This window comes from Cryptomeria japonica, chromosome 11 (assembly GCF_030272615.1).
Source record: "Cryptomeria japonica chromosome 11, Sugi_1.0, whole genome shotgun sequence".
Taxonomy (NCBI): Eukaryota; Viridiplantae; Streptophyta; class Pinopsida; order Cupressales; family Cupressaceae; genus Cryptomeria; species Cryptomeria japonica.
In genome coordinates this window covers 558,877,722-559,021,900 of record NC_081415.1, presented here as the reverse complement: position 1 = coordinate 559,021,900, position 144,179 = coordinate 558,877,722, and the positions used below count along the sequence as shown (strand labels likewise).

Genomic DNA, 144,179 nt, shown 5'->3' with positions numbered 1-144,179 from the left:
GAACACATAAAAATACATAAAGAACTAGACAAGAACAAAACTGAAAGAAAATATTTTTGGTTGATGCAAGATTTCTCATCGACCTGGGATGCTCTTGCATCTGACAACCTAGGTAGAAAAATATGTTCCATGAGAGGCAACTCATGAATATGTAAAAGGATTCAGGATAAAGACCCCATGCTCAATTTTGATCCAAACATCTTCTTTATCTACCAACCTTTGCTTTAGTTACTCCGACGCCTCAACTGACTTCTCTAACCTCTGACTCTCTTTGTTTCTCTTCTTTTGCTTCGGATTTGCACATTGTCTCTATTTACTATTCTCTTTCTTCTGCAACTCTGATTTTTTTTTGCCATAGGACTTCATCCGGTTTGTCACCATAAGCTCTCTATCATTTGGTTCCATCTTTCCATTAGACTCATCTGTTAGATCCTTCTACAAACTCATGTCACCCTCTAGTATAACCTCTACAACTGGTTCTATCAGATCTTTCTGCAAACCTTTTGTTATAACCTCTACCACCAGTTTCTTAGTACAACAACTTTTCTCAAGACTCATATCCTTCACCTCCTTCTCTTTCTCCTTCAAATAAATCAATGTAAAATTCTTCCCATCCTTCTTGATAGTGCTTAGGTTTCTTCTATAGTCATAAATAGACCTTCTATCAAACTGCCAAGGTTTTCCCAACAGGACATGACAAGCACTCATAGATACAATATCACATAAAATCTCATCTCTGAAAGGTCCAATATTAAAATTCACCAAACAATGTTCCCTTATCTCTATATTTTGATCATCTTGCAACCAACTTACATCATAAGGACAAGGATGCTCAAGCCTCTTCAATCCAAGCTTCACAACCATCTCCTCAGATACTAAATTGTCATTACTTCCACTATCTACAATAACCTTGCAATACTTACCACCTGATTTACACACAGTCTGGAAAAGACTTTTCCTCTTAGTACATTTGGTATCCTTTCTTCTAAACATAGGAGATTCTCCTTGCTCAGGTGCACAGTTAGATCAAGTTACTTCACGTTTTGGTTCCTCACTTGCCACACAAATTCTTGCCATTCCCTTACATTCATAGAATCTATGTCCGGTTTCACCACACTTGTAAAATTTGCAAAGAAAATCTCTACTGGTACTGCTACTACCTTTGCTCTGAGATTTTTGTTCTGGTTCTTTACTCCACTTAGGTTTTGATTCATCTTCCTCAACTAGTTTCTTCATACTGTCACTCATCTGTCCTTTGAATTTCTCCTTCCCTCTATTCAATTTTCTTCTTCTCATCTTCTCCTCAGCCTTCAAATCATACTGGTAAGCTTCTTCAACTATGGAAACCCTCAACATACTCATCTCATCCTGGATGTTAAATGCAAGTCCATTTATGTACCTCACCACCTTTTCTCTGTCCATTTCTCTATGTCGAGATCTAATCACCACCTTGTAGAATACCTCAGTATATTCCTTCACAGTCATGTTTCTCTATTTTAGGTTCTGCAACTTCTTGAACAACTCCAACTCATAGTCTCTTGGTATGAATTTAGCCTTCAATATTGCAACCATCTGTCTCCACCGGGTGATCTTCAATTCACCATTCTCTACTTTGTCTTTCTGTAATTCTTTCCACCATAAGGCAAAATGCCCTTTCAACTTAGTCTGTGCCAATCGAACTCTCTGTGGGTCCCTTATATCCTCAAACTCAAAGTAATCCTCCAACTCTTTGATCTAATTGATCAGATCCTCCGGGTTTAGTGTTCCAGAAAAGTTGGAAACTTCAACTTTATGAACTTTACTTTCTTGCACCATGGCTCTTAAGAATCTTTCCTCTCTTTCATCTTCTAGTTCTTCAGCTTCTTCAAGCTCTTCACCGACTTCTTCATATTCATCCTTTTACTCGGGGTTTCTTCGCAAACTAGCCAAAGCGTTTTGGATTTCATTCCTCACTTCATTCTTGAAGTCTTCCATCATCTGATCTACCCTTCGGGGGTTTGTCCTTCAAGGCAACATCTTCTCTTTCACTTTGGTGAACTACCTCAACTCAGCGATCTGACTATCAGTTTCAATTTCCTCCCCTTGATGATGTATTGAACACATGAAGAGTCTACCTCCAATCGATGATTTGTCCACCCAAAGGAATGCCTCAATGTTCATAAATAATTCTTCCACTAGCCAATCCATAACCAACTCTGATACCACTTGATGTAGCCATAACCGACAAAACCCTCAAAGAGAATCAACTAGTTTATGCAGCAAGAGAAACACAATGAAAGCAGGAAGAAAGCATAACAAGATCACATAAATAGATCATATTATTTCTTTAAAACTTCCACAAACCATCCGATTATCATTATATAATCATCAAAGAACATCTAGTAGTTAACCAATTACATGTAGGCTATCGACTAGATACAATCCAACTAGGACTCTAAGAATCAACCGGATCACAAAATGTAAATCTCAATCCTCAATATCAATTCTACTTTTCTTGGCCCTATAAATGATTACATAACATCATATTTATACCCACTAGAACATATCTGGGTCAGCCTCATAAGATTACATTTACCAATATAGGAAAACAAAACGTGTAACTAGGTCAACCCTAAGAATTAAAGAAATCTTTCTGAAAAATAACAACCAAGAGGTGCAGTTCAGTAGGAAGGTCAGCCACATGCCAAAGAAAATTAGACAAGACCCAAGATAGATTCACATGCCAAGAATCATGTTGGTAATGAAGGAAAACCAACCAATAAGCACAAGAACTATCTTGGAACCCAGGATCAGTCAACTGAAAGCGATAAGTGACCGGAAAAGAACCCAAATGAATTGAAAATCTGGAGTCAAGCACATGAACTAGCCTAGAAACTATAAATAAGATATTCCATGAAAATAAAGCAACTACTGGTACCAACTAGTAAGAACACATAAAATTGCATAAAGAACTAGACAAGAACAAAACTAAAAGGAAATATTTTTGGTCGATGCAAGATTGCTCATCGACTAGGGATGCTCCTGCATCAACATATCACTAGTGTGTAAAGTTCCCATATGATGGACAAGAGATAACCATTATAGTAGATTCAAATCCCTTTCAACATTATAGTAATTTGAGACTAGCTCAGGATGTGACAATCCCCCATAGCAGAGTCTTTGTCTCTTAAGCCATCACCTAAGGAGAACTCATTCATAGGAACTTTGGAAAGTTTTGGGAAAAAGATACAATTGAATGCCAATGGAATGGGAGAATATTCTTTACAATATTTACCACTCTCTCCTTGATCTTATGGTAAACCATTAATTTCACAACAACCTGCAGAAAAAACTTCTCAAGATTTTTTTATGGTGCATTTGTTAAAGAAGGAACCCTATCTGAAGAGATGGAGGATAAAGATGTTTTACAATGGCTCTATAAGGATGATGATGCTCAACAAAATAATAATAATGTCAACATACCTATAAATAAGTATTCTAAAGGATTCCACATCCTACAGAGAATGGTATATTATAGCACAGGTCTGGTGGATAAAATAAAAGAAGGCATTCTAGAGCCCATACAACCTAGATCTCAAAATATAAAGGAAAAGTTAGGATTAGGTTTTGGTCAGTATACAACAAGAACAAAAGAAGAGACTTCCAATTAGCAAGGAAAAGAATATGATAGAAGGCCAGAAGACTTGGTGGCAAGAAAAGTAGAAGTAACATCCAATCCAGAAGAAAAAGAATATGAGAAGACAAGAAGAGCTTTCTATTAAGAGGAAAGAAGAATATGTTTGTGGAAAACAAGAAGAAGCAACTCACAAACAACAATAAGAAGCAGATGAAAGATGACAATAAGAACTTGCTAAAAAGATAGAAGAAGATACTCATAACCTTTATGAGCAAATCTATAGATTTCCAGCTTCTAGTAAAACTAACTCTCATGAGTGGGAGGGACACATGTTCTGAAAAAAATATTCTAAAGAATATTTTCTCTATTAAGGGTGTTGACATTGATGCAATTAATTCATATGGGGGACAAACATCAGCCTACAGACCACTTAAATTAGAATCATAATTTATCAATTCCAACTTCACCGAGGACAATCAGAGCGTAACTAGGAGAGTTTATTCTGAGAAGAGCAACATCCTTAACTCGACCAAAATAACTAAAAAACCTTAACAACTATGATATGACAATTGAGGTCTTTGAAACTAACCAACCATATGATCCTTTACCCTTAATACACCCAAAAATTATTGACTGAGAAACCACTAGACTCATTGAGATAGAGACCTTCCTGAATGATCATGCCATTGCTTTGTATCTCAATATTGTTGAATCTAAAACCCCAAATGTGTATTCCACCAGTGAATTCAATAATGGTTCATCTAGTTAGGGGGTGTCAAATCTTTCATTCACAAAACTGAAATAAAAAGAAAGGGTGTATCTAATAGTGAAAACCTCCTTGATGTGCCTGAGGATGGGAGATTTGACACTCTACCCAAACATTTTCAAGAGAGATCCACCATATTGATTGAGTTGACAAAAGCAGTTAACATTGGCACCTCAGAGAATCCTAAGATCCTACATCCAACATCATCACTGTCAAAGAAAGAGAGACATGACTACAGTGGGTTCTTTAAGAGGAGACAAATAAAATTTACTTGGGCATATGTAGACATGCCAGGGTTAGATCCAAAACTCATAATCCATCACCTAAATGTCACTCCTGGAGCTAAACTTGTCAAACAAAAACCAAGAAAGATGCATCCTCACGTAGCTCTTCTCCTCAAAGAAGAACTGAAGAAGTTGTTGGACATAAGATTCATTAGGCTAGTCACATATCCAGACTAGGTGTCCAATATTATACACATTTCCAAGCCAAATAAGAGTATTAGAGTGCGCACTAACTTTAGGGACCTAAATAAAGCATGTCCAAAAGATGATTTTCCACTACCAAGCATCGATATTATTGTAGATCTAACAACTGGACATGAAATGTTTTCTCTAATGGATGACTTCTCAGGGTATAACTAGATCAAAATAGCACTTGAAGATCAGGAGAAGACATCTTTCACATACCCTTGGGTAACTTTCTATTGGAACATGTCATGCTATTTGGGCTCAAGAATTCATATGCTACCTATCAAAGAGCTATGACAACTATTTTCTATGATATGATGCATACATACATGGAGGATTATGTAGATGACATACTTGCAAAATCCCACACATGAGAAGAACATTTGGAAATCTTGGATAAGATATTTTAAAGGCTAGAACAATACAAGTTAATGCTAAATCCAAAAAAGTGTGTTTTTGGGGTAACATTAGGTAAGCTTCTGGGATATATTATTTTATCTCGAGGTATAGAAGTGGATCCAACTAAGGTAAATGCTATAATGGAAACAAAATCACTTAAGAACATCAATCAACTACATTATCTCCAAGGAAGACTGCAGTCTATAAGAAGATTCATTGTTCAACTCGTTGATAGGTGTCATCCATTCACACACCTATTGCACAAGAATGTTCCATTTCGATGGGATGTTAAATGTGAATGAGTATTTGATAAAATAAAAGTGTATCTAGTAACTCCACCTATCTTAGCATTGCCCATCGAAGGAAAGCCTTTGTTACTCTACATTTCTGCCAATAAGGTATCATTGGGAGGTCTTCTAGCACAACAAGATCAAGAAGGAAAATACCAAGCTATTTATTATATTAGCATAACTCTAGTTAGCTATAAGATTAACTACACATAAATGGATAAAAAATGTTTAGCATTAGTGTTTGCATCCCAAAAGATATGGCACTATGTGCTTACTCATTGAGTCAAATTGATAGCAAAAATAAAGCCTTTGAAATATCTTCTCAGCAAGGCACCATTGATAGGTTGGCTGACAAAATGGGTCATGATCCTAAGTGAGTTTGATATTGAGTATGTTGATAGAAAGGATATGAAAGGACAAGTGATCACTTATCAGTTAGCTGAAGCACCTCTAAATAATGATACTTCATTGCAGATTCAATTTCCTAATGTGGATATTCCCATAGTAAGCAAGAAAACTTGGGAATTGTATTTTGATGGTTCCTACACACAACATGGATCAGGCACTGGCATACTTTTCATATCACCTCACGGACATACAATCCCAAAATTATACAGACTAAGATTTCCATATACCAACAACACAACAAAGTATGAAGCATTAGTCATTGGAATCAAATGGCTATTGAATGGAACATCAAAGAGCTACAGGTTTATGGAGGTTCTCAATTAGTGATCAATCAGATTAATAACAGATATCAAACCAAGGATGATAAACTCATACCTAATAAAAAGATGATTGATGAATTTACAAATTACTTTTCTTAGATCACTTTCACATAAATCCCAAGGAATGAAAACATAGCTATAGATGCCATGGATACCATTGCACCTCTCTTGCACATACAAGAAAATCAAGAGCGTTATGAATTCCAATGGGATGATTATTTTACCTAGTTCATGACTCCCCTCATACCCAACTGGTTTGTTAAATATTTGGACTCGATTCCACCCACTATGGCCAAACTTATATGTACCTAAAAGATAATATCCTTCCCAAAAATTTTTATCTGTCAATTTGCTCCTTATACTAAAGTCGTTGATACCCTTTATAAATGAGGTCTTGATGGTACTCTCCCTAGGTTCTTCAAATGTGATGAATCTGAAAAGGCTTTAAATGAAGTCCACAAAGGTATTTGTGGCACTCATTCAAGTGGTCTCATGCTGGCTAAGAAACTCTTACGACTAGTTATCATTGGCATACTATAGAAAAATATTCATTCACATATGCCAAGAAATGTAAGAAATTTTAGATTCACATCAATCTCATACATGCACTGACATAGGAGCTCCATCCTCTGGTGAGTTTGAAGTCTTTTCTTAATGGGGTCTAGACCTAGTGGGGAAAATTCATCATTCTTCTAACAGACACAAGTTCATCTTGGTAGAAACAAAATATTTTACCAAATAGATTGAGCTAGTGTCTCTGACAATGGTCATAGGGAAACAAATTTCCTCCTTTATCCTAAATTATATTATATGTCGCTATGGTATTCCCTTCTTTATCATCACTAATTGTGGAACACCATTCCAGAATAAGGATATCCAGGAGATTTATGAGAAATTCCACATCTAGCATAGATTCTCCATGCCATACTATCCTTGGAGGAATGGTCAAACTGAAGCATCAAACAAAACTATCCTAAAAATCTGAAGAAGACAGCTAATGAAGCTGGTAGGGACTAGCATGTCTAGCCAAATCCTTCTTTATGGGCTTACCATACTAGTATCTATACACCCACTAGGGAAACACCATACTGTCTTGTGTATGGACCAGAGGAAAACCTACCTATTGAAGTAGAGATACTTTCTCTATGACTGTCACTGAAAGGATTCATTCAAAATAAAGAACAACAGGTATCTAGATTGCAAGAGCTAGAGTTGCTAGAAGAGCATCGCCAAAATGCTTCTGATCACTTAAAGATGTATCAGTAAAGGATGGCGAGGAGCTACAATCACAAGGTCAATCCTAGAGTGTTTCAACTCGAGGATCTAGTCTTGAGGGAAAATCCATGCAACTAGAAAGATAGAGATAAAAAGGGAAAATTTGAACCAAATTGGTTGGGTCCTTTTGTTGTGGTTGCTACATATGGGTTTGGTGCATATAAATTGTCAACATGAGAAGGTGACTAGTTCGATGAACCCATCAACACTATGCATTTGAATAAGTTTTATATCTAAAAACCAAAAAATCCAAAAACAGTGAAAAAATATAAAATCCCCCCACCACCCCCCCCCCCCAAAAAAAAAAAAAAAAAGTGAAAAAGTAGAAAATACAAAAATAGTGAAAAATAAAATATGGAAAAATTGCAATAAAAACAACAACAAACTTATTGTGGATATATACGATGATCTAAGCCACAGTAAGACAACAATTCTTGATTACGTACAAAAGGCTTTTTAATTATGGATAAGTATAAATATGATGGATGGATGTAGAAAGAAATCCATAATATTTCTACATCCATCCATCAAATTTATACTTATCCATAATTAAAAAGCCTTTTGTATTTAATCAGGGACTATTGTCTTACCATGGCTTAGATCATCGTATATATATACAATAAAATTGTTTATGGACTAGGGGCAAAATCATGAACCTAGCTAGGGGAAAAGTATATATTTTGGGTCTAAAACAAAGCATAGAAATCGCAATAGTTAGATACCACTTATTACGTGAAAACTGAGACATCCAATATTGAACATAAGATCAAAAACTAACAACATCCACTATCAAACACAACATTGAAAATACATATCAATGGATGGTATCTTTTGAATAATTGTTTAAATGCTTTAGCTTTAATTGTTCAACTACAATATTTTTTATTTTCGTTATCATTCATATGTATAAGTTTGTCTCAAGATATGATCTGCAAGGCATCATCGAGGACATTTCAGATTTGCACATAGAAATGATTAATTATGGTCTGTTTTATGCAAGCCACACTCAGGTCATCTTGGTTCAATTATACCTTGATGCTTGTGCTAACTTGGAATATCAAAACTCAGGTAAATGGTGCTTAGGTCATCATGGTTCAATTATACCATCGATGTTTGCACTCACTTACCATATTTTAAAGGCTAAATGATGATAAAAAGTATGATCAAATGACTAATCCAATTGGAACATTGTATTTAGTCATCACTTGCATTCATAGTGTAGATTGTATTTCATATTGCATTTTACATAAGTAGGAAAAGTGCTCATTCTGCTAAGGCTGAAGGGTTCAAACAAGTGTTATCTCTCTTAATAAGTGATTGAGTACATTGGAAAGCAACAAAAATAAACAAATCATCCATCCTGCATTTCATCATCATACAATAAATAATGTATTCATTTAGTTAACTCATACATTTCATATCACACATCATTATCATAGGATCATCTACATTGCATTTCATATCCATCACATGAAAAATCATAAAAAATAATAAAAAGAAGGCATATCATATAGATCAACATCTTATATGCATCACAAAACACATAGATCATTAACCATAGGCATACAAGCATCATCACATATAGCATCATTGCGCTTTCATCTATTACAAACCATTTACATTCATCATAAGCATAAAAACATATTATATATCATTGCATATCCAATACATATAGAATCATTGCATCCCTCATATAACATAAGCATATAAAATCATTGCATCATTAACCAAAATCATGCATCGCATATCATCATCAATAAAATATATAGAAGATATACATCATATAGAACATAGCTACATCATCATATAGAAATGCATACATCCATCATGTCATCCACATAGATAATATAGCAAGTAAATGCATAAATCATGTAAATAACTACATCCATTCATCAAGAGAATATAGAGCAATAATCATATATACTACATCTCATATATCATAAAAAATAATCAACAACCAATGTACAGTGATATCATAGAAATATTGGAATTATACCACAAAATAAATTATAGGAATCATCATTCTCATCAAAGTGTATACAATATAATTAAAATGTGTGACATATCAGTATATCAAGAGGGGCAATGTGCAAAAGTCTCTTTGGATGCTGTAGATCTAGCACCACCACCTGATGGCCCTGTGCCTCATTCTCTAGCTTGGGGATCTCTCTGAAGTGGCCCTTAAGGTCCGCCATGATCCTGCTCATATCCCCTCAAGCTCATCTTGGGGATGAAGATAAAAAGGGATAGAGTTAAAATAAATCTTTTTCTAGGAAAAAATATGTATGCTAAATTCATTTTGAATACATTTAGCATGTCAACATGCAAGCGACTGTGTTCTCCTAATTTAGACATGACCAAGTTATTAGTTGAGTATTATTTGATTTCCTCTAGTAAACTAAATGATATGGCTAGAGTACCTTATGCTATTTTATTTATACATATGTGATTACAACGGTCTACACAAGACTAAATATTTCCCAACTAGTGAGATTCCTTAGCCATTTTTGGCTAATCTTAAATGAATACATTGAGACATACTAAATAGTATCTTCAAGCATTACTCAGATATATTTGAGTGATCCATTTGTTATCATGATACATTATAATGGAATGATAGTTGATGACTATTTTTGGATGGATTTATATTGGGTAGGTGATATTTTTTATTATATTAGTAAGGATAGGGCCTTGAACCCTACAAAATAGAAAAATCAAAGAGTAGTATCACAAAATCTAGCATCAAATATCGAGAGAAAAATCCACATCAACATCTATCAAAAGTAATAAAAAATCATTATGTCCACATAACTAAACACGCTATTCTGATCAAGCCATCATCTACCTAAAGTATAACTACAAATAACTAGACATAAAGAGTCCATGAACATATTAGAGATAATAGTTTTAATAAAAGTTTGAAGTAAATGACATGCAGGCCTATTCAAGAGAGCTTCATTAAAACACCTACACTTAACTATACTAGATATCATCAACAACAAAAAGAAAAAGAAAAACTACTTAATCTTCCTTGATGAGGTTCCAATTTCTCTCTAGTCCTTACACCCGTTCATTCCAAATATCTAGGGGAATTGTCTCCTCATTTTTGTCTTTATCATCCAATATGTCTTGCTTTGATAGCTTCCTAACATTTTTTTTTATTCCCCTCTCTCCAAAAACATATCTAATAACCACTTTCCTCATAATTCTAAGGATGTTAAGTAGCAAAACAACTTCCTACACTAACCTTGAGAGGAGGGTAATGCAACTTTTTTTATAGAATGCTATGGAAGTTATAGAAACTTAACAAAAATAAACAAAATATCATGCATACCACAACACATCAACACAATGACTTACATTGGGAAAACCCTTTTGGGATAAAAACCCCACACTCTAATAACAACTCAATATATTATTTAGCAACCAATAACAGATTACAATATACTTACAGAGAAATCTCTTCATAGAAGTACCACTAATCAGAGAGTTAGAGGTAACTCAAAGGCCATAAGACTCTTACACACAACCTCTATCTCACACACCTCATATTTAGGAGATACAATACAAGAAACCGTCAAACGGTATTACAAAACCATGGGATAAAACCATCCAATAAAGTAGAGCCAACCTTATCTCCATTCTACATGCCCTTTGATGTGTCAAAACACACATCAACACGTGTTCCTCCCTTTTATAGCTCACTTATTTGTTCAATGCATTTTATATTTCCTATTTCAGGAGTCCAAACTTTCGAAGGCCATAACTTGTGAACCATGTGTCCAATTGATGAATGGTTTAAAGTGCTTGAAAGATTGTGAAGTGCTCTTTTACCTTGTAAATGCTATGCCATTTACACCCACTTTTGAAGGCATTTATAAGCCTCTAAAGTCCTCAACATTAATTTTAAACCTTTCATCACACCCTCCAAAAACAAAAACTTTAATATCTTCAAAACTAGCTATGATCTTGCAATGAAAATTTACTGGATGCTCATCTAGCCCACCAAAAGCTTCAAGGACAATTTTACACCATTTCATACTAAAATAAAAGAAAACTACTATAAATAGTAACCTCATGTAAATTCAAGGTTCAAATACAATTTTCCCAACAATATTGCCTTCAGTGATGGCACATAAAGAGCTTAAGGAGTTACCCACTATATGAAATCACTACCTGTACTTATCAATTTTTTGTCAAGGGTCATCACCCTAACTTGCAGATTAATTATCTAGTCTTGCATCTTCCTAATGTTGTCCTTATCTACACCAAAGGTTAATCTTGGGAGAAGGGTACCATATCAATGTCATCCAGAGAGTTATGGGGTGGGAAAACTGGAACAAAATCCTCCTTATCCTCCAAGAATTCACTCTCCTCTTCCATTTCCACCTTGTAGTGTTCCTCTTTTTCTTTCCCTTCCACATGAAACTAATCATCCTTAGTGTCCTTATTAGAGGAAGCAACATCCTCTTTTGGGTTAAATTCCTCAGCTAAATTATGAGTGGTCACTTTAGATTCAATCTTAACCCTTCTATCTTTGGCCAAGAGACGAGCGGTCCTTCTCTCTCTAGATATACCCTCCTTCTTTTCCTTCTCATTTTGCCTCTCCTCTTCCTTCTCAGAGTCATTTAAGTCGAGGTCAATGGTGATGGATTTTTGGGGGAATCTTTGATGAGCTTCTAGCTTTAATAGGACTATTTTTAGGAGTTAAAGTTTTCAATTCTCTTTTATCAGGACTAATTTTAAGTAGGGCCACCTCAAGGGTTTCCTATTCTTTTGTAGCACATGGCTTCTTGCCTTTGGATTTAGCCATAGGGGTACTATTAGGCAAAGGTAGGGGATTGGTCTCAATGAGATCAATTTTAACAGAGGAGCCATGGGCCTCTTCCTTATGTTTCAAGTTTCTAGGAAGAGTAAGCAAACAACTGTAATGGGGGGAGTGGTCAAAGGAATATTTATACATAATATAAATAAGCCCTTGATGTAGCGGAGGGTTATCACCCCTAGCAATATTAGTTGCAAGTGAAGTGAAAATAAAATAAGGAAAATTAATCTTATCTCCATGCCTAATGTAATTCAGAATGGGAAAATGGTAGCCATGCATAAAGGTATATCTACCTTATAAGCTAAAATATTTTATCACAAAACAACTAACAATAACATAGGGCTTAGGACAGACAGAATGACCATACCCATTTTGCACTACCACCGACCTCTCTCCTTTCTCAAAGAATTTATTCATGTAAGGCTTGTAATGTCTAGAGCTTTTCCTTTCCACTTTCTCATTCTACAACCCAAAAACTTCTACTATAAGCTCTGGTGAAACCCCAAAGGAATTTGACCAATAGACACCTTGCCATTCTACAAATAATTGTAGAATCTTGCCAACATGGCTCTATTATAACCCTTCATTGCAAGAAAGAAGGGTTTCATACCTACTTTGTGGAAAAAATCCCACACCTCTTTTTATTTTTGTAGTTCCTTAAAACTTTTAGGCTCATTCCTCTTCAAAGGGCCACCATATCAATAGATTTCAGCATAGTGATAGAATAGGAAGTCCGAAAGTGACACAAAAATAAACTACAATTGATAAAACCAACTTTGTTTGGTGAAAAATACTCATCAAAAGACTATCTTTTGATTGATTTCCTTCGCTGTCCCATAGGTGAGAGGGCAACTCACATTATGGGAAATTAAGGATCTATGAAAAATGAAGTTGCCACCTTTCCAACGAATGATTTCCTCATCTTTAGTATTTAAGGAAAGTTGGGGTGGAAAAGGATCTATAATTTCAATGTTGCAAATAGAATGACCATCATAAACGTCACCTCATAGCCTAGTAGACATCCAACTCAACTCACAAATAAGCCATCCACTTAGAATCCTTCTCACCAACTCGAAAAATCGTTTGGTAGTAAATTTGAATTTAAAAAATGTTGGCACTCATATTTAAAAGTCAAGAGGGAAAAGTGACCCAAAGGACCATTAATTGCCCAAGTAATTGGCAGAGTCACTGTTTAATTCATTCCTTGGTGAGGATCATTTTTAGCTCAATCGAGCTCTCCTTATAGTTGAAAAATCTCCAATTGTTATGAGTTAGGCCAAGATTGGCAGCTTCATCGACCACACAATTCCTCTCTCTAAAAATATTTTGAATTTTAATACTGTTAAAGAGACCCATCAACATTTTTCACTCTTCCATAATACTTCTTATTTCACAGGGAACATTAGCATTACTATTTAGGTAGTTGACAATAAGGTTATAATTTCCTTCAAGGACTACATGCACTTAAGATTATGGAGGCTTAAGAGTCCTTACCAAGTTGCCATCACCTCTATCATTTTATTTGATCATTTCCCAAGATTGACACAATAGCCTTCCACCAAGAGGCCCCTGCAATCTCTGATGATTCCACCTGCTCCAGATAAACCAAAATTCCCTTTCGAATAATTATCAAAATTGAATTTAAGCCAACCTTCCAGTGGATGGATCCAAATACAATTGTTCCTTAAGATTAAATTGTGCTGATTCATCCTAAAAGGCTATAGGTAATTCCCCATTTTTGTTTTATTCTCAAATCTATCAAGCTTGGCATCACTTTTGAGGTCCCCTACAAAGCAACATTTATATTCTTCTTAACATGTTGTTTTAAGATATTAACACTTTGTTGCTACAAGCCTCTTCTTTAAATATCCCATTTTGCCCTTCCTTCCACAAATTCTAGGTAGTGAAAGGAGGAATTTGAAGCCAAAGGTTCCTAATAATTGGGCGTACAAGGGTTGAGGTTCCATTAATCAATGAAATAATTCATATTCCCTAGGGAGGTCTATCTAATCATAAGATCTATAAGAAGCTCATTCCAAACCTCCCTAGTGAATTGATAGTGTAGGAACAAATCATTAATGCTTCCAAGATCTCTACAACATCGGACACACCTATTGACAAGAGAGAATCCAAACCTCCCTAGTGAATTGATAGTGTAGGAACAAATCATTAATGCTTCCAAGATCTCAACAACATAGGACACACCTATTGACAAGAGAAACTTCTTTTATTTAAATTGTCAATAGTCAGTATTTTTCCATAGCAGTAGCCCACAAAAATATTTGATTTTGGGTACTAGGCCTTTAATCTAAATCCTTTTCTAATATAAATTTTCCTTGGGTTTCTCAACAATGTTATTGTAGGCGGATTTAATCAAGAAAGCACTATAAGGGTTATATAGCCATATCCATTCATCTTCTAGGAGAGGTGAAAAGAAAGGAACAATCACCAAGGTAGAAAGCTAGGGATTGGCCCTCATTCATCAATTGATTTAGGGAATGAGAAGTAACATCCCTATTAACCAACACTTTATCCATAAGATTTTTCAATCTACCCTTGTCCCCTTGCCACTAGATATAATCATGAACAAGATTACCAAATTTTTTCATGAGGATCTGTTTGATTTTGCTGAATTGAGTCATTTCAGATAGAGAAGAGTCTTTTAGCCAAACATCTCCTCTAAAATTAGTTCTCTTCCCATTTCCCACCATTTTCCCCCTTTTTTGAAAAATGGTTTTGGTTTTGGAAACATTGTTCTAGATGCAGGAACCAGAGGGTAGATCTTTCTCAGTAAGAAAGTTGTAACTTCTAGTATTTTTGAGATATTTGGTAGTGATAATATTTGTCCAGTCCTTAGCACCTTTAACAAACTACAAACTAAATTTTTAAATTAGGGCTCAATTAAATATTTTGAGATTTCTTATACCAAGCCCTTTGTCACTAATAGAGCAACAAACTTTGTCCCAGGAAACAAGAGACGTTCTTGTTTTTTCTTTAGTACACATCCAAAGGAAGCATTTTAAAATTTTTTTCTATCTTGTTAGAAATGCAACTAGGCATCTTAAAGAGAGAGAGGTCTAGTAGATTGGGATATTTTGAAGGCAAGATTTGACCAATTGGACTTTACCTACCAAGCTTAGCAATTTCCCATTCCAGCCAGCTAGCTTCTTCTGAAATCTTTCTATGATACCATTCCAAAAGAGGATGGTGGGGGATTTAGAAATGAGAGGTAACCCCAAGTAAGAATCAGGTAATTATGGATCCTTACAACCAAGGATTCTTGTGATCTTGACTTGAAAGTCTTGGATAACATTCATAAAGAACAACTTGCTCTTTCATAATTTATATATTGACCTAAGATCATAACAAAATTATCAAGTATCTACTTCTAGCCTCTTTCCTTTGAGATGTAGGCTTCACCAAAGATGATAGTCTCATATACAAACTATTGATGCGATATTGGGTCCAAAGTAGAGGCTGATTTGATACCTTTTAGTCTTCTAGTCCTTTTAAGTTTTTTAATATTTCTCCATAAGACTTGATAAAAAATAATGAACAAGTATGGGGAAAGAGGGTCCCCTTGATGGAGGCCTCTACCATAGGAAAAGTAACCCTTAGGAGATCCATTAACCAGAACTAAGAACATCGGGGTGGTAACACACTATGTGATCATCTTAAAAAATTTACCTTTAAAGCCGAACTTCTTCAACACTTCAAAGAGGAATTTCCATGAAACTCTATCATAGGCCTTAGAGATGTCTAACTTGAAGGCCATACTTGGTAGTTTACTATGATCCATTGAATGTACAAGTTCATGAGTAGTGATAACCACATCCATGATATGCCTCTCTTTAATAAAGCCTTTTTGGTTAGCAAATTTTTTTTTTTATCAAGTACACGTTTAAGCCTATTAACCATGACTTTCAACATGATTTTATAGAATGTGTTACATAGGCCAATAGGCCTAAAATATTTAATGGAGACAACCCTATCATTCTTTGTAAATAAAGAAATGTAGGTTGAGGAGTTTACCAGGCTTGTAGAAGTCCTTAACAACATTGAAGATGTCTAGACCAATAACATCCTAGTACTCTTGAAAGAAGGTCGGGGGAACCCATCAAGGCATAAATATTTGAAATCCCCAAAAGAAAAAACATCTTCTTTGACTTCTTGGAAGGAAACCTTGGCTCTAATTAGTAGTAGGTCCTCATCTATGATTACTACTAGAATTACCTCAAGAAAACTATTAGGGTCTTTAAAACAACTATGATTACTAGTATTTTTCTTACTAAAGAAGTTAGCAGACAAGTCTACCATTTCCTCTTCATCTTTAGTGATTGAGCCATCCTCCTTTAGAAGCTTCCTTATCCTATTTCTTCTCCTATGCTTCATGGTAGATTGGTGAAAAAATTTAGTATTCTTGTCTCCTTTAGTAAGCCATTAGATTCTTGATTTTTTCTTCCAAAAGACCTCTTCTTTCGTGTTTAATTTGAACCATTATTCTATTAGTGAAACTTCCTCAAGGCATTCTTCCTAAGTGGCATAATTATCTTCTATTTTCTTCTGAATAGTTTCCAGGTTAGCAGAGATAGCTTTTTTCTACTCAAATATATTCACAAAGGAATATCTATTCCATCCTTTTAATTTTGTTCTTAAAAGTTTTAGTTTTTGGACCACACAATACATGGAGATAACATTAATTGGGACATTCCACCACTTCTAGACCATGGCTCCAAAATTTGGATGTAGAGACCAGATGTTCTCATATCTAAAGGGGTAAGTGTTGGTGTAAATAGTTATTCATCTTGGATATTATTACACCTTACTTAAGTTTACTTAGGTACATGCATTTCACAGTATTTTGGGTATGAGACACTTGGGTGTTTGTGCCACATTGGGATAGTGTGTGTAGGAGAATTTCCACCTTTTGTGGACTTATTTTGTTGTTACACTCCACATTCAGTGGGTGATCCACCTCATGTGGACTATTACATTATTTCTCCTACCTACCCACATCTATTTCCTACCTACCCTTGTTTCTTATTGAGCCACATGTCAGGTTTGTATGCTCACATATCCCTAGCCTTGCCTATATAAGCAAGCTCATCTATATTGTTTGTATGGGCAATCAATCTATATCTTGTAATGATCCAGTTGATCATATTTTGTATCTTGATAGAATATAGTTTATTCCTATCATATATTTTGTCTCTCTTATTTGTGCTTTCCATTGCCTCTTGATCTTGGCAAAATCTCAAATGGTATCAGAGCTGGTCCATGTATCACATGGTATCAGAGCCATTAGAGTGTCATTGGTTTGTCAATTGAGAGAAATTTGATGCTATTTGGGGTTTGCATTTTGGAGCTTTCTATTGCAAGTTATTATTGAAGCTTGATGGGTCAAATCTGAGGTTACCATTGGATTGAGGAGGTCTAAGAAAGTCAGTTTTTCCTTTTGTTTCATTCAAATCGAACTTCAGAGGCCAAATCTAGAGGCATTTGAAGTTTGAAGTTGCAGCAGAAATTTTCCAAAAATTATAATTTTGCAGGCAATATTCAAATAGTGATATCTTACTCATCCGAACTCCTTTCTTTGAGCAATTTTTTTCGTTTTAGGGTAGAGTTTCATGATCTATACAATGGTGTAGGATTTTTCTGATTTTTAGATATAGTTTTTTCGGAAATCATGAAATCCCGATTTTTACAACTTTGGAGGCTTCGTTTGGGTTCATATGGACTCCTTTTCAGGTGCCATTTTTTTTTGAAAGTGCATAATTTTTCATCTACTTTCATAATCTGCCATCTGTTTGTAGTGATTTTGAGTAGAAATTGTTCTTTCAGTATTTGGTCATTTTTGGCCTATTTGGTACTTGTATTTTTCTTGGATATCAGTTTAGATCACTAGTAGTATTTGTTGAAGTCTCTTATATCTCATTTTGAGAAGTTTTAATCATTGAAATTAGAAGTCCACTTTGCCATTATTTGCAAGTGCCAACATGACCTTTTTATATGGGGTCAGTTGTTCATTTATATCTCTTGGTGAAATTCCATCCGAAGGCATCTTCATCTATAGTATTGTATAGGGCTTCTTGGTGGCATCATTTTCATGTTTCTAGATTTGCACTATCATGTTGTATGCTCTTTCTTGAGCAATGTTGTACTCGCACTATCATAAAGTGCCAAACCTCTTTGTATCTTGTCATTGTTGACTATTTGATGTAATCCTCTTGTACATGTAGATTAGGAATATCTTGTGAGACTTGGTGCATGGCTCCAGTTGAGACTTAGATTGTACACATTTGTGCATGGCTCTTGTGAGACTTGGACTATACCATTATTTCTGCTATTTCTGAGTATCTAGATGACGCTCATAGAAGGTTGTCTCCATGCCTGATCTTCATTTTGTTGCAGTGAGTGATTCATCGTCATCGACTTGGTACCTAGTTTTGTCACACTTTGACATTATTGGTGCAGCATTGGCTCTCTTTCTTCCTTATGGGGAGAAATTTTGGTCATCATCATTGGACCATCCTTGTAGGAGATTCGATATTGTACATGGGTACCTAACATGGCCTCGTAGCCAAGACCCATCTTGCATTGCTTAGTTGCATTGTAGACTTTAGTGCATTCCCCTAAGTTGCACTTAAGGGGGGGTGTTGGTGTAAATAATTATTCATCTTGGATATTATTACACCTTACTTAAGTTTACTTAGGTATATGCATTTCATATTATTTTGGGTATGAGACACTTGGGTGTTTGTGCCACATTAGGATAGTGTGTGTAGGAGAATTTCCACCTTTTGTGGACTTATTTTGTTGTTACACTCCACATTCAGTGGGTGATCCACCTCATGTGGACTATTATATTATTTCTTCTACCTACCCACACCTATTTCCTACCTACCCTTGTTTCTTATTGAGCCACATGTCATGTTTGTGTGCTCACATATCCCTAGCCTTGCCTATATAAGCAGGCTCATCTATATTGTTTGTACGGGCAATCAATCTATATCTTGTAATGATCTAGTTGATCATATTTTGTATCTTGATAGAATACAATTTATTCCTATCATATATTTTGTCTCTCTTATTTATGCTTTCCATTGCCTCTTGATCTTGGCAAAATCTCACAGTAAGATATTCTCCTTGTGGTATTTTCTGGAAATAAAATTGCATTTTGATCTGATCTAGATTTGGGGAGGACACAAAGGGAGAGGGAGCCAATGTATTTCCATTTACTCAAAACCAAGACACTATCCAATCTGACTTGAATTAAGTTTTAACCAAGTCATTTAACCAAGTGTATTTTGATCCAGACAGGTGAATGCCCATCATTCCTATCACAAAAATAAAGTTTGCAAGATTGTTCATGGTTTTAGAGTAATCCTCATTACTACCAAATTTATTTAAAGGGAACAAGGGAGATTTAAAATCTCTAGCCATCATCTGAAAATTCAAAGAAGCATTTGTAATGAAATTTTTTGGGAAGACCATAGGCTAGCTCGAGGAGATTTGGCATTAGGGGAATAACCATTAATGAGATACTACTCAAGGTGGGATCTGAGATCTTTCATCTTAATAATTAGACAATTCTTTGCAAAGTGAATCAAAGTTCCATTAAAGGAAGCAAGATTCCATAAGGTAGCAATGCCACTAAACACCTCATCAGCATCATTGGCTAGGAAGGTAGCAAAATGCTAGAAAGAATTAGCCACCTTTTGGAAGATATCAAATTTTATCTTCGATTCCTATAACAAGAAAATGTCAACTTTGTTGGATATTGCTTCTACTAGGATATGTTGTTGCCATTAATGTCAGCATATTCCTATGCTCCACTATTGTAGTATTTTGGTATTTGATCCATCATACTCTGGTATGATTATATTTTGATTTGTGAATTTGGGAGAGTGTTTGGGATGTTCATGTGTATCTTCAATATAGGTGGTTTGTGATTTGGTGCTATGCAAGTTATCTTTCTTGTCCCAGCTACTGCTATTGAGTGCTCTTCAGTATCTGTGTGTTGATCGATGGATATTTGATTAAGTGGTGTCGGTTAAGTTATTGTGGATGATTCTATGATTTTTGGTGTTTCCTAATCGTTTCCTATTTTTTTGGTGGTTCGTATTGATCATTGTGCATGTTATTGAAGATTTTATGGGTTCGGTGATGTTATTTGTGTTATGAAACATTTTCGGTGGTGTAGCGCGTTGCAGATGATCTTGGAAAGATTTTTGGCAGTGTTGCATGTTCGAGGATTTTAATTGGGTCCATGCTATGTCATCTTGGCATTGTATTGGTCTGATGGTTGATTTATGTATCATGTGATGTAATTTTATAATTAGGTTTTAAGGGTTAGGCCGACCTTGTAGTCAAGGTTGATGATTTTTATAAATGGGTGTAATATTCATGTAATTTGGAAATCAGTGGTTGATGGGTGTTGTGTTTACATTATCAGAGATTGGTGTATGTGTGAACAAGTGAAATTATCTTTTAGTGTGAAGTGTAGAGTAGAATGTGTTGCAGGGCAGAATTATGCTTAACTGGAATTGTCATCAGGCATTAATAGATGCTATTCTTTCAGTTCATCTAAACCAGATTGTAGTGTAAATGTTATTATAAGGTAGTGAACCTTCCTAAGGGTTTAGCCTTCCAGGTCATTATATTTTGAGCAGTGAGCTCTAGGCAGTGTGCCTAAATGCATTTGAATTCTACATTGTAATATTTACACATACTATTGTAGAGTATCATCTTATTGTGGGTAAGTTCCCACCATGGTTTTTCCCTTAATCGGGTTTTCCACATCAAAATCTTGGTGTTATGTATATTATTGTTATTGTGTGTATCTTTATTGTTGTTGTAGTTGATCAAATTTAAAATTATGTTTAAATTGTCTAAATCGATGAAAACTAATTGACCCCCCCTCTAAGTTTTCCTTCATTGTTGTTGCCAATAATTGGTATCAGAGCTAGATCCCGTGGAAGAAGCTTGACTACTTTAGGAGATCCGAGATGGCAACCTGTGTTTTCAAGATAGAGAGTCCAAGTTTTTATGGAAGCAATTACACTTTATGGAAGGATCAAATGGAGTGTCATTTGAAGTGTCTTGGAGAAGATTATTGGAATATTACAAAGAATGCCTATAATGTTCCTCAGAATGGTCTAGTTACTACAACTGAGATTAAGGATGCTTAACATAACATAAGAGCTAAGGAAGCATTAGTGAGTGCCCTGACCAATTCAGAGATGACTAATGTGATGGGATTTTAGACTGCACATGAGATCTAGGAGAAGTTAGAGGCCTTATATGGAGGAGATAAACATGTCAAAGTTGTTAAATTATAGAGTTTGAAAGGAAAGTATGAAATTTTGAAGATGGGAGAGGATGTGAACATATCATCCTTTATGGATAAAGTGAATGAACTTGTCATGAGAATTAGGTGTGCTAGTGGAACTCTTGAAGAACATGAGATTGTTGCTAAAGTACTGAGATCTTTGCCTCCTGCTTACAAATCTAAAGTTGCTGCTATTGATAAGATCTGGACTGTGACTACTATGACAAGAGGCATAATGGTTGGTAATCTTGCTAAATTTGAGTTGAGTGAATTTGGATAACCATATGGTAAATCTAAGACTGCATTTAAAGCCTCTATATATGGGAAGCAAAAGTATGATCCTAGAGAGAGTTCGCCTAGGGTTTCTAGATATGAAAGAGAAATGAGAGAGATGGAAGAACATGGAAGTGAATTGGATAATCTTGAAGCACTTATTTCTTAGAGATTTCCTAAGGGAGCCAATAAGTATGATGGGAAGTTAACTTTGAAGTGTTTCTCTTGTAATAAGATAGGACATTTTGCTTCTAGGTGTCCTGAAAGAATGTCAAGGTATGATAGGCATGATAAATTTGAGAAGCATGATAGATATGGAAAGCATGGTAAGTATGATAAGACCTATAAGACTAACCAGAAGTATAAATATCAGAAGAAATGTTATTATGCTATTGATGAAGGTGTGACAAATGAAGAATCGGAGAATGGTAATTCAAAAGATGACTTTGTATTTATTTCTATCAAGGAAGATAATCTGGTACCAGTGAATTCTACAAGCTGTATTGTTGAGGAGAAAGATTTGGATCCTAAGATTGAAGAGAAAGATGAATGGGCAATTGACAGCGGTTGTTCACATCATACGATAGGTGATAAAAGAAAAATTGTGAAAATGGAGAGGTATGTGGTGGTATAGTAAGGTTTGGAGATGATAAAGCTTGTGTAATTCGTGGTAGAGGTTCTATTTCATTTGATGGTAAGCATAATACTGATTATGTCCTATATGTTGAAGCTTTGAAGCATAATCTTTTGAGTGTTGGATAGATGGTTGATAAGGGATATGATTTGCAATTAAAGAATGGTAAATGCAAGATTTTGAATGCCTCCACTATAGAGATTGCATCAAGAACTAAGATAAAAGGTAATATCTTTCACTTGAATGCCGATGAGAAAAGTTTCAGATAGATAAAAGATGGTTGTGGCATAGAAGGATGTGTCATGTTAATTTTGACTGCATGATTAAGAAAAGTTCTACTCAAGCTGTTAGAGATTTTCCTAAAATTGTGAAACCTTCTAACCAAGTATGTAAAGAATGTCAGTTCATTTAAGAGTAAGGAGTATACATCTAATTGATTATTGGATCTTGTTCATATACTGACTTTTGTAGTCCTACAAGAGTGAGAAGTGTGCAGGGTGATAGATATTTCATGTTATTGATTGATGTCTACTCTAGAATGATGTGGGTTACCTTTCTAAGGGAGAAATCAAAAGAACTAGAGAAATTCTAGATATTCAAAGCTAAGGTGGAGATAGAGATAGGATTGAAGTTGAACTGCCCAAGATCTGACAAAGGAGAAGAATTTACATCCAGTGAGTTTGATTCATTATGTGAAAGGCATGGAATTAGAAGCCAATTATCTACTCCTAAAACCCCATAGTAGAATGGAGTCGTTGAAAGGAAGAACATAACTATCTTGGATGTTGCTAGGACTATGCTAATTGAAGGAGATGTTGCAAAGACCTTTTAGTGGGATGTTGTTAGCACTTTCATGTATACATTCAACTGGGTGCATATAAAAGGTGATTCCGATAAGACTCTTTATGAGTTATGGTTTGGTCATGTTCCTACAATTACATATTTCAGAGTTTTTCCAATAAAATGTCATATCAAAAGAGACAAGGATATAGGAAAGTTGGATGTAAGGTGTGATGAAGGAATCTTCTTGGCTTATTATACTAAGAGCAAGGCCTACTGGTGTTACAATGAGAGGTTGAAAAAGATAGTGGAAAGTGTAAATGTGAAGGCTGATTAATGCCATGTAAAGCAGATTAGAGCATGTAGTTATGAGTTTGACAATCAAGATATCATTTCAAAAAGAGTGCAGATAGATAACCTGAAGTAGAATGCTACAGTAGAGATAGTTAATCTAGATATTGGTGATGCCAGTGAAGAAGTTCAAGAACTCGAGAATCAGATCAATCAGAAGGCTCCAGGGTATGTGAGATTAAATCATTAACAAAATCAGATTATTGGTGATAAAAATAAAGGTGTTATGATTAGGAGAAGAATTGTTGTTGAAGACGTATGTTCGATTTCCAAGATTGAACCTAAAGATGTTGTTGAAGATTGTAAAGATGAGAATTGGATAAAAGATATTGAAGAAGGGTTGAATCAGATTAAGAAGAATAATAGATGGGAACTTGTTCTGAGACCTAAAGACAAGAATGTGATTGGTACTAAATGGGTGTTCCAGAATAAATTGAATGAAGCTAGTGAAGTAGTTATAAACAAAGCAAGATTGGCATGTAAAGGATATCCATAGATGGAAGGAATTGATTATGAGGAAACTTTTTCTCTGGTAGATAGAATTGAAGTTGTTAGATTAATTCTCACATATCTCGCTTATAAGAATTTCAAGGTATATCAGATGGATGTTAAGTCAGCCTCATTGAATGGTGATTTGAAAGAGGAAGTCTACATTGAGCAAGTAGAAGGATTTTCATTATCAGATGAAGGAGACATGGTATGTAGATTTAAGGAAGAACTATATGAACTTAAACAAGCCCCTAGATCCTTGTATGCTAGATTGGATAGGTATTTGATGAAGTTGGGATTTTGTAAAGGTACTGCTGATAGTAATTTATATTTTGAGGTTGATAATGATAACATCTTGATTGTTGAAGTCTTTCTTGATGATATTATTTTTGGAGGAGATGATGATTTGAGTATGAAATTTTCTGATGATATGAAAAAAGAGTTTGAGATTTCTATGATAGGTAAAATGAAATTCTTCTTAGGATTGCAAATTACATAGACTGCTAAAGGCATTTTAATTTCTCAATCTAATTATGTGAAGGAATTGTTGAAGAAGTTTGGGTTAGCTGATTCCAAACCTATTGGAACTCCTATAGTGACTAGATGCAAGTTATCTAAGCATGATGGATCTCTGAAAGTTAATCCAACCTTGTATAGATCTATGGTTGGTGGATTGTTGTACTTAACTTAGAATATACCAGATATTATGCATGTTGTTTGTCTTTGTACAAGATTTCAAGCTGATCCTAAAGATAGTCATGTTACTGTTGTGAAGAGGATTTTTCAAATACTGATGCTAATTGGGTAGGTGATGATGATGACTAAAAGAGAACTATCGGTGGAGCTTTCTTTTTGGGAGAAGTTGGTTTCATGGGCGACTAAGAAACAAGATGCAATTTCTCTATCTACTACAAAAGATAAATACATTATTGCTGCTAGCAGTTGTACTCAGGTAGTTTGGATGAAACAGATATTGAAGGATATTAGAGTTGTGTATGATAAGCCTACTATTATATATTTTCATAATTCAAATGCTATTAATATTTCCAAGAATCTGGTAGTGCATTCTAAAAGATATATCAATTAAGTATCACTTCTTGAGGGATAAAGTCAGTGAGGAAGAAGTAAAATTGCAGTACGTATCTACAAAGGATCAAATTGTAAATATTTTTATAAAACCTTTGCTTGCAAATACATTTGTATATCTAGGAGACAAGTTAGGGATCTTTTCCCCTCCTGATGAGAACTAGATGCATTGAGATGCATCAATTCAATGGACTTCACAATCTTATGTTTTTATCCAGATTGATGAGTTGGTGTTGTTGATCTGCTGGAGTAGTCAGTGTGTGGTTCAGATGTTCAGATGTGTGATTTTATCCTAAGGGGAGAGAATTTCAATCATGGAGGAAGAGACGTATGATCTGTGTCTTTGACATTGCTATGAAAGGGGGAGAGAAGCATGTGAAAAACTGCCTTATCTTTGAAGCATTGTATGCATTATCTTAGGGGGAGGTTGTTGGTGTTGATTTCTTTCTTTGCATTGATTTATTTTCATATTCATATATTGCCATCAATTCCAATGGGGGAGATTATTGCATATTGCTTCTGCTAGGATATGTTATTTTCATTGATGTCAACATATTCCTGTGCTCTGATGTTGCAGTGTTTTTGTATTTGATCCATTGTGCTCCAGAATGATTATATTCTAATTTATGGATTTGGGAAAGTGTTTGGGATGTTTATGTGTATCTCCAATTCATGTGGTTTGTGATTTGGTGCTTCTCAAGTTATCTTTCTTGTCCCAGTTGTTGTTGTTGAGTGTTCTTGAGTATCATGGTGTTGATCGATGGAGATTTGATTAACTGGTTTTGGTGCAGCTATTGGAAATGATTCTAACATTCTTGTTGGTGTTTCCTAATCATTTCCTATTTGTTTTGGTGGTCTACATTGATCATTGTCTAAGTTATTGAAGATTTTATGGGTCCAGTGATGTTCTTCATCTTATGTGATATTTTTGATCGTGTAGCGTGTTGCAGATGATCTTGGCAGGATTTTTGGTGCTGTTGCATGTTCAAGGATGTGATTTGGGTCCTTTCTATGTTGTCTTGGCATTGCATTGGTATGGTGGTTGATTTATGTATCACGTGTGATGTAGTTTTGTAATTAGGTGTTAAGGGTTAAGTTGACCTTGTAGTCAAGGTTGATGATTTGTATAAATGGGTCTTATATTCATGTAATTTGGAGATTGGTGGTTGATGGGTGTTGTGTCTGCACTATCAGAGAATGGTGTACATGTGAACAAGAAAATTTATCTTTTGGTGTGAAGTGTAGAGTAGAGTGTGTTGCAGGGTAGATAATTGTGCTTAATTGGAACTATCATCAGACATTAGTAGATGCTATTCTTTTAGTTCATAGTCTGAATGTTATTGTAAGGTAGTGAACCTTCCTTGAGGGTTGTAGCCTTTTGGGTCATTATATTTTAAGTAGTGAGCTCTAGGTAGTGTGCTTGAATGCATGTGCATTCCCCATTGTAATATTTACACATACTACTATAGTGTATCATCTTATTGTAGGTAAGTTCTGACCATGTTTTTTCCCTTAATTGGGTTTTCCACATCAAAATCTTGGTGTTATGTGTATTGTTGTTCTTGTGTTTATCTTTGTTTTTGGTGCAGTTGATCAAATTTGAAATTGTGCTTAATTTGTCTAAACCGGTGAAAAATGATTCATCTCCTCTCTCAGTTTTCCTTCATTGTTGTTGCCAACAAACTCTTTGTTTCTTTCGCGTACACTTTAACATGTGTTGTTTCATAGGGCTATTCAAGCCCCTCACGTTGCAAGAGAGGATCTTCATTAGGAGTAGTAGCAAAGGATCTACTTAGCCTTGAGTAGAACAAACATCACATCTAAGGGATGGAAGTTATTTATTTATTTTCTTGGATTATGAGAGACCATCTAGGGTCCTTTGTCTTCTATTGGCCACCTCTCTTGCTACATCCATGGTCCTTGAATCTTTTTGTGAAGGTATTCCTATTTTATTCTCCATTCCCACATCTGCTTTCTTTTTCTTTTTGTTCTTAGCACCAACTTGACTCCAGTTTGAATCCTCATTTTCTTTGTCAGCAAAAATATTTTTAGACTTGTTGGGTGGCGGGGTTGAGGAGTCTCCCAAAATCTGTAGGTTTTCCTTCCAGTTCCCTATTTCCCCCGAGGAGTCTTGATCATATTTCCCATATTATTATTCTCTATATTGAGATTTAGGAAACTTAACACTATTTCCACTTTAGGATCCTTCTTACCAACTTCCAAAAGTATCCTACTAGGTTGTGGAGTAAGGTTCTGACCTAGGTCCACCATCATTTCCACATCCACTGAACCCTTGCATTCCACACTTTCCTTGCTTGTTTTCAACAATAGTTTGGGGGCCACAGCCGGGAATGGATCTACCCTTGATAAAGAAGTCACCAGATCATCAAGTTGTTTTTTCTTATCCCTGGCTAAGTTTTTTTCTATCTTAGTATCAGATAGGTTGGGACTCGATAAGGGATCCATATCCAGACAAGTAGTGAAAGGAGGGAGTATTAGGCCTTTTCTCTTTTTGAACAGGCTATTTCTTGCAAACAGAGTTGAGATGGCAATATCTCCTACAAGATTGATAGAAGGTTTTATCATTTTTGTATTCAATGGGTTGGAGCCAAGTACCAAGCCTAGACAAGAGTGTTACTTGAGTCAGTAACACAATATTAATGGCCACATTGACATAAAGTTTGGTAAAGACGATCCTAGACTTGTATTGTGTAAGATGATCCACAACAAGGAATTTACCAAAGGAGTCAACAATCCCCTTAAAAACCCCTAGATTCTAGAATTCTAGAGTTAGCCCAGGAAGGCAGATCCAAGTAGGAGTCACTGCTCCTAGATCCTTCTAGGGATCAAGGACAAGTTTCCACTTGTACAAGGATAAAAAATTGTTGCTCCCATAAGACCATGACCCTTCCATAAGGATTGAAACCATGTCCTCCTAGTTGAAAAACCTAAAGAGAAAAAGATTGTTTGCCTTGACATTGATAGGCATGCTACCTTTCAGCTTTCATCTAATGGTGGCCAATCTCCAAATTTGATTGATAGAAGGTCAGAAGGCTAGAAACTTACCGATAAGGAAGAGGTTGAGCTCAGCAATAACCGTATTTAACAACACATCAGGAATCTCCACTTATTGATCCTTCCCCACACACTCCACCTAGGTAGTTGAACAGATAGGGGATTTGCCCATCTTAGTGGGGCTTCCGCCAAGTAATTTATCCACAAAGATGGCAAGTTCCTTATCAATGAAAAAAGAATCGAGATGCTATTGAGGTGAGAGAAGATGCATGACATTTTCCTTGATTAGAGAGTCTGCTTTTTGCAAGTTTCTAGAAGAGACAACACAGATCTTATGGTCACGAGTCCCATGAGATGGGGACTCCCACAGGGGGCCTCCTCCGCAACATCCATCTGAAACAACACAGGTTGGGAGCGACATGGAAGTAGGCGAGAGACCACAATTCAAAAATCTAGGGGTGTAGTAGCATGCATGTATAAAGAGTGTGTGTAGGTGATGTTGGTAGTAGTAGATTCCCTAGTTGATATCCACTCATTATGTTCAATGGTGCTATTAATTGCACGAATAATTGGAATACACTTTGTTCACTATAAAATTGGAGTACATAGTAGCTACTCATTGTTGTAAGGAATCTATCTTTTTTATATTTATAATATTTATAGTTCGTAGGACTATCGATTTTTTAAGAGAATAAATAATTATTTTATTACTAATTGCTCCAATAAAATCTATAAGACTATTTATCTATTAAAAGATTCAATGTCTTTACAAAAGTGTCTCTTTGTAAAAGACTTTTCAATTATCATGAATCTATATTTTTCTTATAAATTCTCCATATACTTATAAATTTTTTGGAATTACTTAAATAGTAAAATGTTCTAAATGTTTTCATTTATACCCACTTCAAATTTTTAGATAACCACCTTCAACAAGTGCCACATAGTGGCGAGTACTTGCCTTGTTAATTTGTAGTTGAAATAGTAATTTATTAATTGTCACTAATATATTGTTTAATTTAATTTAATTTATTTGATATTATTTATTTTCTGACAATTGTGTTGTCTTAAATGTATAATTATAAAATATTTAATTACATCTTAGCCATATTAACTTTAATCATAATATTAACCATAAACTTAATACTAATTAAACCCTAACCCTATAATCCCAATTTAAATTTTAGGAACACCAACTCCAATCCTAATTGAACTCTAACCCTAATCCTAACCTAACCTTGAACTAAATTTTATTTTAGAATGCTTAATGTTATTTAATGCTGGTATATATTTTTTAATATTTACATTAGATCCATGATACTAATCCAATTATTATTTAATATGTACATTAGATTAAGAATTGTATTTCAAATTTGAAAAGAAGGCTTGTAATAAAATAATTTAATAAACCATTTAAATTTTCAAAAAATAAAATAAAATTTAATAATCCCTTTTTAATTTTATAATATTATTAAATATAACATGCAAATATAAGATTTTATAAAATGAAAATAGATAATATAATAAAATGAAAAACATCTTAAAAAATATACTTAAATAATAAATTAAAGATCAAAGACAAATTTTTAACTCTCATTAATATTTTATATATAGTTTAACATCTTTTATTATTTATTTTAAAGAAAAATATATATGAAGACATTTTTTATAATAATTTTAAACTAAAAAAAATCTCTTTAATATTAATAATTTAATTATTATTTTTCTTTACTTTTTAATGTGATGAAGAGATGAATATAAATAATGTTATATATTAACAGTAAGATGATAGGGAAAAATCTAGAATGATAAAGAAAGCCTTACAACATTTGATTACTAATCAATCATTGAATAAATATTAAAAAAAAATTAATACTCTTCACAACCCAATATGAATCAAATAAGAAAACAATTAAAATATATAATAATTATCATAATATTAGTTTTTAAAATTATGCTATAATGAAAAAAAAATCAAAAATATTTTTCTTAAAAATATGTTTTTTTTTTTTTAAGAAATTACATCAAAGGATACTTCATTTTTTTTTTAAGTTAATTGACTTTAAATTATTTTTATTAAATATATATTTAAAATAAAAAATATATTATTTATTAAAACATATGAAACTTAAGTGTAAATGTAAAAATACTAAAAATATCGTTAATGTTTTGGCAAAACTAAAAAAATATGTCTAGAATAATGCCTACAAAATAGTTAAACAGTTTGTCTTCCGATTATTTTGTGTGTATAACAACTCAATTGCATTTGGCCAATTAGTATGGAGAAAATTATATTTTAGAATTTATAAAGTTAAAAAATATATGAGAACAAAATATATTTTAAAAACAGAGTAATAGTTGATTATAATTGGTTAAAATCAGTTTTTTTAATAACTATTTAAGTCTTAAAAAAATAAAATCATTACAATAGTATTGCCTAATGGCAAGTACTAATAAGACTATAACCTTAAATTGGATCTAACAAACCTAAGCTTTTTCAAAATTATATCTGACTTATAAATATTTGACACAATAGATAAGACAAGGATCACTTTCAATTTATAACATCCTCAAAACTTTAATATCTCTAAATAAACGCTTTAAAAATGCTCAGCCTATTTATATATCAATATTTTTTAACTGATAAAAACTTCTGAAATGTTCAGGCTTCTGTCTTATACAGAAAATATATATTTCCATTACTTAATTCATAATTATTTTATGGTAATAAAAGCGAAAACTTCTTTTATTATTTTTTCCCGCTTGATACGCTATGGTCACCAGGTATATTAAAGCATTGCCTATGTTATGACTTTTTAAAATTGAATATATAAATACTTGCACGTTGTGTTGAACATTGAAAAGCTTGGTGTCTGAAAAAAATCAGCAATCAACTGGTACTGTCTTCCAATTTAATAGCTATTTTTTCCAACTCCATGGGAAGCATATTCGAGTATATACAGTTTTTTTTCCAATAATGCCGGCTTGACCATCAGTAGTTCCACTTTCAATTGCTATAAAAACAGACTAAAAGTAAATGAACACCTTAAAAGTTGAAGAAATCAATGCAATGCTATGTCACCTTCACATTACCTTAAATAGCATGGTTTCAGAAATAATCCTGAAGAGGAAGACAACATGCAGCTCGCATACAATGCAAAATATTCACAGTTGATATGCGTCGTTTAGTTACTATGCATTGCTCGTAATGCAGCGATAGATTTTTTCATCTGCAACAACATAGTTCTGAATTCAAGAGAAATATGAACATAGTTCTCAACAATCTTGTGAACAATACATTAATGTCAAAGTCCAGACAGAGCTTATGGTCTCCTCCAGTGTTGGAGAGACGCACCAGTCGAGGAATGCCTCACCTGTTTGCACTCCGAAGAAAATTTAGGTCTGCAGAATTATGGATGCGAGCGCTCTTGAGCAAAGGTATTTTTGCGGTGAAATTTTCTTGAACTTGTGCTACAGTTGTATCAACAAAATTCCTTGCTAGTTAGGGTATTAGAACAGAATCAAGAAAATTTTCAGTTCATTTTCGTTACATTATGGTCGGAAAATAAATCTTTATCCTGATACAAGATTGTAATCTCCTCCCCCATCACCCCCATTTCTCCCCGTGTAATACTTATCCAGAGAATCCAGACAGAGAGGTAGACAGAGCGATTGGCCAGGAGCAGGAGATAATATTTAAGTTGAAAAATATCAAGGCCGCAACTAACAATTTCCATGAAAATAACAAGCTTGGAAAGGGAGGATTTGGCGCTGTATACAAGGTAACATAATCCTTAGTGGCCCTCTTTTCTATAGTTCCAGAAATGGTTATAAATTTATAGTCAGATATAAACATAGGATTAATGAGTTTTCCTTAGTGGTCCTCTTTTCTAATCTCGATTAATTTATCAGAACAAGTTTCAAGCAGTATTTTACTCCATTTATAGTTCTGGAATCGGTTATAAATTCATAGTGAGATATAATCATAAGATTATTGTGTTGTCTTTCTGTCAGGGGACAATGCCAAATGGAATACAAATAGCAGTAAAGAGACTTTCCGTTCAATCAACGCAAGGAAAGGAGCAATTTCTAAACGAGGTTAAGCTGGTGGAGAAAATACAACATCGTAATCTTGTAGGTTACTTGGGTTTTGCGCAGAGGGATCAGAACGGTTGCTTGTTTACGAGCACTTTGTTAATAAAAGTCTCGACAAAGTATTATTCGGTAAGTTTGTTTCATATCTATTTTTAATTATCTATCTAAAGTAATTTATTTAGGGGTATGTGTATAGATCCGGAACGGAGCAAAGAGCTCGACTGGCCAAAGCGTTTGAAGATCATACGAGGAATAGCCCGTGGGCTTCTATACTTGCATGAAGATTCTCAGTTGCGAATCATTCATCGGGATATCAAAACAAGCAATATTTTGCTTGATGACAAAATGCACCCAAAGATATCAGATTTAGCCTTAGCAAGATTGCTTGCAGGAACATAGTAAGAATCTAAAGTATCCCATCACAGATATATCATCAAATCATATAAGTTTATAATATCCAATAATTTTAAAAGATGTGGCTTATTGGGCGAAGAGTTATCACTAGTTTTAGATTTTTACTAACAAAAAGATATTAAATATAATCTAAGGCTTCAATTTTTTATCTTTGCTATTTTTCTTTCATGTTTGTTTTGATATTTTTTTAATGATTACGCTGTCGTATTAGTATTTATAAATGAATAGGCTTCAAAAATTTCAATAGTTAGCAATTGAATTCCCTTTTATTTTTTCACAAATCTTAATTAGATCACTAAAAAGAATAGATGTACTTTTGAGAAATTAAATAAAAACATTTATAAACAATGAATATAGGAGTCAACTATATGTAAAATTGTGATTGGGGTGGTTACAAATGGTACAAAAGTGGAGAGAAGAGCAAAGAACTCATAGAAGAACAAACTAGTAGAGCAAAGGAAGGCCAGAAAGACTATAACTACTACTATATGGTAAGAGACTCTTGAGAAACTAGGAGAATACTAAGAATCAAATAATTTATTTTTTCTATGTGTATGTTAAACTTTTATCCTTTTTTGGTTACTGTTGGTTCCTAAGCCTTTTATAAACTCTATCAAATTGGTTAGCTCTATAGTTTATATTATGTGTATGACTATGCATTAACTATTTTTTTGCTAGCTTGATTTTCAAGCCTCCTTACTATTTTTTTGAATTTCTATGTATTAATTTGCAAGGGTTTGGGGCCCTTCCCTTATCTTAATAAAAAAAAAATAGAATCTCACTCTCAATCTTTCATTTGTTGCAAGGGTTTGGGACCCTTCCCTTATCATCGGACATGCAGTGTCGCGGTGAAAACACTTCGTTGCTGAAGTGGCCACCAAGGTTCAAACCCCTACTAGGCCATTGTGCTCATAGGCCTTGTGTCTTCGCTAGGCCATTGAGCTCATGGGTTTGAACAAGTGAAGTGTGGGGATGAGGTCCCCCGCTTGTGGCCTCACTGGTTCATAGCTTTAGGTCAAAAGCATTTCATGTTAAAAAGTTTACCAAGCATTAAATTTAAAAAAATAAAAATCAGCTCTCTAAATAATAATTTGTAATTGAATACTTCATATGTATCTCCCCTTGTTCAATGTTTCTTGACTCCAAATATTAGAAAGTTTCTCTTAGGTAATATTGGATGAATTTAAGAAGACCATTGTCAATGTTCTATATTTATGCTTAACTAATAGTACAATAGGAAACAATGTAAGTATTGCAATATCTCTAATGAGAACTAAGGTGGCATTTGTCCCTTTCCTATAATTCTACCCTTTATGAAGCTCTTCTTTTAAATTGGATTTTACAAGTAGTTAATATATATAATTTTAACCAATGGTGCAATCTATTTGAGCTCTCATTCAAAAACGTATTGTACACAACATTGATCCTCATGACGATCAAGGTTTTTGCTATATCAAAATTATGTCATGTACTTCCTATCACTTATAAGAATTGGGACCCGCATTAAGTATGCTTTTATCTCTAGCCAATGGAGTTAGTCAGACTAAATATTTATAGGAAGTATGGACATGACATTCACTTTAATTCTTTTAATTCATAATAAGTATGAATGAAAAATATCCCTCTATATTTTCCAAATAATAAATTTTCATCCACTAGAATAATAGGTCTATGTTGTGAGATTAACAAAAATAAAATGTTGTGCTACCCATTTGATCATTTAGGAACAAAAATATTTAGTTATTCTCTACTAAAGAGTTTCCTTATGAAATTATTTTCTTTTGGGCCTACTCAGGATAATGTGTCAATTATTAACCAATAGAATAAGAAGAGAGATTTTTTTTGGTAGAAAACATCTAACTATTCAATTGAAAATTAATATTTTAAGTGATTAATAGTGGGAATCTATTATTAATGCCACACACAAAGGAAACATTGTAGGGACACTCTATAATATTGTAATAAAAAAAGAAGAAGAGAAATATAACATCCAAAAACCATCTAACATTTCACGATTACAAAATAGCTTATTGATCATTAACAATTAAGCTATGTATTATATATGTTGGGTAGTCTGCTAGGGATTAAGGTTCTACTCATGCTTTGCTGCACATTCTTTTTTTTTGCTTTGATGGTTCTATTAGGGGGGCTACAGGCATCCCCAAACAATGAGAATATGCCTAGTCAGGGTAAAAGTGTTTCTAATAACAATAATCAATGGGGAGCTCTGTCCTCTCTTCCATACTCCTTGGGTTCTCTTTTTTTTGAAGAGCATCCTATTACCTTTCTTGAAAAGCTAGTTGGTAGTAGTCCTACTAAAATGGGTGTTGTCGCTTTTCTAGATTTGCCTAAAGCATCATGTAATGTTCAGGGGTTTGAAGTGTTTGTTAGTAATGAAACTTTGAATGCTTCTATTATTGATATGTGGCTATCATTAGTTAGTAAGTTCCTTGCCTTCCATCCTAGTATTGACCAAGTTCGAAAATGGGTTGACTCTTCTTGGTCATTAAGGGCTAGCATTAATATTTCTTCTATGGTTCATGGTCGATTCATTTTTAGCATTATTTTTGATTACGTGAAAAGAATGTTTTTAAGGAGTCCCAAAACCCTTTACAACAAGTTAGAAAATAGATAAAACATGATAGGTCTAGCTAGATAGAATAAAATCATAAACTGAAATAGCTGGCAGATACAAAAAGACTGTAAGAGAACCAAAAGTAAAATAGGGACAACACAACAACTCCTAAGGGATAGCCAAGAGACCAGAACAACATAACTAAGAAAAGTTCTTGAGAAGCTCCGCTGCTTCTTTCTCCAGTTGGACCATTGAGGCAAAAACACTCTTAAGATCATCCAGATTCTTGTCTTGTTGAGCCATCTTCCTTGTACTCACACGGGTTCTTTTACCTGGTCCAGTTGCCACACTTTCAAGGGTCAAGTCCTTATCCTCAAAAATATCTATACTGTTATTTTCTAGCTAGAACTGTTCTATTTTACTACTCATAACTCTGAAGTTATCAACTGAGGCTTTCATAATTTTTTGGCTTTGTTCTCAAATTTTCTTCAAGGTATTCTCATCACTGTGCATCCTCTTTTTCAACTCATTAAACCTAACCTCCACAACCTTAAATTGAGAACCATAAGCTTCAGTAATAGACTCTACATCGTTGATGGCTTTTGTTAATTCCTTCAGATAATTAGGCAAAGAACAGAGGTTACCTATCCCAACAGCTTCAAGAATGTCCACTTTCTTAGAAGAATCCTCCTATTTTGTCTTTAGACTTTCAATCTCCTAGTAGACCCATTCTATAATTTTATAAAACTATATCATTCCATTCTTCCCAGTGTGAAGCATGGCAATAGGAGAATCGCTTCTATCTTTATTAAATTCTAAAAACACAACATTAATCTCTATGGTCTCCACATTAGCACTCATGAATTTGTGTTTAGGAGTTAGAGTCATATCTTCCACCACATTCTACCCCTCTTTCTCAACACTACAAGTCCATCGATTAGGATCCAAGGTAGTAGAAGGGGTTTGAGGTACCATCCTCCTTCTTCGAGCTGATTTTAGTGATAACAGGACTGTGCTTGTTTTTATTCTTGGGTGGTGGGGTAGCATTTTCACTTTCAGTCTCCATATCATCATCATCATCCTCGTCATCTTCTTCAAACTAGTTTTCCTCCTCCTACACCTTATTCCTACTTCCTTTAACCCCTTTGTTGGAAATATTTTTTCCCGACCCAGAAGCCATATCTTTATCCTTGTCCTTTCTGATTCCTTTGGCGGAGGCATCCTTGCTAAGATCATCTTCCAACTTTGTATCAGACCCCTCATCTTCACTATCATCTGAGTTATTAGACTCCTCTTCTGAGTCCGATAGCTTAGCGATAGATTGTTGAATAGAGGTGGCCTTTTTTATCACCTTCGGTGAGTAGTAGGTCTTGCTGGATTTCAATAGTTTAGCTTTCTTGGAGTCTTCCTTTGGGAATCTCTTTATAGCCACCTCTGTGAGCTTTCTATCCCTATAGAATTTTCTGCCCTCCATTCGCATCCAAGTTACTTCAGTAATCAGTCCTTCATCAATTTCCACCTTTCTCCTGCCTATGGTGATTTTTCCCTCCTTCTAATTTTCTTCTTGAATAATCTGGTAACAGTAGGGTTTTTGCCTAGAATTCGCTCCATATACCCCGTCATTTTAGCAGCTTCCAAGATAGCCCATGCTTTTGGCTTCTTCGTCGTTTTTAGCATTTTTCTTAAAGACGATCTAATAAAAATCTTGATTGGAGGCCCTTGGTCTTTTGAGAGTTCTCGTAACTTTTTGTCTTTGTGCAAATGAAAAACCTAGATGAGTGATCCCACAATACTTGGCCACACTTCTTGGTACATCTAGAATTTTGCTAAATTCATACTTTTTAAAAATAATATAATGATTTAAGCCTTGAGAGGTCCCATTTGAAGTAATTAATTAAAGAGAGTTAGATCGAAGCCTCTTAGATCAAAATCCCTTGGATAGAACATCTCTACTCTGATAGAATACCTGCAATGGAGTCTCCTTCACACCTATCAAAATGCTAATAAAAAACCACTTTTACATTATCTTTTTGAGGGTCAAATGAATTATTAATAATATTTATGTTTTAAATATGTAGTCCTTATTATAAGTTTTTTGAAATAGTATAATTTTTAATATATTTAATTTTATTAATGCATTTATGTTTTATTTATTATGAATGTAGGTCTTTTCATCGAACATTAAGGATTGTGTTTCACGCATGTGGAAAATTGAAAAATAGTGTACTTTTTATAAAAAATACCTTTTTCCTACGTATTGGTATCCTCATTTCAACACAAAAAGAAGAAGTTAATTCAAATGCATACAAAAAGAGTTATGCATTAGGAATACACCTTTGTCCAAATTACAATTACCCTAACTTCAAAAATTAACTAAAAAAATATATGCAACAAAAAATTATGAAAAAATATCCATCCACTAGATATATGTGTGACAAATTTATATTTTAAATTTTTTAATTTCCTTCTTGTTATAAAGAATGTTATGCATTATAGAATAAATGTCACTTGTAAAAAATATTAACTACTATAAATATTAAGTTATTAAAAGTTACATAACAATATGGACAATTCATTTCTAATTATTTATAAAAAAATGTATTTATAATGTATATGAAAAATATCAAAAATCAGCAGTTTAATTGATCTTTAAATTCTTAATAGTTTAGCTGGTATAAGTGATAGAAAGTAAAGATTTGGTACAAAATGCTGATTTAAGTGTCAAGTTTGGCCAAAAAGTGTAGCCTAGTGTTATGGGATCACCCAACTTTGATTATACAATGGATTTGGGTTTTATGACCCCTACTTGGATCTGCCTCTCAGCTCTCCTATTAGATTACAAGAATATTGGAGTTTTGGAGAGTATTGCTAACTCTTTTGGGCATCTTTTAGTAGTGGATATAATCACTCAACAAAAATTAAGGTTGATTTTTACTAGAATATGTGTTAATATGCTGATTAATATGGTTCTTCCTACTCAGATTTAGTAAAATAAAATTGGGTTGCAGGCTTCAGACCATTGCATATGAGAATGCCTGAACTTTCTCCTCAAATTGCAGGAAATATGGTCACCTAAGCTTGGATTGTAGTGTCCAGTGTCCTAAGAAAAATACCCCTATGATGGATGATAGTCCTCCTCAAATTGATATTAGGAATATGGCTAGGGCTGAGGTATTGATTGAAAATTTACAAAAAGAGACTGAAGTTCATCCATGAGATGCTACTCCCAAGTTTTTTGATGCTAAGTTGCCTAGAAATGGGGAGAAATCAATTAGCGTTGAATACCTATTGGTGGGAGAAAGCTGTAGATTCCTGAAGAGATGTATGTAGATAGTCTAAATGTCCAAGTTAATAAATTGAATCAAATGAAGGAGGTGGTTGAGTTGTATGAGTCACCAGGAAACTAAATCATAGAGGCAAGCATTCTTGTAAATCTTCAAAAATAAAAGGATGGTATGCTGGAATAAGAGAAGGAGGATATGTTAGAAGTAGACAACAAAAATGTCCCTAAGATGTTGTTAGAGAATTTCTCACCTAAATCCTCTCTTTGATTGGCATATGGCATTGCTTGTCAAGAAAGTAAGGAAAATATGGTGGTGAGGTTAAAGAGCTAAACAAAAATTTGGCACTTCTAGGGTTTGCTTTTACTACTCCTCAGACTAAAATAAAATCTATTCTACATGAAGAGGATTCGAAGGTGGAATGGACTCAAGTTGCTAGAAAATCTTACAAGAAAAAGAAACCATATGTGGGTGTTGAAGGGAAACCAGGATGCCCTTCACAAATAGAAACAAGGAACAAGGATGTAGCAAATGAAATAGCCAATGGGAGGTGTTGGGAAAAATGGTGTCTCAACCTTGCATTTATGTGAGGTTACTATTTATAGTAAGTTTTCATTTGAGCACGAAATGGTGTGAAACTCTCCCTGAAGCTTCTGGTTGGCTAGATAAGCATTCCGGTAAAGTTGCGTCGCAAGGTCACAGCTAGTTTTGAAGATATTAATGTTTTCGTCTTGGAGGGGTGCAATAAAATATTTAAACTTAATTTTGGGGACTTTAGAGGCTCCGAAACGCCCTGAAAAGTGGCCATAACCGGCAAAGTGGGTTACAAGGTGATAGAGCACTTCGCGAGCTTTCCGACGCTTCAAACGGTTCGTCAATCGGACACCCGGTTCTCAAGTTATGGCCTCCGGAAGTTTGTACTCTTGAAATAGGAAAAATAATTTGTATCGAATACATAAATGAGCTGTAAAAAGGGAGCGACACGTGTTGATGTGTGCTTTAACATGTCATAGGGCATCTAGAAGGGAGATAAGGTCGGCTACACCTTATTGGGTGGTTTTAGCCCATGGTTTTGTAATACCGTTTGACGGTTTCTTGTATTGTATCTCCTATTTATGAGGTGTGAGAGATAGAGGTTGAGTGTAAGAGTCTAATGGCTATTGAGTTGCCTCTGAATCTCTAATTAATGGTACTCCTGCGAAGAGCTTGCTCTGCAAGTATGTTGTAATCTGTTTTTGATTGCTGAATAAAATATTGAGCTGCTTTTGGAGGGTGGGGTTTTTCTCCCGAAAGGGTTTTCCCCACGTAAATCATTGTGTTATGGTATGAATGTTATTATATCTATTTCTATTTTCTGTAACTGTTGTAACGATCTGAAAAAGTTTTCATTACCCTCCTCTCAAGGTTAGTGTAGGAAGTTGTTTCCGCTACTTAACTTTCTTACAAGTGGTATCAGAGCCTGATCACCTTTGGTTTCAATTGTGGGTAGTTGGGTTTTTTGAACTAATATAGATTTGAGTGGGAGCTTGTGCAGAAGACACTTTTTGATCTTGTTGCAGGAATATTCAGATGGCGAGTTCATCAGGGAGAATAGAGGTGGAAAAATTTAACGGAAGTAATTTTGAGATGTGGAAGCTGAAGATGGAAGATCTGCTAATAGATCGAGATCTTTGGGATGCTGTTGATGCGAATGTCCAAAGGCCCTCAGATCCTACTGCGGCAGCTCAGTATGATGTTATGGACCAAAAAGCCAAGGGTCTAATCAGACTGTGCCTGGCAGACTCTGTTCTAATCAATGTCCATGAAGAGAACTCTGCAAAGAAGCTATGGACTAAGCTTGGTGAGATGTATCAAGTGAAATCTTTATTAAATCAAATTTTCTTAAGAAAGAAATTGTATTCCTTGAAGATGGAAGAGGGTGGACGAATTGCAGACCACCTGGAAGCATTCAATATGTTGGTGGCTCAATTAGTATCCGTCGGTGTTAAGATGGATGAGGAGGAGAAATGTCAGATCTTGCTTTGTTCTTTGCCTGATTCGTGGGATTCTCTTGTTATGGCTATCGGTAGTACTTCTGTTGTTTTAAAATCTGAAGACGTGGTGGGTGCCCTACTCGGTGAAGAGATGCGAAGGAAGGTATCCATCAGTTCAAAGGAAGCCCTAACCGTTCGTGGAAGACCTAAGGAGAAAGGCAAGAAGAATGAGAAGCGCGACAAGTCCAAATCCAAAGGGAGATCGAAATCTCCTGGAAAGTCCAAAGTCATTTGCTGGAATTGTGGTAAACCGGGTCACATCCATAAGGACTGCAAAGAAGAAAAGAAGAAGAAGAAAAAGAAAAGGTTCGATTCTGATTCTGAGTCTGACAAGGAAGATGGCGATGCCTTTATTGCGGCTTTGGTGACTCATGCAGGTAATGATGCCTGGCTAATTGACTCAGGTGCATCTTTTCATATGACTTCCAATAGAGATTGGTTTTCTGAATATGAAGGATTTAATGGAGGTAAGGTGTACTTGGGTGATGATTCACATCTAGACATTGTTGGTCGAGGTAAAGTTAGAATCAGGTTTTCTGATGGTAGAATAAAAAGGATTAATGGTGTGCTGCATATCCCTAGATTAAAACGAAACCTGTTATCTGTGAGCAAACTGATAGATGCAGGTGTGCAGGTAGTCTTTTCTGAAGCAGGATATAAGATGATTAAGGGTGCTATGGTAGTTGCTAGAGGTGTCAGGTTTGGCACTTTGTATAAGCTTGAAGCATACACTGTTGAGTGTAATAGCACTTTTGTTAAAAGTAAATCTGCGGATACTTCACTAGAAGATTTGAAGGTTTCACCTTCAGCAGATGGAAATGGTTTTTGGGTACCTAAGGGTGCTCTTTTGTCTGAAGCAAAGTTACTTGCAGAGAAGACTATGTTATGGCACCAGAGACTTGGCCACATTGGAGAAAAGGGTCTAAGGACCTTGAAAAATAAAAACCTTGTTGAAGGTTTGAATGACTGTAATCTTGACTTTGATTTCTGTGAGCATTGCATTTATGGAAAACAAAACCGCGTTCAGTTTTACTCGAGTTCTCATAAAACTTGTGGTGTTTTGGATCTTATCCATTCTGATGTGTTTGGTCCAGTAGATGTCTCTTCGATTGGAAAATCCACATATTATGTTTCATTTATTGATGATTTTAGTAGAAGGACATGGGTTTATTTCCTAAAGAGTAAATCTGAAGTTTTTAGTTGTTTTAAAGAATTTAAAGCAATGGTTGAGTTGCAGACTGGAAAGAAAATAAAATGTTTGAGAACTGATAATGGCGGTGAGTTTTGCTCTAATGATTTTGATAGATTCTGTAAAGACTGTGGAATTAACAGGCAGAAGACAACTCCGTATTCTCCACAGCAGAATGGAGTTGCAGAAAGAATGAACAGGACACTGATGGAGAAGGCTAGGAGTATGTTGAGTGGTGCTGGTCTTGAACAAAAGTTTTGGGCTGAAGCTGTTGCCACTGCTTGCTACCTGATTAACAGGTCTCCTACATCAACTCTTGTTGATAAAACACCTATGGAAGCATGGTCAGGTCACAAGCCTTCATTGAGACATCTTAGAGTTTTGGTTGCGAGGCATATGCACATGTGCCAAAGGAGAAGCGAACAAAGTTGGAGAACAAGGCTGTGAAATGTATCTTCATCGGGTATAGTTATGGTGTGAAAGGATACAAGCTTTTTGACCCTGTTGCACAAAAGGTAATTCATAGTAGAAGTGTTATTTTTAGAGAAATTAAGTCTCCTTCTGTTACATTGTAGCTAGAACAGACTAAAAAAGAAGATGTGATTCAACTTCCTTCTACACCTGAAAGAGTTGAATCGAGACCCCTAGATAGGCAAGAATTTGAGGAGAGCTCGTCTAGCTCTGAATCTTCAGAAGAGGAGGAAGAACCTCCAACTCAGATTGTTCGAAGGTCTACAAGACATAGACAACCACCTGAAAGGTATAAACCTGATGATTGGAGATGTATTTTTGCTCTGAATACTAGTGTGGATGAACCGAAATCTGTAGAAGAGGCATTAGGTATGAATGATGCAGAATCCTGGAAGATTGCTATGGAGGAAGAAATGGCAGCTTTGAAAAAGAATGATACATGGGATCTTGTACCATTGCCTGAAGGACAAAAACCTGTTGGTTGTAAATGGGTGTTCAAGAAAAAGATTGGTTCAGATGGAAGCATTGAGAAGTATAAAGCAAGGTTGGTTGCAAAAGGCTACTCTCAGGTTGAGGGTGTTGATTACGGTGAGATATTTTCTCCTGTTGCAAAAATGACGTCCATTAGATTTTTGCTTTCTATTGCTACTGCTTATGATTTAGAGGTTGAGCAAATGGATGTGAAAACTGCTTTCCTTCATGGTGATTTGGAGGAAGATATTTATATGACACAGCCAGAGCACTATGTGGTGAAAGGCAAAAGTAATTTGGTCTGTAAATTGAAGAAATCTTTGTATGGCCTCAAACAAAGTCCTAGGATGTGGTATCAAAAATTTGATACATATGTGTTGAGTTTGGGATTTGAGCGTTCTAAATTAGATCACTGTGTTTATTATAAATCTTATGGTGATCATTTCTTATTCATTGCATTGTATGTTGATGATATGTTATTCATTGGCAAAGGGAAAGGTATGATTTCAGAACTGAAGTCTCAGCTCGCTGCTAAATTTGAAATGAAAGATCTTGGTGCAGCAAAGCACATTCTTGGGATGGAAATCAGAAGAGATAGGGTGAACAGAAAGCTATGGCTAGGCCAGAGTAAGTATGTGAATTCAGTGTTACAGAGGTTCAACATGCAGAATTGTAGACCATTGAGTGTTCCTTTTACAGTTGGAATGAAACTATCTATTTCAGATTGTCCTACATCCCCATTGGAGATGGAAGACATGAGCAGAGTGCCTTACCAGAGTGCGGTTGGAAGCTTGATGTATGCTATGGTCTGTACTAGACCAAATATTGCCCAAGCAGTGGGAGTACTTTCTAGATATATGTCTAATCCTGGTAGAGTTCATTGGGATGCAGTCAAAAGAGTCTTCAGATATTTGAAGGGTACTTCAGAGTATTCTTTGTGTTATCATGGTAATTCAGTTGGAGACATGACTTCCCTTGATATCCATGGTTATGTGGATTCAGATTGGGCAGGTGATATTGATAGCAGAAGATCCACCAGTGCTTATGTGTTTACTTTGTTTGGTGGTGCAATTAGTTGGATGAGTAAGCGACAGGCTGTGGTTGCTTTATCCACTACTGAAGCAGAGTATATGGCATCTACTCATGCTTGTAAAGAGGCCATTTGGCTTAAGAGATTGTGTTCGGATATTGGAATAAAACAAGGTACAGTGACAGTTTACTGTGACAGTCAGAGTGCAATTAGCCTAGCTAAGAACCCGACATTTCATGCCCGGACCAAACATATTGATGTTCAGTATCATTTTGTTAGAGATATGGTCGAAGATGGTAGGGTGAAGCTGGTTAAGGTGGAAACTTTGATGAATGTTGCAGATGCTTTAACTAAGGCTGTGAGCACAGAGAAGTTCAGATGGTGTTCAGAGTCTATGGGCCTTATGGCCCCTAGCCATTGATTCATTGTGTTGACATTCCCTTCCGCTCATGCAAGGTGTTCGACAAGTGGGAGATTTGTTGGGAAAAATGGTGTCTCAACCTTGCATTTATGTGAGGTTACTATATATAGTAAGTTTTCATTTGAGCACGAAATGGTGCGAAACTCTCCCTGAAGCTTCTGGTTGGCTAGATAAGCATTCTGGTAAAGTTACGTCGCAAGGTCATAGCTAGTTTTGAAGATATTAATGTTTTCATCTTGGAGGGGTGCAATAAAATATTTAAACTTAATTTTGGGGACTTTAGAGGCTCCGAAACACCCTGAAAAGTGGCCGTAACCGGCGAAGCGGGTTACGAGGTGATAGAGCACTTCGCGAGCTTTCCGGCGCTTCAAACGGTTCGTCAATCGGACACCCGGTTCTCAAGTTATGGCCTCCGGAAGTTTGTACTCTTGAAATAGGAAAAATAATTTGTATCGAATACATAAATGAGCTATAAAAAGGGAACGACATGTGTTGATGTGTGCTTTAACATGTCATAGGGCATCTAGAAGGGAGATAAGGTCGGCTACACCTTATTGGGTGGTTTTAGCCCATGGTTTTGTAATACCGTTTGACGGTTTCTTGTATTGTATCTCCTATTTATGAGGTGTGAGAGATAGAGTTTGAGTGTAAGAGTCTAATGGCTATTGAGTTGCCTCTGAATCTCTGATTAATGGTACTCCTGCGAAGAGCTTGCTCTGCAAGTATGTTGTAATCTGTTTTTGATTGCTGAATAAAATATTGAGCTGCTTTTGGAGGGTGGGGTTTTTCTCCCGAAAGGGTTTTCCCCACGTAAATCATTGTGTTGTGGTATGAATGTTATTATATCTATTTCTATTTTCTATAACTGGTGTAACGATCTGAAAAAGTTTTGCATTACCCTCCTCTCAAAGTTAGTGTAGGAAGTTGTTTCCGCTACTTAACTTTCTTACAGGAGGCAACGAACTTTGAATAATCTCTTATTATTCATAAAGAAAAATAGATAAGTTTGGGTGTCTCTGTGATTTTCTTGTTGCTTTAGGCAAAGTAGTATTGTTGTGTTAACTCCATGAACAACCTTTCTTGGAATATAAGGGGGCTGAATAGCCCTATCAAGCATTATATTTTGAAATGCTCCTTGTTGGAGAATAAAGTTTTTGATAAAGATAAATAGGTTTTATAGGGACCTGAAACCCAGAGTATTACAAACCAAGGCTAGCAGCGAATCAGAAAATAAAACTAAGAAAAATACGGGACAAACCGCACACAGATTGAAAGCCAAAAAAACCAAAATAACATAGCCAAAAAATAGGGCAAAGCACTCAACTAACAGTATTTTCCTGAATAATCCTTTAATTAATTTTCTCCAAATCCTCCATGATGAATCTAGAGGTTCCTTGGTCCTTGGTCCAGTTCCTGGTTCTAGTGCAAGGACCCAAGCTAGTCTTCCCACCACGAGCACTTTGTCCACCCTCAGAGGCATTCTTTTTCTTCTTTTCCCCCAAGGGAGGGTTACTGGCGATGGTACTGGTTCTATAGTTGGTCATCATGGAATTAATTTTCTCCAAACCATCAGTACTATTGTTCATCGCTTCCCTACTGATTTCCACTAGGTTGTTCAAGTTTTCCTTGATATCACTAACAAACTCTTCCAGCCTCTCAATTCTACGCTCATGGACAACCTTAATAGATTCAACATCCTGAGAAATCTTCTGGATCATGCTCATGATCTTCTCAGTTTTACTAGGCCTAGGGGATTCTAGGAAAGTTCAATAATTCCCTTAATCCCATCTTTTAGGGATCAAATTTTCTTATCCACCCACTTCCAGCAGCTCTCCTGACTTCTAGTAGCCTTCAAAATCATATTTTCCAGCACCCTATCCTCTTTTTTCTTGCCTTTATTTTCCTTATTCACAAACCCTTGTTTCTCATGATCCACATTGATGGGGATGTCCAGCCTAATCTTGTGGTCCAAGACTTTGGACCCACTAGATTTGGTTAATTTCATTTTTTTTGATGGGGGGCTCCAGGACTTGCATTATCCTGCTACAATATTTGAACTTACTTGCCACCCACCTTGGAGGATTAGTTTTTCTACTACTATTAGTTCTCAGGGTCACCATAAGCTCCCCTTATTTATTTGGTCTATACTTAGGGTCCTCTCTATCCTTGATTTCACGCCAATCCATGACAATACCACTATCATCCTCATCCATCTTCGTTTTAGATACAAGTTGCACATCAAGATTAGAGGAGGAAATATGGGTTTTATCCTTGGGGGAGGGTTTCACTTCATGAGCTTGGGCGTATTCCATAATCAACAAGATAAGCCCTTTATGAATCATAAGGTTATCCTGGTTTTCAAAATGTTTAACTAAACTATTCTCCAAGGATGAAACCAAGTAGAAGGGGATGGAAATAATTCTACCATGCCTAAAATGATTTAAGATAGTAAAATGATGCGATAAAATTCTAACATATATACCATCCAGGGTGATATACCTCATGACGACTTCTGTCATATCAGCCTAGAGGGAAATCAACTCTTTCATGTTATAGCAACCATTTGCCATTTTTGTAACCCTCTGTCGTTCCTTTTCCTTATCACAAATGGTAACAATAGCCTCCTCACCTGACTTCCTGTCTCTATAGAATTTCCTTCTTTTCATATCCAGACTAGTAACATTTGCAACAAGGGTTTTGTTGACTTGAAACTCTGCACCAAAAGTAGTCAACACACCCTTAATCCAAGCTTTAACAAAGCTTTCCATAACAATGGCAAAATGACCATGCAATCTTCTCCAAAAAGGGCACCATCCCACCATCAGAAATTTCATCCCAAAACTCCTTATTTTTCTACCACTTATCATAGGTTATGGGATCAAACCTATTCTTTTCACCTCCCATTCTATAGCTCGAGCAATTCAGACAACAAGACTCTACAAAAACCAGGAGGAAACAAAACCAGAAACAGGGCATACTGAAAGTTCTAAAACTTCTCAAAGTGGTAATAATTCGAAATACCACCCCAATGGTTCCCATCCCATCATAATCTTTCATCATTAATTTCATTGGAAAGGCCAAATATCTTGACATCATTTCTTTCTAGGTCATACAAAGTTTTCAAGAAATTTTCCCTTCGTCTCCACCATTTAACTGCCACATTATCCACCACCAAGTTGGCCGAATGATACGTTGGTTTGTTTCCTTCTCGAAAAACATGTGAGATCTTGAAATCCTCTAGGCCGACAATCATTTGAAGACAATCCTTGATTAATTTTTAAATAGTTCAGCTAGGCACCATACATCCCTTAATGCATTTGACAATGTTAAGTGAGTCACTTTCCAGCCAGACCCGTCTGAACCCCTCCTTGCTCACCATGTGTAGTCCTATGTAGGCGATGTTCGCCTCTATGAAATGGTTAGTCTGGGTGCCCAAAGGGAGCGTCAACACAAAGACCAACAAACCCAAATGGTTCCTTGCCACTCCCCCACAACTAGCTAGCCCGGGATTTTCTTTGGCTGCCTCGTCGATATTAATTTTGATCCACCCCAAAAGGGACATATTCCAAAAAACATTCTCTCTGGTATGTTTAATTTTATAAACAGGGATAGATATATTCCAACATATCTGCCACCATTTGATAGTATCCCATTCCTCCTGGCTAGACTCAAGTGGAGGATCATTTTTCCTACCAGGACAGTAATTAAGAAAGTTTTCCTTAATAGCATTCCTTTATTTGATAGCCACAATAAGAGCACTAGACTCCATATCTCTAAAAACCTTATTATTATTTCCATCCACAAACCCCAAGCAATGTGAGGTAAGGATAAGTTCCATAAAATACCAATCACATGGTTACCATAAGGGAACTTTCATTGGTACCAGAAGTTTTGAATAGAGTCAGGAGGGACCCAAATAATATTCCACAGGATGAGTAAGAAGGCCCAAATTTCCCTAGCATAGGAGCAATGTAAGAGTAGATGGTCAACATTTTCAGCTTCTTTTTTACATAGAAAACATCTATTAGTGATGGGGATCCCGCGTTTACAGAGATTATCAATGGTAGAGATCTTATTTTGCATGAATAACTAGAAGAAGATATTAACTTTAGAAATTAGGAGTTTATTCCAAACTCCAGCCCAAAAGGGGGGAGGGGAAAAAGACCTGGTGATGATTCTGAAAGCATCTACCACCAAAAAATGGCCAGAGGTAGAACCATTCCATATGACCACATCTTCCACCAGAGAGGATGAAATGATGATCAGGTTTAGCCAAGAATGCAAAGGAGACAAAGAAGCATCCAAGCTTATGAGGTCCACCCAAACTCCATTACTGATATAATCTACAACCCAAGTTCCAATCAGATTAATGCATTTCTCTTTGGAGAATAAAGTTGATAGTTTTTACTTGAGGAAATAAAAATGAAGATAGACTCCATCATGAATGTGGTAAAATCTATTTTCCCTATTGCAAAAATTTTTAGTAGTGAAGCTGAAGGTGCTTCAAGAGGTTTGGCAACCTTATGGAATCCGACTAGGTTTGGCAACCTTATGGAATTCTAAATATATATACCACTAATGTTAAAACTACAAGAGCTAAGCTTTAGAACTCCTCCGCTAATCTTATTAATAATTGGCCTCAGGAGATTTGGATGCTTGGGGGTGACTTTAACACTTTGATGTTCCCTTCTGAGAAACTTGAGGGATAGAGGATTTCCCTTATAGTATGGGAAATATGGTTGAATTTATTGCTTCAATGGGTTTCAACCTTAAATGATCTATGTATGCGTGGTTTAATAGATGCTAAGGTAACCATCTAATCCAAGTCAAGTTGGATCAATTTTTATTTCCAATAGCTGGGATATCTATGCTAACCTTTCTTTGAAGGCTCTCTCAAGGATGAGCTCTTATCATAATTGCATTTTACTTTCTTGGGATGATTTCTTTCTCTCTCTCCTTTCTAAGGATCTACTTTACTTTTGTGAGTAGTGTTTGCTTATGATTTGATGCCATTCCTTGATTGAATTTATTGTTTTCTTAAGGATTCTCTCTTATTTATGAGGTGTATGTTCTTGGCTATAAGCTCTTATTTACTTGGCAATGTATATCTATTATAAACTTACCCCTCTCATGGGGTCAAAAGTGTGTCATCCTTCATCAAGAATCTCTTTCACCTAGCAATAGGAGGGAGGTATGAATTCTTGTTCCCCTCCCTTTCATTTTGTATAAGATGTTATGTTTCTTCAAGAAACTCCTCTTGGAGGTGGATGCCTTTTTAGAAAATATCTCTTCTCCTCCAAGGATCTCCTACACACTTATTGCAAGATCTCTTTTTTTCAACCATTTTATCCTTGCTTGAAGAGTATTCCCTCTCTAGCTTGGATTTATGACATTGTTCCCTAAAGGATATCTCCTCATTATTGAAGGTTAGATATCCTTGTATCTAAAGCTTCCTTAATACATCAACATAGGGCTATGTTGACATCTTAAGGGGGGTACACCCATATCGCTCCCTTTGTACTATATTGTACCATATCTTTGCATGCCTTAAATGGGGTGTTCATCCACAAAACTAGAGGAAACAAACTCTTAAAGAATTATGCTTGACACTTGAAACTAGATGCAACATTGATATATGTCTTGAGTGGGGGTATGGATCACCAAAAATAGAGAAAACAAACTCTTATAGGGGATGTCCTTGAAACCAGGCATGTATCTATCTCAATCGGTGTTGCATATTCATGGAATTGAAGGAAACAAACTTTTAAAGAGAGATGTTCCCAAAACTAGACATTTGCCCCTTGACGTTTACACATTCACCCCTTGGCATTTGCACCTTCACCCCTTGGAATTTGAATTTAAATTACATCTCTTAAACAAGTTGATGCACGCTCAAAACTAGAGGAAACAAACTCTTATATGAGGTGCTATATACTTGAAACTAGACATCACTTGCACACATGCATGAGGATGAGTGGAACTAGCAGAACATGGCTAGACTATTCCTATACTCCTCCCCAACATGGATAACCTAGAAAGACACATCTAGAGGCAAACTGTATCCATGTCCTTTCTCATCATTCTTCTCATAGATCATTTAGAAAAACACATCTAGTGTGTATTCATGCTTTATCCCTTTCCTTCTTCTCATGAGCTCATAACTTTTCTATTGAGGGTTCATGGATGAAGCATCCTTTTCCCTTTTATGTGATCGCTTATGTTCTTGAGATGGTATTTTGTTCAAGAATGATATTAGTGGTTGAGACATTTTGATATCGAGGTCCCTTCGACTAGTTCACGTGAGGTCTTATTTTTGGTTCTTAGCTTTTATGTCTTGTGTATCTTTTTGTCTTTTTTCTTTGTTTATATTTTTACCTTTTTGTTTTTATACGCCCTTGCATATGTTTGAGTGAGTTAAGATCCTAATATTGAGAGCTTGGTTCCTCAAAATTAGTGATGTGTTATACTCCTTATGATTTTTCTCCTTATTACTCCTCTTTTCTTATCTCTCTTTCATTTACTTTACCATGAGTATTTGCATAGGTTCATACTCCTACTAAAGTGGGGGCTAAATGTAGCATCCTAAATTGTGCTCCCTTACAATTTGTTCTACATTTGGGGCCCTCACCTTAGTGTTTGTATCCCAATTCTTATTTAAGACCTAATTATGCTTACATCATTCAATATGGCCTTATTTTCACTTCATACATCACATGGTCCCTTTTTTTTGGCCCTAAAATGGGGTAGGACTAGGTCATGACACCTTGGTCCTCATTTGGACCATGGTTCCATGCCTTGGTCCTCCCTATTTGGGCCCCCCTCTTCACCCCTTAAACATTTCCAAATTTGAGCAGGAAAACTAGCCCCGTGTCGGCCTATGTCAAAAAATTAACATGTTTTTTTGATGGGAAAGTATATAAGGATACTTTCCCCTCTCAATTTGATAGATACAAGGATATAAGGGAAAAATTATAATAAAAAGGAATCAAGCATTGAGGCATTCAAGCATTGAAGTATTCATCATCCAACATTTTTAAAGATCTTCAAGGCTGCATATTGTTCATTCATCAATCGAGGAGAAACATTACATCACTCATATGCAAGCATGTGTGTGTGATTCAGGTTTTGTCATGTTCATGCCATTTCATACAACATATGTGATTACATTCAAGAAGAAAAGCATCATTATCTGTAATTGCAGATTCGAGGTATATCCTTCCATTATTTATTTCAGTATTTTCAATATTTCTATCAAAGTTAATTCCTAAACCGGGGTTTGACTTAGGAAAAATCTTATTCCTGACGTATTTCCCCTTCTTTTTGTGTGTAGGAGATAGGTAAAAAGTTGTGATCTTTAGAATAAGCATTATCTATAGTGACGATTTAATCTCCCTTTGGTGTGCTAAAAGTTTAGAGGACTAGGACGACAGGCACCACAGTCCTGACATTTTAGGAGCTCCTCTGAGGATCAGATCTGAATTTTCTTATATTTCTTAGATCCAAGTGTGTGGATTGATCTGATGATTGTAGCTTACTATTTCTATGTTTTTTATTCTAGTTTCTGGCCGTTTACCCTAATATCAACAATTCAACTTACAAAAGAGGTTAAACAAAATCATCCCTTTAATCCAATTAGTATTTATTCCTAGTCCTTGTTGGTTTGTGACTAAATCTATTGGATTCTAACCCTCATTTGAATATAGTTGGTCCCTAAGAAAAAATTAGTGGTTTTCATCCTTCTCGTGGTGAAAACCCTAATTTTTCACCCATTACAAAACCTTATGTCTACCTAGTGAATATTGAATTCTTAACAAGGTTATAAGAAGGAATTAGTATACTTTTGTATGTATCAATGACCTATTTCATCAAATACATGGTTTTATAGAATTCTCTAAGATAGACTTGTGGTTAGGATATCATCAACTAAGACTAAACGAAGAGGACACATAAAACAAATTTTAGAACTTGGTATGGACATTATGGGCATATATTTCTTCCATTGAGGCTCACCAACACCACAATAGAATTTATGAACCTCATGAATAATATGTATAGATATTTCCTTAACAATTTTGTTCTACTATTGCTAGATGATATCCTAATCTACCCAAAGAACAAGGAAGGGTACTTCCAACATTTACAAATAGATCTATAATGAATACAAGAACATAAGTTTTACGGAAAATTATCTATGTATACCTTCTTTTAGAAAGAGGTATAATACCTAGGGTACATCATCTCTACTAAAGGCATAGTTGTAGATCCAACTAAAATTAAGGCCTTACCAGAATGGCTAACCCAAAAGAACATGGAGGAAGTGAGAAATATTATAAGGTAGTTAGGATACTAGAGGAAGTTTGTAATGAATTTATCTTGGATAACCCACCCCATTACCATACTCCAAATAAAATAGAAAAGCTTTGAATGGACTGAGAATTGTTAGAAGGCCTTTGAATACTTAAAGGAAAAATTGTCCAACACCTATCTTGAAAGTGCCAAATCTAGGATTCTTTGTAGTAGTTATAGATGCTTCAGGAGAAGGATTTGGAGGGGTTATCATGTAGGATGAGCCTGTAATTGCCTATGAATCAAGGAAGTAGAAAAAATATGAGTAGAACTATGCACCCAATGATATCAAGCTTGCAACAATTATGCTTACTCTTTAGATGCGGTGACACTATTTGTTAGGAAAGCCAATCGAACTCAGATCAGACCATCAAGGGTTAAAGTATATATCTGCTCAACATAATTTAAATGACTATTAGAGAAGGTGGTTGGAATTAATTCCCAATTATAAATTGGAAATCAATTATAGTAAAGAGAAAGAAAATTAGGTGGTAGATGTCCTATATCTTTGATAGCCTCCATTTGCATAGAGTTTAGGGCTCAAGTCTTACAATAGTTAAAAGGAAATGAATATTATAAATGATATCTTATTTCATGACAATGTTGGTGCTTCCTCTAACCCAACAAATGATATCATTTATCCCCATTCTCCTCATAATTATTATGATTGGATGAATCTCTAACTAAGGTTACTATTGACCAATTGAAAAATATTGACAATGAATGTGAAAATATCAATTGATTTCCTCTTCTAGAAATGGGTGAAATGGAGTTGCCTTGGCATTGGGGCTAGAGGGGCTTTAGGTGGTTTGGCCATGTTATGAAATAAATATTCTATAATCATAAATATAATCTCTTTAGGTGATAACTATAAGTTATCTTAGTAAAATGTCTCAAATTTGAACATACTATTTGATTGTTCAATAATTAAACTTCAATGCCCCAAATAGCACTATTCAAAGGAAACAACTTTGGAAATTTTTTAGTCCTTTATTGTTCCAGCTCAAAGATGTGTGATTGTAGTGGGATGGGACTTTAATGTTGTCTTTCATCCCTTAAATAATTCTAGTGGCACTATTCCATCAAGTAAGTTTGTGGATGATATTAAAATATTTGTGAACTCTAATAGCTTTTATGATTTTGTTCCCAAGAATGCAATATTTACCTAGACTAATAGATGCAAAGTTTTCACACAAATCTCTAAAAGGCTTGATATATTTATTCTATATCTAATTATTATCTTACTTCTCATCATGCTTTTTCATCCTATTTTAAGTACCTTGGGTTTTGACTAGTTTCCAATTTCCTTATCACTTTTGACCCTAGGCCTCCTTTCAAAGATTCATTTAAGATGAAAGCCATGTGGTTTAGAGATGACTCATTTAAATTTCCTATAGTAAAAAATTGTTGGGAGAATTATCCTTTCATTAAGGCTTCAATAATGCTTCATTTATGTAACAAACTCATTTTTGTGAAGTGCAAAATAAGATAATGAAATAAACAACACTTCAAAAATATTGCTAAGAATTTGTATGTTAAGGATAGCTTGGCATCACTTAATGAAAATATTATTAGAGAAGGCATGGACAAAAAATCTTTTCTCTAAGAAAAATATCAGAAGAAAACATGTCAAGAGATAAAGATTGGCTCAGTAAGAGGTCCATTGGAGGCAAAAATCTAGAGAATTATAGCTCGGAGAGAGTGACGAAAAATGCTAAACTCTTCTTTTCTTCTACCAAGACGAGATAATAATTTAATCATACTTCCCAAGTTAAAATTTCTACAAAGGTTCTATAAGTTCTTTAGGATATTTAGAAAATAAGTGGTCTTCTTTTTCAAGGATATTTTTATCAAAACCCACTAATTCTCATTCTATTGACCCATCCAATTTTATGATTATATTCCAATACTTGTCGGTAAAAAAGACAATAAAATGCTTATGGCTCCATTCCCTCTCGTTGAACTAAAAATAGTAGTACTTGATATAGCTCTTGAAATAGCCATTGGTCTTGATGGATAGACACGACATTGATTTTCATAAATTTCTTGCACATTATTGGACATGATTTGTTGCTAGAATTATAAGAGTCTAGAAGAAATTAGAGCATGTTGAAACAACTGAGTGTTACTCTTATAGTCCTTATCCCCAAGAATTAGTCTCCTTAGTCATTTGTTGAATTTAAGTCAATCTCATTGTGTAATTATTACCCTAATTTTTTATTCCCTTCCAAGTAGCCTCTTCTATTAGAACCACCCTTTGAATTGGAAAATTCCCAAATTTTTGAAAACAATCTTTGCAATTCCCAAGTTCGTCGAAGCATTGATTACCCAATCTCTCCCTTTTTTATCAAAAGTCATAATGTCGATCAAGTCCATTCCCTCTATAATTGGCTAGTTTGTTAAATATAAAACCCTAGTAATTCTTCATAAATTGTTCTTGATTTCCTAAATATGTCAATTACCTGACTACTATTCGACAATCACATATTACGGGGAGCTAAGTGCATTGGTTGATACTTGAGGTCAATATGTCAGATGATTTTTGAACTCAAGACATTTCTTGATCAACACACTTCTTAGTTTATGAAATTATTAAATCACCTAACTTTGTTGAGGCTCACATTTCCCAAGGAAAATTCTTTCAAAAATCTAGAAAGTACAACTTCTTTATGATGGACTGGATGAAGGAAGGCATGCAAAGGTGTTAGTGCTATTTTTGAAAACAACTGATATTACTCCTCATGAGCCAACATTTAATGAGTTTGAAACTGAATTTATAAAGAAAAAATATTAATATTTCTAAACTCATTATTACTTGCCAAAGTTGACCAAAGTAGTTTATTAGTGTATGCTGAAAGAAGGTAAAGATTTGTCAGTCCTTGAAACTCCCATTTTATTTTGTTTTCGATATGGAATGTTACCTTCTATTAAATCAAAATGGTGTTACACTATGGAGACCAATTTTCTATAGTCCAAGTTAATTTGAATTGACTGCAAAATGGACAAAGTAACATCATCTCCAGATTGATTCAATTAGCCTGAAAAGAATGGACTGATTTTTTGAATACAGGAGGGAAATTGGTACCTTAAGGAAGGAGGAGAGACAAGAAAAAAAAATTGGTTCCTACAAGAAGGAATTATTGTAGCAAGAAATCCAACTTGAAGCAATTCACTTTAGCATCCTATTAATGACAGATTGCTAAGACAAAATACCCTCTAAAAGGTAAGTGCACAAATATGGGGGACCAAAAATATGCCAAATTATGGGTGGGTGCAAGAAGTTGGGTCCCAATTCCATGGAAGTCTATGAGCAAAAAAATTTGCCGCTATAAACGAGTGCCCATTTTTTAAGAAATGGACACCCGTTTAGCTTCGAAGCCTCGACCCATAGAATTAAAATGAGTGCACGTTTTGAAAAATGGGTGCCCGTTTAGGATCGGATCACCATAGAGAAATGGGTGCATGATTTTTAGAAACAGGCACACATTTCTAAAAATGGGCACCCGTTTCTAAAAATGGGCACACATTTCTTAAAGTGCTATAAATTTCAAAATAGGTGCCCATTTTTGAATTTTAAATAACGGGCGCTCGTTTCATAAAATATGGAGCAGGAAACACACCTATGCCTCGGTTTTGGCTTCGAGGTAGGCTTGGTGGGACCAAGCCTATGCTTGGACCTCCAAAAAAAGGGCTAAGGCACTGGAATACCAGATTTCTCCCTTGCTGTAATTTGTTGAAGGTCTTCCTGATCATATTTTTTGATGAAACCAAAAACCATTAGAGTTCTCACTGTCCTAATTTCAAAAATGTAAATTTCATAGTGATATGATTAGTTTTACTATTTTTTCATTATTTATTAATCAAAAGTGGTACCTAAATGTAAAATAGTGAGGTTTAGTAAAACTTTAATAACTTTTTTGGTTTTAGGTTTTTTTGAAAATAAATTATATGACATCAATCTACATATAATTATTTTAAAGATTAAATTTTTTTTTTTTAAAATATGAAATTTTCATCAAATTATGGTGGTCGTACACCAGATGTTTTGAAAATGTACTTTATAGACAATTAAAAATTAATTAAAAAAAATATATTCAATAAAAAAATAAGAAAAAATATTCTCATCAATATTTGGTGTATTAGGTATCTTTTCCCAGAAGGATTTGCAAACATTCTTTATTTACGTCAAAATATGGTGGTCGTACACATGTGTGGTATGGTCCTGAAACATGCATTTTGAAAAAATGGTTTTTAAATATGCCTACTAAAAAGAAATTTCTACCATGTGGGTAGAAATAAATTACATATTTGAAAATTAGACTCCAAGCACTACATTTTTTATTACTAAAGTTTTTCCAGATTCAAACTATAAGTACCTCAAATTTTGACATCAATCGACAAAAAATTTGAAAAATAAGGAAAACACTTCCACTTTTTGCCCAAAAGTGGGACTCAACTTCTTGCACCCACCCTTTTTTTTGACCCCCATCAAGCCCTTTGGTGCATGCCAAATAGGTTTGGTGTGCTGAACCTATGGTTTGGTCATACCAAAACCATTTGGTGAGCACCAAAATTGGTGTGTACCAAATGGTATTGCATTTTGAGAAGTGCATCTTCATTTTCAAAAGCACAAATTGTTTTTCATTTTCACTCTCTCCCAAAATATATACATTAAATATAACATTTAAGTATAAGTGACAATTCATTTCTTATACTTTAAGTTATATTTTATGTATATATTGGCAGAATGTTAGAGGGTGGTTTGAGATCTCAAGGAGTTATAAATTTGCAAATTCTAGTATTTAGAGTATTCATATAAATTTTAGATAGTTAAATTTCAGTAATCATCATGCTCGTATCAACATTCTCTCTCTAGTCTCTCCTTCTCCTTCCTTGCATCCCCCCTCTCTCAATTTTCTCCCTCTTTCCCTCCCCCCCTCTCTTGCACTTGGGATTTCTCCCACTATAGTCTCTTCCTAAACATCCACCTTCCACCCTCTCTCTCTCCCTCTCTCCCTCCCTCTCTTCACCTCTCTCCATCTCCCTCTCTCTAGTTGATAGAAAGAAAAGAGAATACTAGGGAGGGAGAGAGAGAGAGAGAGAGAGAGAGAGAGAGAGAGAGAGAGAGAGAGAGAGAGAGAGAGAGAGAGAGAGAGAGAGAGAGAGGTGGTGGAAAGAGAGGGAGAGACCTAAGAGAGAGAGATCAATTAAGAGAGATGGAAAGAGGAAGGGGGGTTGATGGAAAGAGAGGGATATACTAGGAAGAGAGCCCAGACAAAGAACTTATGTGAAAGAGGGAGAGAGAGAGATGGGAAGGTAGGGTTGAGAAAAAGAGAGGGAGAGACTTGAGAGAGATATGTTCCTACCTTCCTCCCCCCCCTCTCTCTCTTTCTCAACCCCTCTCTTCCTGCCTCCCTCTCTCTCACATGGGCTCTCTCTATCTCTTTCCCTATTCTCTTCCTTTCTTTCCATAAACATGTCTCACTCAACCATTCCCTTCCTCCCTCCCTCTCTCTCACTTGGGCTCTTTCTTTGGTCTCTTACCCATTTTCCATCCCTACCTTCCTCTAACTTAGGCTCTCTCACTTCAGACTTGAGAGAAAAAGAGAGGGTGAGAGGGAGGAGAAAGTTGAGAGAGAAAGAGAAAGGGGCATAGGAGGGAGAGAAGGGGGGGATAGAGAGAGGGAAAGAGGGAAAGAGAGAGAGAGAAGTGGATTAGGAGAGAGAGAGAGAGAGGGAGGGGGGAGATATAGAGAGACCTGAGAGGTGGATGCATGGATTGTGAGAGAGAGACTTCAGAGAGGGAAAGGGAGAGGGGGAGAGAATGGAAAAAATGGGATAGAGACACGAGAGAGAGAGAGAGAGAGAGAGAGAGAGAGAGAGAGAGAGAGAGAGAGAGAGAGAGAGAGAGAGAGAGAGAGAGAGAGAGATATAAAGATAGAGAGTGAGAGGGAGAAGGGGACTGGGAGGGAGAGAGAGAGAAAAAAAGTTAGAGGGAAAGAGAGAGACTTGAAAGAGACAGAGAGTTACAGGAAAAGAGAGAGAGAGGTGAGAGAGAAAGAGAAAGGACAGGGATGGAGAGAATGGACAAAATGAGACAGATTCACCTAAAAGAGAGAGAGAGAGAGAGAGAGAGAGAGAGAGAGAGAGAGAGAGAGAGAGAGAGAGAGAGAGAGAGAGAGAGAGAAATTTCAAAGAGAAAGAGAGGAAGAAAGAGGGAAAGAGATATGGGGAGGGAAAGAGAGAGAGAGAGAGAGAGAGAGAGAGAGAGAGAGAGAGAGAGAGAGAGAGAGAGAGAGAGAGAGAGAGAGAGAGAGAGAGAGAGAGAGAGAGAGAGAGAGAGAGGTAGATAAATTTCAGAGAGAAAGAGGGAAAGAGATATGGGGAGAGAAAGAGAGAGAGACTTGAGAGAGAAAGAGAAAGGGACATGGAGGGAGAGAGGGGAAGAGGAGGATAGAGACACTTGAAATATGGAGAGAGAGAGAGAGAGGGAGTGAGAGAGATGTAGAGAGACTTGAGAGGTGGACGGAGGGATTGTAAGAGAGAGAGACTTGAGAGAGAGGGGTAAAAGAACAAAGATGTGTGAAACTTTAATATTTTTTTGTCTATTTTTTTTTGTAATTTTAACAAAGATTATTTGAATATATTTTTTAATAAAGTAAACAATATAATTTAGTTGTTGATAAAATGCTGAAATTGATGTTACACGAGGCATCACACATTATATAGTACAATTTACCTTTTTTTCTTCAATTTTTTTGTGTATATTGATAACTTGAAACTTTAGTGCAAAAATATATTTTAACTATTTTTTTCGTATATATATATATATATATATATATATATATATATATATATATAAAATATTTAAAAAGTTGTGTATATTGAAATATAATGATTTCCATTTGGCATCACCTTTTTTTTTAATTATTTATCCAAATTAGAAAAGAATTATATCAGCTTGACATGGACTATTTTCTCTAGTGCATTTTTTTTTTTCAAAAAATTTAAATAAATTTTAGTATTTTTTCTTCACAAGGTAATCAACCTTATATTTTAGTGCTGATGACCTACTTTCAATAAAAATAAAATATAAAATATAAAAAACTAATTAAAATATTAAAAGATATGTATTTTGGAAAATTCACTTATAGATCTATAAAAGAGTATTTTTACATTAAAAAAAAATACTATTTATAAGAGTAGGAGTTGTTGAAACATTGAGTTTTTCAAAAACCATATTTTTTGAGTAATTAGAACCAAAGTGGTATAAAATATACATTTATTACACAATTCCAATTGGAAACGTTGTGGCCCATATATAAGATAGCTACAATGAATCTCTATAGACCATATGTTTGACAAAAAATAATTTTTAGTTAGAATTACTTAAATTCACTTTTGCTGATAAGTTGGCTTGAAATGTGACACGTTTTTGTGCTTTTACCCAGAGAGAGAAAAAAGGAGGGGTAGTAAGAGAATGGATAGAGACACCTGAGAGAGAGAGAGAGAGAGAGAGAGAGAGAGAGAGAGAGAGAGAGAGAGAGAGAGAGAGAGAGAGAGAGAGAGAGAGAGAGAGAGAGAGAGAGAGAGAGTGGTGAGGGAAAGAGGGAAAGAGGGAGGGAGAGAGGGAGAGGGAAATAGAGGGAGACATAGAGATAGAGGGAAAGAGGGAGAAGGGGACTGGGAGGGAGAGAGGGGAAAAGAGTTAGAGAGAAGGAGAGGGACTTGAAAGAGAAAGAGAGTTAGAGGAAAAGAGAGACTTGAAAGAGAAAGAGAGTTAGAGGAAAAGAGAGAGAGATGTGAGAGAGAAAGAGAAAGGGCAGGGATGGAGAGAATGGAAAAAATGTGTGTGTGTGTGTGTGTGTGTGAGAGAGAGAGAGAGAGAGAGAGAGAGAGAGAGAGAGAGAGGACAAAATGGGATAGAGACACTAGAGGGAGAGTGGACAAAATGGTATAGACACATGAGAGAGAGAGAGGGGGGAGGGGGAAGGAGGGATGGAAAGAGAGAAAGAGAGAGGTAGAGAGACTTCAAAGAGAAAGAGGGGAAGAGAGAGAGAGATATGGGGATGGAAAGAGAGAGAGACATGTGAGAGAGAAAGAGAAAGGGAGGGGAGGGAGATAATGGATAAAATGAGACATATACACCTAAGAGAGATAGATAAATAGAGAGAGAGGGAGAGAAAGTGATAGGGAGTAAGAGAGGGAAAGAATGGGATAGAGATAGCTAAGAGAGGGCAAGATAGAGAGAGAGGGAGTGGGGGAGATATAGAGAGACCTGTGAGGTGGACTGAGGGATTTTGAGAGAGAGAGAGACCTAAGAGATGGAGGGAGGGATGGTGAGAGAAAGATACCTTAGAGGTGGAGGGAGGGATGGTGAGAGAGAACGAAAGAGTGAGAGATAGAGATAGAATAACTTAGAGGAAGGAAGGGATGGAAGGAGAGTAAGAGACTAGAGAGAGAGGGAGGTGAAGAGAGGGAGAGAAGGAGATAGTGAAATAGAGAGATAATGAGAAAGGGAGAGATGGAGGGGGAGGAGAGAGAAAGAATGGGAGAGAGATATAATTGAGAGAGGAGGATAGTGAGATAGAGATATAGAGGCTAATAAGGAGAGAGACTTAAGAGATAAAAAATGAGAGAGAAAGAGAGATGGAAATAGAATTAGAGGGAGACAATGGTATGGAGAGAGGGAAAGAGAGGGAGACTTTAAGTGAAAAAGAGAAAGGGAGGGGAGGGAGAGAGGGAGGTAGAGGGAGATAATTAGAGAGGGATACACTTGAGAGAGGAGGAGAGTGAGATAGAGAGAGAGGCTGAAAGGGAGAGAGAGATTTAAGATAGAAAGAATGGGAGAGAGAAGAAAAGAGAGTTAGAGAGATATGGATAGAGAGAGGAGAGAGGGAATGGGATGAATAGAGGGAAAAAAGAGTTAGAGGAAAAGAGAGAGAAATAATGGAAGAGAGGGATACTTGAGAGGAGAGAGAGATAAAGAGATAAAGGCTAAGAGGGAGAGAGACTTGAGAGAGAGGGGGAGAGAGATATGAGAGAAAGAGAAAGGGAGTGGGAGGGAGAGAGAGAAAGAGAGATAGAGGGAAAGAAAGAGAGACTTGAGAGAGGAAGAGAAAGGGAGGGGGGAGAGGGAGAGAATGAGAGGGGGAGGGACCTAAGGGAGGAGGAGAGAGTAAGAGATAGAGATACTTGAGAGAGGGAGAGAAAGAGAGACCCCAAGTGAAAGAGGGAAAGAGAAGGATAGACCAAAGAGAGAGAGTGGTTGAGGGAGATGGGAAAGAGAGGGAGAGATACTTGAGAGAGGTAAGGAAGTAGAGAGAAAGAGACCTAAGAGAGAGAGAGGTAGGGGTTAAAGAAGAGAGACAGGGAATGCAGGGAATAGACCAGAGAGATAATGTTGATACAAGCATGTTGATTACTAAAATTTATATGAGTATTCTAAAAAATAGAATCTACATTATAACTCCTAGAGATCTGGAACCACTATCAGACTTCTTGACAATATATACATAAAATATAACTTAAAGTAATAAAAAAGAAAAATAGAAATGTGACTTATACTTAAATGTTATATTTTTGGTATATATTCCAAGAGAGAGAACACTTTGTGTTTTCTAACATGAAAATTTTCTATGAAATACATTTGGCGTGCACCTTATTTGGTGCATGCCAAATGGTTTTTTGAATTTTTTCCATTTTGTGTGCCCAAAAATTGTTTCCTTATAAAACACCAAGCCAAAGGCTTTGATTTTCCTTGGGCATCTAACCCAAAGGCTTGGACGCCCTTCCTAGGCTTGAGATGTGTATTCCAACAAATATTGAAAATTTTCTTTTTTTTGTTCATGCTTTCCATCAGGTTTGTGCATGTTTCAATACAATAAAAAAGCACCATACAATCATCAAGCTCTCTTATCTATCTAGCCATATAATTCTTTTCAAATTTTGATAATGTTAAGGTCTTCATCCATAATTTATTTTGTTAGTGTGTCCCTTTTTTTGTCAAAAACCAACATGTCGTATTTTAGCCATAGAGTTTTACCTGTTTATCAAATTTTGAAACAAATTAATTTTTTAGAAACTAGACTCCATTCTACACAATTTTAAAAAAGGAATCTAATTTTTTATTAGTTTTCACAATTTTTTTGTGGGAGCACTCTCAAATTTCTATTTTTTAAGATTTGTTCACTTCATAAATTCAAAAAAATTCAAATATTCATAAAAGAATTAGCTAAAAAATATAGCATAAACTTAAATGTGTTAGCTACTTTCTCACTAGAGTGATTTGCAAAATTCTAAAAATAAGTTGACATTTTAGGGGCACCACATTTTGTGCTATGTTATGTTTTTTTGAAAAAACTGGACCAATAAATGCACAGTGCCCCTTTTTGTAACCCTTAATCTCCACCGTTTAGAAAAAAATAGTATTTTAGAAAGTAGATTCAAAGCACTTCAACTTTAGTTATTGTTGCATCTTCAAATTTTAAGTGTATCTATCTTCAATTTCTTGTCGAAGTTCAAACTATACAGATTTTAGAAGAAAAAAAGTGGCATCTTAAGAGCCCTTTTTGGTTCCCCATCTTTGTGCACTTACCCTACCATGGAAAGAAAATTTATTCTTGAATGATGGTCCTATAAAGAAATGGTACCAGTCCAGTGCTTCAACATAGTATGGAGTATGGAATTTACGAAAAACTGACAATATGACATCCTCTTTTGGTTGATAACTTTAGAATGGGAGTGAAAAAAAAGTTAGTGAGTACTTGAGAGTGATCCTGGTGCTAGAAGAGGAAGAAGAAAATGATTAACTATATGATGCACAACTCCATATTGTACTCAAATCCAAAAAGAATCCAACTCCCATTGTTAATTAATGTTGCTAATTTTGAATTAATGTAGACATCGTAGTATTAGGAGATTTTTGGTGTTTAGCTTCTAGTGCATCACATATGATTTAATGAATTTTCAGTTCTCTTTGTGGAAACTATCATTTTCAAGAATCCATTACTTCCTAATGGCTATTACGAAATGACTATTTATGTTATCAATATATTGTGATTAAGGGTCTCCCTTTTTGGGACTTTCTATGAAAACCTTGAGTGGAAGGAAATTTGCAAGTTTTTTTGATAGATATGAATAAAGTTATTGAATGCAATTTTGTGAATCATAGCTTTTGTGTTATGATTAATAGATGTTTATTCTTCTTACATTGAATACATTGATTTTTAGATGATTCTTCCTAGTAGATATTAAAAGTAATTGGTGATAAACTATGAAAATTATTGTGGAAAAGTTGGCTTTGAACAAATAATATAGTAATATGATGACATTTTAAAGAATCTCCGAATAGAGAATCTTTGTATTCTCTTTCTTATCTTTGTTATATTTTTCTCTACCTTTTTTATGCTTTATGGTTAAAAGATCTATCTTATTTTCTCTCAGGTTAAAAGCATCCATAGCTTTAATATTTATCATTCATTATAAGAATGTAGTTGTGCCTTCTAAAAGAAACAAAGAGTAGGTATATAAGTATATCATACTTATCTCAACTATTGGCTAGATTGTTAGCTAAGTGGGCATTAGGATATGGAGATAGGTAGAAAAACCTATCAACCAACAATTTAATATAGTGTATAAGATATTAATAAAGGTAATTTTAATTCTTTTATTTAGTTCTAGATAAGTTGTGTATTGGTAGAGTATAGATCAAATGGATTATGTCCTACATATCTAGGCGTAGATTTTCTATTTTAATAAACAAATATCCTTGTGGTTTCTTTCCTTCCTCCTGAGGTGTCAGGAAAGGTGATTCATTATCACCTTCCCTTTTTCATTTTGATGGCAAATGGATCTAGTAGAGCTATATCTATTGTTTGAATTAAGGGTGATTGGTAAGGATTTAAAATTAATCATTGTCTAGACACTTCCTCCCATTCACCATTTGCGGATTGTAAACTCTCTTTTTTTAAGGAATCTCTACTTGAAGAATGGATAATGAAAGTTGTAATTTAAACTTATAACTTTTCATTTGGCTAAGATTTCAACATTTCTAAATACAAAATCTTTTTCTTCAATGTACCAAAGTGTATAAAAATAAGGCTAGTCTCTTTTGGGGGCTATAAAGTCATAGATCTACCATACAAACAATTTGGTATACAATTATTCTCAAGAGGTAATAAAACAAAACTTTATGAAGCCATTTTTCTGCAACCATAAATAGGATATCATCTTGGAAATTTTGATGGTTGAATCTTGCAAGTCAGCTCAATCTCATAAAAGCGGTTTTGAACTCCATTCTAGTTTTTATCATATATGTCATGCATTTTTTCAAGACAATTATTGATAAAAAATAATCCAAATTGAGATATTTTCTTTGTATGGATATCATTACAAATAAGAAGAAGTTACCACTATTACCATTGGGTAAGATTTATAAACCAAAACATATGAGTGGAGCATGCATTAGAGACTTGGTGGCTCATAATAAAGCCCTTGGAGAAAAGTTGGTGTGGTGTCTCTACTCAAATATTGAAACCAAATGGTGCAAATTAATGAGGTAGAATACTTGGACTCTACACGGGGGCTTCACTTAGTGAACCCGGGTTATCGCATGTGCATTCATGGCATACTAAAGAATCCCCCTATTTTCAAAAAGTATTTCTCTAAAATCCTTTTTTGTCACCCCATCCCAATACACAACCTGAATTAAAAGCCCCCTATTTTTGCCAAATATTGTATTGTTTCATAGCTTGAATTAAAAACCCCCTATTTTCATCGATAGACAATATATTATATCCTCATTTTTGGGACATTAAACCCCCCAATATGAATGTACATGATATAATATTGCCTAGATAGTGAAGCCCCTATGGGACTCTATAGATCTTGAAAGGATGTTTGCAATGAAAACCCAATGCAAGGGTTCTAAAATTTAGAACTCTATTAGAATTTTTATAAACATTATTCTTCTCCACCTCACTTGGGTTTTCAAAAGTTCCAATTTTGGAAGAAGCCTTGGAATGGAAATCTATCTCTCAACACATTAAGAGATAGGGACCAAACCAATATTTCACTAAAAAACTGTTGGGGTAAAATTGTTTGTGATTACTTCTACTAGGACAAATCAATTTTTTCCCCAAAGTCAATATGAAAGTCTTTTGAGTCCGTTTCTTTTTTAGAGGATCTATACACACAACTTGGTATAGGTTTTTAGAAGAGATCTATTTTATTTTCAAACAACAATGACTCAATTATTTGGCATAAGGTGTAATCCCACTTCATTAACAAAGGGAAAAAGCACAATATTTTTTTCCAAGTTCATGTCCAGCTACTTGATGTAATGTAATATTGTTTAGCACTATGGACTAAGCATTGATGAAAACTGAAGGTTTGGTTATTTTTAATTGTGATTTAAGAAGGGAACATCACCTTTTTTTTTATTGAGAAATTCAAAAGGGTGACCAATGAATGTTGGGTTTCCAATTCAAGCCATTTAAGTAAGACATTACCACTACACAAAGTTTAATGATATGTTAGTAAGCACATCTTTGATACCCTGTTAACATCCATAAATTAATATTATTTGATATCTTCGATACCTTTGTAGGAACACACTCCAATATAACTTCCTTCTCATTTACCTTATGTCTCAGAAAGTGAAACTTGATTGATATATGCTTAGTCTTGGAATGCAACACTGGATTCATAGAAATGTTAATTGCACTTGAATTGTCATAGTAGAGAAAAATAAGCTCATCATACACTACTCTAATATCTTTCAACATATACTTCATCCATACCACCTTAGTACAATTGTTAGTAGTAGCAATATGTTCTATCTCTACAGTAGAGTGCCACTAGTACTCTTATGGTCATCCACATCTCCTGCCCAATCAGCATCAGTCAAAGAACTTAAAGTAAAATCATCATCTTTAGGATACCATAGACCAAAATCAATTATTTCTTTCAAATATCTAAAAAAGTCTTTTAACATATACAACATGAGATTCATTAGGATCAGCTTGAAATCTAGCAACAAGACAAACAACATTCATGATATCAAGTCTATTTTGAGTCAAATAAAGTAATCCACCAATTTCATAGATCTATATTTGGTCTAATTTACTTTAGGGGAATCATCTGATGGTATGATGAAAGAACAAGGATCTGGTCAACTAGTGAGAGGGGGGGAATAAGTAGATAGAAAAACTAATAAAACTTCACCAATCTCAAAATCAATCTCTGAAAGTAAACATAGAACTATCAATGCAATATCTTTGTCAAGATAAAAACTATCAAGCTAAACCGGTTGAGTGTTACAACAGATAATAGTAATCAACTTGTAACTTACATACATCCAAATACTTTTACTGATATAAGTAAAACTTCATGTTGTTGCCGGTTATCATGACTTATCAAAGTGGATTAAATAGTTAAGAAAATCAACCATAATAGAACATAACCACAAAAACATTCACCACTTGACACAATATTTTTGACATGGAAACCCAAATGAGAAAAAGCACGGTGAGATGAGACTCACAAGGTAACTATTTGAACTCTTCTGAAGTTCGCCCTATTAGGAGCCAAGCTTGTTAAAGATTTTACAAAAATTCCTATTAAGAACTGATCTTGTTAGGAACCACTCAGTTAAGGGATTGACTATAATGCCTTGTTAGAAGAAATACCCTATAAGGAGTAACCTTTGTAAAGGATTTAGAATCCAAGCTAATGGATCACCTTGTTAGAGGATTTGAATAACACCAAGCTTGTTAGAGCTTACTCGGTTAGGGGATTTAACTATTGTAATTGTTAGAAAACAATAGGAGTTTGTTGATCTATTTGAATAACACTTCACTTGCTTGTTTTGATCCTTTTCATGCTCCTATCTACCTTTACTCAAACTGCAGATACAACATCTAGTTCGACAACCACACACTCAGTTCAACTTTGCCAACACACTCAAACTAAAACAATTCATCAACCTTATAAACAAATCAACTAGGGTAGTAACACAACAAAAACCTAATTCACATAGAGATTGCAAACAAGTTAGCTCAAGTATGACCATTGGATTACATAAAAATATCTACACATCATTCAAGAAAGCCTTGACCGCTCCTTGATCACCGCTTCATCGAACTTAGTAACTCATCACGCTCTTTGCATTACATGCAGTATACTTTCTCATTCCCAAGACCAAAAAAATGTTACTTTAACGTGCCAAAATCACTTTGAAACTCTCTTCATACAATATGCATACGTGTCAGAATCATTACCACTCATCATCAGATCATAAATATATATAACCAATTCACCAAACTTAATTGGTTAGGGTTTATCAAAATAATAGGTAGGGTTTACTAGTTCAACTCTCCAATACTTAGCAATACCAGTTCACTCCAAAAACTAACCTATCGGTTGCGGTTTCCTTTCACTAGCTCTTTCTACTAGTTACAAAACAACAATACAACAACATCATTAGTGCTTAATTGACATCAGTGATAATATAGCATATCATTAATGCAAGCTTCATGCAAATGCCAACAATTTCCCCCTTTGGCATTGATGGCAATTAAAACATCAATACCATTGATTGTTGTGATTGTGAATAGGAATCCTGGTTTACATTTTATCATGTACTCTCCTTGTATTTAGCTTGTCTTCAGTTTGTCTTCAGTTACTAGCTAGTTGTACATCTTGTCTTAGTCAATCAGACAATTCTGCTCACAATGATCACATAGTTCTTCTCCCCTTTTGACAACAATGCCAAAGTAAAAGTAAAACATTCAATGCAAAACTTGACTGTGCAACATCAACAACCTACAACTTGATGACCCCCCTGTGGAATAACTCCACTTCTACACCAATCCTGCTATTAAATTATGCAAGTAGCTTCAGGACTAATGTAATATACATCATGCTTAATTTACCTCATGAAGGGGTATAACCCCTAGCTGACTTCTAAGATACTCAAAATTAGTCTTAGGCAGAGGTTTAGTAAAGATATATGCAAGCTGCTCCTTGGTAGAAACATGCTCTAAGATCACATCTTTACTATGCACATTTTCCTTCAAGAAATGATACTTCAATTCAATGTGCATGGTTCGTGCATGCAAGACACGGTTCTTTAAAATATTTATGGCACTGGTAATGTCACATAAGATCTTTATAGGTTTTGTAAACTTCATCTTAAAACCTTCCAAAATGCGCCTCATCCAGATAGCCTCGGTACAATTCATATAAGCTGCAACATACTCAGCTTCAACAGTAGACTATGAAATACAACTCTGCTTCTTGCTACTCCATGAAACAAGTCTTCCTCCTAGAAAGAATGTTGCATTGGTTGTGCTTTTCCAGACATCAACATTACCTGCCCAATCTGCATCTGTGTACACCTTCAAATCAAAGTTTCCTTCATATGGATACCATAATCCATAGTCAACAGTACCTTTCAAATATTTGAAAATCCTCTTGGTTGCTATCAAATGTGTTTCCTTTGGATTCTTCTAAAATCTTGCAACTAGACCAACTGCATGAGCTATATCTGGTCTACTGTGAACAACATAGCGCAATTTTCCAATAATTGATTTGTACTCTTTCTCATCAATAGATGTGGCCTCATCTTCCTTACATAACTTACAACCTATAATCATTGGCATTCTAACTAATTTATAGTCACTCATACCAAATGTGTTTAATACCTCCTTCACATACTTAAACTGTGTGATGAAAATACCACTCTTCATTTGATGTATTTGCAAACCTATGAAAATTTTTATCTCTCCCACTAGAGACATTTCAAACTCACTTTTCATTTCATTTTTAAAGTCATTACTCGTGTCATCATTTCCTCCAAATATGATATCATCTACAAACACTTCACTAACCAATATTTTATCTACTTTAGATTTGAGATATATGTTGATGTCTTCACTGGTTCTCTAAAATCCTATCTTCATCAGGTGTGAATGAAGCCTTTCATACCATGTTCTCGGTCCTTTCTTTAATCCATATAGTGCCTTGTGCAACTTACATACCATGTCCTTTTTTTTTTCAATTAAAGCATAGCCATCTAGCTGCTCAATGTATACTTCTTCCAGTATTCCATTAAAAAATGCAAATTCCACATCCATATGATATACTTTAAATCTTTTATGAGTTGCAAAAGCCAGTAAAGTTCTGACACCTTCTAGTCTAGCCACTGGTACAAAAGTATCACCATAATCTTCTCCTTCTTCTTGTGCATAACCTTTGCAAACCAGTCTATCTTTGTTGCGAATTGCAACACCATCTTCATTCAATTTGTTCCTAAAAACCCACTTAGTGCCTATAATATTTTTATTTACCAGTCGGGGTACTAGAGTCCATGTGTTGTTCTTCTCAATTTGTTCAAGATCCTCCTCCATAGCTTTAACCCAATGATCATCACCAAATGCTTCCTTAGTAGTTCTAGGCTCAATAGTGGAGATCATGCAAGAATTCTCTATGATTATTCTTCTAGTTAGCACTCCAACATCCTTATCTCCAATAATTTGCTCAGGATTGTGATTGAGTGTCACATACCTCAGAATAACATGATCATTATCTTCAGGTTCATCATCATTATCGGCATCTTCTTCTGAATTTACCTGTTCTTGCTGAATTGGTACATCAATATTCTCTTTACTGGTTTCAGGTTCCAAAACAAAATGCAAGGGGGTAAATACACAAAGTGGGGTCCCAATCCCACAGAAGTCCACGGGTTGGGAAAAGAGCCCGCTAGAAATGGGTGCTTGTTTTTTACAAATCAGGCACCTGTCTCGCTTCGGGTGCCTGAGCCATTAAAAAAAGGTGCACGTTTCCAAAAAATGTGCGCCCGTTTTGGTTCGGGTTCCTGAAGCTAAATAGGCACCTATTTTATTCAAATCAGGTGCTTGTTTCTTGAATGTATTTTAAAAAAAGAAAACCATTTTCCATCATTTTCACTATTTCAAAAATGAGTAAACGTTTCAGAGGAGCATGGGTACCCATTTTTTCCATCCCAGCTGACCCCCTAGACCATTTTTTACCTCCTTCTAGGTATGTAGTTTTGTTTTTTATATTATTTTTTATTTATTTTTATTATTTTTCATAAAAAATGTTAATTTATTGTTAATATTTTTCATAAAAATAATGTTAATTTATTGTTATTTTTTAATTTTAGTGTTTTAAAATTTGAAAAACGTTTTGTATTTTATTTAATTACATGTTTAAAATGGTTTTTAGTTTTTAAATAGTCCAAAAAACATGAAAAGTAAAAAATAGTAAAAACATAAAACCGTAGGAAAAAAACAAAAAACAAAAACGTAAACAAATAATAAAAATTAGACACAAAAAGCAGACAGTAAACCCTAAATAGAAAAACAAACAATAATACCTAGATATAAAAAAATGAACAATAAACCCTAGAAAATAAACGAACAACAAACCCTAAAAAATTAACAAACAATAAACCCTAGATGAAAATCAACAATAAACCCCCCTTCTCTCTCTCTCTCACACACACATGTACATGTTACCCTCTCTATCATTACGCTCTCTCTCTCTCTCAATCTCTCATAACACCCTCTCTCTCTCTCTCTCACACACACACACACACACACACACACACACACACATACACACACACACACACACACACACACACACACACACACACACACACACACGCTACCCTATCTCTCTTTCATTACCCTCTCTCTATCATTACCTACTCTCTATCTCTCATTATCTATTCTCTCTCTAACTCATTTTATCTCAAATTACCTACTCTCCCTCTCTCCCTCTCTCTATTTTAATCATGCGTAAAAGTTTGAATGTTTAAATTTATATTTCTAAATGTTGTATTTAATTATAGGATTCTTTTGTAAAAGTTAGATGTTTAATTTATGTTTAAATTGAACTTTAAAATGATAATGAATATGAATGTGCTTTTTTGTGTGTGTGAAAAATAGGGTTCTTAAATTTGATAATACTCTAACTATCACTATTAATCCTCACTACTTCCTAACTTAGCCCAATCTATAAAGATATACTATATATTTACAAACATGATAACATGTCATATACTTTGACTTAATAGTGGAAAGAGAAACCACAACCTGTCACGTACTCATCCAACTAATTGCACCACTGCATAGATAAATACATAGTTAATGTTAGACTTCCTAATGTCAACATCTCATATCCAATTTGAGTTTACAAGTCCCTATATTTTTAATAACATGTGGAACAATCCTTCTACTAAACTTTCTTCTTTCCAAACTTTGTGCTTTGAAAACATGGTTGTTGAAAGCATTTTTTTCTAAATTTGAGTCATTGAGATGCTAGATATTAAATTCCAACCTAGAGGTAGTATGTCCATAAAGTCCAATGGCTACCAAAGTGATAGATTTCCACTAAATGTTAGATCTTATTGAAGTAACATTAAGTGTTGTTAAAGTGTCATAAAAAGTTGTCAAAGTTTCAATTTGTCATCAAAGTGACATTATTGGTGAAGTATCCTAATTGTTTCTAAAATGACATTATTATACAGGATTTCAACTACTCCTAAAGTCCACCTTCTACCAATGTCGCAATGTGTATCTAAAGATGTTTTTGAACTTAAAAAATATTACACTAAATGTAAAATTATGCCTCAATGAGAAATAGAATGTCATGTGGAAAGAATTTCTATATTTAATCATCCATGTATCCTCACATATATGCATTCCAAATATATAACAATTATATCACTATTGTCATCCTAATAATTTATTGAATCTAAATCATCATTTAATTCATTCTTGTAATATTTTTCTTGCATTCATTTTTATGTGGATTTTCTTAACATAATTATAACCTAGCTTAACATAGGATTTATTGAGAGACTTATATCTCACTTTATATTTGGAGCTTTGTCCTTTTTCTTATTTTTTCTCTTTTCTTTATCCTTTTATCTTCCTCTAATAACCAATGCATCCTTAAAAATAATTAGAGTTTTTTTTTGTTTTAACTCCTCCAAGAGTAGAGAACCTACTATTTATTCAAGCTTCAACTTAGTGTAGTACTACTAGTTGCGATCACTAAATCATCCCATGATTCTAGAAAAGAACACAACAAATCAATACATGTATTGACAAGTTCATAGATATAACTTATGACTTTAATGGATTTAGTTAAAACCAAAAGAGAGTAGTTGAATCGATTCCTATCAAGTTGAAAATATAAAGTGGTAGCCTAATTGAAGATAATGGTTAAATATTGCAAGGTTACTAAATTGTAATTCCATGGAAGTTACCTTCTTTGAAAAGATGAACTACAAAACGCTACCATTAAACTATGATTAGAAGCCTCTCATGAAAAAAGGTCAACTATTATGGGTCCCAAAGTACAACTATCATAGGTATTGTAATCATCTATCTCTCTATAACAAAAATACAAATGCACCATGATGGCCCAAAATGCCAACTAAAAAAAAATCTTAATCGAGAATGAGCCCTCAGTGGAGTCTAGAGGAGATGATTATTCATTATCTAAATCAGTGGAGTCATTTTATTCATTATCTATTCTCTCTCTCTCTCATAATTATTTTTATGATTTTGATGGAACTTACACTAATGCATCTTTAGATGTTAAAAAGTATTGTTTGAGTTCTATGGACATTATGATGTTTTATTTTATAGAATATTTCTTATACTTTGATTTAAGTGGATAATATTTCTTAAATGATGCTTATTATTAAAATAGACCCACCTATTAATAATATAGATCTATGTGAGTTTCATTTTTTTATATTTAAGTTTGTAAATTATATTTAATTATAAGTTTTTTTAGAAGGTGAAATGTAAATTAAATAGTAATTGTAAATTTTCATGTTTATATATATGCAGATTATTTTCACATAATGGACGAGTTTGAGATATATGAGCTATTAGGTCTAGCACCACCTCCACCTCCACTTGATCAGTTGAGGCAGACCATTAGGAGGAATATTTATTCTTTTATTAGAGATATCTGTACTATTAGATGTGAGCCTCATCCACCTCCGCAGCTGTTACGCCTTACACATAGTATGCAAGGGATTGTATAGTCTATATAAGGCTTTAGATAGTGAGATGGATAACTATCATAGTTGGAGGGAGGGATTGAATACATTTTACATTGATGGCCTAACATACAAACAAGTAAATGAATTAAAAATAAAAAAAATGGATTTGAAACAATATTTTGTGAACCCTAAGATGGGTGAAGAGATAGATTCAAAGAAGCCATGGATCTCAATTCGATGGTATAGGCACCCAGGCATAGCTAGACACTTTTGGGAGTGGTGGTGGATGGTCTTTGACTATCTGCCACACTCCAATCATGAGGTCCCCATGTATTTTTTGAAAAAATTGTGGGACGAATTTGAATTGGGAAAAAAACCCAATTACTTTGATATTAGATCATTTTAGGGGGTCAGGAGAGGCATGCCCCCAGGATAGGTTGGGGGCCAAATTGAGCGACAGAGTTAGAAACTATGTGCGTGATGATCCCTTGGTTCCTCTTCCTACACCGACTATTCTAGCACCTGCCCATCATCGAGCAATGGATTCTTCTCTTGGTTCATTGAGTGCCCTGTCAGGCAATTTGGTACAACAATTGCATGAGGTGAGGGTTTCCCCTAGCTTAGAAAATGTCTGTACGAGCTGCGAGAATGTATGTACGGGTCTACAGAGTGAGGCTGACCCTGGAGGAGATGGTGATTTATATGACGCTGATGCTGCCCATGGTGATTATGATGATGCTAAGGAGGCTGCACATACTGATGTCACCTCTTCATATGTTGATCTCTTGTGGGAAGACAATGATAAGCCTACAAAGGTACAAATTTATTTATATAATTTACAACGCAATGTTAAATTCCTTATATATACACATATGAACCATAACATGATTCAATTTTTTTTGAGTAGAGGATGGATCATACCAAGGCATTAAGGAACTGACATCATGTTACCTCGATACCTAGAGATGTTAGTGCCCCATTTACGGTATGCAATTTCATCTAGATACATTGTTTTGATATGTACATTTAAAATAAACAATAAAACTTTTAATGTAATGATGTGTGTGATATGTTTTTTCAATTTTGTAGGGTGCTTCATGTAGCACCAAGGTGGATAGTTCTTCACATGACCCATTGACCACTGAGGCTCAACCTCATATACAACTAGTATGTTTTTCATCCATTAATTTGAAGTGTTTATATGCTTACTATTTTATGTACAACTTTGATTCATTTTCGTTATTTTTTACAATTGTAGGCTTTTGGATTGTTTGATGGTGTATCACATGTACGCCTTCACCCATCAGTTACTTTTCCTGCATCACATGTATTCTTTTCTATGATAAACTTGTAGTCTGTATATATAATTTATCATTTATGTATATATACAATTTTTATTCATGCTTTATATATGTTGTTCAGGTCGATACCACTACCAATATTGGTATGGCTATGGGATTGAGCCAGATGCAACCATCGACATTGTCATTTGTGGTGATGATTAGAAAAATAATTTCTAATTTGTTTATACTGTGTACCTGGCTTTTATAGGGATTATCAAAATTGATGTACAATGTTTTTTTTATAGGACTTGACTACAACCACTTTTCTTGTTCATGATAGTGGACCTCCATGTACCAGTGAGGGCATTGTAGAGCACGGTCGTATGGTAATTTATTTTAAATTTTTAGTATTTAATTACTTTATAAGTGAATTATGCAATTAACTTCTTCTCATGTTAAATCTTCTTCTCGTGTTAAGTCTTTTAATAATGTACAGGAGGGTGGAGACACTGATACTGCACACACACAGGATGGTGCATCTCAGGACCACATGCGGCAGAATGATTCATCTCAGCCACCTTCACGTGGAGTGAAGAGGACTGTAGATGAGATGCACGAGAGTTCTTTGATTATAAATTTTAGATCATGCCATGTTATTGTATTATAAACTTTTTATGATGACACTTGTTATGTTATCCTGGGACTTGTTATTATGTTATTTGGATTTGTTTGAATGGCATTTCCTTGTTATTATTCTTTTAGGACTTGTTATTATGTAATTAGTAATTGTTATGTGATTATATATAAGACTTTTTATTATGTCATTTCATTGCTATTATGATATCAGGTCTTGTAATGTGATTCAGCGCCCTCTAGTGATTATATATGTGATGTTGTTTTGTGATTTGGTGCCCTCTAGTGATTATATATGATCTATTTATGACTTTATATTTTAAAATTGTGATTGATCATCTTATAGTGCAATAGTTTATAATTCAATAAAATAATTATCCCAATATACAATAACATCCTATTCTTAAAATAATAATAAAATCAAGAACTTACAATTAATCTATGAAGAGATTACGATAAAATAAATATATCATAAAAAATTAGAATGATTGTAACACAATTACAATGTGTAAAAAATAACATTAAGAAGAAGATAACTAATACAATTTTGTTTATGAAACCAAAATTGTATCAAATGTAGACAAATACAATGTTAAAGGGACAAAGAAAAACAATTATCATAATTAAATATAAAAGAGTTCACACAATTAACACAAACTTACATGCATATAAATTTAATTGAACCTAATGTACCATCTGCATCCTCTCTCTCCTGCAATGCTTCTATTATTTCCTCATGCTATTCTATTGAAAGTGTTAGTCCTGATACTTGATGTAAAGTGCAGATGCCAATAGCTAACAAGATGAGAGGGGGGCGGGTGTGAATCATACCAACTTAAACTTCCATAAAATCAACAGATTCATCCTTGGTAACTTATACTTCAGCAACTTAACCAAAAAATTGTTAAACATGCAAACTTAAGAACACAAATCATAACAACACTCATAACACCAGATTTAATGTGGAAACCCAAATAGGGGAAAACCACTGTGGGATTTTGGACCCACTAAGAAATATACTCTTCTCGAGTATGCTCAATTAAAAGCAAATCCTATTAAAGATTACAAACACATTGCTAGATGTGACCCGGTTAAGGGATTTCCCTCAGATATGTTAGGATCTTCACTTTGTTAGAAGTGACCTTGTTAAAGGATTTCAAACACTTTCTTTACAATGTTACCTTGCTAGAGGGTTTACATATAAGACTATTAAGTCCACTCGGTTAAGAGATTTTCTGTCACTTACAAAATAACAATAATAAAATCTATCTGCAACTTCACATCTAAAATGCTAAAGCAGATTCTTATTTGCTTAAAACAATCTAGTCATAGGACTTATCTTGTCCCTCTGTTGGGCTCTCTACTCTGTTATTCAAATAGGTCTTCAAGCTTCTGTTCTCGTTAATCATTATGTAGCATCCCTATGCATACACTTGCCCACATACATTGTTTATCAACAATTCCTTATTTATAAACAATTGCTAACCGCTAAATCTTCTTGATCACATTTCCCATGATCAATCTTAGCCATCATATCCTCAAACTTGACTAGGTTCAATGTATCCTTCTGATCTAAAAACATTTTACCTTACCTCGGGACTTGCATTCCTATCTTGGAACTTGCATAAGGTTATTGCGGTTCAATCTGCGCTATGGATCTTTCTATCGATTTTCCTTCACCATAGATCCTTAACAAACTTCATACACAACATACCAATCATTTATATATTTCCAGCTAATCATTGTCCTTCATTAAATAATGCTTTTATCCATCCCATGTCCATTGTCATAACTCCGTTGCAACTCAGTAAATACTAAACTTTACTCAGTAGACATTTCGCCTTCATTAACCAATATCAATAACCTTAGGGTTTACTGACAAGGTTCCTTAGGGTTTACCGACTAGGTTCCTTTCTCGGTTGCATAGTATAGTATTAATCTTACAATCAACAACATATGTAGGATATCAAAACAATCTAAACATCATGATCTCATCATTGTCTAACTCGGTAATAGTTGCCCATTGAATAACTTATTCCTCCTTTTATTCATCACATTCTTTCTGTGTCTTTTACCGACATCTTAATTCTCTTCTAATCAATCTTCTTAAGATATGGCAACATCATATTGAATCAGATAATCAATTTCTTGACATCAATGACAAAATAATGTTATAAAGATAGTTATCATCCTTCTTCAGTTATATCAATAATCTTCAACAACCTTCTCAATATCCTTATTGAATATGAACAATCTTTCTTACTGTAATGCCAACAATCTCCCCCTTTTGCATTGATGGAAAAACCAACAATTAAATGGTAGTACCAACAAGATATTCAAATTGATTTGGATTTAGATTGTTGTTAGACTTCTCCTGTTATCCTTGATCTATTGTCTTCTAAAGTCTTCTCCATTTTCAATAGGCTTCTGAGCTGTTGATTTGCATTTAGTCTTCTCCATTTTGCAATCTACTCCCCCTGTCATTAGTCTTCTGTTATTTCCATCATTCAGGGATTTATCATGTAGTCAACCATTTAGTCTTCTCCCCCTTTGACAACAATGCCAAAAAGTAAAAGAACTAAATCATGATTTCTTCCTCTGTGAAGTGATTTGCCTTGCTGTGTAACATCTCAGTCTTGGTCAGAGTAACTTGCCTCTAATCATTTTTTTTTGCACACCTTTAGGTGACCTCCTAAAGTGCGTAAATCAACATCAATCCATACATAATATATTATAGATTCATCAAATTGATGCTTTCACCGAACTTGGTCAGTGAGTAGAAGATAGGGGTAGGACCCCTAACTTGCTTCTGAGATACTCAAAAGTGTCCCTCGGTAGTGGCTTTGTGAAGATGTCTGCTAATTGCTCCTTTGAACTGATATATTCTAGTACACCTTTCTTCTCTTGAACTTCTTCTCTGAGATAGTGATACTTTATAGATATATGCTTTGTCTTAGAATGCATCACTGGATTCTTTGAAATGTTAATGGCACTAGTATTATCACAGAATATAGTTACTGGCTCGGTAACTTTCTCATTTATAACTTCCAACAGTTGTTTGATCCATGCTATATTGGTACAATTCAATGCCACAACAACATATTCAGCTTCTGTTGTAGATTGAGAAATACATCCTTGTTTCTTGCTAAGTCAACTTACTAGTCTTTCTCCCAAACCATTGTCCTCATCTTTCTTCGTGTACATATTGTTGTTTTCACTTGTCCTTATAAAACCAATCTTGATTAAATAAGAGTGCAATCTTTCATACCATGCTCTAGGTGCTTGTTTCAGACCATATAAAGCTTTGTTCAATTTGTATACCTAATCTTTACTCTTGTCTTCAACAAATCCTTTAGGTTGTTCAATGAAAATTTCTTCTTCTAGTATACCATTCAAAAATGCAGATTTAACATCCATTTGATATACCTTGAAATTTTTGAAAGCAACATATGCCAACCATATTCTTACTCCCTCAAGTCTAGCCACAGGTGCAAAAGTTTCACCATAATCTATTCCTTCTTCTTGAGCATAGCCTTTTCAAACTAGTCTTGCTTTGTTGCGAATGACCTCACCTTTTTCATTTAGCTTGTTTCTGAAAATCCACTTGGTACCGATTACATTTTTTTCCTTTGGTCTTGGGATTAGTGTCCATGTGTCATTTTTCTTGATTTGATCAATCTCTTCTGTCATAGCATTTACCCAATCTTCACTGCTAAATGCTTCTTTCACTATTCTTGGTTCAAATTCAGATATTAGACATGTGTTATGTCTCAGTTTGTTCCTTGTCATCACTAGATCATCCTTATCTCCTATAATCTGACTTGATGCATGATGTCTTCTGACATATTTGGCTAATATAGGCTCGGTAGGTTCTGTATGATCTTCTTCATCACTCGGTAGCTCGCCATTATCTTCATTTTCTTCAACAGCTTTCTCCGTAGTACTTCTCGGTTGAATATAAACAAATTCTTTATAATCTTCTGGTTCTTTGGAATTTCCTTCATCATTTCTTTCTGCAAATTCATCAATTTTCACATTTGCACTTTCCACTATTTTGTTAGATGATTTGATCAGACATTTAAATGCTTTACTTCTAGAAGAATAACCAATAAATGTTCCTTCTTCACTTTTCTGATCAAACTTTCCATTTCTGTCATCTTTGTGAACATAGCATCTACTTCCAAAGATTTTAAAGTAACTTGCATTAGGTTTCTTGTCATACCAGATCTCATATGGTGTCTTCATAGTTCCTTTCTTCAGTTGAACTCAGTTTAGGGTGTAAACTGTAGTACTGATTGCTTCTCTCCAAAATGTTTGAGGTACCCTTTTTTCTATCATCAAGGTTCTTGCACAATCCACAATTGATCTGTTTCTTCTCTTGGCTATCCCATTTTGCTGAGGTGTTCTCTGTGCAGATACTTGCCTCTTTATACCATGATCATTGCAAAATAAGTTAAAATCATTAGAAGTGAATTCTCCTCCTCTATCAAATCTAAGACATTTCAGTTGTCTTCCTATTTCATTTTCAACTCTTTCCTTGTACCATTTGAACATTTGAAAATCTTTTGATTTTTCTTTTAAAAACATAACTGACATCATCCTTGAGTAATCATCCACAAATAATATGAAATATTTATCAACATAATAACTTTGAACTTTCATAGGACCACAAAGATCAGTGTGTACTAGATCTAAATTTCCTTTAGAAGTGTAGGAGTTACTTGTAAATCTTGATCTTGTCATCTTACCCATCTGGCATCCTTGACACATAGCATTCTTAGGTTTTTCAAGACTCGGTAGACCTCTTACTCAGTGCTTCTTACTTATTTTGATCAAATTATCAAAATTTACATGACAAAACCTTTTATGCCATAACCAGGTATCATTTATCTTTGCATAAAGACACTTGTTCCGAGTTGAGTCAAGATGAAATGTATTACCTTTTGTTTGTGTCCTAGTAGCAGCTAACTTTCTATGCTTGTCATGAACTTTGACAATTCCTTTCTGAAATTTTATTTGGTATCCTGTATTGTTTAGTTGTGCTACACTCAACAAATTGTATTTCAATCCTTCAACCCAATATACATCATCACATTTAGCATTGTCAAGAAGTGTTATAGATCCTTTACCTTTCACCAGACATGGTGCATCATTACCAAATCTTACATAGCCTCCATCATAGTCTTCTAATTTAACAAACTTGTGTTTATCACCTGTCATATGATGTGAGCATACACTGTCCATGATCCAAGAATCATTATTATTTATGTGAGATATTAGGGATTTTTTTTCATACCTTTCCTCATTAGATCTATCTTTAATAGCCACTTAAACAACTTCCTCAGTATCAGTTTCATCAGATTTATCATCGTTGGATTCCTCATCTGTTACTAGACATGTCTTTCTATTTGTCCTTCTGAAATCTCAGTGTCCTCTGTATTGGTTATCTTTCTGCCTGTTATCTCGGTATTCTCTCTTTTCACTAGATTCTTTGTCAGGGCAGTTAGAAGCCATATGTCCTATTTTATCACAATTGAAACATTTTAAAGGTATCTTTCCTTTATAGTTAGCTTTTCCTCTCAGTAACCTTCTGGCTAATAATGCTTCAAATTCTTCTTGCTTCTTGATTTCCTCATACATTCTGTTCACTTTTTCCATGTTCATGCAAAATATTTCACTTGCTCCACTATGATCTCCTTCAGAGTACTTACTCATTCTATCATTGTAATAATTAGATTCACCAATATGAAAAGAACTAAATGCAGATTCTATTTTATTTACCAAAGACCCACCGTTATCAAAATTACTTAACTCAAATGCATGTAGCTTACCAATAGTAGCATCCAAAGAAACTGACATGTTAGGTACAAATCTCAATTCATTGATTGCAGATACTCGAATAGCATAAGCTGGTAGAAGGGCTCTCAACAACTTACTTGTTATATCCTTTTCTTCAATAGTTCCACCTACTCCTTTAATTTGATTGACAATCTCCTTTAGTCTTGTACTGTATTAGGTTATGTTCTCACATTCATTCATCCTCATGGATTCAAGTTGTCCTCTTAGACTATCTACTTTTTCTCTTTGAACATGTTCATCACCTCCATATACAGATGTGAGCTTAGTCCACATTGCTTTTGCATCATTGCAACCTTCTAGATCATTAAACATTGAGTCAGTCAATGCTGATGTTATTTCAATCATAGCTTGAATATGTTCTTGCTTTTCTTTAATCTCTTCCAAGGTCATAGGGTTGGTGCTCGGTGCAATGTAATCATTCTCCAGATAATATGTTGCATATTCTCCAATTCCTGATAAATGTAGCTTCATCCTTTTTTTCCATGTGAAGAAACTTGACTTGTTCAGCTTCGGTGCATCCCTTTTATACATCTTCAGATCTTTGCCTCAAGTACCTTTAAAAATTTTCCTTCGGAGTCCTTAGCTCTGATACCAATTGTTAGTTTTGATACTTGATGTAAAGTACAAATGCCAATAGGTAACAAGATAAGAGGGGGGAGGGGTGAATCATACAAACTTAAACTTCCATAAAATCAATAGATTCATCCTCGGTAACTTATACTTCAGCAACTTAACCAAAAAACTATTAAACATACAAACTTAAGAACACATATTCATAACAACACTCATAACACCAGATTTAATGTGGAAACCCAAATAGGGAAAAACCACTGTGGGATTTTAGACCCACTAAGAAATATACTCTTCTAGAGTAAGCTCGGTTAAAAGCAAATCCTGATAAAGATTACAAACACATTGCTAGATGTGACCCGGTTAAGGGATTTCCCTCAGATCTGTTAAGATCTTCACTTTGTTAGAAGTGAACTTGTTAAAGGATTTCAAACACTCTCTTTAGAATGTTACCTTGCTAGAGGGTCTACATATAAGACTGTTAAGTCCACTCGGTTAAGAGATTTTCGGTCACTTACAAAATAACAGTAATAAAATCTATCTGCAACTTCACATCTAAAATGCTAGAGTAGATTCTTATTTGCTTAAAACAATCTAGTCATAGGACTTATCTTGTCCCTTTGTTGGGTTCTCTACTCTGTTATTCAAACAGGCCTTCAAGCTTTTGTGCTCGGTAATCACTATGTAGCATCCCTGTGCATACACTTGCTCGCGTACATTGTTTATCAATAATTCCTTATTTATAAACAATTGCTAATTGCTAAATATACTTGATCACATTTCCCATGATCAATCTTAGCCATCAGATCTTCAAACTTGAATAGGTTCAACGTATCCTTCCGATCTGAAAATGTTTTATCTTACCTCAGGATTTGCATTCCTATCTTGGAACTTGCATAAGGTTATTGCGGTTCAATCTGCACTACAGATCTTTCTGCCGATTTTCCTTCACCATCGATCCTTAACAAACTTCATACACGACATACCAATCATTTATACATTTCCAACTAATCATTGTCCTTCATTAAATAATTCTTTTATCCATCCCATGCACACTATCATAACTCGGTTGCAACTCGGTAAATACTAAACTTTACTCGGTAGACATTTTGCCTTCATTAACTGATATCAATAACCTTAGGATTTACTGACTAGGTTCCTTTCTTAGTTGCATAGTATAGTATTAATCTTACAATCAACAACATATGTAGGATATCAAAACAATATAAACATCATGATCTCATCATTGTCTAACTCGGTAGTAGTTGCCCATTGAATAACTTATTCCTCCCTTTATTCATCACATTCTTTCTGTGTCTTTTACCGACATCTTAATTCTCTTCTAATCAATCTTCTTAAGATATGGCAACATCATACTGAATCAGATAATCAATTTCTTGACATCAATGACAAAATAATGTTATAAAGATAGTTATCATCCTTCTTCAGTTATATCAATAATCTTCAACAACCTTCTCAATATCCTTATTGAATATCAACAATATTTCTTACTGTAATGCCAATAGAAAGTGTCCATAATACCTTATTAGTAGGTCTACCTTTGTATCTTTCTAATTTGATGTTTGTTGCCACTAGCCAATGAGAATAGTGTATAATATTCTTTTCTGATTAGTAGTCTTCATAAGCTGGTAAGCCATTCCTTCTTGTTAAGTATTTGTGTAGCCATGTGCCAACTACCACAACAGACCCAACTGGATATTGAAAACCATCATCATCTACTTGATCACATATCAACTTTTTCTTAGGTTCTACACATCTAGCTAGCCAATACTCAACCTGCTCATCATTATCCTCAGGTGCAACAACAACATACACATGTCCTAGAAAACAAATTTAATTACATGTAGAAATAAAACTTGTTAGACTTTATAATTCAAATACAATCATAAATTATATGACAATACATAAAAATATATAATTTAAAGTTATAAACAAGAAATTGAATTGAATAACTAGGTTGTATGAGGTCTAAAACATGATCATAATCTTCTGATGCAAATGCATCATCTGGGTCTTCATTTCTTCTAACATATTGATATTGTGTCTCACTAGGTGTTAAGGATTTTTGTTACCATTCTTTGACCCATTAAGTATTCTCGCATTCTTCCCATTCACCCGCAACACAAAATTGACAAAAACATGCAAGCTCACTAATCCATATAGTCCAAGTGTTAGAATTAGAACTCTTAAATGAATGCCATCTATCTGACCCATTGATTGTATCACAATCATATCTTGGAAGGATATTCTCCTCTTTAACTAGCCAGAAGAAACTTCTAATTGTAGAGTTCTGACTTGATCTTGTGGATAAAGTTTATCTACACCAATCCACAATTGCACTTGCATTTTTTAATTTAGCCTTTTCCTCGAATTTGAATTTCTCTCTGCAAAGGGCTCTCTTAACACATGCACCAAAACCATCATGTTCTCTTTCCCATGTCCACCCTCAAAAAAACTCCACATGTGTTCGATATTAGTTTTATTATGAATCCTACTCAACCAGTAAAACATTATAGCATTCTTGAATTGCCCTGTGCAATTATCTGACCATATTAGATGTTGCGTCATCTAAATTTCTCTCTCCCTCAAATTCTCAAAAAAGGTCTTGAAGCAATACTAGACAAACTCAGATGAGTGTAATTTATTATGACTCATATAGAAATGCTACTCTCTCAAAATTTTACGATCCTCTTCTGTACTATCTGGTGCATGCCTATAGACAATATGGACAAAAATCGATACTTGCACTGAATTGTAGTATTGTGATTGGACCTCATGTTGTGGTGCAAGCGTGTAGTTCTTTGTGAATTCAACGACTGAAACTATACTACCAAAATGAAATGTATCCTTATATATTTGAAACTGACTATCGATCCATCTAGCATTTTGAGTGTGTTTAACATATTTAGGTATGATCTTACTCTTAAATTCATTCACAAATGCATGAACACTAACTTTTTCAGTGATTAGATCGCACCGTCTTCCAATCTTTCCATCCTTCAATGGATACTCAATAGTTTTAAATCTTTTAACATCAACTAATTGTTGTCCAAAATCATTTGAAAGATTTTCATGCAAACATTCATCCAACACTGCAAGATTGCCACATATATCACATACACCAGAAACACATGCATTGAAAAGAAAATTTTGCTCATTTGGTGGGTTGCAAAACAAACTTCATATATACTCCTTTATAGTTTCAGGTGGTATATTTATACCACATTCTTGGAACATTCCATTACTATGCATGCTAACACGTATATATCGAAATAAGTCATAATGGTATCTAAATTGAACATGAGTTTTGCAACAACATGTGACTCTTTCCTTGTTAATTCGAACATACCAAGGTTTACACTTTTCAAAAGACCTTTGACAAATGATAATAGTCAACACCTTATCATCCAATTTTTTTTGGTACAATTCAGTTTGATTCATGTCCAATAGGTGTTTTGGATGTGGATCACAAATTTTTGACCCAAATCTTAATTCAGGAACATCTCTAACATTAGGTGATACTCTCATATTAGCATGCTAGAATTTTTTGATCAAAGTTTTGACTTCACCAGTAAGTTTCATATCAGACTTTGGTAGTCTACCACTAAAAGTCCACAAATTGTTTGCCAAATCACTTTCAAAATTAACTCTTCTTTTTATAGCTCTTGAAATTTTTTTACGATGAATATTAAGATATCCACTTATGTTACTCATCATTCTTTTATTAGAAGTTGTTTGGCTTACTAAAGTTGTTGTTATTGCCTGTCATGCCGCATTTTTATCTTAAGAATGACTTTTCTTTTCGATTTTATCAAAGGTGTTAGCAACAGTCGATACAACTTTTTTTAAAGACTCGTCCTTCTTCTTGGGTTTGACATAAAAGCCTAACTTCTTCATCAATTTTCGCATTTTAGTCATTTTAATTAGTTGTACCATAAATTGACATTGAAACCAAAATTTCTTATTATAAAAGAAATGTCTAAACAATCTATTTGCATGTTTCCTAATCTGTCTCTGTGAAACCAAGCCACAAAGGTTGTCTAGTACATCACTTTTAATTTCAAAATTTTCATTCGTTTGATTATCATTCAAACATGTTTCATTTTCAATTGGTGTTTCCATGTCTACATCCACATTATTGGTTTTAGTGGCAGGTGGATTTTCAATTTCATTTGGAGTTTCAAATTCGGTTTCAATTTCAGTTTCAAGTTGAGATCTAGTTTCATTTGGGGTTTCAATTTGGATTTCAGTTTCAGTTTCAACTTGAGTTCTAATTTCATTTGGGGTTTGATTTTTATTGGCATTTGATTTAATAAGTAATCTGCTTCTATTAAATCACGAATTTCTCCATGAGAAAAAACATAGGGTTGTAAAGACATACATGTATCCAATAATGGACTAGAAGATGTACCTAAATTAAATGGTTCTATTGTGTTTCCTTTATCAACATTTATCTTCTCATTGATGTTCTCCTCCTTTGAAATTATTGTGGAAATTGAAGCTCCTTGTCTCATTCTTGATCTTCTCTCTCATTGATGCATTGCCTCCTTCTCCCTATTTGCTGCAATCTCCTCAGCTGTTAGAACCTTCCTTTGCCTCTTCCTATGTTGATTTGATCCCATGGTTGCACCCAATTTTGAATTCGAATCAATCTCCTTACCAAATCGACAATAAGACAAAAAAAGAGAATGATTAATCAAAACATTCTCTTTGTAGATCGTACCTATGAGGCAATGATTGAAAAATCATTCAATCATTGGGATTTGTGCTTGTGGGCCAGATTCTAGCCCAATGGATCTTTTAAAAAATGAGCGCTCATTATTTAATGAAATGGGTGCCCATTTTAGAATTGGGTGCTCATTTTTAAAAACGGGCATCCGTTTCACTTTCAATGGTACAAAGCGAAACAGGCGCCCATTTTTTGAATTTAAAAAATGGGCACCCATTTGTTAAAATCAGGGGCAAGAAACAACCCTTAGGCTTTTTTTTGCTTCAGGATAGGCTTTTGAGGGTCTTTTTGATAGATTTCTACCTTGGCCTAATTTTTTGAAGGCCTTTCTGATTGATTTTTTTGACGAAATGAAAACCCATTAGATTTTCTAGTGTCCTTATTTCAGAAATGTAAATTTTATAGTGATAAGATTATTTTTACTATTTTTGTATTATTTATTAATCAAAAGTGGAACATAAACCTAAATTATTGAGGTTCACTAAAACTTTAATAACTTTTTTTTTTAGGATTGTAGAAAAATAAATTATATGAAATCGATCTACATACAATTCTTTTGAATATTAAAAAAATAAAATTGAAAAATATGAAATTTTCGTCAACTTATGGTGGTCGTACACTCGATGTTTTGAAAATATACTTTATTGTCAGTTAAAAATTAATAAAAAAAATATATTAAATAAAAAAATAAGGAAAAATATTTTCATCAATATTTGGTGTCTTAGGTATCCTTTCCCATAAGGATTTGCAAAAATTCATTTATTTGCATCAAAAAATGGTGGTCGTACACGTGTGGTATGGTCTCGAAACATGCATTTTGAAAAACTGGTTTTTAAACATGCCTACTAAAAAGTGATTTCTACCATGTGGGTATTAAAATAAATTACATATTTGAAAAGAAGACTTTGAGCACTACATTTTCTATTACTTAATTTTTTTTGAGATTCAATCTCTAAGTGCATCAAATTTTGACATCAATTGACAGAAAATTGAAAAACAAAGGAAACACTTCCACTTTTTGCCCAAAAGTGGGACTCAAGTTCTTGCAGCCACCCAAGTATCTTCATCCTTTTTCTCCACACTGGTTTTCCCTAAGACTTCAGGATACTCATCCACTCGAACATCAACACTCTATGATTCTCTATGTCCGGTTGTTAAAACACGTGTAGGCCGTACTCTTGGTGGAATAACCAAGAAATATACCTTCATCACTTTTAGCCTCAAATTTGCTAATATAGTCACCTCTCTTAATAAAAAATTTGCTACCAAATATCTTGAAATAACCAACATTAGGTGATCTACCATACTAGTATTCATAATGAGTCTTGTCCTTACCTCTTTTTACCAAAATCATGTTCATTGTGTAGATAGTTGTGTTGACAACTTCTCTCCAAAAAGTTTTCGCTACACTTCCTTGTATCAACATTGTCCTAGCAGCTTCAACAACTAACCGATTGTTTCTCTTTGCAATGCCATTCTGTTGTGGTGTCCTCGGTGCAGAAAGCTCTCATTTCATACCATTCTCTTCACAATATCTATTGAATTCCTCAGAAGTGAATTCTCCGCCTTGATCTGTCCTCAGACAGTTTATCTTCTTTCTACTCTCCTTTTCAGCTAAGGCCATGAATGCCTTGAACTGACCAAATGCCTATGTTTTATCCTTCAATAATGTGACCCACATCATCCTTGAGCAATCATCAATGAAGATCATAAAATATCTATCACCTTGAATACTTTTTAGTTCTTACTGGTCCACATAGGTCTGTATGAACCAAATATAACAAATGCTCTGCTGAAAGAGACTTGCTCTTGAAAGTTGAGGATGTCATCTTTCCCAACTGACATTCCTTACAAAGAGCATTAACCCGTTTGTCCAATTGAGGCAAACCTCTCACTATCTTTGACTTACTGACTTTAACAATTTTATCAAAATTCAAATGATAAAACTCTTATGCCAAAGCCAACTTTCATCTACTTTAGCAATTAAATAGTTGCTGACTTTAGGATTCAAGTGAAACAAGTTACCTTTAGTCTGCTTGCCAGTTGAAATTAGTTCACCTTTGCTCCCATAGATTTTGCACATGCCATTTTTAAACTCCAATGGATATCCTCTGTCATTGAGTTGGGCAACACTCAATAGATTGTGCTTAAGACTTTCAACCCAGTAGACATCATCTGCACTGCTCTTTCCATTAAGAGAAATAGTTCCCTTACCTTTAACCATGCAGGGTGAGTCATTACCAAATCTTACAACTCCGCCATCAAATTCCTTTAAAGAAAGAAATATGCTCTGGGCACCGGTCACGTGATGTGAACAACCACTATCAATGATCCAATCATCAGAATTATCCATTCATGAAACTAAAGCTTTATGATCATATGTTTCTTCTTTAATGGCTACAAACATAATGTCTTCACTAGCATCACCATCAGATTCCTCATCAGTGATACCACCATCAATTGCAATAAGACAATCTCTCTATCCTTTTCCCTTTTACTTCTTGAAATTGTCTCGCTTGTGCTCATTATCACCATTAGGACAATTAGCAGCTATGTGTCCAAACTTGTTACATGAAAAACATTTCAAAGGTAATTTACCTCTATATTTGTTGGTACCTCTAGGCAACCGCTTGGCCAACAAAGCTTCAAGCTCAACTAAATTGTCTTCATCATCAATTTCTCTGCTGGATCTAGATTCATAACTGTGACTGACATCTCTACTTTTTCTCATAGATGGGTTAGAAACAAAAGCTCTAAATGCTAATTTAGATTTCTGAATACTACCATCATAACCATTTAATTCAAAAGAAGTAAGCTTACCAATGATGGAGTCAAGGGCTACCTTGGTTTTGTCAATAGATTTCAACTCCTGAATGGCTGCAACTCATATAGCATAGACCGGTATCAGGGTTCTCAATACCTTACTAACTACTGTGGCATCATCCATTTTACCACCAACACTCTTAATCTCACCAACTATCTCTTTTATCCTCTGACCATACTGTTGGATATTCTCACCTTCATCCATCCGCATGTCATCAAACTTCCCTCTTAGAATCTCTTCCTTAACAATCTTCACATGTTCATCACTGTTATAAATCTCTTCAAGTTTCTTCCATACCTCATGTGCAATCTCCAGACCATGAACATCAACATATTCAACATCTGTTAAAGAATTGATAATAGCCTCCAGTGCTTGATTGCTTTCTTGTTGCTCTTTCTTCTGATCATCAGTCATAATCCCAGTAGGTGCAACATATTGAGTATTAACATGTTCCCACTATTGATTTCCAAGACTCTTGATATAAATTTTCATTCTGTCACTCCCTATCCTATAGTTCTCTCCTATAAACTTCAAACCTTTCTTCTTCATCATGATCTACAATATCTTTACCTCAAGCTGTTAGGCTTAGACCTTAGAGGACCTAAGAAGCTCTGATACCAATTGATGGTATGATGAAAGAATAAGGATCTGGTCAACTACTGAGAGGGGGGGATGAAATAATAGATAGAAAAACTAATAAAACTTCATCAATCTCAAAATCGATCTCTCAAAGTAAACATAGAACTATCAATGCAATATCTCTATCAAGATAAAAACTGCCAAGCTAAACTAGTTGACTGTTACAACAGATAACAGTAATCAACTTGTAACTCACAAACATCCAAATACTTTTACGGATATAAGTAAAACTTCATATTGCTATCGACTATCATAACTTATCAAAGTGGGTTAAGTTGTTTAGCAAATCAACCATAATGAAACATAACCACAAAAACATTCACCACTTGACACAATATTTTTGATGTGGAAACTCAAATGGGAAAAACCATGATGAGATGAGACTCACAAGATAACTATCTAAACTCTTTAGAAATTCACCCTATTAGGAGCCAAGCCTGTTAGAGCTTTTACAAAAAGTCCTGTTAAGAACTGATCTTGTTATGAACCATTCGGTTAAGGGATTGACTATAATGCCTTGTTAGAAGCAATACCCTATGAGGAGTAACCTTTGTAAAGGATTTAGAATCCAAGCTAATGGATCACCTTGTTAGAGGATTTGAATAACACCAAGATTGTTAGAGCTTACTCAGTTAGGGGATTTAACTGCTGTAATTGTTAGAAAACAACAGGAGTTTACTGATCTATTTGAATAACACTTCACTTGCTTGTTTAGATCTTTTTCATGTTGCTATCTTCCTTTACTCAAACTGCAGATACAACATCGGGTTCGCCAACCACACACTCAATTCAACTTTGCCAACACACTCAAACTAAAACAACTCATCGACCTTATAAAAAAATCAACTAGGTCCGTAACACAATAAAAACCTAATTCACATAGAGATTACAAACAAATCGGTTCAAGTATGACCATTAGATTATATAACAATCTCTACACATCATTCAAGAAAGCCTTGACTACTCCTTGATCATCGCTTCATCGAACTTAGTAACTCATCACATGCTTTGCATTACATGCAGTATACTTTCTCATTCCCAAGACAAAAAAATGTTACATCAACACGCCAAAATCACTTTGAAACTCTCTTCATATAAGATGCATACGTGTCATAATCATTACCGCTCATCATTAGATCATAAACCAATATAACCAATTCACCAAACTTAATTGGTTAGGGTTTATCAAAACAACAGGTAGGGTTTACTGGTTCAACTCTCCAATACTTAGCAATACCGGTTCACTCCACAAACTAACCTACCAGTTACAAAACAACATTACAACAACATCATTACCGGTTAATTGACATTAATGACAATATAATAAATCATTAATGCAATCTTCATGCAAATGCCAACATCATCATCCTTAGGCAACTTACATCTAGTCACCATAGGAGTTCTAGCTACCTTTGTATCTTCCAAACCAAACTTTTTCAATAACTCTTTAACATATGAGGACTGAGATATAAAAATTCCTTTTTTTGACTATGTGATTTGCAATCCCAAAAAGAATTTCATCTCTCGAATCATAGACATCTGAAATTCATTAGAAAACTCTTTGCACAAAGTACCATTTCCTCCAAAGATAATGTCATCAACAAAAACTTCAACAATCAAAATGTTATCATGATCAATTTTGAAGTATAAATTACTATCAATAGTACCTTTGTTAAATCCTAGCTTCAGTAGATACTTTTCCAATCTAGCATACCATTCTCTCAGCGCTTGCATCAATCCATACAAAGCTTTGTTCAATTGACAGACCATATCTCCTTGATCAGTCAACTGAAATCCATCTGGTTGCTCTATGTAAACTTCTTCTTCCAATTCATCATTTAGGAATCTTTTCTTGACATTCATTTGATAGACTTTAAAATCCATGTAAGTAGTATAAGCAAGAAATAATCTCATAGCTTCAATCCTTTCCATAGGGACAAAAGTCTCTTCAAAATTAATTTCTTCGATTTGAGAATATTATTTACAAACAAGTCTTTCTTTGTTTCTAACAACTTCACCTTGCTCAATCAATTTGTTCTAAAAGACCCATTTGGTTCCAATTACATTTTTTCCCTTAGGTATAGGAACAAGAATCCATGTATTATTTTTTTCAATTTGCATCAATTCTTCTTCCATTTTTTCTACCCAATGTTCATATTTACAAGTTTCATTCACATCTTTATGTTCAATATTAGAAATCAAACAATACTCAACTTGATCTTCAGAAATTCTTCTTCTTGTTTGAACACCTTTATTTCTATCTCCTATGATACAATTTTTAGAATGATTCAATCTTATCTGGGAATCTTAAGATTTTCTTGAGTTTCAGACTCTTGTGTTCTTTCTTCAACACTTGCACTAGTTCCTTCACCAGAATGATCTAAACTTAATTTGGGGTTTAATGTTACTTCCCTTTTTGTGAATTGTAACTCTAATCATCTGAATCATATCTGCAAGATTTGTACTATGTCTCATTGCTTTCATCAACCTTGGCATTTGCACTCTCAACAACCTTTCTCGGTCTCTTGCTATAATATCAGTAGGCCTTACTTTTAGTAGAATAACCAAGAAATTTTCCTTCGTCACATCTAGCATCAAACTTCCCTAGATCTTCATCCCTTTTGATATAACATTTACTTCCAAAAATTCTTAAATATTTAACAATATGAGCATAACCAAACCATAATTCATAAGGAGTCTTACCAATATCACCTTTGGTATGCACCTGATTAAAAGTGTAAACAATAGTACTCATAGATTCTCTTCAATAAACATGTGAAACATTTCCCTACAACATCATAGTTCTAGCAACTTCTTGAATGATTTTGTTCTTCCTTTCAACAACTCCATTTTGCTGAGGGGTTCTCAAAGAAAAAAACTATTTTCCTATCCCATGTTCCTCACAAAATGTATTAAACTCATCAGAAGTGAATTCACCACCTATGTCAGATCTCAGACACTTAATCTTCAAACCTATATTTGTCTTAGGACAGCTTGAGGCAAAATGACCTACCCTATTACAAGAAAAACATTTATGAGGAAACTTTCCTTCATACTTACCAACTCCTTTGAGTAATCTTTTGGCAATAAGTTCTTCAAGATCCTCAAGATCTTTCTCTTCTTCTTCAATTTCCTCCCTGGATAAAAGTACAAAGCTATGTCACATTTTTCTAAAGAAAATGGTCAATGTTGATTCAACTTTTTAAACTAAATCAATAGAAAGTGAATATATGTCTTTAATTTTGAAATGATGTAAAGTAATAAAATTTATATTCTTTTGTCTATTTTATGTTTGTAATTTTAACAAAAATTTAAAAAATTATTTAAATTTAGTTTTTTATAAAGTAAACACAATAGTTTAATTGCTGATAAAATGTTGAAATTGTAATTACACAAGCCACCACACTTTATTTAGTAGTTTTACCTTTTTTCTTCAATTCTTTTGTGTATATTGATAGCTTGAAACTTTAGTGCAGGGATATATTTTTTACTATTTTTTATAAATATATATTTTTCAGTAAATTTGATCAGTTGTGTGTTGAAATATAACTCTTTCCAATTCCCACCACCTTTTTTCTTAATTATTTGTCCAAATTAGAAAAGAATTATATCATTTTGACATAGATTCTTTTCTCTCATGCATCATATTTTTTCAAAAAATTTAAGTAAATTTTAGTATTTTTCCTTGACAAGATAATAAACCTTATATTTTAATGTTGATGACCTACTTTCAATGAAAATAAAATATAAAATATAAAAACTAATTAAAATATTAAAACATATATATTTTGAAAAACTCACTCATAGATCTATAAAAGGGTATTTTTATATTTCAAAAAATATATTATTTATAAGAGTAGGAGTTGTTGAAACATTGAGTTTCTTTTTTTTTGGTAATTAGACCCAATGTGGTATAAAATGTACATTTAGTAGGTACTTCCAATTGTAAAATTTGTGGCCTATATGTAACTTAGCTATTATGAATCTATATAGCCCATATGTTTGACTAAAATTGAATTTTAGTTAAAATTACTTAAATTCACTTGTGCTAATAAGTTGTCCTAAAACTTGACATAGTTTTGTGCTCATACCCTCCTCTCCTTCTCATTTTTGGACATCCTCCTTGAATAAATTTCTCTCAGATCATATCTCTACTTATCCTTTCCAAAAATAGTGGCTTTGAATGCAGATTCTACCTTGGAAAGAGAATCACCAAACTACCTTAACTCATAGGTTGAAAGCTTACCAATCAACATGTCCCTGGTTACATTAGCCACAATCTAGATCTCATTAACATCAACAACTTTCCATCTGTTTATAGGATGCACGTAAAGATCTGAGCACCTTAGCAACAATCTTTGATTCTTCCAACTTTCCATGAACACATCTGATATTGCACACAAGTTCATTCACCTTCTTCATAAAAGAAGTGATGTTCTCATCTTTTCCCATCCTCAACATCTCATACTTTCCTTTTAGGCTCTGTAACTTAACAATTTTCACATAACTGTCTCCTTCATACAAGGTTTCCAACTTCTTCCAGATCTCATGAGCAATCTGCATTTCCATAACATATGTCATCTCAGAGTCAGTCAGAACACTCAACATTTCTTCCTTAGCCCTAATATTGCATTCAACTTCCTTTATCTCAATTGGAGTTGAAGGACCATTTGCAGGAGTGGTATACTTATTTTTAGTAATAGTCCAGTAGGATTCGTCAATGCATCTCAAATCACACACCATGCAACACTTCTAAATAGTGTAGTTAGTACCATGAAATCTCAAACTATCCTTGTAAGTCACCATCCTAGATCATCTCAAGTGGTTAAGATTCTTCGGAGCAACCTTCTATGATACCAATTGATGGAAATAAGGTAGAAAACTAAGAGCCAAGGGGGGTGAATCAGTTGTCTCAAAAAGTTACACAATTTAAACTTATTCTTAGATCTCATAATTAAACATGAAAGCATAAATCAACAACACATCATGAACACACATAACACCAAGATTTTTGACATGAAAAACTCAGTCAAGGGAAAACCCATGATGGGAACACACTCATAATATGATTATATACTTTGTTAGAAGTATAGAAGATATTATAATGAGGAATGCACATGCATTCAAGCACACTACCTAGACCTCATTTCTCAAAAACAAAAAGGGCTAGAACCTAGGGAAGGCTCAATGCCTTAAAAATAGATTTGGATCACATCCAGAAGTAATGAACTGGAAAATAGCATATCCCTAATGCCTGGTTACAATTTCAGTTAAGAAAATAAATAATTTTATTTCCTCTTTACACTTCTTCTCTACTTCTGAAAGATCAATACATTATTTGCAAATATACTCACTCTCATCCACTCACACCACACTCAAATAAAAAATAATTACATTTAATTATACATGACATCAACCTTGGAAAGATCATCAAGTTTGGCTCAACACTCACCGCCTAATTACAAAGATATAACTATACAAACCCAAATCTTTTGCCTCAAATATGAAACACCTCGAAGAATTATTCATAAAACATCCACAACACGCTACAAACATCCGGTCGGTTAAAATCAGGAAGAACACTATCGGACCGGAGAAAATAATCAATTACAAGCTCAACAATAATTGCGGACCACCAACACAAAAGGCACATGATCCAAAAACATCTACAAGCATCATGAATTACTACCAAAACATTTGCACCAACACAATTTACTAGAATCACATCGTCATTATACCAAATCTCAAAAAACAAGCTACAATGATTGTCAACCTTGAAAAATAACTTGTGGAGCTCCAAACCATGAACAACTTCAATTGAGGATACACATCAACATCCCAAACATATCTCCAAATCCATATATCGAGATATTACAATGCAAAGCAATGCAGATCAAATTACTGACACTCTATCACCAATGAACTCTTGAAATTAGGGATCACTAAGTTGGGGGGGGGGGGGGTGAATCAGTGATCTAGAAGAAATTGAAACCACAAACTTATTCTTTATCCACCAGTTAATAATGCATAATAGATATGAACACAAACATGCAACAATGGAAGCACAAATCCACAACACTAGAATTTTTACATGGAAACCCAAAAAGGGAAAAACCATGGTGGGGCTGGAACCCACAATATTCATATACTATGGCTAGCAATACATAGATATTACATGGATAGGGAATGCACTTGCATTCAGGCTCACTGCCTAGAGCTCATTGCTCAATTACAATTGCTCAGAAGGCTACAACCCTTAGGGAAGTCTCACCAACTTATAATTTGATTATAATGAGAAAATACAATGAAATGAACTCTTAGAAAGCATCTGATAATGAAAAATTGAGATTCAATTAGGCTCTAAATCACTGACTGACTCTACTCTTCTTATTACCCTATTTTTGTCTTAATCAACAACCAGTTGATCTAAAACCAAGATGCACATGTGAAACTGCACCTAGTCGCACCAAAACTGATCACCATACACATTAGACACCAAAAAACAATCGCCAAAATGATCTTATATATCCAGTCTTACCATAAAACAGTCTCCTTCAAGTCAACTTCAATAAGTGTAATGTGTAGATCAAGTTGGCTCCAATCTCAAACAAAACGTAGCACCAGACAAAAATATTACAACAACATGCTTCCTAAAGGTCTTCCATATCATTGAGATCACAAAAAAAATCACCAAAAATACTGCATTTACTGGAGATCATTTTGAATCAGTACGTTACCAAAATGCCTTGTTTTATCAATTAATTGTCTACTCGTTACCTCCATATTTCGAATAAGATGAGTCACAATTGCTAGATCAAACCACCATGAAGAGTTTCCATCGACGAAAACCCTAAACAAATAATCAACCACTAGAAGTCTCCTAAAATAATTGGATGAGTGTCAATTTCCAACAATTTCCTCCTTTGGCATTGATGGAAACACCTATGAAAAATGACTAAGTGTAAAAATTTGTACAACCGGATGAAAGAATAAAAGAATTCAAGAATTCCAAGGCTCCCCCTTAAATAAAAAAGCCATGAGTCTACAATACACTGGTCTGTACAGTTCATACTTAAAATCAGTCTGAGCACTATACATTTTTTACCTCATCTCTTCCCCTTTTACAATAATGCCAAAGATAGGGTGTCCATCAAAATTTGTTGTACATATATACACATTTACCAAAGGATTAAATCTATACATGCTTCAGTATATCCATATATGCTATCTTAAGGAACCCAAGATATGTGTTCCAGCCTACTCGCAACTTCTCCAAAATTTAAACAAAACCATTCAAAACATAAGCGTGAAATTCTATAGTTGCAATCTTAGTATGAGTCTCCTAAGACATGTTCTGAATGCATTTCATTTTATAACACTAAGGTGTCCATCCAAGGGCCAATTAAGTTTCAGAGTTCACCTGTTCACCCGATTATTCTCTCCTTCTCATTTTCAAAATTCCTAACTTGCTCAGTGATATTCAAAATTTGACCTTCAATACTGCCGATTAAATTAGCTATGGGATCATAAACCTGAGAAATTTGAGTTAACTACCTATTACAATTCTCTATCTGCTTGTCTATGTCAGTAGTATTTTTTTCCAAAATTAGACAAGACATAAGTTTTACCACCTTCTACTAAGGTCTCATCAATTAGTTTTAGCTCTTTGTCTAGTTGTGCCTTATCATTATTGATCATTTGCAAAAATACTTGAATTTTAGCATCTTTAAAAATTTTCAAAGCTTGTCAATCTGATGCTTTAAACAAAGAATCAAATTGGGTAGATATATGATCAATTAAATTGTGAAGCTTACCGAATGAACTGGTACTTGCATCAAGTTGTAGTTCCAGTACCACCTGTTTCAAAAGTTTAACAGATTTTTCAATAAGTTTCTTCTCCTCGAATTCTGACTATGATAACTCTTGACTAGCTAGTGCCTGAAGAGAAATAACAACTATCATTCTCTCAGCCGAAGACATTTGATTGAAGGGTTTATCAAAATTGAAGTTGAATTGTGGAAAACTCCCTAGGCTTTGGGTTTTGGCAGTGTCAATTGCCACAAGTATTAGAGTCTCCAATCCCTTACCCTTATCCTTGTCTTCTTCATCATGTTTCACCTCTTCTTTCTTCTCAGCCTCAACAGTTCCATATTTAACTCCTTTAGATGCCTCTTGTGCACCAATGTCACCACTTGGTGCACCATCCTTTGCCTCTTCTAGTTTATCATTTTCATTTGTAGGCTCATCCAAAATTTGTTGTTCACAAACATCCTGAGTATCGTCTTCTTTATTTATATTATCTGTCCAAGGATTATCTGACTAAGTGGCATCAGTTTGAGACATAGTATGTACAACTCAATTCTTAGTAAGAAATTTTTTCCCGGTTTCACTAGTTTCTCTGCTTATTTCTTCAACTTGGCCAACCATCAGACTATTGACCCTATTCTTTCTTCTGAACTCCTTTTTATTAACCAACAAAATTAATCTATCCATTTCTTCTATAGTGATACTGGTGCACAGATTAACTAGTTCACTCTCCTTTATTTCTCTATCCATTTTGCTACCAGATTTTCTCCTAGCATCAATTAGGCTATACAAATCTTTGGGAAGATATTTCTCTAATTCAATCAATGCTTTACTAAATGGATCCATATAAAAAATTATAGCTTCCTCAATCTGCCTCTAATCTTTATCATCCATATTTACATAATATATAGATATGTTCTTTAAATTTCCATCTTTTATAATTTCATCAATTAATTCCTAAGTAGATAACGGATGAATAATATGATAATTTGTTTTGAAATATTTCATCTTACCAGATTCTATCACCTCATCCATATCTAATTTTGTCTTCTTCCCTTTCTTAGGTTGGTCTACCAGTTTAGGTTCCAATCTTGCCTTCTTCTTGTTTTGATCATCCTTCTCACCATCGGATTGGGGTTTCTGGATCATGCTTCAGTTTCTGATTGCACTATAGTGATCACCACATACTCCCTTTGATTCTTCTACTTCTTCGTTAGAACACCTTTTCCCTGTGCAGATACACCAGAAGACTTAGCTTTAGCCGGAGGTGTCTTCACCGGAGTGGGAGAAGGTCATGTTACCTTTATTTTAATAGGAGCAAATGATGTCTTATGTTTCTTCTCTTTTTCAATTGCATCCCTTGCCTCCCTAGCAGCCTTGAATCTCTCCCGAGGATGGCCTTCCTCAAAAAAAATATCTTCAACAATCTTTGCCACCTTCCTCTTCCTCATCGGTTCAGAGAACTTGGAGTGTAACTTCATTGATTTCTCCTTGCAAGTTCCAACTCTCTCCTCCTTTATGTCCTCTGAAGAATTTAGCAAGTGCTATGCATATGCTTCCAAGGTAGCCTCGTCAACTTCATACCCCATTGGTATTATCCATATAGTTCAGGGTTGAACTGCTTCCATCAGACATTCATCCTAATTCACCATAAAGAAGATTGTCCCCTCATTTTTTTTGACAATTTATTTGGGGATTCTCACTCTTTGCTTCATTTTATCTTGAAAAGTTTTGAAGAAATCCCATAATGCAGGATTTTGATTGTCCTGGTTCCCAAGACTATCTATACCTTTCTTTATCTACTGCACAATCAGTTTGTCATAAGCCCATTGAACTCTGTCAGTTCTGGGAATTTGGTTCATGAAGTATAGAGCCAGACAGATAATCAAAGATCCAAATTTGAATACATGCTTCTTATCCTATTTAATCTTCTTCAAATTTATCAACAACTCCTCCAACAACATACTGCATAGGTCATAATGATCATCTTCCTTAACCATTTTGTAAGAAGCATGAATTGTATTCTCAGATATCGAATTCAGTTTGTTGGATTGATATACCTTATAACCAATCACCATAGTAGAAAATTTAGCATCATCTTCTTTTATTGTGCTATTCTTCATTGATCTTCAATGAAATTTTTGCACCAATTATCCTATTCACGTTAGGGTTTGTGGCCTTTCGCAACCCTGCTTCTCACTAGTTTGATTCAAATAGGTAATTGCCTTGATTGCTTCAGCAGTGATCTTTTAAGGTTTGTCTAGCCACATAAATTTAGCATGGATCCTACTTAGCACATATCTAGCCCACTCCTTTTCATCAAAATTCTGAAAGTTCACAAATTGGATGAAACCCTTTCTTTTCAGTTGTACAAATTCTGGCTTCGGATTGTCGATGTCATCCATGATTTTGCCTGTGTATAGATCCAAGATGTCTTCCAAGCCAATTTCTTCAATTTCATAGTAGATATAAGGTTGAACATCATCAACATGTAGAACTCAATGTGGAACACAAGAAAATGCTCCAATTGGGTTGTCCTCCATGGACTTGTAGGAGTGCTTCTTAAATATAGGATGGGTCCTGTCCTTAACCTCAACCACCAGTGGAGTAGCAATGGAGGATGCAGATGCCATCTTAAAATCTTAGAAAATGAGACTCAGAAAAATGCCCTTTGAGAAATACCTTAACCAATTGTCAGATGCCCTAGATCGCTTAGCCAAATTGCTCTAAGCTCTTTGATTGCCTAGAAACTTTGATCACCTTGATCTTCAGCTCGAAAAAACTATTTGCAAACTGAAGAATGATTCTTGTATTATCTCTTTTAACTTTGAAAACCCTAATTTCACTTTGAAATAAATGCACATCAAATATTCAATCGGATGCCCTGTTTTGCTACCAGATACCATAATCAACCATCTAAGTTTCGAATATCAACTGCCATCTGTAATCCATTGACCACAGATCTCATCAAGGGGAATTGCAAGATTTTCATTGGTTTGCCTCCCCCTAAGGCAAAAATCCCTAGTTATCGGATGAAGATTTTATACTGGATTTAGGTACAGATCCAACATTTTTCTTAGATTCATCCTTCCTTATTCACATCTTCTCATGCTTCTCTCTGATGTCTTTTACTTTCACTTTACTCTTCTCATCTAATTTATTCTTGTCTACCAAGGCACTATTTTTGCTTCTTCAGTACTTTGCAATGTGACTGGTTTTGTTGCATGCTCTGTAAACAACATTATTCTTCATAGATCTGAAGTTCATCTGATTTTGTCTCATCCTGCACTGATTAGAGATATGTCCAAACATTCCATAGGAATATAATCTTTTGCTTTGAAATTTATTTATTAAGGCTCTACACACTTGAGTTCTGACCAAAATTATTGCATATGAAACACTAACCGGTAAAGGTAGAAACATTCATCATGTTGTTAATCATATTGTTATTGTTCATCATTCCATTATTCATCCTACTTCTACACTGACTTTCCATATGACCAAATTTATTGCAAGTAAAACATCCACCATTAAATTAATGATAATTAGTCTATCTTATCAGAGGATTCTTTCTCTTCTTCTCATTAGGTTTAGCAATGCCTTGTCCAGATTCAGAGGATTCACCTTTCTCAAATCCTAGGCCTCGCATATCTTTTCCATGTTTTTGACTTTCTAGCATCTCATCAAGTCTTGTTGAACTAGCTTTGAATTTTTCTTTGTATTCATTGGCAGTAGCAAGTTCATCCCTTAGGGTAACAACCTATCTTTCACGTTTTGAACCATTATTCCTTTATTGTGTCAACTCAAGCTTCAACTGATCATTTTAATAGGTAAGCATAAAGTATTCATCATCTCTTTCCTTCAATAACTATGCCAAGTTCTCTTCATTCTTATTTCGGTCTCAATCTCCTTAGTCAATCTCATGACAATGGATTGCATCTCATTCTTCAAAACAACATTCTCTCTCTCACGTTTGTTAGCCTCATCAACCTTGTCCTGATATTCCATGATCTGATCTTCTTTCTCCTTCAACTTGTCCATTAATTCCTTCCTCTTTTATCTATAGATACTTGCTTGATCCATTAGCTCACTAATGAATTCGTCAGCAACATTCAAATTCTTCTTCAAGGTACAAACTTCACTTCTAGCTACATCAAGATCTTCAAGTGCCACATTGATTTGTCTCTGGAAACTGGAATCCATTGAATCAATCTCCCAGATCTTCCTCAAGTGGTTAAGCTTCCTTAGAGGAATGAGGCTCTGAATCATTGACTGTCTCTACTCTGTTGATTACCCAATTTATGTCTTAGTCATCTACCGGTTGATCTGAAACCAAGATGCGCACGTGTAATTATGCTTAGTCACATTAAAAAGATCACCATACACATAACACACCAAAAATCAACTACCAAAATGATCTTATATATCCGGTCTTACAATAAAAATAATCTCCTCCAAATGGGCTTCAATAAATGTAATGTGTAGATCAAGTCAGCTCCAATCTCAAACAAAACATAGCACCAGACAATAAGATTATAACCACACACTTCCTAAAGGTCTTCCATATCATTGAGATCACAAAAATAATCACTAAAACTGCCGCAATTACCGGAGATCATTATGGATCAGCATGTTACCAAAATACCATGTTTTATTGATTAATTGTCTACTGGTTACCTCCATCTTCCAGATAAGTTGAGTCATGACTACTAGATCAAACCACCATAAATATTTTCCATTGATGACAACCCTAAATAAATAATCAAGCACTGGAAGTCTCCTGAAATGATCAGATGAGTGTCAATTGCCAACATGAACAACTGAAAAAACCAACCACAACGCAGATATCCATAACTCACTCAAATATTAATGTGAACCTCTAAAATTTGCACTAAATCAACTATACACAACCTTCCTACAAACCCTTTAATCTGCAAACTCTAATCACCAACATGCTAAACAAACTCACTTAATGAACTTCACTGCATCATGGTCACAAATAGAGAAACATGTGTTAACATCAATGACAACCCATCTCTCAAATATCTATCAAGCACATACTTGTAACATACTTCCAACAATCTCCAACATAATGTGCATAAATTTTTTATAAATAGTGGTTTGGAGGAAGATAGTATGCCATAAACCAAGATCTACAATGAAAGAGGTAACAAAAATTGGTTGCAAGTTAAGAAAATCTTTCTATCTTCTTAATAAATCCACCTAGGATGGGATACCAAAAGCTTTATACATTTATGTTGAGATTGGTATTTCTAACTTCAAATAATATTATGGTATTCATTATAAGGTAGGTAGTTATCTCTTCTTTACTATTATATTATATGTTAATGAAATGTTATTTTGGCAACACTATGGGTATAATTTATTAATTCTCAAATCTATACACAATATGAGGTGAGGGAATAAGGTGTAGCAAATTTCATCATGGGGATGAGGACCATAAGAGATAGGCAATAGTGCACATGTTAAATTAATTTTGGATAGATTTAGCATTTCAACTTGCAAACAATTATGTGTTCCTCTTTTATAGGTGATCATGTTATTAGTTGAGTACTATTTGACTTCCACTTCTCAAATGAATGAGATGGATATAGTAGCTTATGTTATTATAGTTGTTGCTTTGTGTTAAATGTTATGGTCTACACAAGATTAAATATTTCCAAACAAATGGGATTTTCTTAGCCATTTCATGGGCAATCTTAGATGAATACATTGATATGTACTAAATAGGATCTTCAAGCATTTTTGGGACACCTTTGAGTGCTCCATTTGTTATCATGGTAAATGAGAATGACATTCATTGGCTATTAATGGATGGATTTATATTGAGTAATTGATGTGTGTAGTAGGAGATCCACTAATTCATATGCGCTCAAGTTAAATAGTGTTATTAATTGGATGAGTAATTGGCATTTACTTTGTTCACTATTAAACTAGAGTACATAGTAGCTACTCATTGTTGTAAGGAATGTATCTTTCTTATATTTATGATGGTCAGATTACATTTATAGTTTATTAAAAAATTATAGGACCATCGATTTCTTATAAAAATAAATAATATTTTTATTATTAGTCATTCCAATAAAATCCATAAGACTATTTAACTATAAAATGATTCTAAATATTTACGAAAGAGACTCTTTGTAAAAGACTTCACAATTATCATGAACCTGAAATTGGGTCTAACAAATCTAAGCCTATGTCAAAGTTATATTTGGCTTATAAACATTTGCCATAATAGATAATACAAGAAGATCACCTCAAATTTATTATATGCTTAACACTTTAATCTCTAAATAGATGCTTTAAAAGTGTTCAGCCTAATTATACATCACTATTTATAAATTGATAATAACTTTAAAAATGTTCAGTCTTCTTCCTTACACATAAAATATATGTTTTCATTGCTTCAATTCTTAAGTTTTTTTTTTTTTTTTAAAGTGAGATCATACCTCTTCTTTTTTTTTACTGAATATACATTAGAATTGATATAATAAAGGGTACACTATTCACAAAAAAAGGTAGGAGGATACAAGATCACTCCTCGAGCACAACTTAGAAAGATAGATAAAATAGAAACCACAAGTAGTTCCCGAAAATAGAAATACTAAAAAACATCTGCTAAGTGGCTAAGGAAGTCACCAATGGAGGTGGAGGAGGGCCATTATCATCATTTTGACTCTATACATCAATGAGGTCAAGAGTGTCATATAGAAGGGCCCACCCCTCCTCAACAACAACGTCATCCTTTGTCTCATTCTCCTTTGAGGCTGGATAAATGGTCAATGCCATCCATGGAAACCATTTGGAAGAGCTCAACCAACTAGAATCAATGTCAGTTTCCGACCAACTAGTGCCACGACCACCCAAGGAGTCCACTCCTCCCATGTTCCACCTAGTAGCAGAGCCACTACATGGTGGAGAGGTGGAGTGCCTACACTAAAAGTCTCTTCTACCACTAGACTGGTGGTAGGAGGCCTAAGAATCTAGTGTACAGGTGGTGCCCAAAGAAAATGCGGTTGTGCCACCTATCATTAGGTGGAGACTAGGTACCAAAAATCGAAGGGTTCAACAACACTCTAGCAATCATACAAGGAGAAATTCCCAATGCTGCAGAAGCTACTATAAATCGCCCACCTCTAATGCAAACTTGTTGGCTTGCACTTGGATCTAGAGCATCACATCATTAAAAATACATGCTCTAGTAAACACAGAAACATGAATATCAAGGGAGCTGTGAGAAAAAATAGGAGCATTTCTATCTTTCCATAGCTTGAAACGGGTCCCAATCCTGAAAGCATGCTATATTTACATGAACAAAAAGGGAGATTGGGGAGAAGCTCTTTGTTATCACTGTTTAAAAAATGGGTATGATTTTTCCATTATTGGTTAGGTCTGTAATGTTTTTTGAGTTTGGTATGTTCTTGTTGCTTCAAGACTGTTTCAAGTCCAAATGGGTTTAGGGTTTAGGTTTTAAATCACTTTAATGACTGATAAAAACCCTTTGGATTCTGTTTCTACATTACTTTATTCACTTAAGTAATGGGTCCCTTTGTTGTGAAAATGTTCCCCCCCTTGTAATTTACCTAGGTGGTCCCTTTAAATGTTTTAATTCTCGCTTTTAAATATGCCTTTTTCTAAATGTCTGTCGGGCCTTGTAAGCATCACGCAACTTTCTGTTGATCTAACGGTCTGTGTTGATTCACAACCTAAAAGTGCTCACAATTTATCTATCACAAAGTAGCGAAAGGTAGAAAGGTGGACCTGACACATAGGTTCGAGCCAAAGTTAAATACCGGTCAAGTCCCATCTGATCGGATGGACAATGTGATTTCGTGAGATCAAGCTAAACGTGGTTTACTCATCGCGAAGTGGTGAAAAGGGTTGGCGGGACTCAGTAATGAAGACTTTCCTTTCGACTAAAAGGTGATCAGGTCAGGCCAGGATCGATGGCTCGCATTGTTTCACAGCCAAGAGATTCTCGTGGTTTACGTACCATGAAGTGGCGAAAAGGGTTGGTGGGCCCAAAGGGCAGGCTAAGCACAAAGTTAAAGGCTGATTAACTTTGTATTGATCCAATGGTTCTCGTGTTTTGTGGCCGCAAGTTGAATGATGATTAGTGTTCGTGAAGTCAAGAAAGATAGGTGGAAGTCACACGTAGGTGTAACGTGGCAAAATAGCTACTACTTTTGTGGAGCTTGATAGTGACATGTCAAGTGACACATAGTTCTAAAAGATTATTAAGGGCCTGCCAAGGTGTAACCTGTGGTTATGTGGGAGTAATGAAAGATGGCACGTGGAAGATCCAGAATGGAACCCAAGAGAGTTGCCATGGCTAATGGCCGATTGCCATGTGGTGTGTATTTACTGATGAAAAGGTGGGGTAAGTGATTCCCTGATGCAGGGCCCACTTAAAAGGCATTCATCTCAGGATTGATCCAACGATTCTCATTGATTCATGGCCTGAAGATGCCCATAGATTAACCTTAGTGAAATGGTGAAAATCGCTAACCATCAGGGTGAGGTGCAGTTAGTTAGAAAGATTGGCAGTCCCGGTGGGAATTAAAGGTCGGGTGACTTGAGTTAGATCTAATGCTTGGGGCAGCTTTGCGAAGGGGAAGTGCTCGATTGTTAAGTATTGCGAAATGGTGAAAAGATGGTAGGGCCTAGAACTTAAGCAGAGAGATTAAGCGATGGTAAAGACAATGCAAGTTCCCATGATCCAACGGCCAACGTTGCTTCATGAAAGAAAAGAGAACAGGTTTTATGCTCTGCGAAATAATGAAAGAGTGAAACAGAGGAAAGACTCAGAGGAATCATGACCCGTTGGAGCCAGTTTTGAATTTGATTTGGTGAATTCAATTATGAAAAGAAAGCCGAAGTATGCGGAGTTAATTCCTAAAAAACTTAAATGCCAACTTGTCTTCTGTAGTCCGCATCAACTTGATTGCTAATATCTCATTTCATCGAAGTTTGTTGCAGAGCGAATTTCTTTAGGCGAATAATCAGGTTTTTTGTGCTTTTCTTGATAACTCTGATTTGTTCTCAAATATTTGCCATGTGAATTACTTTGTTAGAAGTCTGTGCTAGTTGCTAGTGGTGTAGTTGCTCGTCCAAAATGGCACCTAGAAGGGAATTCACTGGGATGGTGGACTACCAAGAATGAAATATATGTGATGATTTTTTAGAACAATTAACTATGTCCACCAATGTTGGGGCCAAGATCAAAGAATTAGTACCCAAACACCCTCGTCTAAAAATTGGATATGGCTTGTATGATAAGGGTAATTGGTTGAGAGACCCTGAAATAGGAATGTCAAGCTTAGGACTTTTCAAAGTCGGTTTTGGGCAAAGGAATTCCCCAGCTCCTGTGAATGGCATATGGGAACAATATGTAGGAAAGCTTGTGGTCCCAGTGTTTTTATGGATACAGACCTATTAACTTTGATTGCACAGAATTATGACTCTATGGCAAGGTGCATCAGGAACATAAAGGGGTCAGTCCTGATTGAAATCAATGAAGATGAATTCAAGAAAAGCTTTAAAACTCAGTGAATCCTCCAATTTGTTAGAGCCTATTGATTTTGAATCATTAGCCCAGATTTACAATGTACAGAGGGATCATCTTAGGAATGGCCCATTAAGAGAGTTCTTTGTGAAGATAGGAGGGTTGGCAATTGTAGGCCCAAGCACAATGGAACCATTCTCCCTCAATTTATTCACCCTAAGAGCTCAGGGTATGTATTGGGCCTTATGCCAGATCTTTGGGGAAGATATTGAAAAGAATATGCCAACCCATTATATGTTGATGATTGTCCAAATTTTGAATCCTTCTTTGGCCATTACATTTGATTATGCTTCATACCTTGCTGATGCCATTCATAAAGGGTTAGTAGGAATCAAGAATGGTAAGGTTGACAAGCCATTTGGATGGTATTCTATGTTAATGCACATGTTCCTGTTCAAGGGTACTGATTACTTTGCAAAGGAGATGGACTTGGCTAAGGTCAAGGATAATGAGGAAATGCCAGTACAATTGTGGAGTATTGTTTTATCATGGGATAGAGAGGATGCAAGTTATCTAAAGTTTGATAGATGATTTTCATCTAAGATCAGAATCCTCTTATGTAGAGAAAACCCTAGAATCCCTAAAGCTCTTTTGGAATTTATTAGACCTAAGGAGTTTGCAGAGGATATCAAGATTACTCACAATTGGGGAGACATCTATTTGTACCCTGTGTCTACTATTTTCAGAGTGTTTGGATTTAGAGGCACCCCTTATTTACTACCCTATTAGGTCCCATTGAAAATAGGGATTGCAGAAGTGTTAAGACAAACTAGAGGGGTGCAGGAAGCTGAGTTGACTAACAGAGGTAAAGGGACTATTTTCCCAACTGTTACCATGGCCCACCATTTTGTAATCACTAAGGGTGGATGGAGATTCTTTGAAGATTTCTTTAAACCATATAGGTTATCAACTGCAGTGTCAAGATGTGCAGACCCTGAGGACTTCTTCAATGGCATGTTTAGGAAAAGAGTAGTGTGTAGAGGTAGGCCTCATCAATTTTAGTTTCATGAGGATTTGATTAGAAACGAGTTCAACTTAGATGAGCAGGAACTGAGGAAGGAGAAGTGGGTGGCATATAAGAAAGACTTTGATTTTATTCATCAGTTTGACACTAGCTATGACCCTTTGTCTAGCTTCACCCCATTTGAGGAGAAAATAAAGTTTCTGATTCTTTATTTTGAAGATGTAATGCAAACCCTAAAGGAAAAAAGGGAGGCCATAATGCAAAATGATCTTGATAAGGTTAAGATGGTCTTGGCCAAGCCTGCTTTTGTTAAAGCAATCCCACCAGGTGACTATGCAATGCTCTAGAGACCAAAGTACACTGTAATGATGCCAATGACAGGTGAGCCTTCCTCTTCAAAAGGGAAAAGGAAAATTGAAGATATTGTAGACATTCAGGATTCCCCTAAGAGGCAAAAAGTGGGAAAAGAAATTGAAACTGATGAGCCTCAATATTCCCCATCTCAGTCTCCTATCCACATTGGAGATGAACAAGCTGTGGCTGAACAATTATTGCAGTTAGGGAGTCTTGGTGAGATTGCCTATACTTATGAGGAGACCCAAGAATGGATGCCTGAAGAGCCACCAAATGCTGAAATGGATTTAACTGATGGTGAGTTAAAGGGCCAAGAATTGGACCTTACTGTTAAGCAAGCTAGTGAAGAATTCCTAGCTGACAGCAACTTCATCACATCAGGAGCTTTTCTAGAATTTCTTTGGAAATAGAACATTGATCAATTCAAGATTAGATGTGAGAAAAGGGTAAATGAGCAGCCTCTCAAAGATGCAGCCCAAGTAGAAGAAGAAGTTAAGCAAGAAATGATGGAGGAGTTCAAAGCAATCACCCCTGAGAAAGGGAGGGATATGTTGGATAAAGTTGGTGTGTTAATTCTCCTTGAATGGGACATAGCTGATGCATTGATCCTTGATGCAGTAAGGAAGGAAACCAAGCCAATGGAAGGTGTGACCTTCAACAAGGATAATGCTGCTCTTGTCCTATGGTCATTAAAGAAAGATGAGAATAGGAGGAAGAAAAATACCTCAAATTCTAGCCTCTTTGGAGGAATGATTGTCAAGAGGGTTCAGGACATAGGAGTGGTAGAGGCAGCTAGTACTATTCTAGAAATTGCAAAGTTTAATGTGGTAGTATCAGAGAAAGAAGCCTAAGAAAAGGCTGCTCTCCAATTGAAGTTGGAGACTATTTTAAAAGCTTATAATGAAGCTAAGGAAGGAATAGCCAATAGGGATAGCATCATCACTAAACTCCAGAGCCAATTGGCAAGTCAACATCATCAAGGTGAGCCTTCAACATTGATGATCGCTTCCTCTCTAGCAAGACCCCCACCTACTAGTCCAATTATAGAATTCGCTCCTTCTCCTATGCCTTCTGGTTTCCAACTGGCTGAGACTTATCAACATGAAATGGAAAAGTTGAAACAAGCCTAGGCCTTATTTGCAAGCAAGTATGAGGAGAAGATAAAGGCAACAATTTCAAGCTTTGCTGACACTGTTGATGCTCCTACAGTATATCTCAATATGAAAAGAATTTTGGATACTCTTAATGAGTTGAATGAGGATAAGGCTATTTTAGAGCCTATTATGAATAAATGGTTGCCCATGCAAGTGGACTTAGAACTGATGTGTGGATCATATGATGAGGTAGAGGTTGATGTCACTATCAAGTCTACATGTAAGTTGGCAAAAGGATTGACAAAGTTGGCTGAAGCAAGAGCTAATGTGGAAAGAAAAGATAATTTGTATCAGAAAGAATATACCGAGCATAAATTTGCATTGTTCACTGGAGGTTTTGTCAACTAGAATTAGTTAAAGGATAAAAAGGCATGGCTAGATGAGTTAGGGATTAATTTATCCATAAGGGTAAATGAGATAATCAATAAAGATGACACCTCTTTGTTTGTTAAAATGATTGAGGAAATAGAGAAGATCAAATCTCATTATGGGTTTTTGGATTCAGAGGTAAGGAAAGTGAGGAACACCTGGAAAAAGTTGTTAAAGTTGAATAAAAAGATTATTGGCCACTCATGGCGTAATGATGATGTTTTCCAAGGATGGTCCCAAAAGTATGTGGTGGCCGATGTGGAGGTTCAAGAAGAAGATGCTTCGAAACAGTTAGAACATGTTCCAGAACAGTTAGAAGGCGCTCTTGAATGGTTAGAGGATATTGCGGAGGAGCCACCAACTGAAGAAGTCGTTGAAGTAGAAAAGGACATGTAACTGCTTCTTGAGTGAAGTAGTATTTTGTAACAAACTTTTTGAATGGATGGTCTAAAGCTTGTTTGCATCCATGATTATATAAATGGATACCAGGACCAATGTAAGAGGATCGCAAGGAATTGTAAAGAAATATTGTAGAAATTAATCTGAGCTCTTTTTCAAGTATCATGAAGAACATCCAAATGTTTTTGTAATATTTTCTGAGATAATATCAATATATAGACCATCAACTTTGATCCTAGAATTTGTGTTGTCTTCAAATGTGTTTGCAAATATTTACTGTGTTCGATTTGAATAATCTAGGGTTATTCATTTGAATATGGGTTGTAAGGCAATCTCAAATAGGAGAGTTTCTTAGCTTTTCTCTTCAGGAGGGAAATTAAATATGCATGAAGCACTTCTATCAGTAAATTCTTTGTTGAAGACTTTGAATTTGATAAATGCATGCTGGTTTTGCTACGGGTTAATTCTTATGTATGTTAGGCATATGTGGGGTTTTATAGAAGCCGAGGTGATGGGATGTGTGGGGATATTTGATTGTGGGAGTATTGTAGAAACTTAGATGACTCTGTGGCCTAGATAAGGCACTGATATCTGTTATAGTTTTCTTCTGCATATCTTGTAGGTCAATACTGAACATGAATTTAAGTTTTATTTCTCTATTTCAGTCAGTTCTAAGGTGATGAAATCCACTGGTTTTTGGGACAATGGTTACTATGGGTTTTGTTTAAAAGTGTGAAATAATTCACCTAGGGTATACCCACCTGAACTTTTTATAAGTTTGAAGTGTAGAAGGTCATAAAACCTTGTCATATGTTGCTCTAAATTTTTCCTTCTCTTTGATCTCTCTTTTGCAGACTGAGTTTATTATTTTATTACCAGGGATGTTAGAGGGAATCAGAATTTTAGAACAACACTCCTAACAAGATCATATGCCAAGAAAATGGCTTGGGCCCAAAGGGCAAAAAAAATAATGAAACAATGTCCACAGTTATAGGGCTCTTTTGCAATACCAAAAGGGGTCAATGAAAGTCTCAAGATGCCCACAGAAAGGGCAGTGAGGGTTTGACGCACATAGATGCCGCAAGCGAGAGCCCAATGGCAAGCCTTGGAAGAGAATACACCAGGCGAAGTGGGCCAACTTTAGTTCAATAATATTCAACCAAATAGTATGAAATCTACAATGCCATAGAGACTGTGAAGATTGCAAATACCACCAGATATTCAAGGCTGGAACCATAAGCAAGTGAGGAATAGGTCCACTATAACCCAATCTAAGTTTGTAATTATAGAAGGAGGTGTTGGGAAAGCATCACCAATCCTTCCACCACTGTTTGACTGAGTGGATGCCATCTTGTGAAACATATTCAAAGGAAGAGCCGGCATGACAATGTTAAATGTTTTTTGATTTGGTTGAGTGATTCAAAGTTGGGTATGCAAACCTTCCCAGGAGTGACGATTCATATTGATTTTGGGAAAGGAACTATTTTGTTAAAACATAAATGGTTGATAGAACTAGTTTGTTAAAGAACTATAGAAAGACCTCAAAACCAAAGGTGTTTCTTGCTTCTTTGATGAAGATGTTGAAAGATTGACAATGGAATAACATTTCAGTTCCCCTCTCATATATTCGATGCCATCAAGACATGCAAAATAGCTATTTCAAAATATAACAAGCGGATTTCGTTTATTTGGGCGAAAATTTTGACATTTTACAAACCATCATATGGGGTTTATTTATTGTTTCTTAATATAGGTATGAGGTATACATATTTTATTTGAAAACATAAATTTGACATTTTTTATTTTTTCATCGTTGGACTAATTTATGAATATATTATAATTATAAATATTTTTTTTTTATGAATGGTAGTTTATATTAATGAAAACTACAATTTAGATAAGTTGATACATTGATCTGTTTCGTACCGAGTGCCAAAATTTTGATAATTAGATATATAAACTAATAAGAAGGAGAGGCTCCTATCATGGAGTTGAATGCACCATTTCTATACCTTTAAACAAAAGTTCCGCTAAAAGCAAAATACAAAATGATAGGACCAAAAATATTGAAGTACATTAGAAGCTATACTGTTAATAACAGAATATTAAGGCTCTGCCGCAGCATTTAGGTCTTCATTGGTAAGCTTATGCCGATGTTCTTGTACCACCTTGTTCATGAAATTGTTCATCTAGTTCACTTTAGGGGCAGGTTCAATGTCCAGCAGTCGTTTGAGAAACAAACAACCTTCTGGCGCACGCCTGCAACGCTCCATAACTGAGCTTTTTTAAAAATTTCCCCAAAAAGGGTGCCGAATCACTAGGTCACCCTGACTAAGAAAGCGTGAAACATCTGTTGGGCTTAGAATCCCAACCCCCAGCTTGGCGGTCGTCCAGGTTTACCAGGAATTCTGAATTAACCACAATTTAAATTAGCTGCTGCGCTTTCCACTTCAGCTCTCCTAAGTCAAGAAGAGAAGTGACAAATCTTGACAAGATGTCTGTGTTAACATAGTAGTGGTCTTCTACAATCATGAACTCTGCCCCCAAAATCATCTTGATGGCCTCTAACATCAGTCCACTAGGAGCCATAAAGACTACCTTCAGCGACGCGTCTGCAACAAAACCATAGAAAGCCATTTGCGTATGAGCGCTAAGAAAACAAATTGGAGTGTCCATCTCGGAGCCTAGGTTGACATTATTAGAGGATAAAAGTCGAAAGCACAAAAACTATCGACACAAACCTTTTATTACTAAAGTATGTTGTGATTTGCACGATCCAAATGATGCAGTACATGCCATGGCAAGGGAGAGTAATGGTTGTCGTAGACGAAACCAGAAGAAGTGAAAGCCCACACTTAACACTTTCTATATCAATCTAACTAATATAATGTGAAGGCACAAATATGGGGAAAAAAGGATAGGAATCGATCTAAAGGCCAACACCATTGTCCACATGTCCAAATGTGGCAATGGTGAAGTGATGCATGTACTGGATATTTTTCGGGCAAGGTGAATGATTTCCATCATTAAAAAAAGTGCGATGTTGGTGATGTCCTCGAACTGAGACAGCAAATAATTCCTTTGTTTATGAACACACTGTCCCTCCCTTGCATCCAAAGACCACTAAACTTTGACATGTCTAGGGTTTGAGATGTAGGTGGCCACCTCATTAGCTGCTAGGTTAGAAAGCCTGTCGGATTCCATGTTTGCCTCACAGAATATGTGATTTGTAATATAATTAGGGTTGCTTTCAAGATAGGTGAGAGTTTCATTTAAGAGAACTCGTAATTTCCAACTAGGGGTAGAATTACTCATTATCGCATTTATGACAATAAGAGTCTCCTTCTATTACAAGATGATTCATCTATCATGTCATGTAGAGTTTCAAGTCATGAAGGAGGGTTTGAAGTTCCGCTTCATTGTTCATTATCGAAACCAAAGGAAGATAAGAAAAAAACACTTTTGTTTGAGGATCTTGTAAGAGAAAACCAACACCAAATGGTCTTGGATTGCCCCTTGAAGCCACATTGAAGTTTGGTTTCACCCATCTTATATTGGGTGGTAACCATATTGCCTGCACTTACAAGGAGGTGGAATCAACTCCTATGACCCCATTAACATGGGTAGTATATTATAATTATATTTAATTTATATATTTTATTATAATTTATTTTATTTTATAATGTAAATATCAGAAATATTTTAATTAAAAAAAAAATTAAAACATTATTAAAATATAATAAGTTATTTAAACTTACATTTAGATATCATAAGAATAAATTATGTTTGAAATGAAATTATACTATATATTTTATTATTTTATATATTATTATAGTACTATATAATATTTTTATTGACATATTATTTATAATATCTAAATATATTATTATTATTATATTTAATTTGATATTATATAATATATTGTTAATTATATATTAGATATTATATTATACAGTATATATATATATATATATAAAATTACGTTGAAGATATTCTATATTTGAACTAAGCATTTCATACGGGCTTCCCATTGCATGTGGAACGCCAGCTAGCACATCGCTCACACAGACGCTCACACAGACTACCTCTTTCCCCATTCATATTATATTATATTTATATTGGAGAAAAGAACTATTCTGTTAAATCTTCTCTCTTCGAATCTTTTATTATTCTCTCCCACTAGAGACGCGTCAGTCAACTCCCACGTACTATCATCTATATCACAAAATCTATTAAAAGATTGCCTAAGCTATGACTTAGTAAAATTGAATAAATAAATACATTCACGTTATTTTGAACTTTGAAGAGCTTGGTCTCTGAAAAAAATCAGGAATCAACTGATAAGGTCTTCATATTTAATAGCTTTCTTGTCCTGCTCATGGGAATGATATTTCAGTGGACTACATTTAATATATATTTTGGCCACCTCCATGAGGCGTATTTCAGTGGACCACATTTTTTCTCAATAATGCTGACTTGACAATCAATGAATCTACATTCAATTGCTGTACAAACAGCCGCAAACTTGGACTAAAAGTAAGTGAACAGCACAAAAGTTTGACGAAATTAATGCAATGCAATTGGAGATATTATGGATGTTATAATTTTGTGTATTTACAGATTTTGGTTTTAAGATATTGAATTTTTATTTTTTTTGTTTTTGTATATATGAAATTTAATTATTTATGATTATTGTTTTGGTTTCTGAATAGTAATGATGCACATTATGAAATCTGTTATGAACATACAGATATTTCAAAGTGTTGCCCAATAACTATACATTTAAATTGATAATGTCTATGCACGAATGTTCCAATAGTCCTATACTATGAGATATCAATTAAAATGCACAAATGAATCAATTATAATCCAAAATTATTAAAATCTGAATGATTATTGATATATGTCAAAGTTATCAATTCTGATATTTTTGAAGTAAGCAATTAAAAGATTTTGTGCAAAGAAGAAACAGTTATTACAACATGAACCGTAACCTTCACATTACCTTAAATAGCCTGGTTTTGCGAAATAATCCTGAAGAGGAAGACAACATGCAGATCGCATACGATGCAAAATATTCACAGTTGTTCTGCGTCGTGCTCTTACTATGTATTGCTCGCATCGCAGCGACAGATTATTATATCTGCGACAGCAATAACCATACAAGTGCTGAATTCAAGAGTAATATGAACATAGTTCTCAATAATCTTGTGAACAATACATCAGTATCAAACGGTTTCAATACATCTGCGTCCGGGCAAAGTCCAGTCAGAGCTTATGGTCTCCTCCAATGTTGGAGAGATGCAACCGTGGAGGAATGCCTCAGCTGTTCGCGAGAGGCAAATAGAAGCCTTCTGCGGTAGAGCTTGGCTGGACAAGTGCTTCATACGCTTCGAGAATTTTTCTTTCTTCGGAATACTTGATACACAGTCAAGTTTTGGTTACCCCACAGCTACGGTCACAGATAAGCCTGATGTGTTTAGGATGACAGTTAAGGAGCTTTTCACAAATCTGTCATCTGAAGCCCTTCGATCCCCAAATCTGTATTCTAATGGAATAGCTACCTTTACATCCTATACCATATACAGTATGTTTGAGTGTTGGATCGGTTCAACTCTTGTTGAGGACTGCAAAACATGTTTAACAAATGCAACCAGTGAACTGTTATCTGTGACCCTAGCGGACAATGGACCTTTTCAGGGAGGAGGGATCGGCTCCGGAAGTTGCTATGCTCGTTACGAAACGTACCCGTTCTTCAATTCTGCCACTCCATCGCCATCATTCCTCCAGCCGCTTTCTCCAAAACCAGTCAAGCAGCAACCATTGCCACCTCGAACTCTGAGTAATATGCTTATGAAATTCCTTTTAAGTTAGTGTGGTATTCTCATGATCTCCTTATAAGAGTAATTTGATGACGATATTTAATGAAGGAATTACTTTCATTTGTGGATTAATATACCTGGCATTTTTCTTCACTAAGCAATCAAATTGATCTCCCGTGCAGAAAAGTCTTCAGACCAAAAAGGTTTAGTTGTGGGTATTGCGAGCGGCTTGCTGGTGGCGTTACTGTTATGCCTTTTTGCATTCCGAAGAAAATTCAAGCCTGCTGGATTATGGATGCGAGGCCTCATCAGGAAAGGTAATTTTACGGTGAAATTTTATTTTACTTGTCCAATATTTGTATCAAAAAATTCCTTGCTAGTTAGGGTATTAGAACAGAATCAATAAATTTTTCTCTTCATCATCATCAATTTGTTGTCAGAAAGTAAATTGTAATTCCCCCCTATCCAGATAGAGAGCTAGACTCAGCGATTGGCCAGGAGTAGGAGATAATCTTTAACCTGGAAAATATCAAGACCGCAACAAACAATTTCCATGAAGATTGGACAGGGAGGATTTGGCTCTGTATACAAGGTAACATAACACTTAGTGACCATGTTTTCTTATCTTGAATAGGAATTTCAAATTGAGCAAGGTTACATATAATTAGAAAATGTCTCTGTACTGCAATTGTTTTACATATATTTGTTCAAGTATTTACTCCAATATGTTACTATTGGCTACTTCTATAGAGAGATAAACCGCTTCGAGGATAGAATGGGGAGCAGGAAAAGAAAACCGAACATCAATTTAAAAGAGTACATAAACTATCTGAGCTTCGGCTCATCAATTTAAAAGAGTACATAAAATATCTGAGCTTCGGCTCTTTGGATACAAATACCATTTTGTTACACGGCTCTTATAACTCTGTAGAGCTGGACTGAAAAAAATTCAGAGCCATACAATAGAAAAGGCATAAAATAATGTATTCTAGATTATTCATAATGCCATGGGTTAGTCTTAAATCACACATATTAAGCAATATATTAAGTTTAGAATGTCAGTCAATTTTTAGTGTTTAACGCTTTTAAGTCTAGAAATAAAAACTTAATATGTGTAATTTAAGCTATCTGCTAGGGAAAGTGGAAACCTACTGATGAATCAGCTTAATGGGAAAAATGATTCTAATAAGATAATTTTTTTTGATTGGTAAAGGCAGAGCCAGATTTATATTAATTTTGGTTAAATACATAGATTATTCTCTGAGTTCCATAACATTCCAAAAACACCTGTTCTCAGAGAGCTCAACATAACATAGTTCCCTCGAAGGGCTGGAGACCTTTAGGCTTATGGTTTAGCCATTTTATCAGAGCCATAAAAAATGTAATAGTCTAGAAAAAATAAAAGGACTATTCTCAGAAAGCTCAACATAACATAGTTCCTTCCAAGGGCTGGAGACCTTTAGGCTTATGGTTTAGCCATTTTATCAGAGCCATCAAAAATTTAATAGTCTAGAAAAAATAAAAGGACTATTAACGATAATGGCAGATTTCCAATTGCCTAGAACCGGAGTATTTAAACATGAAAGTTTAAAGCCAAATAAAAATATACAGATATAATTAAGTATCCAGTAAGCAAAATGAAGTATCAACAGAAAAGGGCCTAGCTTGAATAAGATAATTTACTTTTATTTAATAATTAAATTAAATATCAAAATAAGTTATACAAATTGTATTTGCGAGAGGTTTTTGTTGTCTGGATATACAATTCTGACAGGTAGGACTGATAAAAGAAAATCCATACGAATCTAGACCAGGATATGCCTTCATTGCTAATCATAAATATCGAGATTGAGGCTGATGTAGAGTAGGATACGGAAATATCGAACAGTTGGCGGAGTTAATTTTGTAGTTGGGATTATACATCCAACAGTCCTCTGCTTATCTTCTTGCTAATCATGAAGCCATATACGGAAATGACAGGAAGAGTTGGCGGAGTTAATTGACTAGTTGGGATGATACTTCCAACCCCGCTCTGCTTATCTTCTTGCTAATTAAGAAACCAATTTTCTATTTAATGAGATGAACTTAATTTTTTGATAATCTTCTTCAATAGGAAAGGTTGATTTATCTACTGACTATTCTCTCACAGTCACGGGTTTGGGGTCGCTTATAATTTGAAATTTAGTGCCTTCATGGCCTAAAGTGTTTTTCTTTCAGATGGAGATCACCATTGTGGATTCTCTTTTTTTATATGACGCTTCTGTGATCATTTTACTTGCTGCATTTATCTGTCATAATTGGTTCAGGGTCATTTCATTGTCGAGTATTATCTGGGCACTTTGTCGTTTCTGTTATGCTTCCTTTTTCTTCCGATTATGCTGCTTTTTTGGCTCTTCCTATGCATCTATGTCTGCTTCTGCTCAATGCTTGTCGCTTGTTCTTGTTCTTTTCACTGGAGAATCTCTTAACTTCTAACTGTTAGTAATTTCTATGTCATTTGAATTTCTGCCTGCTAGCAGCCTCTAACTTGATCTTCATGATTATCTGCTTATAATCGAGCGAGAGGCCTTTTCTCTCCATTAATATATCAAAATAAGTTTGAAGCAGAATTTGATTTAATTTAGAGTTCTGGAATTGGTTATTTATTTAGTCTGATATAGGCATAAGATTAATGTGTTTTCATTTTTGTTAGGGCACAATGCCAAATGGAATACAAATAGCAGTAAAGGGACTCTCCGTTCAATCAACGCAAGGAAAAGAGCAATTTCCAAACGAGGTTAAGCTGGTCGCAAAAATTCAACATCGTAATCTTGTTAGGTTACTTGGATGTTGTGCAGAGGGATCAGAGTGGTTGCTTGTTTACGAGCACTTGCTTAATAAGAGTCCTGACAAAATAATATTCCGTAAGTTTTTTTCGTAAGAATTTAAAGTGTGCCATACAATATTTATTGTTTTGAAAGTTATACGGATCTTATTCAATGGTCTATCATCAAGATGAAAGAGCAGTAGGATGAGAAACATTGATGTAAAAAAAATTTATCCCAACATTCTTAACAGACTGAAAATATAATCTTATTGATTATTTTGAGGATTTTATATAGATCCCGACCGGAACAAAGAGCTTGACTGACCAAAGCGTTTGAAGATAATATATGTAGTAGCCCGTGGGCTTCTATACTTACATGAAGATTCTCAAGTGCGGATCATTCATCGAGATATCAAAGCAAGCAATATTTTGCTTGATGAGAAAGATATCAAATTTTGGCTTAGCAAGATTGATTCATCAGGAAGACAGTCATGTTGAAACAAGGCTTGCAGGAACATAGTAAAAATCTAAGTATTGCATCATAGATATTTGTCTTTAAATCACAAGTTTATAATATGTTATAAATTAAAAAGATGTTGTGGATTGTTGGGAAAAATGTTATGGCTAATTTCAGATTTTTAATTAGAAGTAAAAATAATAAATATAATTCATGTTTTGTTTCTTTTATTTTTAGTATTTTTTCTAATATGTTTTTTTTCATAGTTTTTTTAATGATTATGCAGTGGTTATATGGCACCAGAATATGTTGTGTTAGGTCAACTATCTATTAAATCTGATGTGTATAGCTTTGGGGTTGTCATTTTAGAGATTATATGTGGAAGAAAGAATAGTGATAATGCATTGTTCCCTCAATGTGGAAGCTTGAAAGAATGGGTAAGATAAATGCATTATTTCTTTCAATAATTTAATTTCTAAAATTGTATATTTTAATCAAAATGAGATTGTTCATTCTTGTGCAGGTATGGAGATCTTATGTGGGTGGAAATATTATAGATTATATTGACAAAGACATAATAGAAAGCATCTGTAAGAAACAAGTTTTACGATGCATTCACATGGGCCTTTTATGTGTACAAACGGATCCATTGGTTCACCCATCAATGATCGATGTTTGTGCAATGCTATTGAACCCTTTAGTGACCAACTTACAAAATCCCACAATTCCTGCTTATTGACAAGAAGACGTTCGTTCACCTATATCTACATCATCTGAAATTACAAACACACATACAACTATTTCACCAGCCACTTATTTCATCTATCCATCTATTAATGATGAAACAATCACAGATTTGGGACCTAGATAATCTGTTGTATTCTCTACATAGAATTTAATATAGTACATTTACTAAATACTTAATTAGCCCATAGGCTATTTAATGTGGGCATAGCTCATCGGTATTGTCTCACGCTGCCAGAAAAATAGAAATCTGGTAATATGTAAAACGAGTTTACCGGTAAATAGTTTCACGCGAATCCACCCGTTGTGTATTATGTTTTTTTTTATATTCACTATCGTGGAATATGGAGGTGTCCTTGCCGAAGCAAGACTAATCCCCCAGTGTGTACACCCACTCACAAGGTAGCAACACACACAGAGTTGTTTTTTTTTATATTCACTATCGTGGAATCTGGAGGTGTCCTTGCCGAAGCAAGACTAATCCCCCAGTGTGTACAACCCACTCACAAGGTAGCAACACACACAGAGTTAACACAGCCGGGGACTCGAACTCAAGACCATGGGGAGCATACCCACGCCTTATGTTGCGATCCACGACCGGGTGAGCTAGGGCCGAAGCCCTGTATTATGTTTTTACTTTGGACAAACTGAGTTTTATGAAGGCGGCCGCGGGACGAGTAAAAAAATCTTTATGCAATCCGAACGCCTACAGAATAGCCAACATAATAGTAAACGTGGGCATACCACTATAATATTGTAATATTGTAGTAAATAAAATAATTTTTAATTAAATTAAATAATAAAAAATTAAAAATATTATGCTTTAATTTTTTTTAAATATATTTATATCATTACTATTCATCACTTGTTCCATTAAAATTATATTTCATAATATAACAAATATTTTTAATTGAATATTTTGTACATCTCCAAATTTTGAAATAGCTTTCACTTTAAACTAACAATAACAATATGCTATATTAGATTGAATTTTTTTTTCAAAATAGAATGGACAAGGCATACTAAATGTGCTCTTTAGTTCCCTTACTAATATATAACTAACATGTTTAATTTTGATTTTCTTTTAATATAAAAAATGTTTGTAATCTTAATATAATAATTCTAATTATATTATTGCATATATATAGAATTAAATATATTTATAATATTAAAATTATTTATTCATTATATATTTAATACTTAATTTAAGTATATACTATATAGAAAATATATATTAAAATATTTATCAAAGATATATATTTATATTATCAAATTTATGAGGATAACTAAAATAAAGCTTTAAAGGATTTAAAGATTTAGATAAAACATTTAAATAATTTGAAAGAAAAATTAAAAAATTGATGTAGAAAGTGGATCCCCTAAATCAGTAATAATCTTGCATCTTAACTATTTAAAAAATAAAAATAAAAATAAAAATCATAAATATGAATTGGTAGAAAAGCAATTGAATAATCACAAGTTAATGAAAATTGTGTGCAACCAATTGCAATAGTACTAACGGCTTTGAAATTTCTCATGTGACTTGCAAATTTGATCTTGTTATTATCAAACAAAATTTTGTATAAGCTAAATAGTGAAAAAGAAAATATTAGTCATTATGTGAAAAAGAAAATATTAATCATTATGTAACACTTGTTTTGAATATAAATTTTTCTACATAGCATATATTTATTCATTGGATAACTAAAATAGCAATCAATATTTAGATTTTTTAATTAGCTTAGCTTTACTTTTCAATAGAATAAATAAGATATTTAATAGAATAATTTTATTTAATTATTTATTTATTTATTTAATTTTAAAAAATATGATATTAATTAATGTTGCATCCACAACACAATCATTTTTCAAAGTCAATTTTAAAAAATATCCAATTATATTTGAAAAAAAATAAAAATTTACAAACTTAAATATTATATAAATATTAACTTAAAAATATCAGCAAATTAATTGATAATTGATAATCAAAGAGTTGAATAAAATCAATTAAGATTTAATAAATGCAATAATATTAGAACAAAAAAAAAGTACTAATAAGTAATATTGAATGTAACAAAAAATTACAAGATATAATTGGATAATTATTTTCAACATGAAATTTGTGATTGATAATGTAGATGTACAATTCTGCACATGCCTTTAACACTGAATGGAAACCAAACCAAAGAGCTTGCGGTGCATTGAAATCAACTCTATTTATCCTGAGTGAGCAGAGGCTTTGTGTGAACAGAACTTCAGTGATGGTGAAACATAGTGTCTTCATTGTAGGACTAAGATATATCTCTACACATTGCTATTTTTCAAAAGTACTACTAAAATACAGTAGTTCCCAAGTGAATCTTCTATTGACTATATACTCATTATAATATCATTGTACAAAGTCTTTCTTTTAATATTACTTTTATTGTATGTTACTTAGTGTCATATGTATGTTTCCTTAATTTGAACATTATGTTGAACTATGTGTTGTTTTATGTGCTTTTTGAAGGCTTTAAATATTACATATTTCATTTATATTATTTATGTCACATTTTTCCCAATACAAAAACAATAACCAAATGATCACACAAATCAGTTTAGACAGATTCTTACCAACATACGGAATGCACAACCAGATTGGGATGATTGGCAATTCTTGAAGTCACACACAAGCAAGGAGCTTACACCCATTCAGAATGAACAATTTAACAAATCAATACATCTATTTCCTACAAATGACTTGGTAAGGAGCCATAACAAAAATGTGTTACAAAAATTGAATCGTCCAGTTGCAATCTGAGGATGAACAACTTGAAAAACAAGTTCTATTATGTAAAGACCAATGAATAATGCTAAAAACAAACATATGGATCAAAGCAGGCCTCGTAAATGGATCTCCAGGTGAAGTACTCGACATTTTGTATCAATATGGGTCCAAGCCACCATATATTCTTACAGCCATATCTAGAGTTTAATCATTAGACGGTCTTCGTATAGAACCTGGATTCTCTTTCGAGAGATACTCTAAAATGCAAAACAATCCATATACAATCATCACGAAGCAAGAAGAAGCAAGACTACAACAACAATCTCTCTAAGATTAAAAAAAGCTATATGTCAGAACTATTGGATATTGGTTATATTGTTATGTATTTCAATTATGATATTTGTTCAAAATTTGAGATGTTTAAATCTTTACAAATTTATTTAGTATTGAAAAAGGTTATCAGAAAGCTTGCATTTGATTTCACAAAAAAATTGCATAATTACTAGAAATGTTAAATAATTTGATTAAATAAAAATTATTTCACTAAGATTATGATTAACATCAATAATACATGATGTAAATTACTTCATGTCACTTGAATCTGAAATTTATTTTTCAACTTGTGAATAGATACTGATAATTATCACTAATAAAATGCAGTTTTCACTCTAATTTTATACCTGCAACATAATGATTAAAATATATGTTACTATGCTAATCATTGCCCCTTTGTTTTGATGCAAGCGCTAGTAATTGAATTCCTCTTGAATGTCTCGAATCAAGATTGAATCACTAAAGAAACTAGATATATTTATAATAATCAAATATAAACAATTAGGAACTATCAGCACAAAAGCCCACTTAAAATCTATTATTTGTTATCCAAATTAAGAGCTATAGATATTGTTAAAGCTATATATCAAAATTAGCATATGCAGCTAAGTTTATATCATCTCTCTAATAACGGTGGATAACCTTTTAACTGTTCAAATTCAAATAACTCCCACGTGAAGATATGGTGGATACCCTTAAGCTTTTGATCTTCTTTGTATTTCATCCTTACTTTGCTCCATCAGGGTTTCCATGACAGAATAATCCTGCGACTTCAATCAGGGTTTCCATGGAGATTCATTTCTAATAATGCTGCCAGCATCATTCTGGGTTGTGGGTATTTTTGCTGCAAAAGGATGATTCATTTCTAATAGTGCTGCGAGCATCATTCTGGGTTGTGGGTATTTTTGCTGCAAAAGGGTGATTCATGCTTGAATCTTTATACGTCATTACTGAAGTTATCTATATATAATTTTACACACCTTTATGTTCACTTCTCTTTTGAGATTGAACATTTGAGCATTCAAAGTCGGAGCTTTGGAACAGGGTGTGGAAATCCATTACAAGTAAAAACAAAGACGAATCTCTGCATTTTCCCTTGTAGACAACCCAAAATTTTAGGAGTATCCTTAAATGTTCAATCTGAAAAGAGAAGCGAACATAAAGATGTGTAAATTATATATAGATAACTTCAGTAATGACGTACAAAGATTCAAATTAAAAAATGTCATTTTTTTTTGGTCAATTATATAAAATATATTTATACATTTAGAAATTTATAGTTTCTAATCTTGCAATTTTATTTTTTAAAGGGTAATGTCAGTTAATGTAATAAAATATGTAGATATAAGTAAACTAATTTAAATTAACTTTTGAGATATTTTTTATAATTATGATAACTAAATCTAAAATATAAGTAAAAAATAAAGATATTATGTTTATCATGTGTACTATTGGGAGTCAAGTTTAATAATTTAATTTAGTTTTGCATTCACAATTTTATCTTTAAATTTAGACTTGACATTTGTTTAGCATGCACTTTTATTTCTCTACTCATGATTAGTCTTTCCTCTATCCCTTCCATTAATATGAAGACCAACTATATTTAAAAATAACTTTGAAAGGGATATAATTATTTCACTAAGAATTGTGTCCTTGTAACTCAACCCAAAAAGAATATATGCAAAAACAGAAGATAATAGACAATTCTCTTATAATAATGCATGTAGTTTTGGTATTCAATTTAGTATACTAATTTTGAGTGTTTGACTATTTATTATTCCTCTAAAGATCTAGAATGGGAAGAATTGTGAACTATAGATTATAAATGAATGCTAAGAATATCTTTAAATACTAATTCAAAGTAGCAAAAATACCAATTCACAGTAGCAATCCTCACAAACACATGCACTTATTCACACCAAAGTGGAAAATAAAGGGGATCAATTAATCAAATTTAAATTTTATATTTTGCAAAGGCATGGTACATGTTTGTGACCACAAAAAAGAATTTGGGTGGGCAACAATCAAGTTTTAGTGAATAATGGAGATATGAGGGCAAATGTACATATGTGGTACAAGAAATATGAGGCATAATTAAATGCATTGGAGTATGTATGTATAAGGATAAGGTTGGGGCTAAGTATGTAAGAGTGTGTATGCATTGCAATAGGTAAAGGCTAAGAGATTGAGTTCAACTTTGCTCAAAGTGAATGCAACATCACGATTAGACAAATAATGGTAACAATAATAAAAATAATTGATAGAAATGCTAATATGTGGACGAACAAGTCTTGATAAAAATGATTACGTAAGATTTAAGTGATTTATTCTTCATTGAAACTTCAATACTTAATTATTATTTTTACACACTATTTCTATATTCTTAACAAATATATTTTAAAAACCATTCCCAACTTTCAAACCATTTCACTTTAAATTTAAATGTAAAACTTGTTTGACATCATAGAATTTAACTAGCCTTGATTTTAAAAAATCATCTTTTTCACCAAATTAGGTTGGTTGAAATATTAATTTTTAATATCCTTTAAAAGATTAAAATTGGTTAAATAATATGCATTTATATCAAAAGTTAATAAAAATGTGTGTTAGATATGCTCATGGATCCTTTACTTACATACAAGGTCTAATACAATAATATTATTTTTTATTTTAAATTAGGTTGGAAAGATTGACACTTGCTTCCTTTTATGTTTCAAAAAGTTTAGTGCTTCTTTGAAATATTTGATTTTTTCCATATTAATTTTAAATTATTTCAAAATAAACTAGGGGGAGAGCACCAATAGCTAACTTAGTTCCAATACCCGCACACTTATTGCCATATTGACCCCCAAATAGCTGTCATAGGGAAAACACCATTAATAAATTTGTTTTGTACCAATAGTCGATCATTTTTTGTAATTTTCTGTTCATAATTGACCCATTTGTGCACCACTATTGGAACATTTGTGAAAAACTATTCGGACATTTGTCCACAAGTACTAGCAATTTTGAGTGGATGGTTACTGGAACATATTTAGCTAGGTATCAGGTGACACTTTGAAATGTGAATTTTTTGACCTTTGTGCACGTAATTGAATCCACAACATGCATCGTTACTAGTGTAGGAGCACCCTTCAAAGGGCTCCCACCATTTAATTTTGATTGTGTTCTTGCTTCTTTAAGAAGCCATTGTATATAAAATAAGGGCCATGTGCTGATTGGTCCTAGTTAGGGTCCTAGTTGAGGTCCTAGGGTCATAAGTCAAAGTTGAGTTTTTCTTGAAAATAGAGGGTATGTGTGCCTTTGTGGTGTTTAGGGTCCTTCTTAGCATGGAGGTGTCCTTAGGAGAGCCCAATGTGGGCCTAGGAGTCAAGAAAAGCAACATTGAGAAAGTTGCTCAAAAGTTGCAAAAGTTGCATGACAACTTTTCAAAGTTGTCAAGCAACTTTTCCACCTAGTGGTCAAAATCTTTAGTTTAGCATGAACAACCCTAATATGGGCACACAGACTGAGGAAAGGGTAGTATAAGTAGTTGCAAACCCTAAGAGAAGGGGTTGGATGTCAGAGGTTGTACGGCCCAAGAAAAGTGACCTAACTATGACTGCAATTTTGTTGCCAGTCGGTACAAATGGAGTAAGACAAGATCATTTATGGATTGATTTTCGAGTAAAACTGTGTTGAGTGTCTTGTATGGTGTATTTATTTTCATTGTGAGCATTTAGATTAGGTTTTTTTTTGCAGGTTGTGTGAGTTTGTAAATAGTTTGTAAACTTGCTTCTCACTATCTAGTTTTGGACTAGTTTGAGTCAATGGGTTCATAACTCCATTCCCCATTGTGGAATCACCATGAAACCATGGAGAATGAGAGTGTAGACCCTGTATAATACTTCAAAGCAAGAAGGGCCCTTGAAGATGCAGCGAGGCCATCTAAAGACCCACTCCTAGGTGAGACTAGACAGTGCCCGACTAGGAAGGGTTAAGTTGTAGAGGTCTTGGAGAGCAAGGAAAGATAGAGGAGGAGGCACCCTTTGGAGGAGTGGTAGAGGGGTGAGTGGAGTACCATTGGTGTGAAGGAGGAGCTTCCACCAATCCAGAAAAGGTGGCAAGAATATCAAACCTACACTGTGACCCTGGCAGGCTTGAAAACCCTCTTAAAAACCTTAAAATCCACTAAGGGCAGTGTACGGACACTTGGAGGCCCAAAACCAAAAAAATCCTTGAGCCCTTGCCAAATTAATAGCAGGTCTTTTGGGAAGTTTCACAGGCATATGCATCATTTGCAAGAGGGAGCCCTAAAAGTTCGGGTAGGAGGCCTAATTGGGCACAATCCTTGTAGCCCTATTTTGTAGGTAAAAGACAAAATAGTGAAATCGGTAAGGAGTTAGAAGTTGAAAAACCTCTTGGGGGCACATGAATGCATGGATAACCATGTCCAAGACCTATCCTATCCTTGCTAGGACCTAAGAAGGTGTGGAACAAGCCAAACCCTTATTAGCCTAAGTGAGGGTTCTTTGAGTCTCATGAGTAGGTGAGACCTTAGGAGCAAAACTTCGAGTTGTTGGTGGGTGGATTGGGCAAGGTCAAGGGATTCCACAAGTAGGGGAAGTCCTAGAGACCCTAGGGTGTGGTTAGTACACCTATTGATCCAAGGAAAGGATCTAAGAGCATATACTAGGCTAGTCTATCCCAAACCCCATCCCATCAGATTGGTATCAGAGCAAGTTAAAGATTTGGTGGACTGTGCATGTCTCTATATACTGGTGAATCAGTAGGGGAGAGTAGAATGGTCACTAATGCAAAGCTGGCTAGGGAGGTAGAAGAGCAGAAGGAGAAGAATAGACTCCTTGAAGAAGCTATGAGTGAGATAAGGGACAAACTGCAGGAAGTGGTGGATCAGAGGACACATGGACGTTGGGGAGAAGACAACAAGGATAAAGGAAAGAAAACCATTGACATAGATGACAGTATACCTGAACCAGATCCCTTGTTCAATGAAGAACCTTTTGTAAAGGCTATTAAGGCCTTGAACACCAAAGCTTTTGAAGGGTTGCCACATTTCAGTGGAAGGATGGACATTGACACTGTCATGGAATGGATTGAGGGTATGGAGAACCACTTTGAGTGTGAAGGAGTGACAGAGGCTCAAAAGGTTAAGGTTGCCAAATCAAGATTAAGGGGAGCAGCTTTGACATGGTTGAAGTACCTGCAAGAAGAGAGAGTTAGCATGGGGAAGCTACCTATTTCCAATTGGAAGGCCATGGTGAGTAAGATCAAGGAGAACTACTTACCAGAGGATTATGAAGTCCAACTTCATAAGAAGAGACAGGGATTGAAGCAAAAAGACCTTGATGTGACCTCCTACACTGAAGAATTTCAAAAGCTTTGTCTTAGATCCAAAGTCCAAGAAGATGAATCTATCAAGGTAGCTAGGTATCTAAGTGGCCTAAAGTGGAACATTCAAGAGAAGATAAGCCTATGGACCCCTACCACTGTCCAAAAATGTCATCAGCTTGCTGCCAAGGTAGAAGAGAGGAACAAAAGGAAAGGAGACTCTAATAACAGGGGTAGAGGCAGAGGTAGAGATCAAATGAATCACCGAGGTGGTTACCAAAGCAAGCCAAATGAGCAAAGGAACCACGGAGAAGCCAAGTTGACTGAACATGGTAGTGAAACAAATCTTAGAGGAGGCCATTCTAGAGGAAAAGCGGCATAAGGGGGTCCAAGTAGGGGTAGAGGTACCGACAGGGGTAACTCCTACTTTGCAACCATGAAGTGTTACAACTATGGACAATTGGGACACCCGGCCTATAGATGCCCTAACAAGCCTACCTCATCAAACAATGGAAAGAGGGTTGCTTATGCTCATGAAGACTCATCAAGTAGCAAGACACCCAAGGTGGACCATATTGAATCAAAGATTGGAGAAAACTTGATGTCCAATAGGGTCTTGATTAGACAGCCAGTTAATAATGAACCTAAGCATAGGAGACCATTATTTAGGGTGAGATGCAAGATCCTTGGTAAAGTTTGGAAGGTGATAGTTGATTCAGGGTCAACTGATAACATAATATCAGAGGAGGCATCCAAGAAGTTGAAACTCACAAGGATACCCCACACTAACCCTTACAAGGTGACATGGTTGAATCAAGAGCAAAGTGTGCTAGTCAATGAACATACTTGGGTAGAGTTTTCTATTGGAGGATACAAGGATAAGATCCTTTGTGATGTGTTACCCATGGATGCCTGTCACCTATTACTAGGTAGACCCTACCAATTTGATAGGAAGGTGATCTATGATGGAGAGGAGAACTCCATTTCCTTCAAGAAGGACAACAAAACCTTTAAGATTTAGTCTTTGACAGAGAATGAAGAGAGAACCTCAAAAACACCTAGTGTCTTATTGGCTACTGATAAAGAGTTCTTACACTTGCTACATGAGGAGGAAAAAGTGAGGTGTACCATCTTTGTGAAGCCAAAGGAGGAGGAACACAAGTTGCAGGCAGAGGTACCCAAGGAGGTGAAGCAAATGTTGCAAGAGTATAAGGACATAGTGAGTGATGGAGCACCTGCAACACTCCCACTGAGAAGGTCTATAAGCCATCAAATAGACTTTGTTCTCAGTGCATCCTTACCTAATAAAGTTGCATATAAGCTCACACCTGACCAAAACAAGGAGGTGGAAAGGCAAGTGCAAGAGTTATTGGAACAAGGACTGATCAAGAAGAGCATCAGCCCATGTGCAGTCCTGGTAGTGCAAGCATCAAAAAAGGGAGGCAAGTGGAGACTTTGCAATGATTCAAGGGCAATCAATAGGATCACCATAAGGTATAGGTTTCCTATTCCTAGAATAGAGGATTTGATGGACTGTTTAGGATGTGCTATGTATTTCACTAAATTGGACCTCAAAAGTGGTTATCACCAGAATAGAATTAAGGAGGGAGATGAGTGGAAGACTAATTTCAAGACCACAGAAGGGTTGTATGAATGGCTTGTGATGCCATTTGGACTCACCAATGCCCCAAGAACCTTCATGAGGTTGATAAATGAGGTGTTAAAAGACTTCATAGGCAGGTTTGTGGTGGTGTACCTAGATGACATTATCATCTATAGCAAAACTAAAGAGGAGCACCTTGAGCATTTGAGGTTAGTCTTAGATTGGTTGCATGAGGAGAAGTTATCAATCAACCTAGAGAAGTGTGATTTCTTGAAGAAAGAGTTGGTCTACTTAGGATTTGTGGTGTCTAAGGGAACCTTGAAGATGGATCCAGGCAAAGTGGAGGCAATCTTGAATTGGCCTACCCCTAGAACAGGGACTGAAGTTAGGAGTTTCCATGGTTTAGCCCAATTCTATAGAAAGTTTGTGAGGAACTTTAGTGGCATATGTGCACCAGTCCTTGAAACCATAAAAGGAGGCCTTAAAACTAAGTTTAAATGGACTGAGCAGTCTGACAAAGCATTTCAATTATTGAAGCAAGAAGTAGCCACAAAACCTATCCTACTCCTACCTACTTTTGACAAGCTATTCACATTGGAGTGTGATGCAAGTGGAATTGCAGTAGGGGCTGTATTGAGTCAAGAGGGAAGACCTGTGGCATTTTTCAGTGAGAAGCTCAATGAAGCAAAGAAGAAGTACTTAGCCTATGACCTAGAGTTGTATGCATTAGTTCAGTCTCTCAAAAAATGGAGTCATTACCTACTCCCAAAGGAATTTGTGGTGTTCACAGACAACTAGGCTTTGAGTTACACTAACACTCAAGAGAAGCTTAGCAATAGACATTTGAAATGGATGGAATATCTCCAATCCTTCACCTTCACCATCAAGCATTAAAAGGGGCAACTCAACAAGGTGGCAGATGCTTTAAGCAAGAAGTTGTTGACAGTTCAAGAGTTACAATTGTAGAGCATAGGAATAGAAGGTTTCAAGGACCTCTATGAAGGAGATGAAGACTTCTCATTAGCTTACAGGGTTTACAAGGAGTTTGAGAACCATTTCCATGGTGAGTATGCAGATTACACTCTCCAAAATGGTCTCTTGTTCAAAGGTAATCAGTTATGTGTGCCTAGAGGATCCATGAGAGAAAACCTCATCCAAGAAAAACATAATGCCAATTTAAGTGTACACTTTAGAGTCAACAAAACCTTGGATTTATTACAAAGGTACTACTATTGGCCCAAGTTGCCAAGAGATGTGAAAAGGTATGTGGAGCAATGTGGTGTGTGTCAAAGGGCAAAGGAGGATGAAGTAATGCAGGTCTCTATCAACCATTACCGGTCCCTAATAGGCCTTGGGAATGTATAAGCATGGACTTTGTAGTAGGACTCCCCAAGAAAAAGATAGGTGTGGATAGCATCTATGTGGTAGTAGATAGATTTTCCAAGATGAGCCATTTCATTCCATGTAGGACTACACATGATGCTAGCTATATTGCACATCTTTTCTTTAAGGAGATTGTGAGGATTCATGGACTCCCATTAAGCATTGTTTCAGACAGGGACAACAAGTTCATGGGCCATTTTTGGCAAACATTATGGAGGAGACTTGGAACTAATCTCTCATTTAGCTCAGCTTACCATCCACAAACTGATGGTCAGATTGAAGTCATTAATAGGGTGTTAGGCAATTTGTTGAGGTGTTAAACTAAGGAGTATGGGCAGACATGGGATCTAATCATTCCTCAAGCAGAGTATGCATATAATGACAGTGTAAATAGGACCACTGGAAGAAGTCCATTTGAGGTTGTCTATGGTAGACATCCAAGGGGAGTGTGTGAACTCAGGGAACTTAGTTCCATGGAGATGAAGAGTGGCCAAGAAGAGGACTTCACTCAAACCATCAAGGAAGTCCAAGAGGAGGTTAAGAAAGCCATTCTTGAATCCACTCTAAAACTAAAAGCCAAAATGGATGAGAAAAGGAGAGAGGTTCAGTTCAAGATGGGTGACTATGTGATGGTCCATTTGAGCAAAGCTAGGATGCAAAGTGGCAAGCCTACCAAACTACAAATGAAGAGGGTAGGACCTTGTAAAATTTTGTCAAAATATGGTGAGAATGCCTACAAGGTTGATCTTCCTTCAGACTTAGCCATTTCACCAGTCTTCAATGTCGCTGATCTAATAATGTATAAGGGAGAGATAGTAGGGCAGACTGAGAACCAAGCCAAGGTATTACAAGACTTGGATATGAATGCCTTACCTCAAGTGAAGCAGCCTATAGCAGAAGAGATCTTGGAGACAAGGGTGAAGAAGTCTACTAGACACCAGGTCTACATGGAGCACTTGGTGAAATGGGCAGGTCAACCTAAGTTTGAAGCTACTTGGGTTGAGGAGAGCAAGTTCAAGAAGCTTGACATTAATCTGGCTCTTCTCACTCCCCTAATTCCTTAGTTTTTTGCAGAGGGGGAGTATGGTGCAGGAGCACCCTTCAAAGGGCTCCCACCATTTAATTTTGATTGTGTTCTTGCTTCTTTAAGAAGCCATTGTATATAAAATAAGGGCCATGTGCTCATTGGTCCTAGTTAGGGTCCTAGTTGAGGTCCTAGGGTCACAAGTCAAAGTTGATTTTTTCTTGAAAATAGAGGGTATGTGTGCCTTTGTGGTGTTTAGCATCCTTCTTAGAATGGAGGTGTCCTTAGGAGAGCCCAATGTGGGCCTAGGAGTCAAGAAAAGAAACATTGAGAAAGTTGCTCAAAAGTTGCAAAAGTTGCAAAAGTTGCATGACAACTTTTCAAAGTTGTCAAACAACTTTTCCACCTAGTGGTCAAAATCTTTAGTTTAGCATGGACAACCCTAATATGGGCACATAGACCAAGGAAAGGGTAGTATAAGTAGTTGCAAACCCTAAGAGAAGGGGTTGGATGTCAGAGGTTGTACAACCCAAGAAAAGTGACCTGACTGTGACTACAATTTTGTTGCCAGTTGGTACAAATGGAGTAAGACAAGATCATTTATGGATTGATTTTCGAGTAAAACTATGTTGAGTGTCTTGTATGGTGTATTTATTTTCATTGTGAGCATTTAGATTAGGTTTTTTTTTGCAGGTTGTGTGAGTTTGTAAATAGTTTGTAAACTCTCTTCTCACTATCCAGTTTTAGACTAGTTTGAGTCAATGGGTTCATAACTCGATTCCCCATTGTGGAATCACCATGAAACCATGTGGAATGAGAGTGCAAACCTTGTATAATACTTCAAAGCAAGCAGGGCCCTTGAAGATGTAGGGAGGCCATCTTAAGACCCACTCCTAGGTGGGTGAACTCACAAAGCTGGTTCCCACTTTTGCCAACGAAGGAAATTGGCGAAAGTGGAAAATTTTGTTTACGAGGGGTTCGAGCGAAGGGGGGTGTTTGAACGGAATACCCTTTGGGGTTCGAGCGAAGACCCCACTTTGCTCGAACCCCATCTTTCGAGCGAAGCACCTTTAATGCCCATTTATGTCATTTTTCAATTATAGCTTGGGGGTTCGATCGAACCCCCCTTCATTCGAACCCCCCTAAGAAAGGGGGTTTCGCTCAAACCCCCTTTCATTCGAACCCCTTTTTTAACACTTCTCTGAAGATTTCTACATTATTTTGCAGATTTTTGGCCTTGAGACTTCTCGTTGAAGGCTCAAATGGAATGATCTTGACAACCCAAAATGTAGTATTATAGTCCTCGAAGCAAGCTTTCCAATGAATATAATTTTATTACATATTGAGTTTATTATGAACTTGTTTTTTTAATTTTACCAAATATAGGTTTTTCACTGAACATGAACTTCTCTATTCAATGCATTGGGAAAAATATGAAACTAATTCAAAAAAAATCTGAAAAATATCTAAGCCTTGGGTATTGATGTCTTCTTTCTAACAAAAAAAATAAAATTGAATTTCGATATATATAGAATAAGTTATGTGTTCAAACGTAAACTATGTTTGAATTATGACTAGTTGGAATTCAAAACTTAATAAAATGAAAAATATTGAACATATTACTATCAAACCAACTACAAGCCTTGGATATTGATGTTACAAACCAAAATTCGAAAGAATTGAGTTTTTATGATTTATAGAAAAAAAGTTATGCATTTTCGGAGGTACATCACTCTTAAAAAATGTAGTTTGTTGTAAAAAACTACTTTTTGAGGGAGATGGAAAAATAAAATAAAAATCCTTCAAAAAATTTTGAAAAAAATGTATATAGAATCTACAAACAAAATTCTACAAATCACTAATTTACATCATCTCCAAAATCTTAATAGTTTAAAAGTTATAGTTGTCAAAAGTTGAAGATTATTTTAAAATTGTTCATCTCAGTGTCAAAAGTGGCAAAAAAGTGGGAACCATTATTGTGAGTTCACCCAGGCGAGACTAGATAGTGCCCAGCTAGGAAGGGTTAAGTTGTAGAGGTCTTGGAGAGAAAGGAAAGACAAAGGAGGTGGCACCCTTTGGAGGAGTGGTAGAGGGGTGAGTGGAGTACCATTGGTGTGAAGGAGGAGCTTCCACCAATCCAGACAAGGTGGCAAGAATATCAAACCTACACTGTGACCTTGGCAGGCTTGAAAACACTCTTAAAAACCCTTAAAAACCTTAAAATCCACTAAGGGCAGTGTACGGACACTTGGAGGCCCAAAACTAGAAAAATCCTTGAGCCCTTGCCAAATTAATAGCAGGTCTTTTGGGAAGTTTCACAGGCATATGCATCATTTGCAAGAGGGAGCCCTAAAAGTCTGGGTAGGAGGCCCAATTGGGCACAATCCTTGTAGCCCTATTTTGTAGGTAAAAGACAAAATAGTGAAATCGGTAAGGAGTTAGAAGTTGAAAAACCTCTTGGGGGCACATGAATGCATGGATAACCATATCCAAGACTTGTCTTATCCTTGCTAGGACCTAAGAAGGTGTGGAACAAGCCAAACCCTTATTAGCCTAAGTGAGGGTTCTTTGAGTCTCATGAGTAGGTGAGACCTTAGGAGAAAAACTTCAAGTTGTTGGTGGGTGGATTGGGCAAGGTCAGGGGAAGTCCTAGAGACCCTAGGGTGTGGTTAGTACACCTGGTGATCCAAGGAAAGGATCTAAGAGCATAGACTAGGTTAGTCTATCCCAAACCCCATCCCATTAGTTAGTACCCAGAAGCTAGATCAATGCCTATAAGCGGTTAAGCCGCATACGAAGACAACTAAAAAATAAATCCAATGTACTGTTTAGGATTTGTGGGTGCATGAAGTTAGCAATGATGGCTACTGGTGCTCTTCCCCTAGTGTTCTATAACTAAATTCAATTTTCTATGATTTTTATTATTCCTTTTTTGGAATATATAGATATATTCTTTAATTTGTTACATTTTTTACTTAAATCTATTTAGTATTTTTATTTCCACTTAAGGGTGTTGCCTAGCTCATCATGATTTTCAACTCATCCTAGTGTCATTTTCACCATGTTCATGTATGAAGATATTCAATCAAAATCAAAATAAAACTACTTAGAGGTATATTTGAATTATGAAATGAGTGTGCATCTCAAATTATGTAGGAAGTATAAATATATATGTAAACTAACTATTCATTCATATGCATAGACACACACACACACACACACACATATATATGTATATATATATATACATATATATATATATATATATATATATACATATACTGTAGACGTGTAAAAATGGTCAATGCTTGCAGAATCATACTTTAACATTTGTGCATTGCCTTGTTTTAGGGTTTTTACGTCGCATTAACATTTCTTCTATGTTGCGTACTTGGTCTTTATCATTTGCGAGCATCAAGTCCTTCTTCTGCATTCTTCATTTGTCTTGCTTTCGAATTTGGTCTTGTCGATAACAATCTTCAGTCATGATTTTGGTTGATCTTATCCTGTCGCATCAATGTGCATGCTTATTTAGCATATTTTGACATCGTCAATTCGATTTCATTTTGGGCATTGTCAATCCTAATCGATGATAGCATTAGGCTTTTTGTCCTCTAGTCAATCTTGTCATTTTGCGATTAATTTGTCATCAATCTTGTCATTTTGCAATCGATTTCTTGTCATTTTGTGATCGATTTGTCATCAATCATTGTTATTTTCAATCTTGTCGTCTTGTGATCAATTTGTCATCGATCGTCGTCCTTCTCAATCATGTCAATTTGGATCAATTAGTCATTGTTCCTCGTCAATTGGCACATTTATCAATCAAATCATTTATCAATTCAAAATCATAATCGAATCGACATCAATTATCTTACATCAAGACCTAATTGTCATCCTTGCATTTCTAATTCATCTTCTAGGGTTTCATGATTTATTCATTTAACCTTGTTTGTCATCTCTCCCTCTAGGTTAAATAGTTTATTTATCCTAAGTCTTCTCATCGCAATTAAATGTTTATTTAATTAGCTAAATAATTCCTCCCTCTTTGTGAATTAATTAATAAATGAAAAATTGTTAATTAATTCACTTAATTCCTAATTTCTTCATTTTCTAATTTTCCTAATTCCTAATTTCCTCATTTCTAATTTCCTAATTTCTAATTCATCTAATTTCAATTTTCTCCTATATTTCTCCTAATTTCAGGGGAATGACATAGCAAATTTGTCATAATTTGTCATAATTGTCAATCAATCAATTTTGACATAGTAATTTGTCATAATTGACAATCAATCAATCTTGCATAGAAAGTGTCAATTTATCATAATTTGTCATAATTGTCATTCTTGATTTGAAATTTCCTTTCAAATCTCTTCATGCTAATCTTGTCTTTTCTCCAATTTATCTATAAATTGGATGAATTTCTTCAATCAAAGTCCCTGGTCGAATCAATCATGCTTCTAGTACCCTTTTGCTGTCATACTATCTTGTTAATCTTGCTTTCATCTCATGCGTATGCACTTGTAGGTGAGATCCACAAACAAAAGCAATTTGAAGGAGAAAGAAGGACAATGGAGCCACATGAAGGAGACATCTGCATTTGGTTTGCATAGATTTCATTTAGAATGTCTTGTCTTCATGTTTTCATTGAATGTTTTTAGGATTTATCACTGCATTTCAGTTTTCGTGATTGAGCTAGGCTAATGTTTATACTTGATTTATCACATACATAGAAATATAAAGTACACTTTGAAATAAGGGAGGCATGCGACAGAGTGGGGATGATGACTTTTTGGGGAAGTTGTGATGGAGATGGAGATTTGGGTGAGGATGCAAATGATGATGATGTGGATGAATACAAGGATCTAGATAGCATCATTGATTCTTCCTTTATGGGTTAGCTCCTATTTATTTTCTTTGGGGGTTATCGTGCTCTAGCTCCCTATTGCATGGGGGAAGTTTTTGTCCCCATGTCTGTTCTTCTCTAGTTCATGGTGGGCTTTCTTGTTGCCCTTGTTGTGGGAGTACCCATGTTTCTAGCATTAGTGATATGGGGTGTTTGGTGCTCTTTTTGTGTGCTTTCTATGGCGATGGTGGCTCCCTCCCATTCCATTCTTGGTACTATTCCTGTTGTAGTTGGTGGTGGGTTTCCTACCATTGAGCTTGCTATGAAGTGGTTTGGGATCATTTCCCTAGCATCATAGGACTAGTGGGTTACTACTCTTTGTTTTGTGTGTCTTCCTAGCATTTTTTGCTTGTCTAGTTGGGAGCCCTCGTGTTCGTAGTTGGCGTGGTTTGGGGTTCTAGAGCTTGGCTTTCTTGGGGGTTGTGATGGTCTCTTTGTCAACCCTTGTCCCTTTGAGTTTTTTGGTTTCCAAAGCTTGTGTTGGCCTTAAGGTTTTTTGGGCTTCTTGTGGCTGTTTTTTTTCCATGCTCTAGTTTCTTTCTCTCTCATAGGTAGCCTTATTTCTCTCCTAATAGGTTTGGTTGGGGTTTCAAGTGTTTGCTCTTTTGATCTTGGGTTTTTTATTTTTATCTTGTTGGTTTTGGCCACTATGAAGGGTTGTGTTTTTGCTATTTATTTTGAGGTGGCTTTAATTTTTTCGGTTGTTCCTACTCCTCCTAAGACTATTTGGGCTGACGACTTATCCTGTGTTCCTATTGAGGTGGATTCTTGAGGGGTTGCTAGGATTTAAGCCTCTTATAATTTCTGGTTAAGGGTGGTTTTCGAAGAGCTTTTATTGGCTTTGGCTCATGCTTCTTCTTTAGAGGTGGGGTGGTCCTTGAGCTTTTTTTCTTTTGATTCCCATTCTGATAGGTTTTTTGATGTCCTCAATATCCTTGCTCTTTTCTTTTGGAGCTACTATAAGGAGGTTCCTTTGCTGTTCTTATATATCACCATTTTTTCTTCTATTGAGGTGGAGAAAGGGCTGGTTGGTTATTTCGATGTCCTATAGTTGGGTGTTGGTTCTTCTTCTACCCTTCCTATAGAGGTGGCTCGATTGGAGGGTCTCACAAAAGAAGTTGTAATTTGCGGTAAGGGGGTTGTTGCTGCCCTTTGTCCTTATCGTGTCTTTGATTCTATTCCCACTACTCTTTTAGAGGTGGAGCTTGGGGAAACTAGAAGGTTTGTACTTTTGCATCAAAGGAAAGTGGAGAGTAGAAGTTAAAAAGATATTCTTCTTTATGCTTTTCTTGTTTGTCACAAGTTATGAGAACCTTTCAAAACTCACGTTTCAAAGTTACGGGAGCCCAACAAAAGACTTTATATTTATACCACTTGTTGGGTATTACATTATTCACTATGCTTTGTTTAATGTTAGTTTTATGTTTGTTATTATATTTTAAACTTAGCATGTTAGCTTAGTTTGTTATTGATTTGATAAACCCGTGAGTGCCAGATTAAGCACACGGTTGCAATCTTACTCCTATATAAATATCTTTCACAATGCAATATGATGACATCTTTTGGGCTTTTATTTGTCAATATGGTATCAGAGGAAAAATGATTCTATGCCTATTATTTAGTCTTCCTTACGCAGTTCCCAGGGTCATTGATTTTGATTTTTTTATCATTGGTGATTGTTCAAGTTAGCCGAGCCTTCAAAGAAGTCGTTCTCAAAGATCAACGTAGTGAAGGCTAAGCAATAATGGAAGAGCTGATTGCTGTTTTCTCATTGCCACTGGTGCGTTTGATTTTTATTTGTTAGTTTGGAGGCCACACAGTTTTTGTATCATGCCTGCTGTGCACGGGTTTCTCGGTGGAGATACCTTTCATGGTTGTTCACAAGAAGGCCACTTTGTCTAAGATTTCTTCTCAATCCGAGCAAGTTACAGGCCTGTCATATTTTGCAAGAAAGTTGTAGCTGAACACGTCTGAGCTAAGTGTGGCGATCGTTTATTTAGCAGCAAGCACTAACAAGAAGAGGCCCCAACTGGACTACGCACTCGCACCGTTGCAGCTGGAAAGAAAGTCTTTGTTTCAAATAATATTCATGTCACTGATGAAGTAGAAAGGCGAGGGTGGCGTCTGATAGTGACCTTTGTATGCTTTGGGAGCTGATTTAGTAGGCCACGACCCTCTACAAACAAGTTCCAGCCATTCATTTGTTCATCCTTTGCACACACAGCTTGGAATATGCTTTGAAGGATCCTTCAGTCTTGCGAATACAGGTGACTTTGACAAATATAAAAAAAGGCCGGTGATAGAGTTCTTTACAAATATAATCAGAGTTCTCGATGCTGGCTGCGGCGTAGGAAGCCATTGTGTACGCAAGAACGATCCACTCGTATCTTCTCAGATGGTCTGTGATCTCGTACTCGTCATGCTAGTTGTGCTCTTTAAGCAAGAATCCCACCAGTGGCACTCCCACCTCCTTAGATAGAATGTTGAACCACCCTGTCGCCACCAGACCATCTACTAATACCTTGATGAGCTTCGTAAGATATCCTCACCACTGTCTCTTGTTCTGGTTTGAGCACATATAGGTATTTTTTCATTAGCACTTATAAGTTTGGGTATCAAAGTTTTTTCTAATTATTATCTTGTAAATGAGATCTCCATGTTGTGTGTGTAAAAGTTTGCGTTAGTCCAAACCTGGGATTCGTATGATGTGTATCCTTAAATAATGCGTTGTTCTAAAGCTAGTGTTTTTTCTCAACTTCATTGATTCCTATATTATCTTTATTTCTATACCATATAGTTGATATGAGTGACAACAAATAGGATTTGGAAAAATATTTATTTTGTTCAAAATATGGTCAATAGTTCTCCAGAATTTCTTTTGTTAGATTCTCAGTAGTTGCGTGGAAATAATTATTTCGTGTGAAAAAATAAACTCAAAAATCAACTTGAGTTTCAATAAGTTTGGGATGTGGTAAGTGGTACCACAACAAGACATAAAACAAAAGTAGATAAGTAGAAGAAATTTGATCAAGCTAACATAAAAACGAAATTGATCATTTTGTTTAGTGTCTTTGATGATGTTCAACCCTTTATCTGGGACTCGTCCACAACCAAAGATGCATAGGACAAGCTCAAGATGATGTATGAGGTGAAGAATTAGAATCAAATCCTGAATTTGGAGAGTCAGTTTCATAGCTTGAAAATAAATAACAGAGAACAATTGGAATCCTTTCTCAAAAGGATTGTGGAATTGAGGGCTTCCCTGAAAGCTTTGAGAAAAACAATTGATGATGCATTCTTGGTGGCTATTGTTCTATGGGCACTCCCATCCAGATACAAGGTGTTTGTGACAACTTTGAAAGTCATTGAGACAACACCCACTTTTGAGAAGTTAGTGAATCTTATCCAAAAAGAAGAGTCTATAAGCCATAAACATGATCAAGATGATCATGCAATGACTACATGTCATAAAGTCAAGAAGCCTATAAAGCAGTTCATTGGACCCAAATCTGGTAATTCATCCAAAACTCAAAAGAAGTGTCCAATATCTTATAGAGCGTTACATGATGTGAAAAAGTAATGGTACAACTCCTTGAACAAAGGATCATCCAACAAATCACATCAAAAGAAGCCATTTCCAAATGGTAAACCACAATGGGAGCAGAAGAACAAACTGAAACAAAAAAACAATATTGTTGAAGCTGAAGCTAAAGATTCTCTAGATGAGGAATACGTTCTTTCAACCCATACTTTAGAAGATGGTTTACAATCAACCTCAGTATGGTATGTGGACTCGGTTGCTACAAAGCACATGATTGGATAGAAGAAGTGGTTTCTCATATTGAAACCTCATCATTTTATAGTCACCCTTGGAGACGATACCACCTATAACATCAAAGGTATTGGTGACATCTCTTTGAGGTTTGGCATACATAGTTGCAAGCTTACTAATGTCTTGTGCATGCCAAGACTTACCAAAAATCTTCTTTCTGTTAATCAATTTTTTGATCATAATCTTAATAGGATTGAATTTTGTCAAGTAGAAATAGACGAATAAGTAGGCTTAAGAAATCTTAAGTGTAAATAAATAAAATAATTACACTAACAACCCCCTTTAAGCATAACTTACGAGGACAATAAGAAAAATGGGTCCCGACTACTAGCCTGGAGAGGTACCCATGTACAATGAAATCTCTAATAAAGCAGAGCAAGAAAGAAAACCCAATGGGAAAAAACTTTCCTTCAAAAAGAGATGATAAAGTAGTGGATGTACAAGTGAAGAAGATATGTTGTAGAAGAAAGGACTAATCAAGATCCCAAAAGAGCCACTTCTGCGCACAAGTACAATGAATGTTCCCTCCACAGGAGAGAAATGAGAGACTATGGAATCCCCCATAATATGTGCAAGATGAATTCCCATCCTGGATCTATAGGAAGTAATGTGGTTGTCTCTGAATTTAGCACATGATCTAAAGATTGAGCCTCATCATACTAGTTTCCAAACTTGTAGTGCTCAAAATTGGTATGCAAATTTCATTGCAAGTAATAATGCATGCTCTCTGTGAAGCATTTCTTGATTCATAAGTAGCAACATGTAATGAGATTGCAATGCTTGTCATATGACTACATTATACATCCCTATAATGGTCAAGAAGGATACCCCTTGGATTTAATGACCCTCTTGTTTATGGTACTTTATAGGAGTGCTTTGTAACTAAACCCCCCCAAAAAATAGAAATTGGCACCTTATAATGAGAGTGTGCATGAGTGTTCTCATTGGATTCATGACAAAAAAACATGAACTTTTACAAAAAGTGGCAATTAATTTCAAGTTGCATAGAAAAAGTTATGAGCTAAACAATTTTTCCTTATTACAAAATTAACCTCCTTTAAATAAAAAAATTTTAATGATAGAAAATTTGTACCAATGACATAGGACAATAGGAGAACCCAACTAACAAACCCCTCACTATGGCCAAACATGGGGAGTCATTGCTTTATTTGCAATTGCAGCCTTGACACCCTTCTTTCTTTATCGTTCTCAAACCCTTCAACACACCCTCTATCTCCCTGACGCTGTTGTAGAGCTCCAAAGAGGTCACGGACTTTTCTTTGGAGTCACCTCTTGCTGCAGCGAATTCACATATCCACACAATGCAATAGGAGAGAGACAGTGGTGCCTTAGCTTAAAATTAATCTCCCATCGCTCTAATACCATGTAAACTCAACCAAGATCTAATGAAGATAAATCAAGCTCAATTGAAACTAGAATATAAGCATAGTTGACCATAGACTAAGATGGAGAAGAAAAGTACAAATACCAAGAGTGATTGGGTTGAATTAGAAGTCGAACCAAACACTCCATGAGTGGTGGCGAATTGACTCCCACTAAACTAGCATGAGGTGTCAAAACTAAGTCTACACCTCTCTACTCGACTCCTAAATGATCTTGACAACTTACATCCAGACAAGTATCAAGTAGAAATAGATGACTAAGTAGGCTTAAGTAGGCATACTGTTATTCATTTATAATTGATTACTTGATTAATTTAATTAGTTTAGTTTTTAGGCAAAGAAATTAGCAACTATTTTAAAATAGCACGTATCACAAAGATAACAAAGAGGAGGATGTGAGCCACATAGCCAAGCAACTCCCTCTTCACTCTACTCCTTGACTTCCAAATTCGACTAATATATCCATGAGGTGTTAGTTGCATATATATAAGATTCCACAAAATGTAGATTTTATTTCAAAGCATCTCTACAGAAAGAGCCATTAGGTATTTGTATATCTATGATGTATTGATTTTATTACATTCTCTACGTATATTTATCTTATTTACATTCCATATAGAAACTATTTGAATGAAATACAAGTACTATGTTATGCAATCTAATGGGGACTATCAACTACCTAAACTCGACTATTATTAATAGTCATTTAAGTATCCTAGGTATTTAGAGATGCCAATTGGGTTGTAACAAATTAAAAATCATTAAATTAACCATGGTAACATCAATATAATACCCTCTTACATACATGATGCAGTCAAGGTAGGGAGATCCAATGAAGGACATCCCATCTTTGCAGCCTAACACAAACACCA

The 144,179-nt window shown here is 35.0% G+C and overlaps 1 pseudogene; it reads left to right on the top strand.

Annotated features, from left to right (window-relative positions):
* Positions 1–31,588: 31,588 nt before the first annotated feature.
* Positions 31,589–120,720, top strand: LOC131034526 (cysteine-rich receptor-like protein kinase 15; annotated as a pseudogene).
* The last annotated feature ends 23,459 nt before the right edge of the window (positions 120,721–144,179 follow it).